General features: G+C 39.4%; 1 protein-coding gene across 11 annotated transcripts; it reads left to right on the top strand.

The window, feature by feature from the left end:
- The first annotated feature begins 12,702 nt into the window (after positions 1-12,702).
- On the top strand, positions 12,703-106,811 carry chl1b (cell adhesion molecule L1-like b). 11 transcript variants are annotated; one of them, XM_055024160.1, is made up of 30 exons: positions 12,703-13,134; positions 41,970-42,089; positions 64,330-64,527; positions 65,597-65,614; positions 68,259-68,367; positions 68,515-68,705; positions 69,724-69,846; positions 70,697-70,867; positions 71,055-71,078; positions 71,156-71,267; positions 71,343-71,524; positions 74,155-74,286; positions 75,639-75,779; positions 77,268-77,379; positions 80,106-80,272; positions 80,356-80,521; positions 81,294-81,418; positions 81,695-81,796; positions 82,073-82,270; positions 82,826-82,896; positions 83,598-83,820; positions 85,636-85,751; positions 85,865-86,069; positions 86,201-86,323; positions 89,351-89,530; positions 90,658-90,687; positions 92,945-93,010; positions 97,846-97,977; positions 99,048-99,120; positions 102,438-104,016. In XM_055024160.1, exons 3-30 carry the CDS (start codon positions 64,422-64,424, stop codon positions 102,640-102,642), a joined length of 3,603 nt encoding a protein of 1,200 aa, XP_054880135.1. In that variant the 5' UTR covers positions 12,703-13,134; positions 41,970-42,089; positions 64,330-64,421; the 3' UTR covers positions 102,643-104,016. The 11 variants fall into 11 exon arrangements, with proteins under 11 accessions (XP_054880135.1, XP_054880185.1, XP_054880190.1 ...); XM_055024210.1 differs by lacking the exon at positions 41,970-42,089 and adding an exon at positions 99,243-99,322 and having other exon boundaries at positions 102,438-102,546; XM_055024215.1 differs by lacking the exons at positions 41,970-42,089; positions 102,438-104,016 and adding an exon at positions 106,614-106,811.
- Positions 106,812-144,179: the final 37,368 nt, after the last annotated feature.

Raw genomic sequence — 144,179 nt, forward strand, 5'->3', positions numbered from 1 at the left:
GGGAGGAGGAGGAAGAGCCTGGATCCCCGTTGACACCAACACGGCCCGTTCGGTTCCCTGTCACAGTGACATAAAACAGTCCTGAGTCACTGCAGGCCACCTCCTGAATCCCTCTGCTTGGCTGACACCCTGACCCCCCACCCCGCTATCCCACAACCCCCACCCCCTCCACACATCAGATCATGTATCCTAATCAGATGGATAACAAGATCCAGCATGTCTCCTCCTGGGGAACAGACACTTCGGCAATATGCTGGAGAGGAACATGTTAATTTCACAGAAACACGTGGTGAAAGCAGTGCAATGTTTCTACAGGTTTCACCAAAGATGTTGAGACGTTTTTAAGACCGTTATGAATACAATTTCAGATTATATCATGGTTATCAGTCAACTAAAACTAACGAAATAACAAAAATTGAAATTGAGAAAATATTTTTAACTTGCATTAATAAAAATGTTAATAGTTAACAGAAACTATTTGGAATTATATTGTGCGTTTATAATGCTATTTGCAACATGCTAAAATATAGATACAATATCCTTTGTTTTTGTGTATATGAATCTTTTGAAATGATGTGAAATAGATTTTTTTTCCCCAACACAAGCAGCTGTCGGCACGTTACCAAACTCCATTTTCCTCCTGGCTGCTCTTAAGCCAGTCCACAAAATGGCTACAGCAAAAGTTCAGCCAACTGAGAATACATTTGTACTCACTCAAAAAGCTAGTTGTCTAACTGGCAAAGGCAAATCAGCAGCTAGTTAGCAGTAGCTGCAACTGCCTCGAGTCACAGAACATAATGCAGGTTTGTACACTTCAAAACCCCCAAAACAACATAGAACATACAAGATCAAATACATTTAATTAAAGATTAAATAGACCTGGCATGACAACATTTAAGACATGTGACATTTAAAGCCATCTTACTTTTTAAAAATTAATTTAAGACATTTTAAGGCCCTAATTCTTACATTTAAGGATGCGTGGACACCCTGTAGGGATTTGGCCCAGGCTTCACTAAGCTGGACAGTTTACAACCTGCACATTATTTCCTCTGCTGAGGAAGAATGTTGTAAACTTCAGTGTTTATGGTTCTCTAAGATTTCAAACCGCCAGTTTTGGGTTTCTGCATGTATCCATCTCCCAGGGTATGGATACATACATAAAATAGCCTGTTTTAGAGTGTTTAATATTTTAATGCAGGACAACGCAATGTGCCCATCCATTGTTTAGATACTTTAGATTAATTACAGCAGAAACTGGATTACCGGCATCATATTTTAGTGGCCTTAAGTGCTTGATGTGAGACAGACTCCATTGTCATACTGGATTTTGCTCCCATGTTGTGAAATGAATACTGGTGTAACAAATATTCACACACTTTGATCCAAAGTGTCTTAGATGTCAGGAACAAATTAGTGCCAGTGTGGTTTACAATATTTGACCACAGGACAGTTTGACATGACATGGATGATAGGAATAATACCAAACAGACTTCAAATTGTCTAATGATTAAAGTCAAACAAGTCAGGAAAACCATTAAAGCTTAAGGAACTTTGACTATAATTGTCTTACTGGATTTTCAGATTTACTAGATCTACAGTAGAAGCCAAAACCTGCAGTTTTTCTCATCTCTGTGGTATAGCCAATCAGTGCCAAGGGAAATGAATGCCATTCCTGGATTGGCTTTGCAAATGCCAGCCAATAGCAGATCGAGCCTGTAGCTGCTTCAGGTTCCAACGCTGCACTTCCTACTTACTATTTTCGATTCATTCAATGAAAAATTTTATGCGAGTAATTTACTGTTCACTGAAAAATATACAAATATGCCAGTGAATATGCCAGGGTACATAGATATTAAGTTGTTAATATTTTATTGCAGTGTAAACTATAACTTTAATATTTCTGTGAAATAATTATTCTTACCAAAATAATTCATTGCAAAACAAGAAAATGTTTTACTCTATAAAAAATTCAAATCAAGCGTTAGTTTGTGAAACAGCAAAAAAATGTCAATAGTATGAATTCCTTTCAAACTTTAGAATAAGAACTTTATTCTAGAATCTGTCATGAGATTCTTCAAGAGTTTTCAAGTTTCAGTCCAGAAAGGCTTTTCCATCAGTTATCGAGAAGGTTATGAATAATGTTGGGTATATTTATCCAAACAAACATTTGCATAAATATCAATTTTAAAAAGCTAATGTTTTAAACAGTGATGCTTATCTTTTGAGACGTGCCTGTGTCGTTTTCAAAACAACTTTCAGTAGAATCAAAGTCAATTTAAGTGTAAATTTACCAGTCATAAGTGTAAATTTACCAGAAATGACACAAGATTTCTATATTATTTCCATGGTTGTTGTGCAATGTCATATAGCTGAGGTGATACATTGAGCATAAAGTATTTGTCAAACACTATTTGTCAAAAATAGAAAATAATTGTTTCTATTTCTGCTGAACATTCAGTGGGTGTCACAAATCAAAAGAGGGGAAGAAATTCCATCTGGCTTCCAGAAGCTAAATTAATAACATTAGCTAAATGCCTTTTGTCAATCTTTAGAAGGTCATGATAAATAGAGCTCAGCTTGTCATGTTCCGCATGTGATTTAATTTGAGGATTTCGAGTGTTGGTTGCTAAATAGCTGAAGAAGAAAATGTGACCGAGATTGATATGCATTCATACCAAATTCTTTGTTTTTTTTTTCTTTTTAATTATCTAACCAAACAATAAAGGATGCAACTGTATAAACTTTTGATATACCACTCCACCTAATGCTTCAGATGTTAATGAGAACGTGAGAAGATAATGAAGCAAATGAAAGGGATTATTTCCAGTGATGGCAGGTGTGTTTCTTTTTAATTCGCCTTAGGGCTAAAGATTTGGTTAGATGGGGTTCTGGGTCTAAGCTTATTGATTTTTTGTTGGTCCCTGCTTTAAAGCCACTTTGCTGGTCATTACCTGTTCTCTCATTCCCCTGTGGGCAGCGTTTGCCCCTGCTACCAAGCATGCCGTGCTCCTCCCCACCGCACACTTCAGCCCCACACTCCCATCTCAGATGGCTCCGTGGGACATTTAATTGAAAGAGACAAAATAACACCGCTGTTATCCCGTGGGTCTGAATCTATTAGCATCTTACGTGTCTCCCCTCAGGGAAGTGCAGTTGCAAGCGAAGGGGGTAACATGGACAGAACCATCCATGTCTTTGGAACTCCTCTGGGGGATGATCGCATTGCCTGCAGGTCTGAGACATAATGTTTTCCCCATTCCACCAGAGCTGGTGAAAGACATCCTGCTTATCAGGGTCCCGATGATGTTTGTCCTAAACGTCTTTTCTCACAGAAATGAATTCACATCCAAACACGGATGGCTGTAGATGGATTTGAGCTTCCACTCGTCTTCGAAGAGACATCGACCTTTTTGCCCTGGTACAAGCGGGCAGGCAATTATTTGCATGATCACACAGTCATTGTGTTGCATCCAACCACTGAGAAATTTAATTATCTCATGGTAAATTCTTTTATAGAAGACAAGTAGCGAGCCAGGCCCGTCCTCATTTTCTGCAGTGGTTCATGTCCATCACTGTGTCTATGTGATTAGATTTTTACTCCGAAGGGTTCATGTGTGAAAATCTACGGCTGTTTGCTTGCTTTGACTAATGCAGCAAGTATTAATTATAAGTGGCCACCTTCTGCTGCGCTGATTGGTTGTCTGATTCTCAGAAATAATGGTTGATAGAATTGGAGTATGGATTCTGCTGAGCAGTGGAATCAATTGTCTCACCTGAGTAGTCACATAAACAATAGGCTTCAACAGACAGTAATGCTGCTGCACGCCTGTAAGACCCACATACGCCTCATTCAGTGACAGCACTCCACTTTATCAAATGGGCCGCACTCATATTACTGAAGGACCAAGATAGTAGAACCTTATTCCCCATTTCCTCCTTTGTTAAATGACTGATGGCCGCCTGGTACCGTTCTAACTCAAATCTCATTGCAGCAACATTTGGATTGCTATGGAAACAGCTTTTCACCCAGACATGATGGTGTCTCCCAGCTTTTATTGGGTAACAGGATGCTCCTATACAGTCGCTCTCATAAAGAGGAAATGATTCCATGAAGACATACGATGAAGCTCCACCAACAGAGCAAAGCCTGGTCCCTGGGGAACGAATACCTACGCAAAGAACAACCTGCCACGGTAAAAAAATAAAAAAATAAAAAAATGCCTTTTTCCAGCATGCTGCTGATATTAATTACCAATTGAAAGATGTGCCGCCAGCATTTCCTAAGTATGTCTGGGAGGGGAAGCTACCGATGTCCACACACACATGCAAACACGCACACACACAAACATGTCGTCTGGTAGAAAAATGGGAAATTCTCTTGCTTTATTCTCAGCTCCATGCAGCTCGTGTCTTGGTAAGAAGTGGGAGAAAGCCTTCTTGTAATAAATCACAGCTCCCTCCAGATAACACGCCATGCGCTCGCTCACTCTGTCTCTGTGTCAACTCCCATAATGCTTCTGTGCAGTGCAACCTACAGCATGCTGAAAATCACAAATAACTGAATAATTTCCTTCCTGACTTGTTTTTTTTTATGAAAACCTTTATGCAATAACAGTATTGCTTTTGACATAAATTTGAGATAAATGTAACCAAACTCATTCCTAGCCTATTGCTGGTCACAATAGGAATACTAAGGCGATGATTCAATAAGTTAGGTTTCATTTGTAGGATAGTGACAAGAAGAAAATGTCACTTTCTTCTTCAGCTATCACCAATTCACAACATGACATCTGAAAGTCCTTTACAATACAAGATACATTGGTGGACACTCTTCTGCTTATCTGCTAATAGCAAAGCTAATTTTTTGTTTAGCGCTTTAGTATTTTGGCTAACTTTAAAAATGGTTACTTCACTTAGCTTCCCCTAAACACATTTTTCTAGATACATTTTAAAGCTCAAATTTACTTGGCTGTTTTGTAAGCTTTTAAGTGAAAAATGTTTGACAACTCTGTTGAAGTTATTGACTATTGAATATTGACTATAAGCATGCTCTTATTTGAAAGTGGGTGAAGACTCTTCAGTTTCCTCTCCTATTTTTCTTTTTTCTCCCCTATAACTTTATTTTAATCAAGACATGCAGGAGCAAAATGAATACTAAAAAACAATGTAAAAACAATATCTGATAGTAGAACATGTAAAATAAAATGTCAGCATCAATTTAGTTCTCCAGGATTGTAGTCTTTCAAGAGTAGATATAATTTGAATTGAAGTTAGCACTTCAGCATTAGCTTTTAGAAAATATTTGTTTGTGAATGCAGCAGATGTGTACACAACTTGACTGCATCAAGAGCCGGTCGGCCATTGAACTCTCTCTGGTTGTCATGGTTACCCACACTTCTCTAGCTGTTTTAGCAATGTTGTCAGCAATATAACTGTTTGTCACAGCATGATTAAATAAGTTATTCTACCAAATTAACATTAGTGGATGAGATGCAAATTAATCACCCATAAACAGCTTTAATGTTAATGCAACTAACGTTTTGGCTATTGGTGCACACCACTGGAAAAGTATAAAATTAAATCAATTAAATTGTATTATGCAAATACATACATTTTGTTTCATTCAGGCTATTAGTGACATACAGCCAAAAAAGGAGTGCAGCATAACATTGTTTTTGCAATATACCATAATGCACAATATTATTTGTCCTCAATCTTAGATGGTTAAAGCCTCATTTGTTTTGGTTCTGTATTTCCTTTAATTAGATACAGAATATTTTCAGTTTTGGACTTAATCAGACTTTCAGTTTGACATATGACACTATTTAGGACACAGAGAATATACATTTTCAAAATGTTTTACACAATGGATTTTAGCAGTCTCGCCATGCTGTACGTATTTGGCAGCCCTAAGGTCTGCACTAGTTAAATTGGATGAAAAGAAACCTAGTTTCTGGCATTCATTTAGTGTCTGGATTGTACCGAATAACATCCTTGGAAAACCCAACAAAATCAGTTTTACCAGAATTTATTGTGATTTGTCAGTAATCCTATCAACAAATCTACAATCAGAAATGAGCAGACTAAAGTATTTTCATTGCAAATTGCAATAAATCTATTAAACATTAGCAATATTTAAAGTGCCTTCACCTCTGTGTGTGTTTCCATGGCTAAAAGTGCAGCATGCTCACTTACCACTGACTAAATGTAGTCTTTGATAATGTGTGCAATTAAAAATAAAATTTTTCCTCCATTTGGTTGGTCTGGGTTGAGCTGTGTGCCTCTTTTCATTTCAGCTTAACCAATTCATATTGACCTTGCAAGCAGAGCCATTTACTGAATGCTCTCCAGTTTATTTAATTTTTTTATTCTAAATTTTAATAAATCCTAAGTAATTTAATTATGCATCTTCTTTTGCAGTGGCTTCTGGGGACCCTTGCTGACTTAAGTGGCCTGTATTACAAATAATGAAACCACCAACTGAGCTACAAGAGGATGGGGGGAGGAGCAGCTGGAGGAGTTTCGAGGCCCACTGCTGCGATACAAGGTACAAAAACCGTGTTCATACCACAACTGTGAGGAAAGAAAAACACATGTTGGCTGTTCTCTTTGTGTAGGTGTGAAATGACAGTACAAATGAAACCTAACTTATTGAATCATCGCCTTAGTATTCCCTTAAAGCAAACATCCACAACAAGAGAAAACAAATGATCCAAACTGGAATGAATGAACAGGTTAAATCTTTTGTGAAGGCGTTGAGTTCCACTTTAAATAAATAAAACACTGGCCAGCATTGTTATGAGCTCCTGACAACATAATTCATCTTCATTTTTGATGAAAGCCTATGGCTGTCTCATATAGAGCAGGCGAGGCAGCACACAGGCTGCATATTTACTTCCAGCTCATTTATTCTCATTATGCAGCTCTGAGGACGTCGATGAGGGGATTTCTGCCTCACAGTGATATTCACAGTGATATTTGAAGATGCAGAAGGAGAGCGAGGGAGAGCAAGGAGAGAGATAGAAGGGGTGGGGGTGATGCGTCAGACGGAAGAAGAGCAGCGGGGGGTGCATGCCGTCATGCTCTGCCCATGAACTTTGACACCTTTGACAGAGGTACCCTCTGTTTTCAGTCCCCTTGTTGACGGCACCAGCTCATTCTTTCCCCCCTTGTTCAGTCTCCGTTGGAAATTTCACCACCCCCCTCACATAATGAGACCCTGCCCTGTCTGGTTGAGACGGATTCACAAATTTGAAACTTTGTCTTACCTCTGTGCAGTAATTAGGGTTTCCAGACTCTCAATACTGGAGAAATGCTCCTGAGTCAGCATAAGGTATTACCGTAGAAATTCTAAAAACAAAACTGTCCTCGTCTGTTTAATGGTACAAGACCTTTTCAAACTCTGACGTTTTTGCTGATTGATTTAGTAGCTGTGTTTCCACAAACCATTGAAGAGTGCAAATTAAGATTGAAAAAATTAATTTCCTTAAGGGAAACAGAATAATTAAAAGAAAAATAGTTTTTTAATAAAATGTTTATATGCTAGGATAAAGTGGTTTCTTAGCCATATTGAAATTGGTTTATTTTACAAAACTGCAATGGAAACTTTTTGACAGAATTACTGGATTACGGGGGGGTGCAGTTCGTCAGCCCTTTGGTGGCAGTACAGGAAGTGTGGCCTAAAATCTCTGTTGTTCCAAGCCAAGAATCTGCTGACGGTAATGACCAGAGCGTTGTGGAGAGCCTGTGTCTTGTCAGTGTGTGGCGTACCGTTGGCACTCTCCAACTCTGTTGACATTTTTCAGGGTCACTGAGTGACAGAGAGCACTTGGATTGGCTGTGCACAATAACAAATTAGTGCAATAGAAGTGATGTGACTGATACGTACACAAATTTCCTCTTGTACATTGCCATTTTCTTCTCCCTCAAACAGGAACACTGCAATGGTAATGAGGAATTTAAATTGCAGCTAATAACTGATTCATTGTCAAAATATTTTATTTTATCAACATTAGAAAGGGGAAGAAAAGGTTTTTTTCCCTTAAGCTTTTAATGATTTAGGGAAGAAAATGATCCAAAACAACTAAGACCTTTGTGAAGAATAATTCATGATCTTGTTCAATCATAAATTAACTGTGATTTCACAGTCTCTAAATACTCCCAGGTCCGGCATGTAGGATTAATACATCACTTAAATGAACCTTAAGTAAACCTGTCTGACAACATGGAGCTGACTAATTGATCTTCAGAAAGAACACACCTAATTTAAAGACATTCAAGAACAGGTGACAGAGGAAGTCACTGACACCTGTCAATCTGGAAAGGGTTACGAACCCATTTCTAGAACTTTGGAATTCCTGTGAAACACATTAAAACCATTATCCACAACTGTAGAACACATAGATTGGTGGAAAACGTTTTTAGAAATGACTGACCAACTCAAAGGGTCCATATTTCCTCTAATTGTTGTTGAATGCCTAAATAATAGGATTGGGTTGTTGGTTATTTTATCCTGACTGATTCTGTTTCTTGATTTGTGATCTTGTCATTAATTGCTTGCTTATGATAAGATGACTCCTTAAACTAATTCATTAGTTGCTTTTGCAATTGTAAGAGACTGATCAATTTGAACGAGAATGATTACTTTCTGATAAATTAAATTAGCTGAGCCTAAAACTGATGGTTATTCTCCACAGATTGAAAATTATTTGAAAATTATTTCCACAAACAAATCTATGAAAGCATCCATCTTTTTTAGATGATGCCACACTGTTGTGAGAAATTAACTGAGAACCAAGTCATTCAGACTAAGGGCTTTAATAATGAAACAGGAGCAATGGAAAGGGTACACTTGTAAATACACAAGTAATTACAGAACTTAAACAAACTCAATAGAAATTGTCAGAAATACTCCATAAACAGTCTGAATTGCTTGCCTTGAGGTATTGTTAGGTTTGCCTTTCAACTGCTACATTTTCATTTAAATTTTGTTCAATGTTTTCAAATCATACCCTGTGACATGTACTTTTAAATGCCGCTTTAAGCATTTATGTGCAAACAAAGACAGAATATCATAGTGGCAGCAGGAAAATAGGAACCAGCCTAATCAGTTTACATATAAGCACACCTCTTTTAACCGGCCCTCCAACAGGTTAGCTGAAAACAAGACCTTAAGCCACTGTATCTCATTTAACACTTATAGCCGAGCCAGATTCACAGGGGGTCGAAAAGAAGCAGATGTTCTACCAAATCTAATTAGATTTGATAAGAGCACTCGTTGCAACAAGGTGCACCTCACAGAGGTATCGTATTCCATTCATTGCTCTGTCTAACCATTATGTAATCCACTCAGCACAATTATGACGACCTAAATCAAGTTATTCGGATTCAGTTCAATCTGTTCATTTCCTTTCTTTGGGAACAGAGAGCTCTCAAGGCTCTTTTTGGTAACATCCAGATGAAGACGATTCCAGGGGAGGAAAAAAGAACGAGACATTTCCAGTTAGCGTTTAACCTTAGCCCTGTTGCAGATTTACACCTTCTGAGTACATATTAAATATGGTTTCCTGCCAAGGAAGCATGACCCGTTCATTTCAGACATTGGATCCATTACCACTGATCACATAATTGAGCAATTTAACATTTGAAAAACAAATTCACTTAAAGGAAATATGCTGATTTTGAAAAACTCATTTTTCATTAAAGTTTTGGCGCTAGGATGAAATGATTTTTTTGACTGTATCAAAATTGGTTTATTTCGCAAAGCTGCAAAGGTAACACTTTTATCACATCACACAAGTCACATAATCAACAACTAAATTTTACCACTGGCACAAAATATGAAGAAGAAGAAAAAAGGAAGTTGTTGGAATTTGATGGCGCAGCATGTTTTTAATGACTTAATGTATGAACAAATCTATTCACTTGCGATTTCAGTTGTATTTCTTATTTAATGAAATTGCAAAATTTTGTGTTGTAACATTAGTAAAAGAAAGACAAAGTTTTGCACACATTTGAAATGGAAACATAGCTAATGTTAGCATGTGTCATGCATTACCACTTTTGATGTGTGTTTGGGGTCTTTGACCTGTTTGCAATGCACATTGTTTGCCCGTTTTTTTTAAGTGACACTGACTTTGGACACAGTCTGTGTTCATCATTACTAGGTTTGCCACAGTTACCCTGACAAAACAATCTGACTGCTTAGTTCTGTGTTTCTCAATTCCAATCCTGCATGTTTCTGCCATACACCTGGGTTGAATCTGTGGGTGATTCGCAGTACTTCTGCAGTACTTGATGACTGCAGAAGAGGTCATGCAAACATGCAGACCAGGGGGTAGTTAGATTACAAGTTCAATATACAGTGTCTTTATTGGAAGTGTAATCTTAATAGTTTTGTCAATAATGTGTCTGCTGACATTTCAAGTTTCACTTAAAACTGTTTTAATAAAAAATTAAACAAAGCTGTCTTTCTTAACTTAAAATAACAAATACTTGGTTTGAAAAAATCAAATGGACTTACTAGTTTTGCATTGAAGTCAAGCTTTTGTTGTTTGGGTCATAGGGAACTCCTGCATTTGTTCTTTCTACATTAGTCTGGCTGTGCTAATACCTCCATCACTGGTCATTACATCATACACTTGAGGTTATGCACCAGCATTGACTTATCTTGATTTTTCCAAACACACTTCTTCTCAATATGGCCAAATATCCAAGTTCACGTCTTGTCTGACCATCACCTTTACTTTTTCTGAAGGCTTCTGGTTTGTCCAGGTTGACAGATGGATAATTATGCTAAACTGTAAGGTGCCAACTTTGGAACAGTGGCTTCTTTCTTGAACATTTCTCTAAATGTAAAACTGGGCTCCATGTGATGAGCATTGTAATCCTGGTTTCTGGACTGTTATTGAACACCTTAACCATCTTCCTTATGCATTAGATTCTTGAATCTTGTACAGCAATGAGTTTTCCAACACAACAATGAAATATCTTAAGGTAACGTTTCAATTTTATAATCTATCTCAAAGCCCTGATGGAAGCCATATTGTAAATTCTGCCATAAAAATTAATGCAATATGCATAGACCAATACAAGAAACTTGAAGAAGAGAGGTTTCATTTTCAATTTTTGATGGAGTATGCATCCACATGCCTCTTCTGACCCTATGTGAATTAGCACAAAATTAGCCTTAGCACTTAACCACAGGATGATGGATAAAGCCTCCCCCCTGAGATTGGTGAAAACTGTGCATTCATTGACAATCAATTCTTTTATCAGTTGAAAGCTTTTTCCATTTCCAAACTCAAATCAGGAGACTTCCTGTCTTATTTATATATCTCAACGACCCGATGACTCAAATATGACTGATAGCAAGCTCTTCAACATTCCTGGCACCAGCCAGGAAGCTCTTCCCACCTTGGCATTTCCCAGACTGGAGATCAGCCCCATCTCTGCATCTGAGTCTGAGGTTATTGGATAAATTGATTTCTTGCTGACCTTTCCTGCTCGCTCCGCTGATGCAAAGAGTTCCTAATGATCCCGAACTGTCAGAGGTGCTGAAATCACAGATCCCAACAGACACCATTAGCGCGCAATACTGGGACTGGTTGTGTGATCAAAGCAGTGGAGTCCCCTTGATATACACCAGGTTGACAGCACTAGAGCACCTGTTAATGTGCCGCAATCCGTCATTTGCAAAAAAGTGATACTTCAGAGGTGAGGTAGATGATACAAATTTGTGCTAAGGTATTAGCTATTTGATGAGTTTTTCTTGCCCATTACATAGTAAAACAAAAGGACATTTATGGTTAACAGAATGAAATCACTTTCAGACAGCAAGCTGACATTGTCAGGAGCACTCACTGGTTTTCTATCATTCTGTTAGAGATTTAATTTCATAACAAAGGTGCTTTTCATACAATTAAAAGAACAAAACATGCACATACTTTTCAGTTCTTATTTTAGAGTAATAGAACTGACATCTGAACAGGGATCAGTTCGAGTTCTGATTTTCAGTTTCTTCAGATTTTGAGATGTGAAACATTTTGAAAGGATGAAAAATGTCAGATTTTTTGTGTGTTTGTTTTTCTATAGCTACCAATTTCCAAACAGATTTTATCCTCACATTTTAAAAAATTAATGGAGAAAAAAAAATTATTAAAATGTTTTTTCAGGGAATATCTTAAGAGAGACTTAAGATAAAACAATGGCTTTTAACCAAAAACATAAAAATGTACTTAAACAATGTAACAAACAGTACATGTCAGTGTCACGTATTACCTGGAAGGATAGTGTATATTTATTATTTTTATCTTGTCTTGGTCAAACATATGAAAAGTTTGCAAAATACATTCAAAGACACAATGCAGAAACATTTGAGGGGTATAAATACTTTTATAAAGCACTATAATCAAAAGCCATCATGAGGACAGATTGGTGTTACAGGAGCTGCTGTTTCTCCAGGTTGAAGCTCGGAAATTCGTTCAGTTCTGTGCAGGGAAACACATTAAAGTGCTTGTGATGAAGTCAATTGAAACGCTTTGACTGTTCTCCATGTTTAAACAACATCCTCACCAGCAGAGTTTAGTCCCCCTCCCTCCTCTCCGCCTCCACCCTTTTCAACCTGCTCTCTGTGAAGCCTGGGAATAATGTCAGACAGTTTTTGGGGGGTCTGGACAGAAAGAGGTGGGGGAGCTTTAACCCGGTCACAACGCGGGGAAGTTGTGTTACTGCGTTGCCATGGGGTTTTGTGAAACCTATAGACTGCGATAGGGTCCCTGCTTTTCTTCTGAGTCTGTCTTTGATGAAGGAGGAGGAAGAGATCCCTATTACTTTTTTTTCTTCTCCCACCAAGACTCGCGGCGGCGCGTTACGAGGAGGAGAAACGAAAGGAGTCGCCGCATCCAGGAAAGGTGGAGAGGGAGGAAGAGAAGCAGGAGGAGGAGAAAAAGGAGGAGGAGGAGCGGGAGGAGGAAGAGGAGGAGGAGGAGACACGGAGCTGCTCCGGTTGAGACCAACAGCGAAACGAAGAGGCTCAACGTTTTCACCGGTTCCACCTCCAAGCTCTTTCTTCCGGCGCTGGATGCAAATCAACTTTGGAGAGAAGAGCTGCGGCATGAGTTGCACCTGAGGGTGAGTTTCTAGCACTGCCTGAAATTCTCCTTGTTGGGAGAGTTGTTGGTTTAATAGTTGCTGGTTTTGTAGTTGCTGGTTTAATAGCATGGAAATGTCGCTGGTTTGAACTGGGAGGTGTTTGGTGGAGAAGCACCTGGTTTGCTGCCAGGTGTCTTTATTAAACAGAGGAACTGAAGGAGTGAGTCGTGTTCTGGGAAACGGTTTTTCTGGAGTCCTTTTTAATATTTTCATAACCTGATGGAGAAAGTGAGTAAAAAGTAGCGGGAAGCCAGGTTAAGGTACCTTTCATCATTTTCCCCGGTAAGTAAAATAACAGGAACGACACAGCTCTAAAGCTGATTTAGAATTTTTTACATTTTAGAAAACATGTATGATTGATATTTTTCTGACGCAAATGTATTTTATTTTATTTTTATTCCAAGTGATGATAAACATGCTGTGTTCTATTCCTGTAGAGTGATGGGAAATGATGGGAATTTCGTCTCTTTTCTGAGATTCAGATCATTCGGCCAAGCAGCAGAAGAGTCTCTTCTCTTCCAGTAGAAGAGAGAACTGCTCTTGACACAGTGGTTCATATCTGCATATTTAGTTCTTGGGTGTATTTTTTCGCAGTATAAATGAACATTATGAGGTTGCAATCAAGAAACAAGTTCTTCATTTGTTATTCTGAAATCAAGCAAAATATCCGAATATATCGATGACAAAGTTGGAAAAAGGTAATAAATAAATAAATAAATAAATAAATAAAATTTCACTTTATGTTTTCATTATACCCCTGGTTAATCTACACGTGTAGTTTGGCAGATAAAGCAATACGTGCTTGCAGGACGTATTCACCCCCTTGATTGTTTTACCCTTCTTACTGTTTTTACGAATCAATAATGATAACAAAAAAATTGGTTTCTTTGACAAATTTTTACTTTTTTTTTTTACCCCCTTCATGTCAGTATTTAGAAGATATACTCTTGGTCTTTTCATTTTTCCTCCATTGATCTTTGCAAAGCTGTCCAGGTTCCGTCTGGTTGCATGGAAATGTTCTTTGAACAGTCTTGTTAAAGTTCTGCCACAAATTCTATATTGAATTGAGTTTGACTAGGCTTTGACTAGGCCACTCCAAAACATTCACCTTATTGCCGTGAAACAATTTCTGTGTAGCTTCAGCTGGATGCTGCGGGTTGTTGTCTTGCTGGATAATAAATGTTCTTATGGGTGAATGAACCTTCCAGACACAAACACTCACTACACTCAAGTGATCTCCAGCCGACCTGTGTTAATTATGGTAAGTCACTTTAAAAAGGAATGATATTTATTCAGGCACTTATTTTTGGTTAAATATTTATGTAATTGTCCTCATTTAGTAGAAATGGAAGGATTTTTTTTGTCTTTTATTTTGCAAAAAAAGCCCAAATTGTTGATTATGATTAATTTCTAAAAGCAATAAAAGGAATAAAACATCCAAGGGGGTGAATACTTTCTATTGGGTCAACATCTTTATCCCTTGATTCCATCCCTTTAGATTTATACACCGATGTCAAGTCCCACACCTCTGTTTGATGAAATTAGTCAAATCAGTGTCATGCCTGTGCTTGAAAATATGGTAGTAGTAAAATAACACAATATTTCATCATTAGAGGGTTTCAGGAAATTACCAATTCTGTTCATGTTTCTGCAGTATCTCCTCTGTTCTTTGGTGTGAGTGATGTATTATCCCAAAATTAGTCTTAATATTCTGCTCTAACATGGTGAACTCATGCCAATGTTGGCATGTTTTCCACAACTTTTGTTTTGACATAAGTTGTTGAGAGTTTGGCTCATTGGTGTTCCTAGTTAAACACGTGGGAGCAAATCTTCTAGAAAAAAAATCACTGTTACTCTACAAACTTAGTGCTTCGCTTTGAAGGCTGATTAAAGCTGGCTGGAGAAAATTAAACTGCAAAGTCTGTATGCAAAATACCCAAACTTAAGGACAGTACAGCAACAGCAGGTAGCAGAGGTCAGGATTTGTTAGAGACTTCACTACAGAGCATTAAAAAATCCAGCATTGGGAGTCTGGCATGATACTGTGGATCATTAACAGAGCATTAGTATGCACTGAATTATAGTAAGGCTGTGTGGATACAGCATACAATTTGCAGGCTCTTTGTAAACATTAATGGTATGCAAAAACCCAGCTAGGTTATTAGTACAGATTAGTCAATATGACTCAATTTATATAAATATAGAACAATGTGGAGAAAATCTGGTTACTTAATATACATTAACACGAATAAAGAATAAAAATACCAAAATAACTACAAAAATGATATACTTCTTGCACAAAAATGAATGTAACTATTTACAACCTATTTACATAAGAATCAATGGCCACACTGCCCCTTTCTGTTCTTTTATGTCCTTGTACGGAGTATACCACTGTGCTCTCCCTCTATACTGTGATTGTTTAGGTTTCTCTTGTCCTGCCACAGTGTTTTTAACCTCATGAAATGATTCTGACTTGATGCTGGAGAAGTATTGGCTTTGGTTCAGCAGTGGGTAAATATCAAGTCAGATTTACTTTACACAAATACAATATTTGAAGCATTTTATTTATTTATTTTTAATCATGCATCTTTTTTTATTTAAAAATATTTTATCTATATATTATTATTATTATTTTTGTTAATTTTTAATTACATTTTTTGTTAATGGAAGAGAGAAGTTTGCTTTTAATTTACTTAAGCAAGTCGAAACATAGAAACAGTTTGGTGTATGTTTCGACCATAACACAGGCATGTTGACTATAGGCTCACATGATGAGAACTCACCAACACTGCGGGACGGATGAGGCTAGAGCTGTTGTAATCAAGTAATCTATCAATTATTCTTAAGATTAATCGAGTACCGTAATAGGATAAAAAAAGATCAAATAAAACATTGGTAAATCTAACATAACAGCAGTATCACTATCACATATCAACGTCAGTCCAATTTTTGTCATTTCAGCTGATAATGACTTTTCTGTAGTTTAGAAAATTAACCTGTATCAATAATATCTGACTTTCTAAGTTAACCTGAAGAAAAGTTATACAAAAATCTGAAATTATATTCAATTTAATAATAAAGAGGCAGGCTCACAAATATGCTTGTAAAAAATGTCTATAGTCCATCTTTTGGTTTATGTATTCATCTTCAGTGAGTTTAACAGATTAATGCTCACGTTGTCCAAACACTCGTAGCTTTTGTGTCCACCTTAGCGGGGGGATTTGACACCTTTGTTCGTCACACTCAGAAACATCTACAAGCCACATGCCGCCATGATGAGCTCCGCCACCCATTTGTTGAGACTGGGATGATATAAAATAAATTTTCCGGTTCATCCGTAAAGCTACACTTATATTAATTATCTAATGTGCAGCCGCCTGCAGTGTTCAGTCTTTCCAATCACCTGTATAAATACGTCCGCTGCGCTCTCCCTCCGTTCGCTCTGAACCAGCAGGTCCAGGAGGAGAAAAGCTTCTCTACTCACGTCAGTCATTTTAAGACCCTGACATTATCATGAATCAGTGAAATCTTCCCAGCCGAACTTGAAAACTGGACGTTATGCTGCTAACCCTTAGCTTTCGTCAACAACTCAAATGGTAGTGAGAGCGCTGTGCAACACTAGTAATAATTTGGCTGGAACACGGTGCATTAAATAATAAAACATAACCAAGCTTTGAGGCAGATAAATTTTCCTCAAGGAATTTTAATAATCTCCATCCTCAAATCACTTGAGGAATCGTTTCAGCCCCAGATGAGACTTCTCTCTATCAGCAATAAGAGCATGCTTTTAGAACGGCCTGAGATAAGACACAATGTTGAGATTCACAGCTTTATGGCTTATCTGCACTGCATAGTGGTGTCCAGGTTTACACACATGTAGTCCAATTCCAGTAGATTTTCTGCTGTGCTGTCTATTTACCACAAATTTCATAGTGTGATACAAAATATCCTCAAAAAATCAAAATATGTTTACAGGCAAATTCCACCCTCCCATCTCCCGAGATGTTTCCAGGATTAAATTACCTGAGCTCTCCTGAATCCCACTGCACACTTGAGAAAACAGTTTGTCATTACAGGCGTTAACAACGGAGCGTAAACAAGCCTGCCAGCAGATTACGATGAGTGATGACAGTTAAATCTCCGTGATTAAAATCGCAATAGAGTGACATTTAAATCAGAGACCTGGTAGCGCTTATCAGTGGATTCTGTAATCGATGGGATGAGGATGGAAAACTTGTTAGCTGTTACTGATGGGCTTTAACAAACACACCCCCTCTTTCTCATATGGTCGATGGAGAGTTTCCCCTCATTATAAATAATAATAAGGTATGAAAATGCATGTATTTTTCTGTGTCTCTGTGTAGACATCTGCCTTTGAGGGAATCCCAGAAAACAGCAATGCTCTGTAGTTTACTCCTAATTCGGTATTTGTATTCTCTTTGATGCTTTTTTCGGTTTGCTTCAAAAGCAACTTTCAACTTGGCCTATATTGTCACAGAAGAAAGCAAACATTCTCCTAGTAAACATGTCACCAACAGAAAACTTCTCCAGCTGGTGCTTTGGGTGCCTGGTGATGTTAAACACTAAGACCATGTGAAGTGGAGGACACTGTGAGTTCTTTTAATTGTCTTCCTTTTATGAGGTGTCCGATTCAAACCAGCAGATGGGTGGTACCCAAAAGGACATAGGTTCTTCAAAGTTCATTATCGCCCATCAGGTGAGCAGAGGAAGCCTAAATTTAATTTCTAGGCCAAAGACAACAACCTCTAATAGCACTTGTTATCACACGTGGACTCCTGCCTCCCCCCTCTGAGTTCAGGCCAGTAGCGCTTTGTGTCCAGAAGTAGGTCGAATGCTTCTCACCGAAGCACATTTGAACCAGTGCCAGTAATTGGACAAGCAATGTGTCGAGCATGTCTCAGCCCGTTCCATGTCAGGAAGTGCCACTTAATATGCAGATCCAACCTGCTGCATTTCATGGACCCTTTTCATCCCTTTTAATCATCCATTTAATCATTTGGATTTCAGCACAGCAGCAAACAGAACATCCGTTGTGGCCATGTCATACAGATTCTCAATCAGGATTCAGCTGATTGGGAGTTTCAACTTTAAGGGTTTCCTCTCTCTTCACCATTTGGTGTGGTGAGAAAGGGACACCTGGACTTTCTCCTGACCCTCACGTAGATGTTTTAAGGAGGAAAATATACAAAATCAGTTGTCTTTTTGAAACTGTAAGAGTGCCATGTCGTAACACTCAAAGGGAACAAAGAATGTGGTCCTCAAAGGCTACTTACCTGTACCTTCTGGGTTCAGCCCTTGTCCAACACACCAATCAGGCCTCTGCTGCACCTGACAACATCTGCATGAGGTAATTCAGCAATTAAATTCAGCTGTAAATTCAGCTGTATTATGTGCTTTTTGTGTATTTCATTCTGATAAAATACATTCAAGTTTGTAACTACAATGTGGCCAAATGTGAGCAAATGGTTCTTGCAGACTGAAGTTGTAGTTTAAGTTGACTATCTTAAGGGTTGTTGCCCACTGGGAGTGGAGCCTCTATCCCACTGTCTCAAGTGTTTTGTAACCTGTAACAGGTTTGCTTCCAGGTTGCCCTAGAAGTAGACTCATCAGCACTGCTGCTTCTTTGTAGAAAGAACTCCCACAATGTAGAAGTGTATTTTTACAGGGCCCTATTGTATGTCTGCTTGCCCAGGTATATGCTTGCCTTGCAGTGTCAGTGTTTGGGGCGCATTCTCTTTTACTGTCCCAGTTGCAGCGTGTGGGGCTCGAGAGTTGGAAGGAGGAAAGAAACAAAGTGCTCTTTGTTGGTAGCCACATGTAGCACAGGCAGACCCATAGATGCACTCTGCCCCACTGGAATAGAGAAATAAACACGTTCTCTTGTTGAATATTTGAAAGGTTTTCTCCTTTCCTGTCTACTGCAACAGATACATCTCTTATCAGCTGCAGGAATGTAATTTCAGGTTGTAATCCAGTTTGTCGGATAAAATCTGGAGTATGAGATGGGTTTTAAAGATTAGAGAATTCTCTCTGCCAACAGTGAGCGTCAATTTACCTGCACTATTAGACTGATTGTCCATCTCAGCAGCCACTCTATCAGGAGTGCTGGTGCTGTCTGTGAGGGAAGTCAACCTCGAAGGTGAGGCATGTATGTCTTGAAGGCACAGTGCCTAGCAATTGCCCAGGCCCTAATTCATGTTCAGCTCAGGCTCCAGCGCTAGAAGCAATTACAAGGAGGACTGGTGCTCATGGTGCTGCGGGCGGAGTAAGGGGTGCCACACCTCAACCGCACCGGAGCCCTCCTCTTTCATGTCTGTCATCGAAGACAGCTGGAAGGGGCACGATTTTACACAGTGTGTTTGGTTACATGAAATATTCATTCCGTTGCCTAATCTCTGGCGATATACATATATTAATTCACCAAATTTATTTTCAGTGTACCTGTGAGTGGTTCAGAGAGGAGCCTGATTCCTTCCACTGAAGAAAAGATAAGAAGGGCTGATTACTAGAATCAAGGTTTATTTCTTATTTAACAGGTCAGTGCATCATCAAGGGAAAATGTAGCTGGCGTGATCTACGGCTCGGCGCTGTGCACGGATAATTAATCTGGAGAGTCAGGACAGAAGGACAAACCTGTGGTGTGGTCAATGTTATCTGGTACGCTCAGCGATTCTCCTAGCAGCTCAAGGGAGGAAGGAGCCAGGAGCCTGAGCTGATGCAGTGTTATGCATGCATCCCTGCATCTCTTTGGGTGTAGCTCTGGTTGACATTGTTCTCTTTCTTTGCTATCAGAGGTTGTGTTTTCTTGGAACATTTTTTGCTAGTAATTTCTGCCAACTATTGAAGACATATGGAACAATCAGCAGCTCAAATATGACAAGAGGGTTTTGTTCTACAAATTTAAAATCTACAGCAATGATCCCCTATCTTTTTTTAGTCTACATAAACATCAATCAACAGTATACTTCTGTGCTCTGTTTTTTAATTGAGTACAACTCAGATGGTTTACAAGAAATATAAAAAAAATTAAATTGGGATAATTTGGTAATTTCTTAATTTTCTCTTCTATTCTAAACCAACTGTGTTAAAGGGCCTGCAACACATTTTTCTGTTTTATTTGGAAATTTAAATTTCTATAAGTAATGGTGATTAATTGCACCATATATAGTTCAACTATATATTGGCAAATTAGACTACATTTTCAATAAAAAAACAAACACCTCAAAAACATTTTTGCTGCTAAATTATTGAATCAATAGAAATATGAGCTAAACAGTAGATGTATTTATTGCTTTTAATCTGTTATTTGACAGTTGATGGCTATAGTATACCCATTTCCTTAAGTAGAACTTGAACATAGCATTAGTCTTTTGCATCATGTTATCAGATTGTTTTGTGAAGCAAAATTTAACCCCCAGCAGGCCAAGGGAAGTGACTTTGTTGCATATTGCTGTTGCTTGTGGATGATAATAAATAATAATGATAATAAATAAAAATCCGGTGTAAGAAAAAAAAATCCGGTGAATACAAAGATTCCTGGCGTGACCTCATGTAAACAAAAAAGCAATTACGTGCATTTTTTTTATGCATTAAAAGCTGTGTGATTAGCTTTTAATGCATTCATATATTAAAATTAACAAGTAAAAGTACTGGCCCTACTTCTAATTCTTGAAAACACTCAAAGTATAAGCCAAGAAGATAAGAAACTCAGGACCACCAATGTAACAATTCAATCAGTAGATCTCTACTTCCAGTCCTCCCATGTTGTTTGCCATTTCTTTGTGCTTAAATATCTCAAAACCAAAAAGAAGACAAAAAGGCAACAAAGAGAGTGCCTTGTTCTGATTATGTCCTAGTGACTGTGTTCCACTTGTTGTGTTGTAATCCCAGCCTCCAGGCTGCTTTTTCCTTTGTGGCATTCACTGTGAAGGCTGTGATATGTGGTGCTATTTCGCTTCATCTGGCTTTGAAATTGTAGTCTTTATGTTTAATTAATCATCTGAGATTAGCCTTACATGAAAACCATAAGCAATAATGAGGAAGAATGACTGGAGCTTTTATGAGTGGGTAACCGCAATCCCATGATGGACTGCTGTCAGCTTCAAGCTCATGTTCCAAACTGGCTGTTCTGGTTTTTACTAGTCAGCACAGAATCATAATACCTCTATTGGGCCGGTGTACATATCCTCTGCCTTCCCTGTTCATATATTACAATATCGACACAAGTATGAGATTCTCAAAGGAACAACAAGCTTGACAGTTATACCTTAAAGAGGGAAGAGTTATTGCCCTTTAGTCGGTAGTTAACATGGGTGATTTCCATTTCTATTGGAAGCTTGGTTTGGAATAATTCATGCATCCAGAGGTGAAATGAACAAAGATCACAAGCGCAAAAGTGACAAATGCAGAGAATGGAACAGAGGCGCATGCTATCTCCGGCTTTGTGTTCAGTGAAGGGTATTGTGAAGGGTATTGTGCGTGGCTGCATGGATAAGGTTACTGGAGGACCCTTGGGAGATCAAAGTGAAGGGCTCCAAGAGGAGCATTTTGACAGGCAGGGGACACAGAGGACAGCACTGCAAAGAAATGAAACATACCCGGCTCTGCAGAGCTGGGACATTTGCTAAATGTGTCAAAATTGCTTCTTTCAACAACATCCACACATAACGTGATTTCCAGACAATAGAGCACACCCAATTATAAGCCTCACCAAGTACATTTTTAAAGAAAAAAACATTTTGTACATACATAAGCCGCACCTGTCCATAAGCCGCATGTGCCTACATTGAAACATGACATTTACAAAGAAAGATGGTACACAGAAAGAGTTTTCAAAGTTTTAATAATATACCTTAGCTTTTCTTTCCAAACAGTGCCTGTGACGCGGCAGTAACACAGCATCAATATGGCAGTAACACAGCGCTAACAGGGCTGGTTAAAAAAACATGTCACTGAGTCACTGAGAGCCGTCTTCATCTTCCTCCTGTGCACTGACACCATGGAAGTCTTCCTCCTCAGTGTCAGATTGAAATAGCATCAGATATTGTTCACCACACACTCTCTGTCTCTCTTTTGTTGTTCTTTATCGGCCAGCTCGACTGCTTTTAACTTGAAAGCTGCATTTCTTCTTGCATTTACCATGATGAGGGTCTGTTCATGCTAATTTTATTCATGCACAAAGCGCAAAGTTACATTAAACTTGCATCCTCCTCGACACATATATTCCACCTGTCTCACTCTTACCTTTTCTACTCGAGCGCCCCTGACAGCCGTTAGAAAAAGTGCATAAATTAGCCGCATCATTGCATAAGTTGCAGGGTTGAAAGCGTGTGACAAAAGTCGTGGCCTATAGTCCGGAAATTACGGTAGTTATTTCAATAAATGGCTCAGAAAAGTACAGCGGCAGATGACTGAAACCGACAAAAACTTCAGTCAGTTTGTCTGAAGCACGCACTTCATTCTGATGAATAGCTTTTTCTAACCATGTGCCTGCAACCGGAAGTTAATTAATCAGTCCTGAGGAGAGGAGAGTCCAAAATCAAGTTGATTTTTATTTTATTATTATTTTTTTTTTTCCAATTCTCAATCAACTCTCATTTTAAAAATGTCATACCTTCTTTATAGAAACCTGAAGGAAATTAAGACGAGACATTTTTCACATTCGCCTATGTTTTCACATTTGCCTATGTCTGCCAGAGATTTTTTTTAACCAGAAACACATCTCAAGACTGGCTGATTGATTTTATTAAGTAATAAAGTCAGCATTTTGCATTCTCTGATCATGTCTAGTTATAGCTTTAAATATCTGGACATCAAAGGTATATTATCTTTGCAATACTTAGATTTTTTTTTGTGCTTCCAGAACAAAATCACGTAAGTGTTACCATACTGATCTGTAATTGGTGTGCATGAGATCATCTCTGTCTGGACATAGGCGATGACAATGAGTTGTAGACCTGGGAATGTCATAATAGCAGCAATTCTCAGTGTTCCCCAGGGATCTCATTATGTTGTGTCGGGGGCCTGTTGGGTCCTGGAAGCGGACTGTTCACCTCTGTGTATGTTGATGTGGTGTGAACCTCTGAGGCCAGTGTCTGAAGTGCATACAAAGAGGCTGTTTACAGGCCCATCTTGCCTCAGAGTCAAGCACAGAGAGAGCAGATCAAGCATGATTAAAGCCCTGAAACAAAGAGGTAGTGTTGAGTGGTCAATTTGTTAAGTGGACAAACACATGAACAGAGTAATCTATGAGCAGAATCAATGTGTCCTCACATCCTCAAAGGCTCTTAAGTTTATGCACCTAAAATCAAGGCCATTGCTCCAGAAATGAAAGCTGGATAAGATTGATAAAGTCTTCAATTTTTGTTGTGGCAGGACTACTTAATCAATTTAATGCAGTTTTTTTTTTCTCCCAAGTAATTTTGTCAGACGTTTTTGCGTATATCACAGGGAAGTGCTAATTTGTTGCCCGTTGGCTGGACGTCTTGACACTGGCTCACGTCTAACCCACATGATGCTAACCCATACAGTGCTAACCCATATGACGCTACATTCACTGAAAGTTTGGCACCTAATGCTGGTGCCTAATGCTGTCAAATAGACACAAAACAGACCCGTCTACTACTAACCTAGTCGAAGGGTTAGTAGTAGAAGTGTTTGTGGCAAAACACTGAGTTTTGCCACAAAGTGTGAGTTTGTGGCAAAACTCACACTTAATACTTTTAAAAAAATATATACAATACATACATTTTTGCACATTTCAGTCATAATCTAGGTCTCATATTATATAATGTCATAATGTCTCAAAAAGTTTAAAATTTGACTTGGTGAGAACAGCAGAAACCCCAACAATGTTAAATTTTTATTTAAACCAGAAGATAAGAGAAAATACATAAACTTAACTTTTCATGCAAACATACATTGAATACTCCACATTTGTACTGATTCTGGGCCTGTGTGCCATTTCGCAACAAGAAAATTTTCAATATTCTTCTCCATACGTCTATTTTGAGAAATTCTCTCAGAACAAACTTCCCAGCAGCTTGGGAAGGTTATTTATCTCTGAAAGTCTTTGCAGTTGCCCTCTGGGGTCCTGCACATTGAGCCAGATCTCAGCATGAATATTTCTTAATGTTCTCACCCCCAGACATAGCAAATGTTAGTGTAAAAGAATCTTGCCAAGCTGGTGTAGATCCAAATCAATTCATCGGCTTGAGGAAAGCTGCCATCTTCATTCTGTTATTTATTTTTTTTCAACAAGCGTGACCCACAGAACACCGGCCATGAACCACAGAGCTCCTTGACCTCCTTATCATCACAGCTCCAGAAATCAAGTCTTCTTGTTTTTATGGCTCTATGTTAAATTGGAATTTTTAAATGGTTTACAGTGGAATTTTAGCAAAATTTGGAGGGTCACCTGTTAATAAAGATACAAGGCTCGGTGCCTGTTCGTGGGACTGCTGGTGTGTTTGGGGGGTTGAAAAAAATAGCCTGCTGCTAAAACACTTCACAGTTTAGTCACTAATGGACTCATTTAGAGACACAGCAGGTCAGTGGTAGGAATGTGAGTTTAATTGCTGGAGCCAATCAGTCTCATGTAGGCTTTGCTAAGTGCAGCTCCAGAACCAGAGTGAAGTGCTCACTATAAAATCCAAACCATATCAGTATTAATTGTAAAAAATATTAATCATCTCACAGTAGAGCTTAATATACATTTAGATCTTTTCAAAATATGACACAGATGTTGAATTTTTCCACATGTTGTCACAACTACAAACTGAATTGTCTGTTACTGGGATTTTTTGTACATGTAAAGTAGAAGAAAGAAGATGTATGGTTTTAAAATGTTATTTATGTATTTCTTGAATGAAGAAGAATCTGAAAAGTTTAGATTTGACATCCGTCTATTCTTGGAATTACTGCTGCATGCGTTCTTTGCAAAATAATTCAAGATTAGTCATATTAGAAAGAGCATCTGTGAACATCAGTTTAGTGAATATCCATGTATGCTTGGACTTTGATTAAGCCTCATCAACATGGATCTCATGCTGTCTGTTTAGAAACCTCTCACCTATTGACATATTTATTATGCTTTTTCCCAGGATTGCCCTGTAATTAACTGCATTCATCTTCCTATGAGTTCTGATAAGCTTCCTTATACATGGTTAGAAAAAGAAGAAACATACATTTTTTTTTTGTTTTGTTGGCTTTAGTTGCTTTTGAGAAAGCTGGGTAGTGAGAGAGGTAGCTTTAAATTTCTTCTATCAAGGCTTTTAAGATTCCTCTTTATGAAGCAGTCACGCTTTGTTCAGCTACAAAAATACAGCTGCGAGCTGTTTCCATCACCCATGAACCCATAAGAGAGATAACATTGTGTTGTGAGCTCTGAGTGGAGGGCGAACTGTGAATATTTCCAGCAGAAAGCAAAACACTGAATATCTATAATAACCTGCTGCAGTAAACTGAACAAAAGGCTCAGAATGAAAATATTGGCGACAGTTTTGTGTCATAGAAGCAGAACCTGATTAAGTGGCGCTTGCTAATTAGCTGTGAGGGAAACCTGTGAACCTCTGGAGGCCGGGTGGTTTGTTTCAAATAAATCATGTTGTTCTTGAAGGAAACGTACGCTTATAGATAGAATAACACCCTGCAGCTATGGAATTAGTGCTTTTGTTTGTCTGCATTCATCAGTGAAGATCTGTATTAGTCTGCTGTGGCTAAGACAAAAAAAAAAAAAAAAAAAAAAACAGAAAAAGAAAAGAGCAAATGGTAGAGCATTTCACTGAGTGCCCCACCCGTTTGAAGAGGCTTAAAGGCTTAAACCAGAGGCTTTGGGAAACAAAAGCAGATCAATAGTTGTGATCCGATCAAAATCCAGCTTTGATATCTTAGAATCACACTCTACAGTCTTCACATGTAGTGCATCTCTGACTCGTTTCTCCACTGCCTGCTACACTCCGAGTGTGTGTCATCTGTCACCGGTAAAACTTTGAGGCGCTGGTCTAGTTTTAGCATGCACCTTCTTCACCAGTGCTTTTCCAGACAGTGTTGTCTTAAGTGCTGGAATTTGCATTTAAATTGACTTTCACACATAGCCACTTATTTTCTCCAGACTGAGAGTTTTATCATTGACTTGGCTCCTAATTCTCTTGAATCTGCTACGAGTATGATAACCAAAGCAGGATTAATATTCGGGGAAATTGCAGTCCCAGGTTTGTTTCATGGTCTGCTGTAGATATTCTCCAACCGCCCCACTACCAGTTTGTGACAAACTCCATGAAAACTAGAGATTATGTTGACGTCATTCACACACAAGGAATTTCTTCAGGATTTATTCCAGTTTTGAAATTTTTGTGGACCTTGTAAAATTTTACATTTTTTCCCAGTTTTTCAAAAAGTCATTTTTCATTCTTAACTTATACCAAAGTTTCTCTTAAGACAGCTTAAGATTGCCCAGTCTCCACACTTTTTAAATGCTTACATTTGGATTTGGGCTGTTCTAAAATACAGATTCCGGTTCTTCCTAGTTAATTCTCTGCATCTTGGTGATTCCTTGATGCTTTGACATACTGTACCCATAAAGAACCCATGCATGCACAGAGAGAACATGCAAACTCCATGCAGAAAGGAAATAAATTTGAGCCCAGGACCTTCTTGTTGCAAAATAACTGTTCCACCATGCAACCCTAAAATAATCTTTCAGTTATAATGTTGTGAAGAGATTATTTTCAAGATTTCTTGCATTTTAAATGTCTTCACAACATTTTAGTCAACCTTGTTGATCATAATAGAGCCGTTATACCCCATCAATTATTTATGATAATTAAATATTTATGATTATTAATGAGCACATCAGCTTCTTTGCAGTAATAATGCCTTTATACTTTTACATTTCTTATAGTTTTTCAATATTTTCTCTGCATACTCTGCTGGCCAAGCAACAATTTGTTTCCAAATTCACTATTGTCTTTGTGCAATGACAATAAAGTAAGTCTAAGCACATTTAAAACTGTAGTCTAATTTTCATGGTATTTTAATGGTTGGGTTGAACCGACTGTTAAAGTGGTCGGTTCAATGGTCAGAGAGGAGACTCATCAGTACAGTGAAAAAGTCTCAACCACACTGGTACTGGGAATTCCTCAGTGTTTGTCTTTTAATGAACGCACTCTTCACCAACCTTACAAAGCTCGGTTGAACAGCTCATCAGTGAAGATCTGTATTAATCTGCTGTGGCTAAGACAAACATCAAACATGAAAAATAAGCAAAGTCCAAACTACCTGTAACGTTACTCAAGTTAGATGATTTCCTGCAGGCAGGGTTCTTTACAGAGCGGGAGTTTTGAAAGAGACTGAGGCCCAATTTCAAGGCATTAAATTACAATGTAAAAATACATTATTCTGTGTGGCGTTTCCTCCATCTTTTCCCCAGTGTTAGTATTTATTTAAATGTTTTCACATAATATATTGAGAATTTTTCACACAATATATTTATAATTTCACTTTTTTGTGCTGATTATTGCATTACGCTGATTACTATTATGGGTGCACACATTTAGTAAACACTTCATGTTCATTTGGATCATTACCTGTTTTGCTTTGCTGAGTTTGAAGGACTGGCTTTGGGACATGACTGCTGTAAGGCAAACCAGGAAGTGGAACAATCCATCAGGCTCCTGGACTTGATGATGAACAGTCTGCCTCTCACTCATAATAGCATAACCACTAAAATATTTTTGGTGTTATGTTGTTTTGTTTTTATAGTTGTGTTCTAGTCAAAATGTCTTGTTGGAATTAGTTATTTATGTTTGTGCATTGTTTGTCTTTCGCTCTTCTCCCAGCCCTCCTTGTTTGCGTAGGCTAACCTTTGTGTATAAATTTCTCAGTGTGTTCATGGTGAGAGGTCAGTTTTTGGTTTGCTTTCTTGAGTTAGGTATGCCTTAGATGATTTATTTTGGGCCCATTTTGCTATAACTTTTAGTTTTGTTGTTGAAATCCTTTTGTTAAGAATTTTTTGAAAAATAAATGGAATTTTTTTTTTACATATATATTGTCCTTTATTGTTTGGACCGCAACATTCTGCCCCGTAAAAAAGATGGCAAATTTGACCTCAACGTTTTGAAAAAATTGTCATTTCAGACTGCATTTATCACAAAAAATATAGCAACATCCTGGAGGAACTGATTTATTTCTGTCCACTGCACAGCTATGCACCGCATTGTGTTGATCTAACATGGAAATTTTCCAAGTAAAATACACTGAAGTCATGCAGTAGTAATCTACATCTGAAATAGCTCATCCACAATGCCAAAAATGTGAAAAAGTTCTGGTTGTATGAATACTTTTGTTAGATGCTGTATAATAGAACAGTCCAAGCCAAGAAACAAATCTGCAGCTCTTTTAAGTCAAGTCAGTGTGACCTCTGTGATTAATCCACCTTGCAGAAATAGAGGAGCAAGAGTCAGTTGTCTCTGTGGGGGTCATGACAATTTAGGGGGCTATGGTGCTTCTGGGCTGACAGTTTGACATGGAAATTACCCCAGATATCCTGTTTAATTGACACCATTACCCCTGAGGTGTGTCGGCTTTCTGACACGTGTGTGAGCTCACACATGTTTTTCTCTTGCCGTAAATAGTAAATCCATGCTTCATGTTTTTGAAAGCATTGTACACCTCAGTAAATCCTCTCTATAACAGCTGGTAGTCCCAGCTGAGCCACAGTAGGAGTCGTGTGTCAGCTGAGGATGGGGGGGAGGTTTGCAATGAACCTTTTTATGATTGACTAGGAGACCAATATACTTTCACTAGACAGTTCGCAGGTCGTTTCCTCCCCCCGGGTTTATTCTCCTAGTCCTAACGTTGAACCTGTGCATTAAAGTTCCCTTGCACTGTAACTCACCCGCTGTTTAACCATTTGGACCACATACCCCAAGGCCCAAGCCATCCCCTGTCGGTAGTCACGGGCATTGCCTGGCCACAAATGGCTCTCCTTCTTCCTCAGATGTGCTGGCAGAGGAGGTGTGAAGAGTTTGAAGGTTACCAGGTCTTCCTCCCTCGTTAACTCCCGGAGACCTTTTGATACTTGAGCCACTCATATCCTCATCACTTCCAGTGTGAGGAGATTTTATCTTGGGCCAAAAGTTTGCCAGGAGGACTACTGTTAACCCCCCAGTTCTGTGTCTTCCAGTGAAGGGCAGTCTGTTTGTCAATTCATCAAAGAACAGAATTGACAAGAGAGCATTTAGAGTTCACTATTTTGCTACAGAGGATGCTCTTTTCCTCCTCTTTCCACAAACTTGAGGTAAACAATCAGAGGGTAAAACAATGTGTGTAGGAGTTTGTCCAAAAGAGCAATGCTTGTAAATTGACAGAGGAGGTTTTTCTAGCGTTGATGACAATCAAGGCTTGATGTGCCAGGTCAGGAGGATGAGGATGCTGCTCTTATAGCAAAGAAAGAAAAATCTACATCTGAAATAGCTCATCTACAATGCACCATGTGTCTGCTTACAATGGTCAGTATACAAGTAAAAGTATTCCCCTGCAGTCTTTTCACATTTGCTATCCAAAACTTTTGGATTTATTGGATAAACCATCAAATATTAATGTGTGGTAGTAAAGTGGAAGAGAACTTCCATTCTGTTCAAAAACACTTCAGCAATCCCATAGAAAAATGAAAATTCATTACTAATCTCATCCAAGTCCAAAGAATTGCTATGGATGGTGAAGCTGTGGACAGCAATAGGCCTGCTGTCACAATAATACATTTTGCTGGAAAATAATTTGTCCAAGCAATTATTACAATGACAATGTTGTTTCATGATGATTGGCATACATTCACCCTCACAAAGATAAAGTAACTTTAATTTTATACAGGATACTCCACACTGGAACTGGAACACATTTTGAATTTCCAAAATAAAACAAGACAGCCAAAAACAGAAACCCGACCATGCATAAAATGGATTATGTAAACAAAATTGCCTTTTCAAAACATATCAGAATGGAAATTATTGATCTCATTTTCATTTATTATGGCATTCATTGATTAATTAACATCCACTCTATAAGAACGACACGTTTAGCCACAAATATTTATTCCATTATTTATCCCAAATAAATAATGGCAGTACCAGAACTGGTGGCCAAGGATGTCCACAAATGCTGCAAACACTTGAAAGATTTGGGAATATTTTACTTACCCGTGCTTTAGAATAGTGCAGGCGATGTACCACTGGATTAACTGCAGCCTAGTGTTAATAGAGTAGTCCTTTATTCCTATCAGAGCGCGATCCCAAAGTGTAGCAGAAATTGTAACTCCTAGATCTTTGAACCATACACCTGTGAGAACGACTTTTCAGATCACTTAGTTTCACCTTCAGAATGCCCTACCAGTCCACTTCCTGCTTTCAGAGTGGCCTCTGGTCCACTTGCATCTACATACATCTTTGAACTGAACTGAGACCTGGGTTTTCAGGTGGAGTAGACTTCAATTGCACATTCTCACCAAACAAAGCAGACTTTCTGGACAAACAAACTGGAGTTTGATTAAAAGCTCCTTGCTTGTCATTTTTCTTCCATTTCACTATTTTGTTTAGGTGTCTCATAAAATCTCAACACATTAGAATAAGGTTTGCAGTTTTAATTTGATAAAATGTAAAACAAAAGAAAAAAGTTCAGAGTAAGACTACTTTTTAAGGCACTGTTTTTTTGTAACTCAAGCTCAGTTAATTACTCATTAATGATATTTGCCTGTACACTGCACACACTGTAGCTGAGACGAAATAAGTCTCTAACTGTGGCGCTGTACTACAGATGGCAGAACAGCTGCTATTGAATTAGTAAATTAGGAGAAAAAAGGATCAAATAGTCTAGCAGGCTCATCCGCATGATTTTCTGATGACCCTTGAGAAACGCAGCAGATATTCATCTAATGTGGAGGCTGTATGAGCGCCAGAGAAACATATTGCTACTAAGACTGTGTTGGTATTGCCAGTGGAGACACGTCTGTCTTCCTCTTTTTTTTTGTTTTCTTAGGGCTGTGAAATGGGGACCAGTACTGATCAAGCCAACCATAAGCTAGCTCCATGCGGGGGACTCCATTACGGTGCTCAGAGCCCATACTGGCTCCTGAAGGAGCCAGAGGGGGGGATTTGATTTGTTTTGGTCAATAAGTGGTGAAAATGGTTCGAAATGCCCTCCTTCTCCTCCCCTCCTTTTTCTACACAGTGGCTGATTTATAATCCTGCCTGTCTCCAGTTTCCTGCCGCTGTGTTAAAGTGGGAGGTGGGGCTATTAAACGGATGGTGTAGCATTGCTTCTCTGTCACTGTCAGTGCGGAGCCCCCAGGTTGAGGGCTGACTCTAGCCACTATTTGCATAGAGCTTTCTTCTTCTCCAGTGGAAACTGTTTTAAGACGAACATTAGAGCCTTTAGATACAAGAACAAAACACAGAAGCACAGGATTGATCAAAGCAGTGAGAGCTTCAGTGGATCAAAGGAACATTGTTCCCCAGACTCCCTTACTTTACCACTATTATTTATGTAAACCATTTTACTAGGGGTGCAAAGATTCCAGTTTCCTGGCCTATCTCTGATTATGAATCTTTACAAAGCCTGACTGCCGATTCTGATTTTGGCCAATTTTTTTATCATCTGAAATTGACTGATCGATAAATTGGTGCACTCCTAGTTTTTACTGTTGCTATACGTCTCAGTCAGACTTGACTATGACCTATTTTCTGATGTGCTAAATAACCCTAACCCTAGTTCAGCCAAACTAGGTATTATATTTGCTAACTAAACAAGTAATTTCAAACTAAATATTTTGTTTGCAAGCTAAATGGTTAGTTTCAAGCTAAATATTCACCTTGCCTTGGGAACTATATATTTAGCTTTCTACATACATATTTAGTAAATATTTTATTTGATATTTGGCTTGCTAACTAAACATTTGATATAAGCTAAATATTTGGCTTTATAACAAGACTTGCTAACTAGATTTTAGCGCGGAAGCCAGGAAAATAAAAAAAATAAAGAAATTTATGAATAACATGGAGACAATATGATTTTGGCTAAATAACCCAAATTGGTATTGGTTTTTGATTGTGTAAGTTTACAAACGGCGCTCCACAGGGGAGCATCTTCAGATCCAAACTATAAAAAATCCCAAATTCAAATGACATCATATTTTGTCATTTGTCTCTGGCATAGGCTTGGTGATATTTGCTGTTATTTTTCTGGTTTAATTTTGTTCATCACGTTATGACCTCAAGGAAAAGCCCAGTTTTAAGCGGTGTGGTTGTAACTCTCCATAGGCAGATCTTCCATGTTAGGCAAACCTCTTCTGTCTGGTCTGAGCCAAAATGCAGAGCACAGCAACTTCACAGCCATCATCATTAGAGCTGTGGGGCTGTGGACCCTGATGGCCGTCCCTGCACTGCTGCTGCAGCACATTCAGGAAACCCATGCAAGACTCCAGGGTGTGAACACATGAACTGATTCAGATGGATGAATTCATAACTTCCGTTTCTTGCTTTAAAGCAGAGTATAAAACAAGAACCTCTGCAGCAAAGAGCTACAGTGCACACATTAGTTGCTGTCCTCTGTGTACCCTGCTGAAACCATTAAAGGAGGCTAATTGGAAAGTTTGCCCCCATTTGTCTTCACTCTGAAGGCAGGAAGAGACGGTGCTGTTTACAAGTTGCAATATTGAAAGTGGGGACAGTCCCAGTGGTGACTGCCAGTGGTGGCAGTTTTGGGTGGGGGTGGGCTTTGTAGAATCAATGCTGTTGGAATGAGCCGTCCCCAGACTCCTAATTTTCTTCGAAGATTTCAGAGAACCCAGAAAAGACTTTGCTCAGTGGATGCTAGCAGGTCAAGTGGCAAATCTGTATACAGATAATGAAAGAGAGATTCATTACGCACACTTATCAAGAAAGAGGCAAACCCTGTATTTGAAAATCAATACAAGGTTATAACAAGGCTCATTAATCAAGTTTATTTATTTTCTCAGTCCTGGTAAAAAGCTCTCAGTGGTCATCTTTTATGAATTACATGTTGTTTTTAGTGGGCCAGTATGGATTTCTAGCCACCCAAATGAACTCTTAGAGCCTGCAGTCATTGTTCTCTGCTTTGCCTCTGGTTCGGGCACCATTTCCCCTCCTCCTCTACATGTACTCTTTCCCAATCAATACATTTTCACAGTACTATAACTTCATGTGCCCCTGAGAGCTTGTGGTAAATTCACCAGCACACTGGTTGAAATTAAATCAGTGCATTTCCTTGTCGTCCTGTCTTTTGTTAGCCTTGTTGATTGATGTCAGGGCTGTACACTGTACACTTTGTTGCAGTTACACGCATTTGTTTTTGCAACATTTACCCCGTGTTTCTCTACAGATGTACAATTTATGTTTTCAGCTCAGCGGCTGATTGGGGGGATGGTGGAGTTGCAAAGTTTAACATTACTTATTCTCATTAACTCAGTGACTGTGTTCAGCTCTTACCTGATGACAATCAATACTCATACTACATCAAATCAATTCCGCTTATGGAGTGGAGGCTGGGGACCACAGTACTAATTTGTGTGTTGGAATCAACCCAGAATCTTAATTTCTGATCATGCGTTTCAGTCCAAAAAAATGACAATCGCTTTTCCAAGTCATTAGATGATATTGTTGTGAATTATTCTTAGTGTTCATGTTGCAGTCTTTTAAATGTGCAAAGATGTGATATGCTGCTTTTCTGTCTTACGTGTACGCCGACACCAATCTGTCTGCTCAGACAAATGGCTTCACCAATAATGGGAATCTAATTTAGTTTCCTTCTGATCTATAGAGGCTTGGAAATGTCAACTCAAAACAGGGGTTATATGGGAGTGTAATAGTACAAAACCTTAAAAGATCAAAATAATACAAAACTAGGAAAATATTAAATATAAATAAATCACCAGGAGCATTGTTTTTTTCAATAAATCACCAGGAGCATTGTTTTTTGGATTTGAATTTATTATTCAAATCCAACTTATAGACACAAAAAGCCCCTACTTTCAAAACCAATCATAAATACATAGGATTAGACGCTGCCTGTAATGTCTGATTAATACAGCTATATAATACAGAAAAGCATTTAATGCTTTATCTTCTGCCCTCTTGTGACCTCTACAGATGGTATTATTATATTAAATCAATAAACAGTCTTCTTCTTTTCATTTCTTTTCATGGTAATCTTCTGCAGCAGCTATTGTTTTTTTCTAAGTGTCTGAGAAAAGAAAAGCACAATTTGGCCAGGCCATGTTTTTTCATAAAAAACATATTTTTAAACACTGTGATGGACTGTCAAGGTGTCCAGGGTGATCCTGCCTCATGCCCAAATAGATAGGCACCAGCACTCCTTCACAGCATTCATCTAAGCAAAAAAATGTCAGATCAGCAAAATGAATACATTGACCAGGAATGTTGGCAACTTTAAACGACTAATTTTTACCATCATTTTGGCTCGTGAATTTCAAAAAGACAAATATTTCCTGTAGTTAGTTTGTATTGAGGGTGATCTGTATTCACACCAAAATCAAACTGCACCAAATTTGTTTGGAAGCGGACCTTGGCCAATTCCAAAAGTAGTCTGGGTGTGATTGTTCACTTGTGTGTGTTCACACTGGCACAAAAGGTCCGGACTAAATTGGAAATAAACTGGCAGGAGTAAATAGAGCCTAATAAAATAAATTCTAAAGGTGCATAGGCTAAAATAATATTTTAGCTTCCCTTCCAGCTAGAATGTGCACCGTTTGATTATTTATAAAAACAAATAAATTATTTTGTGGACTTTAACAGTAAGTTTATAGGGCTAAAGTGGCAGACGGTGTCCTCAGAACACCATGTGATGTAATTTCATTCAATATAAAACCAAGATAAAGTAATTTAATTTTTATAGCACATTTTCAGCAACAAAGCAATAGAAAGTGCTTCGCAAGTGAAACTGAGACTGAATGTGAGTAGAAAAGTAAGCCTTTCAGCTCCTTCTGTTCACTATTGCTGTTTTACAAACCCAGCTCAGCTAGCTGATTTGAAAATGATGTAATTTTTTCATAATAATTTGTTTTTGTGTCTAGTGCTCATAGTGCTACAGAGAGATATTCATTTCTAGGTTGGGTGCTGGTTTGATAGGCCTCCTATACTCCTTCCTTCTTCACCTGAAAACAATTGAAAAATAAATGTTATTAAAAACAGACTGAAGCATGCTGCCCAAGAAGACAGTCTTTATTCTTTGATATTAGCACATTCATTGACGCCATACTGATCCAGTTCTTATCCTTATCATGAGTTATTTTCAAAATGTAAAGCAAAAAACACATCACTATAACCTCCCAATATAACACCACCACTTCCAGCCTGATTTTCCACAATCACAATGTATCTCTGTCCTCTGAATTTCAATTAGTCCTCTCAATAAGCTCGTTTGGGATTAGCAGCTGCTCACTTGATGGCCATCTACAAGTGCTGATTGACTATCAGAGCTGCGCACTGAGGTGTACCCATGCTAAGGTAGAGGTCACCAGCCATTGTTCTATCATGGGCCACAGCTGAGCAACATGCATTATGGATGAAACTCGTCCTCTGCGTGCAACACATGAATCGTCGAAAAGCTCAAAGATAAAAGCGAGAGCTGTCAGATGGCAGAGACTCTGCCTCGTGCTAACCGCAGTTCCTGCTGCGACCGCAGAGTGAGGTGGAATCATAGATCAATTACAAGGCTTCGTTAATGGACCAAACAGCATTGACGGATTCTGCTCGGCCCTTTACAAGCTTCACAAAAGAACGTCATTGCTCAATGTTTCTTCTATCTCTGCAAGAGCTTCAATCTGTTTTTCGCTGAAAGAAGACGAACAGCTAAATGATGTGTAAATATGAAGGCGCTGCACCCTGTTAGAGTTGGCTTTTATCAGATGAAGGATATAGAGGGGAATGTAGGGTTAAAAGGAGTGAAAATTGGAAAGAAACTAGTCAAAATTGAAATAATTTTAGCACTTCCTGTTTTAGAGGTGACAGAGTATCTGTTTACGAAACATTTTATTGCGTAATTGTTGAAGACTATTTTGTTTTCTTGGAAAATCTACTGTTAAATGTTCTCTCCATGCTCTCCCGAGTCCAAAACAGAGCAATTCCTAAACCTCCCTTTAATAGAGTCTTTCAGGGAGGCACAGGAAGAGGAACAAATGGCTCTATTCAGCGGTGTCCAAAATGCTAATGCCTCCAGCTCTTTATAACGTTTACACGTTTATAAGGGTTCCCATGTAACGACATGGCATGGTCCACCCCTAATGGCGGCTGTGGCCGGGGACAGCACGAAAAGGGCCAGGCGCGACAGAGTATGAGAAATATGATGAGATGGGAGGTTTCCCCTGGAGACAGAGCATCTGAGTCTGTTTTTCCTCATCAAATGTTCTGACTGTAAAAGTACAAAACTTTACCAAGTACTTTTGGTCTAGTTTCCAGTGAATACATTTTTTTCTTATTATGAAATAAGAAAAAAAAAACAAAAACTTACAAGTATCTTTTGAGCAAGGGGCTTGTTTTTGGTATCAGAAGTCAAAAAAGGGGAGTGATGCATCACGTACAATGTCACGTATTACCACATTTAGCAAGTTTTCAGACTTCAAAGGTTATCAACATGTCTGACTTTTGTAAAGATTGGCCGAGAAACTGCAATCGGTGCACTGACGATTACAATTGCACACCTTACTTTATTGGGATTTTATGTGCTAGACAAACACAAAGTAGTACATAGTGGAAATAAAAATGTGTGACAGTTTTAAAAGTCTTCGACAAATTCAAATATGCCAGTTTCATTCATCTTCTCATCAGTTCTTATTTGCTTCCCTGCTGAAGAAAATCATCCCTCCAGGATGGCAATAGTGATTAGGTTGTTTTCTTTTAACATAGGACTTTGAATGGAAATAATAATAAAAAGTTTAATTTTGATCTCATCTGACCTATGATACTATCTTTTCTGGTTGCAGTGTATTCATCTGGCAAAAGAAAGTCAAGTTTTTCTTTTCATTTCTCTATAAACGTCAAACTTTGGAATCACATGATTAAACCATCCCGACTGAGATTGGGATCTTTGCCACTTCTCTAGAGTTTCCGTGGTCCTCTAGATTGCTTTGTTGAAAGATATTCATCATTCTTAGACAATGGATGGTGGATATTCAAGCTTTTAACCAAACTCTCATTTCAACATCTTCCCAATGTTCTTTTTGACCTTCTTGTTGTGTTTTTTATCTTCATAATGCTGTGTTTTCCCTAATGTTTGCAAGTGTGGTGGGCATTTGATCCTTTGGGAATTGAATGCCCACCACACTTTTAAGATTTTTCTCTGTAAAACTATTTAGAAAATGATGCATTTCCTTCTACTCCACATTTTTTCATTATTTTGTTAGTTTTGCAGCTTAAAAGCATTGAAGTCCAAAGTTGCAACATGACACAAGAATACCTTGGTAAGATATCATTTTGAAATGATTTTTTTGAATGTTTTTGGCATAGAGCTTCACACCAATACCAAATGAGTGTTAAATTATTCCTCTTTATCACAGTTTTATAAAGCTGTGATGATGAGTTTGACGGTGTGGATCAGATTTCTTCCTACCACGTTGAAAGGCTTCTATTCAGGATGAATTATTTGTGCACTCTGGAGTGAATGAAAGCTCAACAATTGTGCCAAAGAAAATCACTTTACCCATCATGCGGCTCTGCAAAGTGAGTCATCTCTTTTCTTTTTTCTGTCTCGCCCCTTTTGTTGGAGTTCTGTTCTTTTGTCCCTTCAGTTGCTGTCATGTTTTGTCTCCAAACCAAAAAGCAGAGACACTGCTTCTAATACCATCAAAATGACACATTGAGACTGAGGTTGCTGCTGTTTGCCCAGATCTTTGCTTTGGTTTCAGTCGCCTTATGTGAGAAAAAAAATAGCTTGATGAGTCACTGGTTGACTGTTGTATCCAACCAATGCCTGGAGGTTGTAGATCAGCATAGCTGCGTTGTGTTCTGGACACTGCCAAACCAACCGATATTGTGGGTCTTTCAGCAGCAGTAATCGATGGCAGAGTCCACAGCTACAGATGGCACAACAGCATTAATGATTTTTATCTTTATTTTCTCCCCTTGCTCTGTCCTGTTGGAGGTTCGATTTTATGATTAAGCAAATTGGATTTGATTCCACTCAGTGCCGAACGCAGCAACAGCAGCTAAATGATGCTGCTTCATCAGCACTTTAATAACCCTCTCTCCACCTGAGGAGGCCCAGATCTTTTTTGCTCCAGCCACTCAGGGCCTCTTGAGACCTGAATGAAGTCCCCCCCCCCCATCTTAACCTCTCTTGCTCATTTGGAAACATCCAGCTTTTGACTGTTGTTATTTCTTCGAGTTCTACAGCCTAAAATGTTGAGCAACATGCTGCAGTGAATGCTAAGCGAATGCTTTGCAAGCTTAACACTATGTAGGGTCGAAATTGTGAAAACCAGGAGCCAGAATGAACATTCAGGAAACGGAACTGGGACATTCATGTTTCCAGGATATGTGACACAAATGTTATTGATTGCCCTGCACAGATTAATGTAACAGCCTCCAACAAAATGTGACTATCAGATTATGAAGCTGCGACATGTGACTAAAGTGTAATTCCTGCATTCTGGGACAATTTTAATAGCATAATTCCTATTATACTAAACACAAGATGAAACAAAACGTGTTCACAAGAAGGAAGTCAGACATATTTAGCAATATTTCCTCGATGACTAAAAATTCCTTGTTTGTTGTTGCCACAAATAAAGTAAAAGTTTATCAAAGGTCAAATTTTATCAAAGGTGTTTTTAAAATCTGTGATTAATGTAAGGTATTTAAGTCATATTAGTTTCTCAATCTAAGACAGTATTGTCAAAAAACTAAGCCTAAATCTCAAGCTTTGTTTCAAAAAATAGTGCAAACTGAAGAAAAAAATAACATCAATAGCCCTTTACTTCAGTGCTGATAAGAAGTAGACACATTCTTTAGCATCATTAGCACCTAACTGTTAGCCAATTGTAACCAATTGTTGTCAGTCAAAACAACAAACAGATGTTAGTCTACTGGGTGCACCCAGTGGGACAGTGCAAGTTCAACTTCCTGTTTTTTGCTTCACAATAAAAGCCTCAAGCAGAAATATTTATCCACACGACAGGATGCAGCACCACTGAAAACCCAGGAGCAGATATTCCAAACCAATCGGCAGTGCTGTCATACCAGCACTACACCCTACGACACCATGTTTGTTATTGGCCAGAGTGAGGCACATGGCAGGTGGAGAGGAAAATGAAGCTGCCATATTATTGTTTCAAAAATGTTTTGGCTCCCATGATCACACATAAAGATGTACCCACTCTGGGACCCGGTTTCAAGCATAATCATCTTTATGTTTTCCAAAATACAGAATCTGCGGACATACAGTCTAAATGACAAAAAAAGAATGTTATCTGACATAATTTCAGTGTGGATAGGGACTTATGGTTTAGACTTTGTTTGGTTTGGAGACCAAATTGAAACATTTGTTACATTTTCTGCTCCTTCAGTTTGCTTTTACTGTGTCCAATGATCCAGATCCTCCCCTCCTCACCTGTGGGGTCACTGCATCAAGATATACTGAAGGAAATGACATAAATACTGCTGAAGAAGATGAAAGTGAATTGTAGCGATTGTAGCATTTTTCTTTTGTCATTGTCAAAAAAATACGATCCATTTCACCTCTGGTAATTTTTTGGTTGTATTTACCCATAATGCCTTGCGCTATAGTCGGCTTCCTGGTTCTGTAGCGGTCTCCAGTCCACTTGGCATTCACAAGTGAATTCAAACCATACCAGAGTTGACTTCAAAGCTTTGGCTTTTAGGTGGCCAGAGTTCATTTTTCTCATCCGCATCAGAGTTCCATTCCACATTCACATCTCTAGAAACAGACGTTCTAAACAAATGAATTGATATTTTATTAAAGCGACTTAGCATCTGTTAGCATATGGTCAGAGCATCACAAAGCAGATTGTCTCATCTCCCAGACTTTTCTTCACAATTTCTGTGAAGAAAATTGTGAAGAAATTAAGCCCCATCAGGTGTGGGGCTTAAGGACAACCACATAGATTCATTTTTGCTTTGCAGAGCATGACTGAATGACTCTTGATGGCTCCAAGTCTTATATCAAAACAGTGTTTAGTAATTTTACAGACTGACATGTCAATGATAATTGTGATGTGATTAATCGTGCTGCTTTTCATTACACTCCTTCTAATTAGTGGGTAGAGGACTTTCATCACTGTGGCTATCTAGTGAATTATTGTGATGGTAAATGCCAATAAGTGGAAGATTAATTTGCTTCAGTGTGACTTGAGTTCAGCAAACAAACTCAGCAAACTCAGAGAAAAGTCAAGTGGTCATCTGTCTGCAGGTGAAGCATTTGATGTTACCCTGTCAAAGGCACACACTCCATAAGTCCTTTCACTGGATTTTATACCCCCCTGTTGGGGGATGTACTTCCTATTCCCTTTTTAAGTGATGAAAAAATAACTGTCAGGGTGTGCCTTATTTTGCAGTTTGAAACAGACATTTGTTTCATTTGTTCAAGCTCCCTTTCATATGGCAGCAACTCTTGAGAGCCTTGAGTTCTTGATCTGGCATCCAGCTTTATTTTACTGGAGGCACCCATGATGAAATCAGAGGATCTCTGATTTCATCTCCTGTGTGTTGGTCGGATTCATTCTCCTGTACATTTACAGTCAGAAACTTAACAATCACTAGAATATTCTGGGTAATTTGTTGCTTTCTTATATTGATAAGTTATCATCGGTGTTATGTGTCATCTTGTCTTGTTAGTCGACTGTGTTGAATCAAAATAAAACGTTCCCACTTTTTTCAGTCTGAAAACACATTGCTCCAGGATTTTGAGATTGTCTTTGTAATATTTTTAAAATCAAAATGATAGATTTTTTAAACTACTTTAGAAATATTTGCAATATTTTTCCTCCAGTAAACCCCTTTCAAAATCTACATAGTCCACAAACAAAAAAAAAATGTAAGGAATTTCAGAGAAATTTGACAATTACGGAATCACGACAAAGGAAATTACTTTGTTAGTAATAGTCATTTGATGCATTGATTTTTTGCTGTTATTTTAAATTCACTTCAAGGAACAAGCACTTTTTTTTATTCAGAAAGTCTAGAACGTGAACTTGAATGACATCAAATTAAAGGGAAATTCCAAATTGGTATTGGCCTCATCAGTGCAAATCTGCCACTGTAACAAGGAGACAGTTTTTCCCTCCAAGTCACCAGATGCTGCTTTATGCATGGCTCTAAATTTTCCAGGCGTCAATGTTATTTATAAAGCTGCCTGTGACATTCACTGGCCTGTAGGAAAATATCACTTCCTCAACAAGCCCTCCAAGGCGCAGTGAATAATTTAAAATGATTTTAACTTTAATAAGTCATTACTGCCACAGGATCTCAAACATATTTCATTTTCTAGAACACATGGAGTATAAATGATCCAATCAAACCCTGAGAACTAATAACTCTGCTGTTGCTGTAGTCCTTGGCCCACACACGCAGTGAAGAGCTCTTTTTATGCACTCGTTGAATGTGCATGACGATGAGGTCTGAAAAGTTATGCAGCCAGCCTTTTGACGAGTTTGTCTGGACGAAAACACACACACCGATGCACATACATATTCATCCATCTTTTAATTTGTCTCAAATATTGTGCCTGCCTCTCCGTTTCTATTCCAGGTTGTCCAAGTGAGACGAAGCCCTCCATTGTTTTTCCACAGCAGGATTAGTGGTGTGCTGCAGGAGGCTGAAACGCCTCAGTGGGCCTGAAGTGCTGACCCCTGAAGGGCTGACCCTGAGGTGAGGCGCCCAGCAGGACGCTCCTTAAATGGTTGTTAGATCTATGTGGCTTATTATGACGTCTCCCGCTCAGCCTTTTCAGTTAACTATAGACTGGAAAAAAGATAGTTTTCTGGAAGTAATTAATCCCAATTGTTGCCGTTGTGTTGTTCAGGTGAAAACATGTCTGGTGCTTTGGATTCCTTTATGAACCTTTAAATAACGGTCATGGAGCAGTATTATGTGTTTTCCAGACACATAATGGAGTTTTATAGGACAGTCAAGTAACTATAATACCTCCAGTTGTTATATAAATCAAATATGATTTAAATGAGAAGTAAATCAACTTATTTGAGTTTCACATCATGGTCCTTCATCAAAACATACCTGGAACATGCCTTGATTCTTTCATGCACATTTCAGAACAATCAGCTCCCCCACTCAGCTCCTTTAGACTAGCCAGCAGCCATTAGCAAACATCTGGTGGAACTGCTGAGTTCATTATAGGAGCTACTTCTCAGAGCACTGCTGGTAAAAATGTTGTCAAAGGGTTAATAGAGGAGCCATGTTGGGATGACTTTCTGAAGGCAGAGTTTCAGAAAGAACAGGAGGAAGACACATTGCAGAGCTGAATGTATATGCAAAAACATACCTCCAGGTATATTAAATAACATCAGAACAAGAAGTAAAACTAAAATAAATTGCAGCTAAAGTTACTCCATTTTTGGAAAAATCAAGCTTCACTTGTGTGTTCATCAGCGGACATTTAAGCACACTGTGTGTGCGTTTTTATCCCTCCAGCCATTTGGAAGGTGTGTATCCACGGTGTATCTTAGAGCAGAGCCAAGCACCAAGCCCAGTTACCATTCTGACACGTCTCACCGAGACTGAAACGTCTCACGTTTATCTTCATGAATACATTTTCAAGCTCATTTTTGCCTCTGTGTTGTCTGTCAACTGTGTACACACACTTAATGGTGGTGGACTGTTGTTAGTGACCTGGGGGAAATACCTTATTGATTCAAGGTGGGTGGAGTACGGGGCAGATTATTGCGTTTTCTTCTTAGCTGACGCTTCTTATAAACTTATCCACAGAGGAGGGAGAAAAGATGAATTGCTAATCAACTTGAATACTTGATAATACTTGTACACACAACATAGAAACCCATGGAGATGGAGCAGACGGTGTTGTGCTCCTTGTGTTCAGTTGGTCTGCTAATCGGGACCAGGGATCCCCCGATCGCTGCCACAATAGCTGAGTTCACCATCTGTGGTTCTCTGACGTGCAGCAGCCTCGCTGAGGGAGCAGCAGAACCGTCTGGCCCAACTTTACCTCAGTCCTCACATGTCCTTACAACCCTAGATGCTTGTTAGGAAGCATCTGCAGATGCTTCCTAACAATACTCATTCTGATTTTGTCACTCTGCAAACACAAATGTTATTGTATTTTATTAGGGTCTTGTGTAATAGACTAACAGAAAGAATCCTACATTTTTAAATAGAAGGAAAATGATACAATAATACTCATAACAGAACAAATATGTTAGAAGCTTTTGTAGCTTAGGGTTTTCTTCCATAATTGCTTTGTTGGTCCATCCATCTTCCTGTCATCTCTGCTGAGGAAAGCAACCTCACAGCACCATGTTGAGGATGGTATGTCCATGCCAGATTGATTTTCAGTGTAGATATGTGCCAGATATATAATTTGTGTGTAGTTTAATTTGGTTTCCTCTGACCGGGATGCCTTCATCTACATATATATAAGCATGTGTCTAAATATTATGTCTTTGTTTTAAAAATGGCTTATATCAGTGCATCAGAGATGCACTGATATAAAATTTGGGCTAATATCCAATATATTTATTGGATATCCTATATATTTATTTTTTGATAACTGATATTGCTTATGTTGTGTTTCTATTATTCTACCCTTTCAACAGCATTAAAAAAACACTCTGCTGACATTGCATGATCACTATCACATGACCAAACAAATACGACATGACCAACCTCTTCCGACTCCAAACAAAAAACAAACGCGAACGACAACGGGATGAAAATAAACAACAGCTATTAGTATCGGGCCGATAACAATAAATAAAAAAAATGAGCAGCAAGAGGACATTGGTTGATTTTTAGGCTTTTGCTGAAATAGATAAACACAGGGGATAAGATCATCTTCACGTTAGCATCGGCTGATCACAGATCTGACAAAATAAAGGAAATCAAAGCTGATAAATGGACTGGATGATGAATCTGTGTGATGCTGTGAGCCAGCTGCACAATGTCTAAGGAGGCCCACAAATAAGGATGACGCAAACTGGTGTGACTTGTGCGTCACAAAAAAAAAAAAAAAAAAAAAAAAAATTGTTGCAGTTTTGCAAAATACAGTAATTTTGATATGGTTCATTTTTTTTAATCAAAAGATTTTTTCAATTTGAAGTGTTTCCATTACACCAATTTATATTCGTAATTTCTATTTTATGGTCAATAGAAATGCAGCTAATGATGTAAAAGTAGAATAATGTGACATGACAATTCAGAAAACTATCAGACATGCATTTGATGTGTAAAAGTGACATAATTCAGATTTTTGAGGAGTGTAAAGATTGGAAGCCGGACGGGATGGGTAGGTCCCGTAAAAGCAGGTTGACAAAGGTTGACCTGCCTGCCTAGCAGCGTAATTGTTGTCTGGTCTACAGATACTCCTACCTGAGCTGGAGAAGTTCTCTTTTTGCCCAGCTGATTAGTTTAGGTTTTTGTAGTAGCATAAGGATTATGGGTTGATGTGAAGCTTTGCACGTTGCTTGTAACCTAATCCTGCATGTGACATAACATAATGTTTTGGAGTGATGTGGGACTTCCTGTTCAGATTAAACAGCTTCAGATAGTCACTGCTGCAGAATGCTGCAACCTTGTGAAACTTTTAAAACCTCCGTGATAAGAATAAAGATAGGGGCACTTGTTGCCATGGTAACTACAAGTAAATCCACATAGAAAACCACAGTGGTTTTCATATTGATTCAGAATACAGAATGAAGACCTTGGTATCAGTCAAAAGCAGGTTGCCCAGCTTCTATCTTCCCAGTGCCAGGTTAGAGGCTTATTGGCCGTTTTTTTTTGACAGACTGACTAACAGACGAGTTTTTCAGTGAAATGGGCTGCGAGCCTGAAGTTCAATTAAAAGCCCCGCTCTGCATGAGAGCAGCATATTTGCCAAACGGGGAGAAAAGTGTAAATCAGTCTTCATGCTTCCTCAGCAACCTGCTTGTCCTTGGGGAGTATTGATGGCTCTGCCTTGACTCATTTTTTTTTTTAAATCACCCATCAAAGCTGCTACATTTATCTTATCCTGACTGGTTGAGGGGGATTTTTATGCGGCATATGAGTGTTTTGGAAACACATGGCTTCATTTTAACATGCTAGCAAGGCTGAAAGCTGCACATGAAAACCACCTGCCTTTTTTCTTCTTTGTGTTCCAAACACCAGGAAAGCAACGTGGCTTTAGCATAGAGTATGCTTTTGTTTTCTCATTCAGCTTTTTCTTGCTTAACAGACTCAGCAGGTCAACAGAGCATTAGTCTAATTCCATTCTCACAATACCACTGCAGACTTTCATTTTGTAGTGGTCAGATAAGGTTGTGTGAATCCTGCTGAAGGAATATAAGAGACATGTTATGAATTAAGACTCTTGTGGGGAACCGTGAACTTCCTGATATTATATTGTTACCAAAAGGGATTTTGTCCAAAAAAGAAAAAAAAAAAACTCTCTTTTTTAACAAGAGGATTTAGACAAAAACAAACACTATTGGCAAAAAATAACCATTACTTAAGGAATGTGACAATATTGATTAGTGAAATAGATCTGAAAGTTGCTGAGTGTCAAAAAGAATCTTTGTTGCCATTCTGCTAATGTTGAAAAGTGTGCCAGTTTAACGATATGAAGCTCACTTGAAATTTGGCTGCGCTGTAAACAACTGTCCTCCACTGAGAAGAGAGAAGTGCCAAATGTGATAGCTGTTGATGTTATCCATACATTTGGAAGTGTATAGATAACATCCGATATGGATGGAGCAGCTTTCTTGATTTCCTTTCTTACTTTGCTAAAACTACAGGTATACTCCAATTCTAAAAAGAGCATAAAATTGGTGTCATTGTTCACGACTTCTTCTGTTCACTGATTGACCCAGTAGAAATTGACTATAATAAGGGGAGTGTTGCTGGAAGTAGGAACTTTTTTCAAGCATAATTGCACAGGAAGGCAATGGAAAGGCGAGTGTTTCCAACAAGCAAATTTATTTTTGGATTTCAAATTTGCACAATTTTAAGGTCAATGGAAATACTTTTAGTACGAGGTATGATAAATATTCCCAAATGCAGTGAAAACAGAAACTCGTCCTTCACAGGATGTTGCTGGTTGGTTCTTGGTGTTAATAAATGTTTGCCTTCTCACCTGTGTTTGTCATGTCCGGATGGTTTAATCAGCTGGGCTTAGAGTGTGAATGAGCCACGGCGGCCGACAGAAAGGGGAAGAGGCTTTTCCCGGGGCAGTACCCGGGACAATGTCAGGTTTGTCTGGCCCGAGTGCACCAACACTAAGCGTCTCGGAACTGGCAGCCTGCCTCGGGACCTACCCATCCCGTCCGGCTTCCAGGGCCGTTCAACCCCCTAAGCAAAGTTCATAAGGCTTCCTTCTGTTTGTGCAGCTATAAAGGAGTCTCCATCCTGTTGTAGCTCAAAGACGAGCTTATGGGCTCGCAGATTCTGGCTCTGGCTGTGCAGAGGAGTGAGAGTGTTCTCAGTTACTGACTCTGGCTGACTGCTTTCATTATAAGAAGATATCCCCCCTCCTCAACACCCTAGCCATTTTCATACCACCTCATTAGATCCAGCTCTGGGCCTTCACTAACAACACTTGATGTCTTCTCAATTTATTCACCTCAATCTCCAGGTTAATCAGCATCCATCCATCCATCGTTCATCCATCATTCATCCAACATCCATCCAATATATTTGTTCGCCAATCCATCCAGCCGTCTATCCATCATGCTTCCAACATTCATACGGAGATCCAACCATCTCTATATCCAATATGTCTGTCCATCTATTCATCTCCAATCCTATCTCTCTCCTTTTCTAAGAGTAACCTCAATATTTAAAGTCTAACCACTGGAGAAATATCTTCATTCATTCATAAATGTGTTAGAAAAGTACAAAGAACATGTAAATCTTGATGTCTGGAAATATATTGACTCTTGGCATAGGAAATGTGTAAAGACTCTGAGTAGTGGTGTTCTGTCTCATTAGGACTGTCAGCTTTTTCCGATTCTCCCCCTCTGCCCTCCGTAACCCCCTACCGAGGTAACAACCTTGTCATCTCAGGCTGTAAGTCTACTCCAAGCAGCCATGCTTTGGTTGCTGTTTTTCCACCGTGGTTACGACCCACATCAGCATAATGAAGCATGACCTTCCTCCCTTCCTTTCATTTTCTGCCTTTTCTCTCTCATTTAAACCCAACCCTCTGTCCTGAGTCCACATCGTACATCATCCAGCACTGAGGTTTGCCCTCTCTCTCCACCTCACCCTGCGTGTCGTGGGAGAAATTTCTCCCCCCGGTCCTTTTTTTTTACGTTTGAAAACTGGTATCGACAGCACAAGCCCTCACTCCATAGTGTCAGATGTTCGACGTAACAGACGTAGTTCCCTTTCTGACGTAGACCAAACTTCTTAAGACTTTTGAACATTTTCTTGCATTGAGGAAGGGGAGACTAAAACAAAAGGTCATCCAACAAAGTGCAGCTCTAATGCTGGCTGACAGTCTTAAGCAATTTGATGTGAGTCTCCAGCAGCATTAGCAGAGAATTAAGCAGATTGTCAGTGGCTGACAGAACGAGCTTGCAGCAGGAGCAAAACTCAACAGATTCCCAGTCAGCAGGGAATCTGGCTTCCCATCCCGGATTCTGCTTTCTATCAGTTCTCTCAGCCGATAATTGCAAATAAACACTTTGCTGAGCCTACAGGTGCATCAAACATCTTTCATTATGCTAATATCGGAAGTAGGAGATGGGGCTGGGTGTGCAAGATGAAACTCACATTCCTCAACGCTGGTTTGTGCACACCCACTGAATAGCCCTTAGATCGGCCTTTGTGGGAGTGATTGTCAGCAGCTTAATGAGCTTCTTTGCCAAGGCCACAAAGCCTTTGCTTTGGCAACATATGTGACTACAGTGCCTCTTCGCCTCCGTCTCCAACCTGCATGATACAACATAGAGCAAGCTCAGCGTTCTTCCTCCCTGTAGACATCAGAATTCCCATAACTCATCATTTTTCTGTTTACTCCGGATTTGCGCGACCCGGAAAAAAGGAATTGCTACTCCTCTCATGGGGACCAGGACTGAGAATGCGAAAGTCCGATTTTGTAAGTAACCATTTGCTACATCTGACGATACCTTCTAGGGAATGTTCTGGTTCCTCCAGGTTCACTTCAGCTAACTCTAACAATACTACGTTGTCTCAATAGGATTTTATTTAATATGGAATACAAGGATACATTAGTTATACTTCCAGCAATATTTTCATTATATCATTGATTGTAGTTCTTTCCTCTTAGTGGTTGTCTTTTAAGCCTTTGATTAATTTTAGTTGACTTTAATACAGCTGAAAAAAAAACTGTCATAGAGATGTAAATGTTACTTGATGTTTTGGAAAAAGACATCGATAGCAGATATTTTTTGGTAAAATCATTTTTGAAATAATTTTTATTTTATTTCAATTTATTTTTATTTTATTTCACTTTCTTGCTTTCAAAATAAGAAAACCATGAAACTATTTCAAAAGCAAAATGTATATGTTTTCTATTATTGTAAAAAATGATGTTTAAAAAAAGGCAGTTTCCAACCTGTTGGAAAAAAAAAAGGAAAAACCTTTTGAAATTTGCTGCAATTACTCCATTAAAAATGGCAAAATCTGATTAAAATCTTGCTTTTGTTATTATGTCTATTTATAAAAATAGTTGATCGTTATTCTTTTTGGCCTGTTATTAAGAGTCATTGAGGAAGGTTCAAACATTTGTTTTAGATGAAGCAGCAACACAAATCATCCCCACCTCATCCAGCTTCTCTTGCACCTTCTTATGTTTGGATTTACAGCACAGCTACTTTATATTAATGGCAAATTTCATGCAGATTAAAACTGTCAGCACTAGAAATGCACTGATCACGGTTCTGGTTTTTTTATTAAGTCTTTGTTCTGCCATCTCTAATTTTACCTGGTTTGACAGCGACAGTCAACAGTGATCAAATAATTATTCCCAGCCTGGCCCCATTTAATGAGTGGTCATTAAACAATTATATGAGGAGCAGAGGTGATGTCACACTTCGTGTTATGAGAGCAGAGTTTTGCTAGTTAAAATACACAGATGACTGTTAAGTTGCCATTTTAAGCTGTCTGTGAAGTTCCCCTCAGGCTGCAGGGTTTGTTACACACATACAACAAAAACAATGGTGAATAGCATTGTGCTGTGTGTGCTGCTTAACCGGCTCAATTTAACACAACTTACGATATGATCATGTGGCTTATGGCAGATTATTGTTCTCTAAATAAAGTGAAAGCCAATGAAGTGGTAGCTGAGTATCAAAGTCACAACCTCATCCAGGGCCCTGGCATCACACTAGAGCTGATTCAAGGTGTTTTGGTGGTGTCATGTAAATGTGATGTTTTAGCTCAGTCAATATCAGAAGATACTAAGGTCCATTTAGCCTTAGTGATTAGCAGAGTTAGCATAGTAGCTGTAAATATGTATTTTCATATTAGTATGCTTCCACAGACTGATTAGTTGTTATTGAATAGGTTCAGATTGCGTGCCTCTGAAAATTAATGTTTTGTCTAGAGTTGGTACCCATGTCCATCCTTTCTAGGAACTAATTATGTATTATCCACAGGGGGCAAGATGGTGAATGCTCTGTGTCACTGCCATGCTTTTTGTTCATTTGTCTTCGGTCTGACCAAGGGTGACGTCACAATTTGTACTGAAAAACAACATTCCACAGTGTCTCGCTGAAACCAGATTTGGCATCCTGGAGCTTTGCTTGGTCTCCCTGTGGAAATGTGACACTGATTCAAAATCATTGAATGAACTATGAATCATGTTGGTAGCAAAGCCTTATGTCGGTTGCCTTGGTTCCCACTATATTTCAAGGTTCATTTGCAGAATTCTGAAATATAAAATTTCTTTGTTGAAATACTTTTGATTTTCTTTAAACACAGATTTGCTTTGAGTCTTCGTTGATTAAAAATGAAAGTGTTTTAAAGGATCATTCAACAGAGTCATAAAAGTGAAATGAAAGACTGTTCGGAGCATGTTAGGATGATGAATCGTCTCCTCCAGAGGGATCAGGGTCACCTTTAAGTCACATTTTCAGCTTTCACAGTCTGCCGCTTTGACCTCAGAAAACCTGAATGTTCACTTGTTTAAACCTACAGCAGTCTAGAGACACAATAGAGAGAGCGGATGAGTTCCAGAGCACTCACTGAACAAATACAGACTGTATCCACACGCAGCTAAAGGTCTGTCTGTGCTGAGCTTCCTGCCAAGGCACATTTACATCAGGGAGGAAAGGGAACTGTGTCATTAATGACTTTAAATAGACTTCCATGACCATTGCTTTGGTTTTCTTAATTAGGATTATTTACCAGGATGGTCATCCTTAAGTGACTATAACATGGATACATTTTATTTGGACCTACATCCTGATGTCTTTGCCTTACATCAAACTGAAATATTCATTTGAATGTAAAATTCTCCAATGCTTTACTTAAAAACTAAACCGTTTAGCCTTAAATCTTTCTATTTGATGTGTTTAATGCAGGCTGTTAGACAGCAGAGAGCCACAGGAACTGGGCCACATATCCGGCAGCTGTGTCAAACAGCTTACCCCGAGTAACACTGTCCAGATGTTCTGCTGCTGCACAGAACAGGATTTTCAAATCATAAATTTGGGGGCGAGGGAACATTTCATTTTATTTCACAGGCTGAAATCCCCGCTTTAATTGCGTGTTTGAGACACCAGGAGGTCAATGGGAACCGAGCAACAAACATTTCCGTCGTTTCTTTGCCACTACAGGGATGCTTGGTATAAATAAATTGCTTGGAGGGCCGACAGAGGTAAGGATTGGGGATATAAGAGCCATCAATCATGTCTTTCTGCGACATGGTTTCATCAGGGTTGGTTTCATCAAACTCAATGAGTTTGATGAAACTCATTGAGTGAGTTTTTCTGTGGACTCTGACTGACTGCCAGCATCAGTCAGTCAGACGAAGAGCGAGAGGAAATATGCTCACTCAAAATATTATTCCTGTCCTCAAAGTCCAGCTCATGAATTAATCTCTATGCCTGCTCCTCTGAGGGGATCACACGCTAATGTGATTATTGTCCAGAGCAAGAGGCACTCCTGGGAGACTTCAAAGAGAGCAGATGAGAGGGAGAGGCAATGGAAACCTGGGATAGGTGCAGTCCACTTTCTGAAACACCTTTCACCTCTGACTTCAGGACGATCAGAACATCTGTGTGTTGCTTATCAGACACGGTTTGTAGAACCTGTCTTGCTCTGTTCAGCTCTTCAGGTTTGTTAATTGAGCACGACTTTGATTGGAAATAATTCAGAAAGTTTTGTCAAATTATTATTGTTTTTTATTCTGCATATTACAGCAGGGCAGTGAAGCAAACTCTTCCATACAAGACATTAGTCATGCTCTTTGCCTCTAGAAAAATGACTGATTCGCTTATGGTTTAAATTCGTTAAAGCTGTTTGTTTTTGTCAAATCAGTTCATACCAGTTTTACTGGAACCAGTTGGTGACATGATCGTCCAGTTGCTGCGTTGCTCCTAGTTAGACCAGGGGCTGCAGGATGGATGCCCCCTTTCACAGGGGACACAGTTCACTCAGGGTCAGAAAGGCTCTGGATCATTAGTTCATGCAGATCATAGGGGACAGAAATGGAGCAGTCCATCAGTGGATCCCTGTGTGTGTGTGTGTCCAACTAGCACTTGCTACCTTGTACCTGAGACACTTTCTCTCTTCTGATTATTTTAGTTTGGATTTGCAACCTCTATACTGGTCCTGTTTGTCTTTATGTGCAGCTCTGCTGTCAGTCCCCTGACACTTCCCAAAATATGAATAGCATTATAAAAGAATTACATTGACTGACTTTTTCTGTAGAATTTGAAGTGGTTGATTTCTAGGTATGCACAATTAAGATAAAGTATTGAAAAACAGTTTTATTTCCAGACTTTATGCTCTGTCTAAATGTCCGTTCTCTTCCTCCATCCATCCATTTTTCCATACTTTCATCTAATAGAGATGCAATTTGAAAGAAAACAAAAGCTGAAAGAAGAGAATCAGGCTGACTCTTTGGTTTCACACTCTACAGCCATTGTTTTTCTCTTTACAGACTGCTTTCAAAATATTTAAGTCAACTGAGAAAACGGCCTTTTGAAAACTTTTGTGGTCTTTCTAAATGCACAAGAAGCAACCCGAGTCCTCTCAGAGTTAATCAGCTCAGCTGTTGTTCTAATTGTGCTCCAATGATCACACGGGAATGAATGCGGTGGCATTCTGGACCATGAGAGGGAAGCGTGGAGTTGCTGTCTACCCATTGCAGGTCTTTAGTAAAGTGAATATATTAATCCAGCCTGACAAGACGAGGATCTGCTTAATCCTATTAAGGGTCTGCACATTTTACAGTAGGCCCGCACTTCTCCTCCTGTTGTCTTTGTGTGAGAAAGGAGCAGATGGGGCCAAATTAGCAACCCAGCCGACTGTAGTGAACTTTGAATGGCTGAGCTTGGACTGCCACCCTGTTACTAAACAACACGATCACAAGTGGAGGGAATTCTTCCAACTTCTTCTCTTGGTGGGAGTACATTGTCTTTCACTTTATATCAGTTTATGTTAGGTGGGCAGTCTTTTCAATTTTGAATAGTATATTTGGATGTTTTCAGAAAAATTAAACACTCATTAATTTACTTTAACATTAGTTTTGAAGTATATTCTTTTTCATTAGTAAATCCAACAAAGACATTTTGTTTTACTAGCAAGGTGTTCTAAATACATAATATTGTCCTTTTATTCTGCATCAGCTGTAAATATTGCTAAAGGTGACACAGTTTATCAGGCATAACAAATCTTTAAAAAGGTGATTTCTATAAAGCCTCTGGGCAACATCCTTAAGCCTGTGTGTGTTTGTTGTGTGTCTGAAAAACTGGACTAAAGTAGTCAAGTTGAGGTGAAAAGAATTGTGTCAAAACCTATTGCACATATAAAAGATATTAAATAGATGTTGTGTTTATTAAATATGGATAAAGCATACTGCCTGTCTCGTTCTCAACCAATGGCTCCTTAAGAACCATTTTGCTGAAGCTAAAACTGCCACTTCCGAAGTTTTGAGTAGAATAGATTTACAGACAAAGGGTGTTTTAATCCTAAATCCAAATTGTGTATTTACTTAATATACAATTTAAAGCTTAATTATGGTGCTGAGTATGCTGATCTTTTAGCAAATTACATTTTCTTTGGTCTAACGATTAATTGAATTCTAAAGTAGCTGACTATTATTTCATCAGGATTAATCCGATTAATCGTGCAGTCCTACAAAAAACTTCCATTTCTCACTGAAGGTAAGGGAATGTAAGGTTGCATACACCAACAATTTAACTGTTGCTTTTGAACCATTGCTTGTCAATGTAAGAAGTAATGGAAACATTGTTTTGATAAACCTGAAAATGGTTGTACCTTTAGTCAGGTAGGTAATAATCAACGGTGCTCTTCAATTGTCAGGGAGAACAAAGACAGTCTTTTCTTGGCCCAGATTGCTTTATTACAGCTCTAGCACTGAGCTGGTTGGGCATTCATGCTGGCCTTCCCACAGCGAGCAGCATTTAACCCCCCACCACCTCTCTCCATCTCAGGGTGATGTGATGGCTCCAGAGAGAGGCAGGGATTAGGAACAGCCTCTGGTCAGTAAATCAGACATTAGTTGAGGGCTGGGCCTCAATGATATAGGCACTATACCCTCAGAGTTCAACGTACACATTATTGCTCACAGCAGTTTGGTTTTGACCGGGCCTCTCTCTCTCAGCCAGATGGCCGGGTTGAGCCTCGACAAATCATTGGGCAGGAGGAGAACAAATTAAATCACCAGGCCCAGTTTGAACTAACTGTAATCCATCTAAGCTGGTGTTAGGAAGGTAGAAGATTTTTGCCAGGACCATAAGTTAATGAGAAACACTCTCTTGTGAGGATTGAATGGCACCACTTTGCTTAACCCGACCAATCTCACCGATAAAGCACAAACTAATTAGAGTGAAGGGCTCACAGTTTCCATTTTAATTTGTTTTCAGCTGCATAAATCACACACTGTCTGAGAAAGATTAAACAAAGGAATGAATGCCCTGGGCTGCTCTTTGAGATCACTTAAATCTTAAACATGAAACTGAAATCAATGGGTAAGAACTGTGATTAGATCGGGTTCATTTGGATTGCGTGCAGTACCTATCCAGAGCATTCATTCCTCTTGAGATTTTTCACACAAATTTTTATCTAGTTTTCACTGATTTTATGTGATTGACCAACACTATGTTGTGCATAATTTTGAGATTAAAACAAAAATGTTCTTGAATTTTATTTTGGAATGCATTCAACTGTATTCAGCTCCCTTCACACAGATACACGAAATTATACTTTGGGCCACAATATCTATGTAATTTGGTGGAAAATCCACAGTTTTTAGCATGACTTGAAAATTGATGTTCACAGAAGCTTTGAATTCAAACTGTCTAAGTTTGATCTGTGTTAATGGTGAATTAATTACAATTTCAGGCTCCAGGGCGTTTTTTTTTTTTTTTTTTTTTTTTTTTGGGTTTAGGCTCTGCATCCATACAGGTCTGACATTTTGGGAGACCTGATACAGTATTTGTTAGAAAACGGGTCTCAGTATGGAATAATTTCAAATGCTAGTTTCATGTTTCAGCATATAATTGCAGGCTATGTTTTTCTAATAACAAACATGTTGCCGTTTGGTGTTTTTTGTGTCATTCTGCAGCATTCTCACAGTGTCACCAATTGCATACCTGCTACCATATTTTCTATGGTGGATGAACATTTTGTCTTAATTGTTTGCAAAGATTGTCTTCTCCATGTGGACAGACTCCAGGTCTGCAAACTTTTTAAACTTCACACGTTACAACTTTGCATTACTTTTTTCAGTATAACACTTACAATCTCTATTAAATAAATAGAAAAAAGGTCAAAGGGCAAGGAATCAGCAATGAGTATTTATTATATTATTTATTGATACCATAAATCATTAGAAATTGGGGACATTTTTTTGTAAAACGATAAATTCCATTGATGTTTGAAAACTCCAAGGGCTGCATTGACATAATTGTTACTTTTATTATTTTTTTCCTCGGGTTTTTGCATTTACTGTTGGGGTTAGTGATAAAAATCACTTTTTCATGTAACTGTTGTTGTCATATGTTACATGAAAAACACACTCAGGAGGGAGACGTAAATGCAGTGAGATTTATTGCAACAACAAAATGTGACAATGAAGGTAGCAGGGAGGAACAGGTGGCGGCGTCGCAGGAAGGCGGATTGGAGAAGCGGTTTTCAGGAGCCACAGGGAGGATCAGAGCACACAATCTCGATGAATCTCCTGGCCAACGAGAATCCAGGTGGAACAGACTGCCAGGAGAACACGGGAAACAGGACCTGAAGGCGGATGACAGGAAAGCATTAGGAACCAGATCTGGTTGGTCTGAGGTTAACTTAGCACAGGTTCTACCATAGGCGAGCAACACTCTGACACTGGAGTGTTGGCGTGATCCTCCAGAAGTACTCCTCCTGATGAAGTAGGTGGCCACAGGTGTGCAGGAGAAACCACCAGTCATGCCTCCTTGCAGTGTCACGACGCCCCCTGGAGGAGAAGCTGAAGGCGTACCTCCAGATTCACAACAGTACCTCCCCCTCAACAACCGCGACTAGGCGGTCCACCAGAAACTGAAGGAAGAGAGGCACGGTAGTCAGCAATGAGGGAAGGGTCCAGAATAAAGGAGCCGGGAACCCACTGGCGAGCCTCCGGACCGTAGCCCTCCCAATCCACCAGGTACTGCCATCCCCGGCCCCTCCGACGGGAGTCCACAATCCAGCGGACCGTGTAGACAGGGCCCCCCTCAAACTCACGAGCAGGAGGAGGGGTTTCAGGAGGCGGGCACAGCGGACTGGTCACCACAGGCTTAATCCGGGATACGTGAAACGTGGGATGAACAGCCAGCGTCGGAGGCAGACGGAGACGGACTGCAGATGGGCTGATCACGGACTCAACTTCAAAGGGCCCGATGAACCGAGGAGCCAGTTTACGAGAGACTGACTTCAACGGAATGTCCTTGGTCGATAGCCACACCTGTTGCCCCGGAACATAGACAGGCGCTGGTCTCCATTTACGATCCGCGAACCGACGGTTCTGTCCTTTAGTGCGGTTGAGTGCCGCCACGGTCTCCCTCCAGATGGACCTGCATCGCTGAATGTGACGCCGCACCGATGGCACCGCAATGTCCCTCTCCTCTGACAGGAACAAAGGTGGCCTATAACCGAAGGAGACTTCAAACGGAGACAGTCCAGTAGCAGATGAAATATGAAAAGTATGAGCATACTCAGCCCAGGGAATGAACTGACTCCAGTCAGTGGGGTTGGTGGCAGTGAGACACCTCAGGGTGGACTCCAATTCCTGGTTCATCCGCTCCGTCTGACCGTACAACTGTGGATGGTAGCCAGAGGACAAACACACCTGGGCTCCGAGAGCCGCACAAAACTGTCTCCAAACCTGAGCCATAAACTGAGGTCCCCGGTCCGACACAATCTCAGCGGGGATGCCATGGAGCCGGAACACATGCTTAACCAAAAGCTGTGCAGTCTGGAGAGCAGAAGGCAGTTTCTTCAATGGAATTAAATAGCAGGACTTCGAAAATCGGTCGACCACAGTAAGGATGGTCGTCATGCCCCTCGAAACAGGAAGTCCCGTCACAAAATCCAGAGCTATGTGTGACCATGGTTGGCTGGGTACAGAGAGGTGGTTGAAGTTGGCCAGAAGGGAGTTTATGAGAGGGCTTGTTCTGTGCACACACCGGGCAAGCTAGCACAAACTCCTTGATGTCCTTGTAACAGGACGGCCACCAGAATCGTCGAGTAATGAGTGCAATTGTTCTGCTCACTCCTGGATGGGCGGAAAACTTGGCGGTGTGTAGCCACTTGATCAACCGGGGGCGCACAGGTGTGGGTACATATACCTTGTTCGGGGGTCCACTACGCGGATCGGGTTCAGTCAATTGAGCCTGCTTGACCAGGTCCTCGACCTCCCAAGTGACTGACGCCACCGAACAACTGGCCGGGAGAATGGAGGCTGGACACTCCTCGGCATCATCGGTAGCATACACCCGGGACAGGGCGTCAGGCTTGCCGTTTCTGGAATCAGGGCGGAAAGAAATGATGAGGTTAAAATGGAGAAGAATAAAGACCAACGTTTCTGCTGGGGATTGAGTCTCTTAGCAGATCTTAGGTGTGAAAGGTTCCTATGATCTGTCCAAACTAAATCCGAATGAGCTGCCCCCTCCAGCCAGTGCCTCCACTCCTCGAGGATCAGCTTGACGGTGAGGAGTTCCCGATCCCCCACATCGTAGTTCCTCTCGGCCGGAGTCAGTCTGCGAGAGAAGAATGCGCAGGGATGGGTCTTGTGATCAGTCTCAGCAAACTGAGACAGGACGGCTCCCACCCCCGAGTCAGAAGCGTCCACTTCAACCACAAACTGCTTAGTGGGATCTGGCTGGATTAGGATGGGTGCATCAGAAAACAGAGATTTTAATTTGATAAAGGCGGCATTAGCCTCCGGGGTCCAGGAAAAGTTCGTCCTTACAGAAGTAAGAGCGGTTAAGGGCAGAGCAATAATACTGTAATTACGTATGAAACGTCGATAGAAGTTTGCAAAGCCCAAAAACCTCTGCAGTTGTTTCCTAGATTCAGGGACCGGCCAGTCTAAAACTGCCTTAACCTTGTCCGTCGATGACCTCACCTGTCCCCCTTTCAGAACAAACCCCAGAAAGAACACCGACGCCTGGTGAAATTCACATTTCTCCGCCTTCACGAACAGTTGGTTCTCCAGGAGTCGTTGCAGAACGAGTCTGACATGCTGACGATGCTCAGGGAGCGTCTTGGAATAAATCAGAATATCATCCAGGTAAACAAAAACGAAAACATTCAAAAAGTCTCTAAGGACATCGTTAATAAGGGCTTGGAAACAGGCGGGTGCATTGGTCAACCCAAACGGCATGACCAGATATTCAAAATGCCCCAGAGGCATCTTAAACGCAGTTTTCCACTCGTCTCCCTCCCGAATACGGAGCAGATGGTACGCATTGCATAGGTCGAGTTTAAAGAAAACAGTTGCTCCCTGGACCGGCTCGAAGGCGGAAGAGAGAAGGGGCAGAGGATACTTGTTCTTGACTGTTATTTGGTTTAGGCCGCGATAATCAATACATGGCCTGAGGGTGCCATCCTTCTTAGCCACAAAGAAAAACCCCGCACCTACCAGAGAGGAGGATAAGCGGATGATTCCGGCGGCGAGGGACTCCTTAATATACGTCTCCATGGTTTCCCTCTCCACTTTGGAGATGTTGTACAGTCGACTTTGGGGCAGATGGGCTCCAGGGAGTAAATTGATGGCACAGTCATATGGTCGATGCGGAGGAAGAGAAAGTGCTTTTGATTTACTAAAGATAGCAGCGAGGTCCTGATATTCCACCGGAACTGAAGCGATATCCGAAGGCTCCGCTTCATGACAAACTGCCGGTGGCGAACCTGCGGATGCGGAACGGAGACAAAGTGAGTGACAACTTACAGACCATGAAATAATTTGGCGTTCAACCCAGTCGACATGGGGATTGTGTTGAGACAACCACTCAAACCCCAAAATTACCGGAGAACTGGTGGTGGGAAAAACAAAAAAGGTCGTCATCTTATGATGATTTCCAGAAACATGCAGACTTACTGGGACTGTTTGGTGAGTTATCTGGTGCAAAGCTTGTCCATCCAAGGCAGAGACTCTTGATGGTGTTTGCAAAGGTAGAGTCTCTATGTTCATCTGCTGGATGAGACTAGAATCTAACAGATTTCTCTCACAGCCCGAATCAATTAGGGCAGACAGAGGAACTGACCGGTCCTGAAATGAAATGGTGACAGGGAGAATAAGTCGAGGAGTTTTTTCGCTATTTTGATAGTCCGCCAGCCTCCTCGGATCTACTGGCGGACTCTGACTTTTGCTTTAAGCGGGCATGTAGCAATAAAGTGGCCGGCCGCGCCGCAATACAGACAGAGCTTAGATCTGATCTGCCTCTGTCTTTCCTCAGGGGATAGACGAGCCTCCCCTAGCTGAGGGCGCTGGGTGAGGCGCGGAAGGCTCATGGTTAACAAAGCCCTCCGCGGGCGAAACTAGCGGCCCCCTCCGCTTGTCTCTAGTCCGGGTGCGGGCTCGGTTATCCCGACGGATGGCCGGGCTTATCAACTCCTCCAACGTCTTAGGTTCGTCGATTGTGGCCAACAAATCCTTCATTTTTCTCTATAAAACGCGCTCTTAAGCGCAGCTGGGTTCCACCCTGAAGCTGCCGCTTTAACGCGGAAATCAATGGCAAACTCCGACACAGATTGAGGTCCCTGTTTCAATGTCAACAGATCTCGAGAGTCGGATGCCGGATCTGACGACTGATTAAAGACCTGTTTAAATTCCTTCAGGAACTCCTCGAACGAACACCCATAATTGGAGGAGGAGAAAAACCTGGCTTCAGCCCAGTCTAAAGCCTTGCCAGACAGGTGGGAAAGGATGAATGAAATTTTTGCGCCGTCATGGGAAAAACTGGAAGGTGAGTGGTTGAACAGAATCTGACACTGGAACAGGAAACCCCTGCACTTATCCATCTCACCTGAGAATTGCTCAGGAGCTGGAGGCCGACATTCATAAGACCCGGACCGACCTGTGACGTCAGTGCTTGGAGCGGGTGTGGGCGCTGGATCGGACTGCTGCGAAGACTGGAGGAAACGAGCGATTTCCTCGAGGCGGGAGTTTGTCTCGAGCTGTCGCTTGTTCATCTCACGTAACGCAGTGTCGTGACTTTGAATCAGTGAATAAAGTGAGTAAAGTCCGGCGGAGTGCGTCTGCTGTGGTTTGAGATTGGTCAGAGTGTTCTGTCATGTTTTGTCTAGCTCGGCGAACCCACATGCGCAGAACACACTCAGGAGGGAGACGTAAATGCAGTGAGATTTATTGCAACAACAAAATGTGACAGTGAAGGTAGCAGGGAGGAACAGAGCACACGATCTCGATGAATCTCCTGGCCAACGAGAATCCAGGTGGAACAGACTGTCAGGAGAACACGGGAAACAGGACCTGAAGGCGGATGACAGGAAAGCGTTAGGAACCAGATCCACTGGAGTGTTGGTGTGATCCTCCAGAAGTACTCCTCCCGATGAAGTAAGTGGCCACAGGTGTGCAGGAGAAACCACCAGTCATGCCCCCCTGCAGTGTCACGACGCCCCCTGGAGGAGAAGCTGAAGGCGCACCTCCAGACTCACAACAGTTGTACTGAAGATGCCAAATGGAAAAGTTTTTCAAGCGCGTCATTTGTTTTGCGCCATGCAGTCACAGCCATAGTATTATCTAAAAAAGATGACAAAGAAGCAATAAAGATGTCCATACCTTAACTTTTGTCATAATTTTATAATAATGTGAAAAATCTTATGTTCTTACCCACCACCCCTACTAACAACACATTTACAAGACTACCCTAGTGTGTACAATGAACACTTTGGTCAAAGGCCTATTCAGAATTGTTGTAGTACAGTCAGACATCAGCACCTTCAACAACTCTTTGGAAATTATGGAATATGAGTTACAACAGTTAGCATTACCCTGGGCGGAAAGACGTATTGAATTGAAACCTGAGGACTGTTGTAGGCTGATAGCTAGAGGTCCTTGTTAGTTTAGGAAGGCTCTTGTTGGGTCACGGTTAATATTATTAAGCATGAATGAGAAGTTCAGAGTTCATGTTCATATAAAAAGAGGCTCAATGGAGCCAAATCAGCGGTCGGTTATTCAATTCCAGCTCCTGACCAGGAGGTTGACCTCAACGCTGCCTATTGATTCTACTGAGGCAGAGGAAAGATTAGACCAGAGCACCAAGAACATTCCAGCCTCCCAATGTCTCTTAGTTGAATATCGTCATATAAAGAAGGTGTGCACCCTTTCACATCTTCTTTGATATTATATAGACATAGATTTTAATTTGGGCCTAAAAAGTTCAACCCAAACCGAACTTAGCCTGATCCGACCCGACTAATTAACTTTAATCATAGTCCTGAGGCCGAAGAAAAACCTAATATTATTTTAATTATGATTTTACTGCTTTGGTTTTTAGACCATAGTTTAAGTAAACATTAAGTAAAATATTTTTATCTTTTGGTTAACCTCTTCCAGCTCCTTTTTGTCACTTGTTCTAACCCCCAGGGTGAGTCATGTACAAATTTTATGGGATGTGTCATACAATGCACTTGTTACAGTCTGATTAACTTCTACTTTGTTACTTTATTCCCTCAACAAGTTTTTTTTTATTATTATTATTATTTTTTAATAATTATATTTCTTGGTTCTCAATATTTTTGACAAATAAACAAATACAATACAAAAACAAAAGAAAAATCCAGTTCTTATAGTTACATACAAAAACAATAGTTATAATAATAATAATAATGGAAGAGAAATGGTCTACACCAGAGCATTTCAGATGTTTGCAATTCAGTCCCCCTCAAATTACAAATCCTCTCCCAAAAAGTGCATAGATTTCAAATCCTACATAAGACATAAAAGATTCCCAAACTTTATGAAAGTTATCTTCTTTATCGTACAATTTACTTGTTTAATAGTCCAGAAATATATAGTCCAGTACTGTATTTAGCCATTGTGATTTACTTGGTGCTTTGTCAGAAATCCAATTCAGTATCACACATTTTCTTGCACAACAAGTAAAAATTCTGTAAAGTTGACGCTGATATTTACCAATAATATCAGTTAAACCAAGTAGAAAATACAATGGATTGAATTGTGTGCCAACACAATTCAATCCATTGAATTCACATTTTATTATACACCAAAAATGTTGAATTTTCCTACAGGACAAGTAACAATGTGTAAGACTACCAGTATCTGTCTTACATTTTAGATATAATGGCGAGAGCCTAGCACTGAACTTACTTCGTTGGAAGGAGAAATGTGCGCACAGTGTAAAATTTTTAATTGTATGGCCTTAACCCGATTACAAATACTTAAAGACTTTGCATTCTTCCAAGCCTTGTCCCATCCCTCCAGATTTATTTCCCACTGCAACTCCCTTTCCCAGACTTCTTTTAAATGTGTTGTATTTGACAAGGGGTACTCTTTCAGTAAGTTATAAAAGGTTTTAATTGAAATTTTTATCCTAGGGGAAAATAGCTGTTTTTCACACACTGAAATTATTTGGTCTACATTGAGTGTGTTTGTTTTCTGTATGAAGTCTCCAATTTGTAAATAGCGAAATAAATCCTTCCTCCCAATGTCATATCTATCCATTAATTGAGAGAATGATAATAACGTGTCACCTTCCATCATGTCAGAAAGTGTCCGAATTTCCTTTATTGACCATATTTTAAAACCAGAGTCTATAGTGCCTGGTAGGAACGTAGGGTTATCACAGATAGGTGTAATCCCTCAACAAGTTAAATGATCTACTCCTCTAGTTACATAATATTAAGTAGATTAACACAACTGTATTGTACATTCTTATTTAGTTTTCTCTATGCTGTATCAATAACAGTATTGTGATATATTTAAAATTAAATAATTTAACTGAACTCTGATTCAGAACCGCACAGCGTTCTGGGGGGCGTATGCAGAGAAAAGGTTTCAATTGCTCAACCTCTCACAGCTAAGAAAAAGGAGTGGCATCAACTAGCTCTTTGGTTACCTAGCAACAACTTGTTGAGTTATTTATGGTTACCTATCAACAACCTGTTGTGTAACTTATTGTTGCCTAGCAACAACCTGTTGAGTAACGTATGGTCACCTCGCAATAACTTGAGTAACTTGCACAGCAGCAGATTCAATCAATAATTATCAACATCGAGTGATAGAAAATGTCTAGCTGTACCATCCAGCTTAAACTGTATGTACTTCAGGCTTATTAAACATGTCACAGAAGGTCGACCTGACCCTGTCTTCAAAGAACTCTCACCTGAATTTCAGGTCAGGCTCAGGCCATAAATCTAAACTCTAATTGGACTCCCTATCTCAGCTGCAACAAGTGTAATTTCCTCTTTGCCATTTTATTTGCAGCCTGAAGCCCTTCTAATGGAATCCCAACATCTTCATGACATCATGTTTCTCTGTTCCCCTATAATCATTAGGGTGAGCTAGCTATTGTGCTAATTACTCCACCGTGACCTGCTAAGCCAGGTCAGAGCTAATATAAGGAAAAGTAATGAAGGGACACTCTAGAGAGAGAATCATTCCTGGCATTGGCGTTCCCATAGCTTCCTTCCTGTCTTCCTCTGGTTAGCAGCCTAGACCTCTCACACTTCTGCTCTGTAGCTGCTGAATGAAGTGCTGCTGTGTTCTCCCTCTGACTCCAAACTTCGCTTTGCTTTTTATGTCTCCCCTAAGGCGAGCCTACAGTATCTGCAGTAATAGATAAAATTGCAGCCACATTCTTGAAGTCATTCAGTCATTGTTGTCCAAAAACTGCATCTCAAGATGAAAACAACATGATTAAATCAGCCGAGCTTTGATGTTAATGTGGCTTCAGTTTTTCCTCTCTTCGCTGCAAAGCTGAACATCTGCCATGCATTATTGAACCCACAAGCTCCTGTTTTTTTTATTTATTTATATATTTTTATTATTGCATTAGAAAGCTGTGAAGCTCACCTCAGCAGACAACAACATATCCAAAGAGGGGGAAAAGGCATATTGATAGAAAAGCAATATCTGTCTGGGTGGAAAACGAGAACGTGTGCCACTCAGCAAAGAGCAGTTGTGTTCCCGGTCAAAGAGGCGGGGGATTTATTATGTGTGGGATTTCCCAGAGTGTGGGTCTGATTCATGGGGGCTTCTTCATCTGTGCTGCCTTCACAGGTACGGCATCTTCAGCCCGTCCCGGAAATGAACTAAGCTCACAGAGGAGAGCGCTGGTTGGTCGGTGAAGTCCTGAATCCTGCAGTGAAACCATGAGGTCACAACGAAGCTCCGGATTGGCTGGTAGGCTGAGGCTGCTGGTGGTCTGCTGCCTCTTTGCCTTTCACACAACCACAGCTATCGATATTCCTCTTGAGGGTGAGTTCAGATCAGACAGGAAATTATGGTTTTGTTTGTGAAGGATAACATCATAAAAGGTATCCCTGTCATTTTAGGTTATATATTAATATTTAGAGCGTCTGGTTCAAAAGCGCGTTGCAAACCTTTGGTAGAAATGGTGCGTTTAATTCTAGTCTCCAGTTCATACAGAACAGAGAAAACCAAATAGAATGCAATGTTGTGTTAATTCATTTTTAGTCTAAACAGAGGAGCCGGCAGTTTATCTTGATAATAAATAAATCAATCAATAAATCAATCAATAAAGGTGCAGAAGTTAATTAGCATGCTCAGTGCACTACACAACTAATGCAGACTAAACTTAACTCACCTTTTATAATGGTGGTTTATTAAAAATATAATTTCTGCTATATACTAAATAAGTTTATAGCAGAGTTGTTATAACATAATTAAGTTTATCCAAGTAAATACATTAAGTGTATTATCATGTTAAACAAAGTTTTAAAAAAATAAGTTCAACAAACGTAATTGGATTATATGTGACAAATTAATACAATTGTGTTTATAATAATGATAGTAGGAAATGAAGAAAAAAGTATTTTTTAACTTGTCAGAATCACAGATGAAGAAGATAAAAAAATACTTTGTCATTGAATTTGCTTTGCATATAGAATTTAACCTTGGATGTGTTAAAGAAGTATCCAGTAATAAATCACCCCACAGAGCTCTGTTATGACTGCCATGCATCATGTAGACCAAGCACATTCACAGACATTATCAGGCTTGTGCTTCATTCTGTCAGATCTGCATGCCTCTCCCTGTTCCCTTGGAAACGCATCTCAAACACATCCTTGTAAATTATTCAAATATTTCCTAAGCCTTGAGGAAAAGGAACAGTTCTAACAGGTTATCTAAAAAGGCTAATGCATTTTGGGATCACTGTCAGACAATCTCTCCTGATTGTTGTTCTTGTGTGTGTGCTTCAAGCCATTCGTGTCGAGAGATCACTTATGACAGGTGGGGATTATTCCCAAACCGCTGACTGTTTTTGTTTTGTTTATTTCCCCCCATGCTACCATGGATTATATAGTTTTGGGTCACGTAAACAGTAAGTTCACTCTGCATTACTGTTGTTGGTATTAAAGGGTCCTCGTTTTCCCTCTGCGATATCTTTACTGACAGTCATGTTCTGAAAGTCATTAATCCATACAACATTTTTTTGTCTCTTTGACAAAATAATCTCAGTTTATGGGTAAATGTTTCATCAGTTTGAGTTGAGCATGTTTCACTTCAGCGAACGTCATCATCATATTTGTGACAATTCTTTCAGTAAAAGGTGGATTTTATTTTTATTTATGTTTTTGATACAGACATAAATCTGATGCACAAGCAACATCCTCAAGCAGCAGCAACAGATGTTTTAAATGTGTTACAGGGAATTCACACAGGCCATTGAAGTGAACACTAGTGCATCACTAGTCCAGTACTGGCCATCGGCTACAAGTACAAGAAATGTTTTTCTTAAATCCGAAACAGGCAAAAAAGCAAGCAGACGTACTCAGGAATATCCAGTCGCTCCATCGACAGTACAGGATTCTTGCAGATTAAAAAATATGTATATATAAAAATATTGTGAACTCAAGTAAGTAGATGTATTTTCCAAATGACATTTTATGTAGAGAAAATTACAACTGATCACCTAGAAAAAAATCCTGTACATCTTTTTTTTTTTTTACCAAAATGTTTTAAAAAATTTTTATGACTTAAAAAAATAAAAACGCTTTTGAAAATAATCCTGACACAAAAGATCATAGTTCATGCATCAAGAGTAAATAAGTTTTAAGTACAAACAACACCTTCCACATTTACGTTTTGTCCTTGTAAATATGTAAAAATAGCCTGTAAATGAATATATTTTTTATAATATGTATATAGACCATAATCCATCTTTGAAAAAGTAGAAAAATCCAATCGATAATTTATTCACTGCAGATCTCATAAAATAATTTAAAAAAAAAACTCATGTTAAAGGAATGAATTATTTTTCAACGTCCTTGGTGATGAATCAGTGACTTCATCGAACAATTCCTGTGAGATAAAAAGGAACTGTTGATAAAAGTTTACTTTTTCCATCTTAGCAAAGTCTTGGGGAACTTTAATATGGTTACCCATGTTTCCATGTTCCCCTGGGGCAACAATATGATGAGACACAGTGGTTCATTTCTCTTGTCACAACAAACAAAATTAAGTAACTTTCCAATTAAGTTAATAATTAATTTCAACATCAAAAGAAGTTAATCTCAACAAGTTACAGAACCGCAATACTGACTGACACCTCAGGTTCAACAAATCTTCATAGTAACAGCATTTTAAGGCTTTTGTTCATCTTTGACACGACTGAAAATACTTGTGGAGGATGCCATATCTTTATAGGTGCATAACCATTATGCTAGATAAAAATGTGCAGCTTTCAGATGCACATCACTCAATAACCTCCCATTGTGACCATCATCTGTAGCGTTAAATATTAGATCCACTATGCATTATGCTTAATTAGCTTTTTTTTTTCTTTTTTAATGTGGAAACCCCAAGCAGACAACCATTAAGCAAAATAAATAAATAAAAACATTTCCAATATGCTGGAGAAGACGAGGATCTTCCCTGACCCCTGCACCGTGTAACTGCAGTGAAAAGAATCCATTAAGGGATTAAAGTGAACACTAGCACAGAACAGAACTCGTGTAATTAACTCACACAGTGAGTGTAAACAGGAACCATCAGCATTCTCAGAAATAAGACAAACTTTTAACAATCAAAGCTTTCAGGATGTCTATTCGGCTTCTGCTTCAGTCACAAGACACTGACAGGATGACAATAAAATAGAATTATTCTTCCGCAGCATCAGGTATAAATTTTAGGTTTTTACAAAACAAGTTTTTATAGGGACAATATTATGCAAAATCAACTTTTTTGAGCTTTACATCTTGTTATAATGTTATTTTTTCATCAAAACATACCCGGAGTGTTGCTGTAGTTTCTTTAATGCATGTTTTCGAAATCCTTTAATCTTGCTTACAACCATTTAGTTGTGATAAACATACTGCCTTCAACCTGGAGTTTCCAAGCTTCAACACTCGGTTCCTTCAGACTAGCCAGCAGCAATCAGCAAACACCTGGTGGAACTGACCATCTGTTCCACCATTCAGTAATATATAAAAAACAACATTAACAATAGTAATGATAATAGCTATTATAACAATATGCTAATGGAAAATACTGTGCGGCTTTTGCAAATAAAAATATAGGATTTGCCAGTTAGGTCATGTTTCCAAAAATGTACATAATGTGCATCTGTACTGAACATCAAAAATGTTTACAACATGCTGTGGCATCACCAAACCAGCCACCTGTCAGTCTGTGTCATATGTGTGCATTCATCATCTGCATTTAATCCTTTTGTATTATACTAATACAAAGACAGACATGGTAGTGCACTGCTTCCCAACCTGTGTGTTCAAATGCCTCAGATTAAACAAGTTAAGGGACCTGGCCTTTTTACTTCTTTGGTAAGCAAATGAAACACAAAGCCCCTGTTGCAGAGAATTTCCTCTGAACAGCAGAATAGGTGATGAGTTTTATTTGATGAACCAGGTTTGGAAGCAGCACTGTAGCAGATAAAACGTTCTTTGACGGGATGAAGGGCCTGCGCCGGGTCTTTGATTCCCATGTGTGCTCTACTGTTCACTTCCCAGTTGAGCAGCTGCCCACCATCACAGATCAGGCTCCCAGCTCCCTCATTGCCTTTCCTTTTGACGAGAGCTTCCCGATGACGTGCGAGGCCAAAGGGAATCCTGAACCAAAGTGAGTTAGTGACTCTTCCAAAGCTTTTCACACAAGAGCAGGGAAGAACACACTATCACATTCCAAACAACAACAGCTCACCATCTGCCTGTTGCTTACCAGGGTTCCCGGTTTGGGCTTTGACACTTTCACGCTTCCTTTGTTCAGATTCCAGTGGAAAAAAAACGGAGAAGATTTTGACCCTTATCTAGATCCTCGGCTGATGAAAGAGGAAAATTCTGGGACTTTTGTGATCCCTAACAACGGGAACCTCACAGAGTACCAGGGAACCTACCGCTGTTACGCTTCAAACAAACTGGGGACGGCCATATCCAAGGAGATTGAGTTCATCGTACCCAGTGAGCAACATTTGTGTTTGTGCTGTGTATGTGTGTGAGTGTGAGCTGCATGAATGTGTGTGTTTATATGTTGTGCCATGTTACAATGTTCTGGAAATTATTCCAAACCTCCTTATTATGAGGAGTGACTGAATATTAATGTAGAACAATGTTACATAGAGTTCAGAAAATGTATGAGAAAGCAGCGGTGCACTGATATCTGTTTTCTTGCCAATCACTGATCTTTAAAAAAGCTGATCTGCTGATATCAATTTATTCTGTTTTGGTTTTAGGATCTCCTACCAGCCCAGCAGTGTATTGGGATATGTCTCTACTAGCTTTGGGCATAAGGATAATGATATTTTTGACCATCTTTGTTTTCCAAGCTCTAAGCCATGAATGAAAGTACCTTTTTAGTATATCTGCAGTTATTTTTGTGCACGTTCTCATAATGAGAGATGAACCTCCATCCCGGTTTTACATCTTCTGCTCCCTCTAGCAGGTTTTAATTCCTGTTCTTAGGAAGTATCCTGGTGAAACAGGATACTTCCTGTTCTTAGGATGAAAACATCCTCACCACCATTGTGGCTATGTTGTCCCTGACCTGTCTCCTGTGTTTCTTTGTTTTCATGCTGATGTTGGTTCACTGAAGAACCTCGGAGGCCAGAAATAGCTGCTGGATTTTTACTGAGGTTCAGTTACATACTGGTGGACTGTGTTTACTCATTAGACCTGTTACCAAGGCAAATGGGTGAAATAGATTTTAGTTAGGGTATATCAGAGGAAAGTGGTGATTGATTACAAATGGACACCACAATGTTACATCTGTGGTTATAAAAAAATAACACAGTGCATAATTGTTTCAACTTCACAGTTCTTTTTTTTGGCTAGTCACATAAAATGTTAATAAAATACATCAAAAGTTTGATTTTTAGAATTATCTTGCTGCCCTCTTCTGGAACAGAAACATAACTGCAGTGTGATTTCAATTAATTTCCTCCACCAACTCATCAGTTTGCTCTGCTGTTTTTTCTGCCAGATGTTCCAAAATTCCCTAACGAGAAGCTGGACCCCGTGGAGGTGGAAGAGGGCCAGCCTTTCATTCTGAAATGTGACCCCCCCACAGGCATCCCGCCCCTGCAGATCTACTGGATGACTATCAGTAAATGATGCCTCATTTCTTTCTCCATCTTCTTTATTAATAGATGCAGTGAATATCTTACCTTCTGAATCACGTTATGAGAGGTATATATAGGCTTTAAAACAGCCCTAAGCTGCAGTAATCCATTTAAACATCCCTGATCTGAATATGTGTCAGTACTCACAATCTCAAACATTTAACTTTAAACCCAATTTTGGAGCTTCACATTGCCAAAGGCAGTCAGTGTGTCAGGAGAAATTCTGCCAAAAAAGGAGAAAAAAACAATATGTTTTAATGCACCACATGTGACTATAGCATAAAGTCATTTTTCCCTTCCTTCTTTAAATACATGTTAACGCGGCAGGATTATGTTAAATAACATTATGATGTTATTCCCTCATCAAAACATACCTGAAGTGTTGCCTTGATTCTTTCTTGTTTGAGAAATCCTTTAATCTCCATGGCAACCATTGAGCCATGCAAAACGCCTGGGTGGACCTAGCACAATCTTCAAGGTAGAAGCTCCTCCTCCTGCGGTTTCCAAAGTCCCACCTCACAGAGCAGTCTTCACCCACTCAGTTCCTTCAGAGTAGCCACAGGCAATTAGCAGACACCTATTGCTTGCAGAGCAATGTTGGTTAATTTCTTGAAGAGACAGAGACAGAGGCCCAGTTTCAAGATGTCAATTGAAATAATTTTTTTTTAAAGTTGTATGTGGTATGTGTAGCGTTTTCATAAAAACTGAAGGTATCAGTAACTTGATTGTGCTATAAAATGGCACTATGTGCCTAAAATAATTTAGTGCTGCCCCTTTAAATGTATAAGAAATTACTTTCTATCAGTTTTATTTCTGCTGCCTTGTTACTCTCAGACCTCCAGCACATTGAGCAGGACGAGCGGGTGTCCACCGGCCTCAACGGAGACCTCTACTTCTCACACGCGGTGGAGAAGGACAGCCGGAGGGACTACTGCTGCTTCGCCGCTTTCCATAGGATACGCACCATCGTTCAGAAGACCGCCATGTCTGTCAACGTCAAGACAAGTAGGTTGCTGAGCCACATGCCATGACAAAAACTTTGACTTTCCATCTCCAACAATCACAAAAATCCATTTTGATGTCATGTTGTCTCATTTATTTGAATGTTTTCAGTCGTTTGGGTTATTTTTTTATCTTTTTATGATTCACCCACATTGTCCTCGATGTGTGTGTCATCCAACTTCCATGTCAGGAGGAGGTGACAGGTCTGAGAGCGGTAAGTTAGAAGAGGGAATTTCAGACTTTTTATCTTTACAGTTCTATGATATTGTCATATTCTTTCTTGTTCACCAGCTAATGCAATCCTGGAGAGGAAACCCTCACTTCTGACGCCCCCTGGTGGCAGTTCAGAGAAACAGCTGGTCAAAGGAGAGGACTTGGAATTGGAGTGTATTCCAGAAGGAATGTGAGTACCACCACATAAAGTGATGACGTTTGGAAAGCGGTTTCATGCTTTAACTTGACTTCTGTCTTTCTGCAGTCCAACTCCACAGGTGGAGTGGATAAAAATTGGTGATCAGCTTCCCGTTAAAGCAAAGCTGGAGAATCACAGGAAGCTGCTGATCGTTCCGAGAGCCCAACAGGAGGACAGTGGGAGGTACATGTGCAGAGCAAAGAACCCACTGGGAGAAGTTGTCCATTACTTCACAGTGACAGTTGAAGGTAAAAGAAAAGTCAATAATTAGGTTAAAACACTTTAACTTTCCTCATCAAATCCACAATATGTAGGTCTCCTTTGACCCTCTGTTGCTGCAGGTTAGGATTACAAACCTATCCTGTCTCTATTGAATTAACATTTGGGCATGCTGTGTGCGTGCTGTGGTGGTGCAGGGAGTTAGCACGCCTCACGCTTGGAGGCCTCAGTCCTCAATGTGGACGTCGTGGGTCCGGCGACCTTTGCCGTGTGTCTTCCCCTCTGTCCTCTCCCTCTTTCCTGTCAGTCTACTGTCAAAAACTGTGAGCCACTGGTGCTGCTAAAAACTCTTTGAAGAAGAAAAAAAAAGAATTAACATTCAGCAATTACCTTTCAAACTTTAATGGTTACTAACAGTTATTTTTTAATCATTTAAACCTTCAGTTTGCAACCAAAAATGTACTAAACAATGCTTTATTGAAATATGAATAAGCATTTATTCTTAAAAAATAACAGAAAAAGATGAATCAAAGTATTTGTTGGAGTAGTAATGACTGAAAACTATTGTCTTCTCATTTTTCAAATTTTGCACAAAATATGTCTTGGAGGTGTGGTTTTTATTTTCTTGTTTAGCTGCCAGTGATCCAATTAGTAGTGGGGTTGATCTTATTTACTGATCTTATCTACTTCAGCAAAGGTCTAAAAGTCACCCTCTGTCCTCTTCTCTCTGCAGTAAGAGAGGTTTGATTGTTAGCCCTGCCTTCCAGGTCACTTCTGCATGTCTGCAGTTAATATTCACCCCACTGTTACCAACTCTGCAACTTTCTTGCTATATTTAGCAACAATTCAGACAAAAGAAATCGGTGTCGGCCAAAATTAGAATCTGCAGCTCAGGCTTTTGAAAGATCAATAATCAGCCAGAAATGTGCAATCAGTGCACCCCTAGTTGTGTCTTTACATTTCAGTCTGTATGTATAATACTGACCCTACATTAAGTAGAAAAATCTTCCCTAAGATGTCAAATTGACTTGAACTGCTGTTGACATGCTTTCATGGTCACCTCATTTGTTTATGTTCAAAGTTCTCTGCCCTTTGATTACATTTTATTTTATTCTTTTATTCATTTATTATATATATATATATATATATATATATATATATATATATATATATATATATATATATATATATATATATATATTATTATTATTTTTTTTTAATGCATTTTTTCACAGATTATATGCTTCATAATATACGGTGACAGCATTGTAATATAATTTAATATAGTTTAAATTATTTTTAAAAGTTATATATCGCAGCTTTAACTAAGTTTACACTCTCTTAGCACACTTAAATGTCACAATTTGCACAGGAACACAAAGTTAGCACCATTGTACTGCAGAGACATAAAATCTTACAAAGAATCTTCAGTTTAGTTTCTAGTGCAAATATCTTAATAGGCTTGAAATAAGACAAAAAACTAAGTTACTAATAACTTTTCAGCAAGATACAGGAGCTTGACTTAAGTCAATAATTCCTTAATATTGATTTAAAAAGTAGTAGTTCCTCTGGCAGATTGTTCAACTTACAACAAAACAATTTTCCCATAAGTGAAAAAATATTCAAGGATTTTTTTTTATTGCCATGTCACCTTTGCTTGTTTATGTTTTTGTTTATGCCAATGTAATAAGTATTTTCTCATCAATATTAAGGAATAATTTTCTTAAAACAAGCTTTCTAATACCCTCAAGTCAAGTCAAGTTCATTTCTATAGCACATTTACAACAGCGTCAGGTGACCAAAGTGCTTCACAACAAACATCACAGGGAGATAAAGATATTTGCTCTACTTTCTCTTCTGACAACTTCTAATTTAGATTTGTCTTATTCTAAGACATTTGCACTAAAAATTCGACCAAAAATACATGTTAGGATTTTATGCTCTTTGAGTGTGAAGACCAATTTATACAGTTTATCTGCAAAAAAAGTTGATTTGATGTTAAGTTACTCTTTAATTCATCCACTCAATCTACAAAGGCTACATAACATTGCTGTGCCTTTAACTGCAGGTTATGGAAAACAATTAGTATAAAAATGATGGTAATTAATTAAAATGCTTGATCACTTTGCACCACTTATGACACAAAAGACAGAAAATCCACAATTACCATTGCTTCACAATAGCTGCTCTGCTGTTCAGAGTTTGTTTAAAAGAGGACATCTACAGCGACGTCCTTGTGAGTGAACCTGAGCAGGTGTTATTGTTTAAGTGTTGGGTGAGAATTACACTTGATTCTAGCATGAGCAGAAGAAATGTTCCTTTGTTGGTCCATGTCTGCAGGCCTTGGATAAAAAAATCCCACAGCATTACTTTATACTGCATAGCACGCAGTGGAGAGGTGACTTTCTCTATGCCAGTGTTTCCCAACCCGGGTCCTCGAGGCTCACTGCCCTGCATATTTTAAATATTTCCTTGCTTCAGTCCAGCTGATCTCAATTGATGTCTGATTAACAGGTGTTTGTTGAACTGCAATCAGTTGAATCAGGCACATTAAAGCAGGTAAACCGCTAAAACATGTAGGTCAGTGAGCCTCGAGGACCGGGGTTGGGAAACACTGCTCTATGACAGTGATAACATGGAGATGACTGTGTGTTCCCAGGTCCTCCTGAGTGGGAGTCAGAGCCACAGAGCCAGCTCAGTATGATCGGCTCCCACGTCCACATCAAGTGCTCGGCCCGTGGCATCCCGGAGCCCACCATCACATGGAGGGTGAACGGCCAGCTGCTGCAGGGTCAGTCCCACCACACTGATCATGCAACACTGCAAAAACACTGGAACTTACCAAGTATCTTTGCTCTGGTTCCAATCAATTAGGAGTTTGGAGTGTCAGTTTGTAATCATTTTGTTTTAGGTAATATTGTTTATTTGTAGGTTCCTTAGCACAGTAAATTGCATGTTTTTAATTATGCATTTCTGGTCATTATTGAGTTGGTAAGTGATGATTTTATTAACTTCTGGTAGATTATCTCACCTTTAAGATAGGGAAATATTATGATGGTGGAAGTAGTACTTTTTCATCAATATAAAGAAATTATTAACTTAAAATAAGCTCTTATGTTTTGCTGAAAAGTTACTTTTAAGTTAGTTTGTCTTATTTCAAGTGCACTGAGATATTTCTACTAGAACTAGACCAAAATTACTTGGTAAGATGTTGTGGTTTTGGAGTGTAAAAGAAAACTTTTCTGGTTTTGGCTTTAAAACAATAGAAAAAAAAATGTCGGAAAGTTGAGAAAATTAAAATGGAATCAACTGTGTTTTCTGGTTTACCTTAATGGAGAAGGATTGTGGTATCTGAGACCTGGCTGACCGGTTTCATTTATTTCACTTCTCATTTCCTTAGTAGGCTCAAATGTCTCGGTTTTTAATTTTCTTGTCCTTCAGAGCTGTGCTGCTGCTTCAAATGGAGCAGCATTTTGGAAGGTTTATTTGCCAGACCTGACTTGTTTAACAGTTTAGCTGCAGCTAAACTGTTAAACAAAGCTTATATTCAGATCATTGTGGCAAATGAGCACTAAGAGTGCTCATCTCTAATCTTGCATTTAAATGCAGTTGGAAGAGGATTGCTAGTATAAAATTAATAAATATTTTTCAATTTGTTTTATAGTTTTATTCAGCCAACATCTGTAAGCATCCTTACAAATTCCAACAATGTGAAATAAACACGTGAAAGCAACTGATAGCCTCAAAAATCATCGTCCATGAATTAATTTGACTTTAGATGAGACAAATGATTCAGTATGAGATTCTCACATTGAAATATCACTGTATTCATTTTATACAGAATTAGAAATGCATGAAAAAACACAAATAAACAAACCAATTCTATTTTTCAGTGACAAAATAATGTAATGCTAGCAGCATTCCTTTAGTGAATGCTTGATCAGTTGTGGCAAAGGATGCATCTGCTGATAAAGAACATGTGAAAAGTTCAGCACTTTCTGCTCAACTTCAATTCAATTTATCAATTGTTAATTTAGTTGATGATTATTTCAATAATCAACTCACTACAGTTAATCTGATTAATTGTTTCAGCCCTGTTCCAAATATTAATAATGTAAAACATTTGCATGTGGCCTGTTGCAGACTCCCCAGCAGCCAACAGGAAGATGCTTGGCGATACCATCTTTTTACAGAACGTCAAAGCCTCTGACAGCGCCGTCTATCAGTGTGAGGCCTCCAACAGACATGGGACCCTTCTGTCCAACGCCAACATCATGATCATGAGTGAGTAAAACAACCTCTACTGAAGAGAATGAGAAAAACAAAAAAATCTCTGCAAAGCTTTTGTGAGGATGTGTCAGACTTCATCTCCGGAGAGCCGACATGCACTCATAGAGCGATGAGGAACCAGAACGATGTCTGCTGGCTGCTTCACTCAGCCTGGCTGCTCTTCCAACAAGAAGCAACATCATTCTGTTCTCCGCCATTTGTATGTTAACAAGTTCAGCCTACATTCTGTGCACATTTCAGCACTATAAGACCAGCACAGGAGTGCAGATAAAACACAGTCCAGTGCTTTCTGTCTCCGTGTGGTGTTTCCGCTCAGTGACACAGGAGTTAATAAAGCCAGACAGCTTCTGAATGCTAGGTCCTGCTTGCTTCTGCTTCACCAAACAAAATGGAGAGACGGAGCATTTTAATGGGGACGCTGTTGCTCAAACTGATGAGGTGCATGTGCTCCACAAACTCATTATTGCATTGTTTTCTGCTTTCGTTTTATGTTCCCATTCGTGACAACCAGACTGCCGAGTCATTTATTTCACTTACACAAAGGAATTTGTAGTTAATACACACGTAGAAGTTCAAATGCTGACACCTGATTTAACCTGCAGTTGCCTTTGCTGTTTTTTTCTAGTGTCTGTGCTTCCTTAAAAAGTCTCAAATTTATGTGTCTAAAATTAAGACCAGGAATGTCTTAAATTCATAAAAATGTCAGTTGGCCTTTAAAACATGAATCACAGATTTTAAAATGTATCATGGCAGAACAATTTAATGTAGTTTTGTTTTCTATATGGGACTTTTCTGTCAGGGAAATATTTCAGTTGCACACAGTTGTTGCATTCCTCGCTAAAAATGATGACAAAAATCTACATTCCTTATTTGCCAGCTAATCAGCCAGCTACATATTTTACCTCTATCATGGGCACAAAGCCCAACCATTGTCCAACTATTCCCAGTATATGTTTTTTTTCTGTCTTAAATGTCATTCAAAAGGTCTTTAAAACCTTACATCCATGTGTCCAAAATGTAGGCCTTAAATTGTCTGAAATTCATTTGAAAAAAAAAAATCTTTCACCTTAAATATGTTAATTACAGTTTGTAAATTTTGGAATGGCAGTATTGTTTGAGTCACACACAAACAACAACTCCAGGCTGACAGTTTTTGTTATGCAACTAGCTCCAATCATCCTGTATATTTAGAGATTTTTTCAGTCTTAAATTTCTTTCAAATTAAAAAAGGTCTTTAAAAGTCTTAAATTTGAGTTACTGAACCCTGCAGACACCCTGGGTTAAAAAGATATCACAACCTTTCAGGTTGTGATATCTGCAACATCTTGATTTGTACACACACAAAAAAGCAACATCTTGATTTGTACACACACAAAAAAAAGCAACATTTTGATTTGTACACACAAAAAAAGCAACATCTTGATTTGTACACACTTTTTGCTCTTTTAAAGATGTTATATTTTGTGGTTTTGTCCTTTTCAGACTTGCAGCCAATGATTCTCACCAGTAACAGGGAGTTTTACTCTGCAGTGGAGGGACAGAGAGTGATGATGCACTGTAAGGTCTTCAGTTCCCCTCCTTCAGCAATCACTTGGTAAGCCCAACACACCAGCAGGGAGCAGCAGAGTCTCAGTAGGTTCATTTGTGTTGAGCCCTACTAGTCATATTCCAGACATTGTTTTAAAACATGCCACTTGCTGTGCAATGGAAAAGTATTGGCACCCCTTAAACATGTCGGTGTTCTGTCACATGACAGCTGCAAACTTGAATGTATTTATTTAACAGACCAGAGTTGTTAGGGTTAAAACCTGTTGAACATACTTAACAAAGACAGAAAAGACAAAAGAGTCAGTATTCTTGCTACTCGCGAGGAGACCGGACATGGATGTGCTTCAGTCACAATCTCCTACCGCTCTGAAGCACATTTGTCCGCTCCTCTCCTTTTATTGTTTTCAGGATCCCTAATCACAAGGGCACTGTAGCTCTAAAAGGAAGGGTAAACAATTCATCACACAGCTACAGTGCCAGTTCTCATTTCTTAACTAAGTGTTAGGGATCTGTGTTTCTTTATCTTTGAAGCAATGAGTCTGTCACCTTGGATGGCCAGGGCAACATCCAGCCTGATAGGAAGAATGGGTCGTTTACATACAACCCAAAGTCTCAGGAACTGAACTTTATGACCCCAGAGACAACAAACAACTGTAACCTCAGGAGATGCAAAGACAGTACCTTGAGAATGTGTATTGTGTTTGTCACTCCTTCTATGCAACACAATTATCTTGTAAGTGATAATCTCCTTCCAGACACATCAAACAGAATAGGTAGTCAATCTTCACACTAACAGTTTTACAGCATTCCAGCAACTCAACAAAACAGAAACATTCTTAATCCTATAATGAGATTAACTTAAAGGAAATAAAATAAATATAAAATAAAGATACATTATAAAGATCAATGAGAATAACAAATATTTGATTAATTATATCACAATTTCTCCAACAAGAGTCTGCAACCTGAAACTTTCACAGCAGCTCTTAGTAACACTGACTTAAAAGGATTGAGTCAACTAATATTTTGAAATAAATTTAATAAAAAGTGCTGGTTTAAACACTTTTTTTCTTATAATAAATTTATATTCTGTGATTGAATCAAATTAAAGAAGACAATGGTATTGTTTTAGATCTATTGTTGTCATTAAATTGAAAACCATATGCTTTTTTTAAATTTTCCTTATATGTTTATTTCAAATGTAACAAGATATGCCAATAATGTGGAGCAGTAAAACTTCTGCAAATATTTTATGTTTTTGTTTATTTTAAAATCTAAAATGGGGTTCTTTAAAAATCACAGTAGATTTTCTGAAGCAGATATTTATCAAAACATTTGTTTTTATTAATTTTTAAAAAATGTCTTTTACCTTTTGCGGCTCTAAATACGTTTTTATGTAGTTTTCCTTTCATTTTGTGAAATGGAAGGAAAAAAACTTTTTTCTTGTTTTTTGTTTTTTTCATTTTTAGCTTTGGAGGAAGACATTTTTTTACAACTAATCATGAAATTAAAAACTTTGGTCCTAAAGGAAACGATGCAATAATAATGATATGATTATATTATTTTTTTAAATATTTTTTTCTTGTTTTTACTTTTTGTCTGTTTGAAATAAGTAAAGAAATATGCATATAATAAAAAAACGACACAGTAATATTGGTCGTAAGACAACAATACAGAAAGGTGGTGATATCAGATCATATCAAAACTTATATAGATTATTTTATAAACTTTAAAATATTATTTCTCCTGGGAAATATGGTGGTGGTAGTATCATGGCATTTGGGTTAGAAGGTCAGAGATGAAAAGGGGAGATGGGGCGGAGCTAAAAATAGGGAAAGAAAGCTGAAAAAGTAATGGTTGTAATGGTTGCAGATAACAACTCCAACCATTACAACAAGAGCGCCAATGTAAAGATTTCCTTGTTTGTGTGTTATTTTATACTTCTATCATGTTCGAAATATATGAATATAGTAAATAAAGCAGATGTCTGTGCTAGAGCGGCACAAAATTTGTGCCAAGTCACAAATTCTCAGACTTAAATCTGAGAATTTGTGACAAGTGAATCTCATAGATCCCCTGTCTAATCTAACTAAACTATTTTGCAAAGATGAATGGACAAAAGGTTGGTAGAGAAAGACCAAGGGGTGGACGATATGGACGTAAAGTTTTACTATGATATTTTGAGGTAGTATTATGATAACAATAAAAGTGAAAGCTGCTTTGGTTAACTGTATGATTTGTAAAATCGACTCAAGCATTGGTTATGGCACAGCAATAATAACTCCACAAATATAAATTCTGCTCTTAATAAAAAAGGGTTTTAAGAAATTTTGAAAATTATTAGAATTTATTGTGACAGAGATAAAATTATCATAATAAATTTATCACAGTAAATGGTAAACCGTAAGATACATGCCCACTACTAAAAACACCTGAAATATCCACTGCATCAAATGCAGTATTGAGTCAGATTTACCAAATGCAAATACATTCTACACTATTCATGTTTGTATTGATAAAAATATTAAACGCCATCATTCCACTTCATACACTGCTTTGTGTGGATCTATGACAGCAAATCCCATAAAAATACAAAATATAGAATTTTGTCTTGGTAACAGGACAAAAAGTCTCAGTTTACAACCACACATGTAAAAGTGTTTCACCTGTATGTGTTTCATCTGTATATTTTCTTACAGATGCCTTTCTTCATATGTATTTGTACTGAAGTTACCTCAGACTGAAACTTTTTCTTTTTCTTCCTGTCCTCAGGAGCAGGGATGTCTCCTCTGAGTCGTTGGTGGGGCCCCGGTTTGCGCTTCATGACGACGGTTCGCTGGAGATCCACTCGACTGAGAAAGATGATGCGGGACAGTACACCTGTTTGGCTAAAAACATGGAGGGTTCATCTGCCATCGACGCTGTGCTCTACATAAAAGGTAAACACTCGTTCCTTTGCAAACGTGGTAGCCGCGGCCCACGGTGTGTGTGCTCTGTAGCTAACTCGTCCTTCCTGTGGAAGATCCCACCAGAATAGTGGTGGCCCCAAAGGACCTGCAGATCTTAAAAGGCAGCGCAGCCCAGCTCTCCTGCCTGGCAGAGTACGACAAGTCCTTCAGCAACGACTTTGAGCTCCTGTGGGAGAAAGATAACACACAGATAGCTCTCAACTATACAGAGAATCCCAGGTAAGACACAGAATTTTGTTTATTTTTAAAACATGGCCGACTTGGTCTCAGCTCAAGTTGTAGTTTTCCTTCTCACAGTGCTTGGAAAAAAATATTCCAACCTTTTGAATATTTTTCACATTTCACAAGCAAACTTTAAGGTATTTCTTGGAGAGTTTTTCTTGGGGACTAACACAAAGTTCAAGAAAAGGAAAGAAAACAATACATATACAAATCTGAAAAGTGTGGTATGAATGATTACTTACATAATTTACTTACTTTTTAATCTTTCTGGACTCTTTTTCTGTCACTTGTCTGGATTTAATGGATTCTGTGTTTTTTGTTACTACTTCTTACACTGAAGCTATGAAGAGTTGAAATTATTTATTTGTAATGAACACATAAGCTTCAGTTTTCACTTCTTCAATTTATGTAACATGAATTCTTTTTATTTTACTTCGTTTTGAATTTCTTTGATTTGCATTAAGAATGTTTATTATTATGTGTGCAATTGAGTGTTTTGGACCAAATAAACTATTTGATCCAAATACACATGCATTTTCCCCCCCTTAATGTTTCTAAAGTGTGTATATAACCACATTTTATTTAAGGTTTCAGAGTTCAGAGGGTGAATGAATAAACATGGCTCACTTTTCAGATTTTTAGTGCTAAAATAATTAAACATCCATCATATTTTGTTCCTTTTTACAATAAAATTATGTGAAGGTGGAAAAGTTGAAAGGGTTTGAATACTGGTTCATTATTGATTTTGTGTCTGGATTTCTGTGAACAGATACATCATGGAGGACGGCTATCTTAACATCAGCGACGTTAACCATGGAGATCAGGGTGTGTACAATTGCGTGGCGAAGACTCCGCTGGACAGAGACACAGCTTCAGCCTTCCTCATGGTGTTAGGTAAGGACATGCTACAGCATTAGCAAACCCCAGAGCTCTGGATTATTGTTTGCGAAGAGATCAGAATATCAGAAAACACAGAGCAGCTGCATGTCTGACAAGACACAGCTGACGCCTCTCGACCAAAAACACATCGTGCCGCTGATTCAGCTCGTTTCACATCCTCTGACTCTCAGGACAACTTGATTGAACATTTGCTGCTTTGGCCTTTCCTTGCTAGCAGAGATTGATGGCCCTATGTGTGATTTTGTTTTGTTCTGTTTGGTCGATTTACAGATGTCCCCGTCGCTCCAGAGAGTTTGGTTTTATCTGAGCACAAGAGTAAAAGCGTAAAGCTGGAGTGGATTCCCGGGGACGACCACAACAGCTCCCCTACAGGTACATGGTGTAAATGCACGTCAAAGCAGCAACGCCTCTTTGACGCCATTCAGTCCAAACGTGAATGGCGTTTGGACTGTTTTTTGCTCATCATCATGCTGCATACATAATAAAATTGTTGGATAAAATCTCAAATCCATTATTGATTCATGCAAACATGAATTGTGGTTTGTGCCCAGAGGAAGAGAGAAGCCAGGTGCACTCCCCTCAACGAAGGATCAGATAAGTGATCCTTTGGAAACGGGACATTTTGATTATGTTTGTGTTTCTCACCAGAATTCGTCATCGAGTTTGAGGAAAACAAGTGGGAGCCAGGAAACTGGAAGGAGCTGCTCCGAGTCCCTGGGAACCACAACTCTGCCATCCTCAGGCTCCATGGTCACATTGAGTATCGCTTCCGTGTTTACGCCATCAGCGCCATCGGAGCGGGGCCACCCAGCGAACCCACGGAGAGATACAAGACCCCCCCGTCAGGTGGGACACGCCCTTCTCTATTATTCCACACTGTGATACGTTCATACATTCCCTGACAACTTTCAGCATCCTTAAGAAGTCTTAAATTAATTTGGCTAGAATGGAGGTCTTAAAATGTCTTTGGTTAATAAAAATCAGGGTCCATACACTTTCCCACAGTAAAAATCAAGCATGTTAAAGGAAAGTTTTCCAACTTTTGCTGCACTAACTTTGATAAAAACAATTCATATGAACTACAGAAGACCGTTTCAAATGAGATGGTTGAAGCTACTGCTAACTAGTAGCTAATAAAACTTTGCTAGCCTGGGTTCACAGTGTTTGTTGTGCTTTCTCTTTATGCAGTGAAGTTCTCCCAACCATTCTGTATATTTCTATTTTTTTTCTGTCTATCCAAGGTGGCATTAAAAAGGTCTTAAAACATCTGAAATGTGACTTGTTGAAACCTGCAGATGTCCTGTTAAAGGGAGCCACTCTTGTTGAAAATCTGCTCTCTTTCATGGCCGACGTCTCCCACTAACAATGCTGACAAAAATCCATATCCTTTCTTTTTTACAGCCCCTGACAAAAACCCAGAAAATATCAAAATCGAAGGTCATTTGCCACATGAAATGAATATCAACTGGGAGGTAAGAAGCAGAGCCTGGCCTTTTATTACCCTGTTACTTCCATATTCTGCAATTCGTCCTACCTCTGCATAGCAAACTTCCCCCACCCCCACGCCTCCTTCTGCTTCAGATCATAGAATTCCTCTCAGCGATCACAGATGAAGTTTTATCAATGTTTCATTTGCAAGCAGCAATAATTTAAGAAGCAGAAACGGTCCATTTCTAATATTTCCACGTTCTGTGGAGATCTGAAGAAAAACCTTCTTATCTGGGATCACTGTGAATATGTTTCTATTGAACGCGGCTCCTTCTCTTTGATTAGAAACCAAAAGAGAAGGCTGTGAAGAGAAAACCTTTTAACACTGGCAGTCATCCATTTGGCTTTTATAGTAGAAAGATGAATCTCTCCTTCACTTATTATCTGCTTGCCATGTCTTGGTAATGTAGCCCCTGATTTGTGGATTTCAGCTCTCCCTCTATTAATGATTTGCTTTTGTGGATAATAGCATCTTATTCTATTTCTCACACTTTTGAGTCCTATGAGGAGATGAGTCTTTTCATCTGCGGCATTAAACAAAACTGACCACGTCTGCGGCTCCATTGTTTTATTACACATTGTGATGAAATTCTCCCACAGAGCCATCGCACACTCCGGGGTTTGACACCAACCGGTAACAAAACAGCAATGAAACTTTTCTATTCTTTCTGTCTCCACCATCCAGCCGCTGCTGCCCATCGAGCACAACGGCCCCGGCCTGGAGTACAAGGTGAGCTACAGGCAGCAGGACGGGCAGGAGGAGTGGACAGAGCACACCGTGAAGAGGCACTCATTTGTGGTGCGAAAAACACCCACCTTCATTCCCTACGAGGTTAAGATCCAGGCCAGGAACAACCAGGGGTGGGGGCCCGAGCCCAGGATTGTGAGCGGATACTCAGGAGAGGACTGTGAGTTTTGATGGAAGCCCCTGTTGTTCATGTTTCAATCTTTGGTGACTTTATGGCACAGGAAGGAGCTGGTTAACAAGGATGCAGTTCAGAGATTTTTTTCTCTTTCCTTTTTAAAGGGACATAATTATGTAAAATCCACTTTTTTAGCTTTATATCAGATTATGTCATTCTCTCATCAAAAAGAAGCACTGTTATGATGATGAGAATAGGAGCTTCTTAAAAAACAGATCAATTTCAAGGCATTAAAGTCAAACTTTTTTTAAAGTGACTTGTGGTTACTTGGTTGTGCTGTAAAGTGGCTTTAAAAAAGATGCAAAAAACATACAAAAAGCATGTAATTTATCCTTTATTCAACAGGAAAATAAAATTGATGATAAAAAATAGTTAGAGATTAGAATTTAGCATTAAATAATCTAGAATAAATTGAAGAAAATCATCCTCAGGACCACTGCCATGTTTCACTGGGAGCCAGAACAGACTCCTCTAACACTAAACTCTGCTCAAAGATTAAACACATCATGAAGAAGATGTTGCTTAGACTATCTGCTCATGTATCACTCTTTGTTTCAAATCTCATTTCACACAATTTTTACATTAACAAGACACAAAATTAAAGAAAATAGAACATCCTGACACTTAGCTGAGAAATGGTTGTTTCATAAAATAAAATAAAATGATGTGAGAATTGAGTTTGTACAGTTTGGACTAGAGAAGAAAATGGAGGAAAAAACTGTAATTAAGTCTTAAGCTCGTTACATTAAGCTGAATGTTTTTAATCATAAAATCAGATATTTTAGATGAACAGACTTCACAGATCCAGACAAGAAACGTAAAAAATCCAGCCCATCTTATTTATTACTTCCATTTTTGCAGTGTATGCATAGTATGTTGGAGTTTGAAGGGAGCATCTTCACATTTCTGAGCATTTTCTGCTGCACTGTTGTAGTCCAAAAAAAATCAACTCAGGCATTGGTTGAAAGTAAACTAGTTATGTACCATAAAAAATGACTTCCACTCCTTAGAGCAGAGGTTCATATCCTGTTTTCATCCTGCTCTGTTTTTTTTTTTGTGTAAATGTTGTTTTTTGCTTATTTTAATAGAATTATGTGAACTGTGCTCTGCCCTGTCAATTCTTTGGTGACACTTTTGGCTTTTTTTTGTTACTTATCTTAGGACAGAGGGTGAAGTTTAGCTATTCTGCTATTTCCTGCATACTGACATTGCCGTAAATTGTGGTAATGTAGATTAATCTGCACTATTCTAACAAAGTAAAATAAAATTGAGTTAAATAAGTGCACATTATTAACTTGAACACATCACCCCCACTGTGAAACATAGTGCTGGAGATACTTCTCTTCTTCATGTGGAGAAGAGAAGTATCTCTTGTGGATAGAGAAGAGGCAGATTGTTTCAGTTTCGGACCTAATCTTGATTTAATGTTCAGGTACAGCTTGGCTCTAGGGTATTAAGTGGGGGTAAGTTGTGGATGGAGTTGGGGGGGGTGTAGTGAATGACTTCCTCTGAGGCTTAAAACTAGGAGTCACACAAACCTGTGCTTCCTGTGTTCAGCCTTCTTCTGGACTTGTCCTCTGGAGGTCATCTCAGGTCATGACTCCTCCTTAGTGTCGTGTGTTGTCATTCATGTAGCACTAGCTCATTAGCCTAACCTTGTAGGTCCGTTTTTTTTTATAGATATCCATGAGAGAAGATTTGTGAATCATAAGTGTGTTTTGTTTTTGGAGATAATTAGGTTTTCTTAGAAAAGCTGCTGTTCCTCAAACTGTTACTGATTTTGTGTATTTGCCTCTGCAGTTCCCTCTGCTGCACCTGACAACGTAGCTGTGGAGGTGATGAACAGCTCAGCGGTCAGAGTGACCTGGACACGTGTCCACAAGGACAAGCTCCATGGACATCTGGGAGGCTACAGGGTAATGCCTCAGAAAACATGGCTTTGCTTTCAGACGCAGCTTAAGAGGAGCGGCCACAACCTCGCTGCTCCCAACATGTGTATAACGTAGAAACTGCCTGTCCTCTGCTTCAGATAAACTGGTGGCGCCTGCGCAGCCTGGTGGACTCGAAGAAAAGCCACGGAGACAAACACTCTCTGGCGTTCCCCGGGGATCGGACCCATGGTACTGTGCCGGGCCTGACACCCTTCTCTGAGTACAGCCTCATTGTCATGACCTTCAACGGGCGAGGCAACGGTCCGGGCAGCCAGCCGGTCAACTTCAAAACCCCAGAGGGAGGTAGGCTTGTGGAAAAGCAGCATGAGGCGCATTGATTCACTGCCTCTGAAGGAAACATCCAATAATAACCAAGAAAGTAGGTTACTGCTGCCGACAGTGCTTATTGTGTGTGTTTGTTCTCCGTCCCACAGTCCCAGAGAAAAACCCAGTTTTGAGGGTCACAGATGTAAAGAGGAACTCTGTGTCTCTGGCCTGGGCCCCTCCTTTGGAGCCCAATGGGATTCTAACAGGATATCTACTGGAGTACCAGCTCAGTATGTATTGCTCAGGAAAATGACATGCTTTCTTTTTGTGCTTCCACCACAAGGATTATAAATATAAGTGCATAAATATTTAAGTATTTACGGTTTGGGGACAGTAACAATATCATGAGCCTAGTATAAAACAAGTGAGATTTTTATGCTTAGTTTATGCTTCTTTTGTTACATGAGACTAAGTTTAGGCCAGTATGGGATTCTCACTGGCTGCGTTTCCATTGACTACCTTGACATTTTGAATTTAAACTTGCTGAATGAACACATGCCGGTTTCAAAAAAACTTGTTTTCAATACGAAGACTGATAACAAAGAAGAAAGATCAGATGCACAGGGGTACTTTCTATGTTAATGAAGAGCAAAAAGTCAACAGCAGAAGAGGCAGAACAGTTAGTTATTGGCAGCATTATCTCAGCCAGGAAGGCACCACAACTCAACAGAATGCTAGACCAAGTGGAGCTTCAATGTGAAAAAAAAATAACAGGGACAACATAAACCAAACAGCAAATAATGTAAATTGGAGAGTAGTCAAAGAAGAAAGTGATGAAAAATGGTCAGTGTGTCCTCCAGCCAAAGCCTGTGGCAGCATCAGTGCAGAAATGGGTCAGGATAACTTAAGCTAGTCTAACTAAAAGCTTTATAAAAAATCTAACTTTTAGACCTACTTTCAAAAGTTGACATCAATTTGACATAATTTTTGCTTGATTTTCAGGATCACAAATTGGCTTTTTTCCACATTTATCAAACTTTGTTAGATACAAATGTTTTCAAAGAAAACACTTTATTGTGATGACAATATACTATTGTCATCACTAATAACATATAAAAAAAAATCTGCCCACACACTTACAAATTAGAAACCTTTCTTTTGTTCAAGATAACAAACCATTTTATGGTTTAGAAGCTGGTTCTTTTTAGGAAATACAAAATAAATAAATAGAAGTTTTGAAACCAGAACCTTTAAAATGTTGTTATACCATCAGACCAAAACTCGATCCAGCCTAAATTAGAATATAGATGTATAGTTTTGGACATTGGCTTTAAGAGGGATGTCTGAAAAGACAGTAGGTGAGTTTCTAGCCTGATGTTGATGATTGTGCATGCAGCCCTTGATCTTGAACAGAAAAACATATTCACATGTTGAGCAGGACAGGTGTTTTGCATCACAGTCATGAGCATTTCTGGCTCAGTCTATTAGAATCTGTTTAGCTTGCAGTTCTTGAGGACGTTATCCAGACACATCACATGTCCAAATGATTTGCTGATCTTAAACCGAAGTCATAACAAAGGTAATGTCCAACTTCTAATAACATCGTGGTGCAACATTTCCCCGGCTAATTGGATCTGATTTGGTCACTGCGCAGGAGCGCCGGGCATCAGGCGGCATTTCACGAAAGGACTTTTCTGGTGCTGTGCTACAGCAATTACGCTGATAGGCTCTCTGAAGTGTGACTTTTTGTTGAAGTCCCCTTGACAGACGTCATGTGCGAAACATTGAGGATAATGCAGCCAGCTGTTGGGAGTATCATCAGTGACACAAGTGGAGTCTCAAGCTCCAGCGCATCTGTTCAGCAATAATATCAGCTCCTACAGGTTTCCGAGGAACGTCTGCTGTGACACTTTTCAGAGTCTGCAACAGGATTTGAATCCCTGACAAATTTTCTTGAAGTAGTTTAATTCTTAAAGTTGTCTTGAGAGCATCATTCCAGACATTGAACTGGTGACAGAATTGCTCATTAAACTACAATGAAATTAATTTATTGTTATATAAGTAAATACACCCCTCATTTTTCTACAGATCTTGTGCTGCATCATTATAATATGTCCACACCACATTTTTACCCATCTACTGTTTCTTGTTTTTTGTTTTTCACTGTACAAGCCACATGTCATAGAAAATACAGTTATCTTTTATCTAACAAGGTCCTTTCACTGGCAAAGTCAATTTTAAGGAGTCCTTTTTTCAGATTTCCACTGAAAACACATTTTTTGCTTAATTCTTTATTTCAAAGTATCATTTGGGTTTAAAATGCAGCACTGCTGAATGTATCATTCATTTTTATTTGCAGCTTTTGTGTTTGTTCAGATGGGGTTGAGGCAAAATATGAACACTTCAAACCAGTGTAGTGTAGCTTTCACTGTTCTGTACTGAAATATTGTTCTAAGTGGGAATCGAAAACAACGTTTGCTTTGGCTCATTCTGTGTAGCAAAATCCTGGCTTGTTTCACACTTCATAAAGCCAACCGTGTTTGGCGCCGACTGAAGAATATTTGGACTTGCTGTTGTTTGTCACGAGTGTGCGAGCCAGAGTCTGCAGCCTTTCGCCAGTTCACTGTACAAGATAGAGAACACAAGCTGGCAGGCCACAGGGTTTCTGAGAAAGTTACAACATAAAGCATTAGCAAGATGGAAACGTCTGGCTGGTGGCCTTTTTTTCTCTCTGCTCCAGTGTGGCTTGCATAATTTGCCAAAAAGACAATTTCATCCCTTGAAAGAAAACCCAACAAGAATCACAATTTTTACTGAGGTGGAAGAAATTCACACTGAAGCATTCATGTCAGCATTTCTGTTGCTCTTAATGTGAGGAAAAACATTGCACCTATTCCACAGCAAAGGTCACCTTAAAACCTGATGAGTCTGTTTTTGTTACTGAGAACACGAATGTCATCTTCTTGCGTAGCAGGCTGCCTTAGAGTCTGAAAAATGAGACGCAATCGGAAAGTAAACATCAAAAACACAAAGACGATTGAGTTTTAAATGAACACTAGGGAACATACTGAGCTCACTTTTTATAAAGAAAGAAGAGGTGCATTATCTACCTGTTTCTTTGTGAGCTTTTATCAACTGAAGAACATTAAGTCTCAAAACTCCCTGAAAATCTTGGTTTAAAGTTTTTCATACCAGCACATTTTCTACTTGATGTTCCTGCAGGTGAAACCTTCCAATTTTTTGTTAGTCAGTAAATTGGATAGTTATAACTGGATGTTCTACCATAATTAAAGCTGTATTTTCTTTAATTTCTTTAGTTAACGACACAGAGGAAGTTGGGCCTTTGCAGGCTGTGAACATCAGCAACCCTGACACCACCAAGTGGATCCTGCATGAATTAGAGCCTCTGAGCAAATACAAGTTGTATCTTCGCTCCTGCACTGTGGTTGGCTGTGGGCCCGTTGTCAGCGAGGAGAGCACCACCGCCCTGGAAACAAGTGAGTGACAGTTTGGACTGTAGCTGCATTTCCATTACAAATGTGGGCAAAACTTTGATATTCTGCAAATGTTGAAAAGACATAATTTTGCACTTGTGGTGTTTCTATTCAATAGGAAACACAATTAAAATCACACATGAATAAGTTTGTGATAAGTCAAAACAAGTTTCCATTTCAGTTTTGTGAAATACACCACCTCGTTCTAGAGCAAAAGCTTCTTCTTGAAAGATGAGCAATTTTTAATATTTCTGTGTTCCCACTAAGCAAATTTATTTTCATAACTCCAAGTTGCGCAATTTTCAATTTAATGGTCAAAAGCACTGCAGGTAATGTCCACTAAGAGGGTGGCAGAGATTAGTGTATTCTCCTCTGTGAGGCATTCATAGACCAGACCACCTGTTCATGAAAATATCTTTCCCTTTGTCACCATGACAACGCAGGATAAGAAATAAAACAATAAAACGATCATCTGAAAGAGGGCTTTACATTTAGAACCGTAAAATGAACTGTCACAAGGAGATGATGTGTTGGAATTAATTACCAGCTAGTTTGTAGCTTCTAATCTTTTCAAATGCATACTTGACTTCAGAAAGCCAGTTTTATTTACCTACATACCTGTTAACACTGCTAATTGCTGGATGGCTTTTTTTTTTCTTTATCCAACTGCAAAACCAAGAAATTGGCAGAAACTGGCTCATTATGCAACAAAAATACTCGGTGTCTACAGACAAAGTCTTCATAATCACAGAAATACACTTAATTGGCTTTTGTTTATTTGTAAGCTGAAAAGCCAGTGGAAATGATTAAGGGAGGATGACTCACTTTTGTCATGACGTTACTTGTAATTTTGCTGGGTGGCTTTGTGCGTGTTGGAGGGAGACTGAAAGCCTTTTGTGGCAAACATGCTTTCAGTCTGCGCTCCGAACATGTCTGTGTTGTTTCTGCTAATGGTGCTCTGTCTACACTCTCATACGCCACTAAATAGTGCATTACTTTCTGATTTTGCTTTGATCATGACAGCGTGTGTTGTGAATTTGTATGTGAAGGTGTGTCTCTCCTTGGCCATGCAATGTCATGTCTGTCTCCTCTTCCTTTCATTTTTGTTCTTTGGTTCTGTTTTCTTGCAGCTTCTTCTTTGGCTCCTACTATTGGCATCAGTATGAGGATCTATGTTTATGTAGAAAGCAGGGCGTCTTACCAACACGCACTCTGTTTGTAACTTTATGCAATTTACAATGGTATTCATGTGTTTTCATTTTACAACCGCAGACTTCAACATATTTTACTGGATTTTAATTCGAAGGCTAAGACATAGTAGAACAAAATTAGACCTGTGATTTTTAAACATTTTTGTTGATAAAATTTTGAAAAGTGTGCATTTCTCAGGCCCTCCAGTTTTTCACAATTCTGCAAACAAAGAAATTCACGTGAAGGCAACAGAATCCTTCATTTTTCACACTAATGCATAATTATTAGTTTTTTGCTAACTTTCCACAAAACACTGGGTTTAAGTGACTGCTAACACCTGCAGGTGAGAATATTTTTTTATTTCTTCTTATGGATTGTGTTAATTGAATATTTTTCAACTTTGACTGAATTTTTAAACAATGACAGAAAACTCTGAAGGCATCTGTCATTTTGACGGATTATAATTGGCACTTCTGACCAATTGGTGCACAAACACAAACATTTGCAACTTCTGGAAGTTATGGACAGGAGCTCCGGTGCAGCTGAGCCAGTGATGAGGGCAGAGTTCACGCCACAGGATTTCCTCCAGCTGCTCCTCGTTCAGAGTCTTGCTGACTTCTGATCACTTTATTTAGAGAAAAGTTCCCTGTGTTCAAAATGCTGGTTGAGTTGTGGCTTGTAATTCCAGTCCAGTATTGCATTAGACTGCGGTTTTAACCTCCCGATCAACATCAAAACTCTGAAACATTTAATTATCACAAGGGAAGGAGAATTAACATCAATTTACTCTGTTTCCTTCTTGCAGACTTCGGAGAGGGTTTAATGAGAAAAAATTGTCGCAAGATTTCTTCCAAATATCTGTAAAATAGCAGAGCAAAATCAGTGGTTTTGATTGAAATAAAACAGAAAAATATCTGAGTGACTAATTTCTATTCAATCTCACTAATCGCAACTTTGTAAATCAGTCATTTGCTGCGATTCCAACTGTAAGTCGTTTGGGGTCTGTTTGGTCTAAAGACAGATTTGTTTTAGATGTTCTTTTATTTATGTTTTTTAATTGCTGTGGATCTATTAGACTGGGTGGAGTGGTCATTCCAACACATTAACAGGTTTTGATCTAATCATTTACATGGTCACTGCATCTATGGAGTTGTTCTCCTGCAGCGAGCTTCAACTCATTGTCATGTCTTTACAGTCATTAAAAAGGCTTTCTTCAAGAACTGCCTTGAAGTTAGCTGCAGCCATTTTATTATCACCTTTGTCTGACTTTCTTGTTCCTACTGAAAAATCGCATTCCCCACAGCATGATACAGCCGCCACAATTTTTCACACATAGGATTTTGTACCATGCACCTGTCTGCTGTGCTCCTGTGATGCTTTTTGTTCTCTAACGTTCTCTAACAAATCTCTGCTATTTATACTTTTTATATAATTGCTCAGGTGATTTCTGAAGGCAGTTTGGACAATAATTGATTAAGTGACTGTAAGCTGAACAGGGCCAAATATAAAGCCGAGCAGACGTTTTTGGAATTGTATGTGTTAAAATTTATTATTTCCATCTTCTTCTTTATGGTCATGTTCCACATAAATGTTCACATAAATTCCCACTAAAATGGTCTGAAGTTTGAGGTTGTAATGTGGTGCAACACTCCCACTTCCCCAGGTTCTGTCTGAATTTCAGAATGGTGTTTGTTGGGAGTCGTCCTGTGATGTACATAGCAGTTGCATGTTTTAGCCATAGCAGGGCAGACATCAGTGCATGCTGTAGGCCTCAGTTCCAACCAACAGCAGGTGTTTTATTTGTCTGATGTTCCAGCTCGCCTGCAGATGATTGACCCTCTGTTGTTTGCAGAGAACCCTCGGTGCCTCCTTTCATTAGAAAAATGTCAACTTCCTCCCACTAAAAGTTTGTGGCTTCCTCTCTAATAACAGTGCTAATGAGTAAGATGATTATAAACTCCTATTAATCGTCTCCTATTAGCACCTGTAAATGAATGTTGACTTTTTATCCTAGCATCAGCAGCCTCAGTGCTTCATGTCAAAACTCTAGCTAGGGTAATAAATTATGCTTTGTGTAATTTGTACTGCCTTGTGTTTGGAAACTAGTGGAGCTCTTTTGTAGATGTGTCGTCACTAATTTTAGCCCAGGATAGCGTAATGCTAACAATAGAAAGTAGCTGTTGTTAGCTTTGTTTCTGGTAACCACAAAATGTGTTTTTCTTTTAGGAAAGTCTCTCTCAACGACGACCACTCCAAAGTCACATGTGACCAAACCCACACGTCCCAACATAGGTATAGCAGCAGCTCTGATACGAACAGCAAGAAAACACGTAAAAATGCTGACAAAGCTTTTTGTAAAATCAACCCAACTCACTAAAGAATATGACAAATTGTTTCTCTTTCTTTCTTTGGGTTTATTTCAAATATAATGGACAAAGATGACAATAAAGAGAGAAAGGTGAGGAAAAAGTATAAAAAGAAAGAAAGCAGAAGATAGAAAGAAGCTTAGAGAAAGCACAAGTCAACACACTAGAAGTCTGCGTCTAAACCTACAGAAAGAGAAAAAACAAAATAGAGGAACCACAACAACAAACATATGCATATATAATAATAACAATTATAGCATCACTGAAAAGTACACGGCTTAAGTTCATACAAGATGCAATTAGTGGCAACTGCAGCCCAATACATAGTGCAAATGACAAACACCTGAGTCTAAACATAGATATTGTGACATACACACTTTAACACACAAATATCATCATTGCAATAAAATGTGTGTGTTATTCATATCGCAAAGGATTGTTTGGATTGCAGTGATTGTTGGCTCTTGTTTTTTTAAGAATTCTGAAGTTGTATTTTTTATGCTGATGCTATATTTGGTCAGAAGGAAAGTGCAAAAGCTCACATCAGACACAAATGATATCACCAAAAATGCTAATGGTCACACAATGTCAAATAGTCAAAAAGAAAACAGGCGTGTGTCACAGCTGATATTGCATAGTTTCATGAATCAATTAAATATTGTGTTTTGTTATGTTTTCAAATCCCTATAATGTTTACAGAAAATGAACTGAATTAACCAATGCAGTGGTTAATTCAGTTCCTGGTTTCCATTGAAATTAGAAGAAATTTGCATCTTGATTTCATAATTGAACCATAATGTTTACAGTTAATAGAGACAATATTATTTTTTACTCTTTAATTATAAAAATATATGTTTTGACTTCATAACATTATTTCTTATTTCACTGATCTTTATTTTAAATTCTGAAGACATTTATAGTTCATTCAACATTTACAGTTTTATATCTAGAAATAACCAGCATATAAGCATTTTCTTTTACACTTAATCATTAAAATAATGTGATATAATTTTTTTGACAATACTGATTAGAAAGATCCTGTTTGCCTTATATTTTTAAATCAGCTGATCAGACTATTTGGTCGACCTCTTGTGATGTCATTAACAAATCACGCAAAAAGTATTAGCTTTTTTATTTATTCTTCTTTTATAGATTTTGTGAACTGCTAGAAAACTTCTCGAAAGCCTTACTTTTTTATTCAGCTATTGTATTATAGTTAGTAGAAAAAGTTAACCACTTGAAAGAATCTTTAAAGTAAAACAAACATGTAAAACTAAATACAATTTGAGTTGCACATTTTCCAGTAGCACTTTATAATAACTACACTTTATTTAACCTTATTTAACCATTAATAGATAGTTAATTAACCTTGAAAACATCAAGGATAATTCATACTTATTAAGCAATAAATTAAGCTGTGACTAATTGCTCCCAAAACAAACATACTTAATATATATTCATGTTTAATAAGTCATGAAATAACTATTCTATGTACTGTGTGCGTATTTTTAGGCAAAAAATATTGGACAGCAGTAAAGTATATTTACATGGTCACAAAGTATTCACAGACTCATTTAACTAACTACTAATAACTGCCTTTATTATGGAGGTACTGCAGGATTAATATGTAGCCAGTTCAAACATTTCTTAATTGTTGATACATGTTAACACATGTGAAAGTACATTTATTTGAGCATTTGCAAACATTTACACACAGTAAGTAGAATAGCTAATTAGTGTTATTGTGCATGTATAGACATTGAGTATGTTGTCTTTGGTAGTAATTAGTCATTATGGGGAAAGCATTTATACATGTTTTCATTTATAGCTTGTTAAATCTGAATCATCCTTAATTAATTAATGTTTTGATTAACTATTATTGGTTAAATAAGGCTACTTTAAGTACATCAAGGTTTACTTGTGCTACCCATTTTCCTAGAACGGCCACGGGACCCGTTTGGTCTGCAGAGCAACATGAAGCTGAAGCCACCAGCTGTTTCTCTTACTGTTGCCGTAAATTAATATCTTGGCAACACCGTAGGGAAATCTAGGGCATCAGATCCATATTGTGAGCCGGCAGTGTGACTGCAGAGAGGAGTCACTTGAATGGGACTAATACGTCTAATTGTAAGTGATTGATTTGTTGTGCCCCGGCGCCGCCTGTACATGGCAATAGATTGACCCGAGAGCCACCGGAGATTTCCATGAAATCTTCAAGTGAGTAAACAGCCACACAGCTCGAATGAGTAGAAGAAGAAAGAAGAAAGAGAGGAAAACTCATACTGATGTTTGAACAACCATAAGTGGAAGCTGATGAAAGCACCTATATCAGAATATTTCACAGCTTTGCCTTTGTGACTTTGAAGGGCCATCTTCTCTCCTGGCTTCCCTGCTGGCTGAGCAGCTGCTCTGTGCTCCGTTTAATAGCAGGCTGAGGAAAGAGGTGACAAAAACACGACTGTATTTTTAGTCATCTGCCCGTTTCAGCGGTTTGAATTACCGTGGTTGCACGCTAATCTATCTGCATTAGCCAGAGAGACAGAGTGTCACGCCGTGGTTAGGGAACGGACAGGCCCGGCTCAGGTGTGTTTGTGAACTAAATTATTACCTGGAAAAAAACCCCGAAAGAAACCGAAGCGAGGCACCTGAGCTGGAGATAGGGAGGAAGATTTGCATGTTTGCTTTGTTGGGGGGAGAGAGGCGGATGGTGCTTTGTTCACCCGAAGGCTTAGAAAGATCCTGTTTGTCAAACTGATGATGGAAATCACAACACAACTTGAGAAAACTGCAGAGAAAAGTTCAAATATTAATACATCAGCTTGGACAACACTTTTTGAAATGTGACCATTTAGACAAGAACATAAACTGTATACAGTCTGATAGAAAAACACATGCATGATACTAACTCTCTCCTCTCCTCTCCTCTCCTCTCCTCTCCTCTCCTCTCCTCTCCTCTCCTCTCCTCTCCTCTCCTCTCCTCTCCTCTCCTCTCCTCTCCTCTCCTCTCCTCTCCTCTCCTCTCCTCCTCTCCTCTCCTCTCCTCCTCTCCTCTCCTCTCCTCTCCTCCCCTCCCCTCCCCTGTTTTGTCTTGTCACTCCATCATTCCTGGTCCTGTGTAATGTCAGCTCAGCTGTTAGCAGCAGCTCTGTTAATATCAGCTGGATTCCTGCAGGTTTTCTGTTGCATGTCTGAAAGCTTTAGGTTCTTCTCTCCTCAGTTCTGGTTCCAGCAGTAACATCTGCAGTGCCTTGAAAAATTATGAATGTCCACATGCCTGTTCGAATGAACAGGCATGTGGACTTTACAACCACAGACTTAATGTATTTCATTGGAAGTTTGTGTTTGATTTTTTTTTTCTGACAGATAAAATCTGATAAGTGTGGCATGCACTTGCTTTTCTAATTTAGTGCAGCCAAATGCCTTCAAAAATGAAAATGTATTTATTTTTAATTAAATCCAGTGAGTTATTCAGACAAAATTGTTATTTAATAAACAAAATAAATCTGTGAATTATTTTTATCTGAGTACAAAGCAGTCCCTCAAAGACTTTCTGATTGTTTGATTTGTTTTATTCAAAATCAATTTAGATTGTGATGCTACTTTAGAAACATTTGTGAGCAGTTCAGTGATGTTTTTCTCTCATTAAGTCCTTTTCTAAATTCTGCACTTACATGACTAAAGATGAGAAAAAATAATCAGACAGATGGGACTCAAACATTTTAATTCTTAAAAGCACAGCTCCATTTTTGCTAATTGTCACATCAATCACAGACTAAATGAAGACATAAGAATTCCTGCCACCTGCAGTTGGGAGTTATTTAAATTAGTAAATTAAATTTAATGTTTTAATCATTTTTAGGCAAAAAATATTGGACAGCAGTAAAATATATTTACATGGTCAAAGTAGAGGGTAGAAGCATAAACTTATTTTTACACCCACCTCTCTTACAACAATAGTATCACCCAATAAATTACTATTCAGGTTAACTTGGTTATAACATTCTTTTTTAGTTAGTATTTTCTACATCCATATCCTGCTGCAATGCATTCATATTTTCATGCCTTTATGAGCAAGCATCAGTCATTTTGAAAATTGAAAGTAAAATTATTTCTGTAGAAGACTGGAAACTGGAGTTTCTCCTTCCAGCTGGACACATGCATAACCTGAGCTCCAGTAGAATGAGTTGGATGAAAAAGGTCTAATCAAAGTCCAAATCTAAATATAATGAATTTGTTCCAAAACTGAAAACTAGATCTTTCATCAATTTAATTCATGCTCCTGTTTTTCAGTTTTTATTTCGAAGTATAGGTGAAGGTCACTGGAGGACAACCTGAGCCTTAAAACTCTTCTCTCACTGTTCATTGGGACTCAAACCCGAGACTGAATACAGCCGGCTTGATAATGCTGGTATGTTTGAAGAGGTTATCACAAGCAGGGCTAAAGGTGAGGAGGGGAAAAAAAAGTTATTGACCTGCTGATGAGGAGAGCACAGCCACGTCCTTGAAGCGACATGGCGACGTGGCAGTCCTTCACACCGTCACTAGAATTCCATTTAGCTCACGAAGAGGAATTACATTTGTTCAGCGTTCCCCGCTTGATTAATTAGACAAGCAGGATTAGCTGTTTAATATTAATACTGGAGCGTTTCCATCATTGCCTCGGTCCGAGCATCAGATTAGCTTGGTCGATGTAAACATTCAATCAAGTGTCCGATGCAAAGGCCAAGGCCAGTCAAAGTCGCGGCATCTTGTCCTCCACAGGCCTGGCCAGCGTCCATGGAGGAATCTCCACCCAGGGCTGGTTTATCGGCCTCATGTCTGCCATCGCTCTGCTCACACTCATCGTGTTGATTGCCTGCTTTGTCAACAGAAATAAAGGAGGAAAGTATTCCGGTAGGCACACACGCACACACACACACGCACACACCCACACACGCACACACACACACACACACACACACACACACGCACGCACGCACACACACACACACACACACACACACCCCTATTCCCTTGTTTGAATACTAATTGTTGCCTAAAGCATCATTTTAATTCCATATTGTTGTTTGTTCAAGCAAGAGAGGTGATCAATCATCAGACGATGTACTTCCACACCACACAGTCATTTACTGCAGCAGTAGACAGAACAGGCTGCTGCTGTGTTTGCTCCACAACACGGCGTGGCACGTTTATCTAATTCTGTGCATGAGGTCACTTCATAAAGAGTGACGGCCTGAGTTGGGCCTGCCTGACAGTTTGTTGTTCTCCTCATCAGAGGAAGCAGAAATATCATCAGCGTCATTATTCACAGCTAATGGCCATGAGGGGCAGGGAGAACAACCACACACAGATCTGTGTTTCCTCATTTAACTTTCATTATCACTGACAGATAGTGGCTGCTTTTCATAGGGTTCATGTGGGCTCACCACCCCGGGAGTCATGGCCTGGGGGACGACACAGGTTCACACGTGTCCCTCCCTGTTCTACTCAGTGTAAAAGTTTGGGGTTGAGAACTAATATTGACATGTGATGTCACAGGTTAGGTTGCTCCTTTGTGCTAAATTAAAGGAGTACTACACAGTTTTCACAGAATTAAATATGTACTGATGAGAAGCTCAAATTGGTGCTGAACTTTGTGTTGTACAAAAACATCCACCCTTTTATTCAATGGATGGATGGACGGATAGTTAGAAACTTCTCCAGTAACTGTTGCACTGGAGTTCATACAATAATTAGCATTTTTACTGTTGACATTTACAGAGAGCATACAAACTATTTACAGTCCAGAGTTTTCTTTTCATTAAGCTCTGAATTGTGATTGAAATCTTTTCCTAAATGCTGTCATTGATGTTTTAAGTGGGAAAATGACTGCAGATAATTGGGAGCAGTCAGGCGACTCTTCTGGGTGCAGCAGCGGCCGTCTGTCTGTCTCCTCTCAGTTCTTTTCATCACTTTGTGTGCAGTGAAAGAAAAAGAAGACCTTCATCCAGACGTGGAGTCCCAGGGCATGAATGATGACACATTCTGTGAATACAGGTAAGCGCTCCCTCCACCCTCCCCATGAGGACAGCGTCTCACCGCGTCACTGCATCCCTCTTCCTTTTCTCCATCTTCTCCTCGCTAAATTCTCTCTGCCTTTTTTTGCTCTCGCCGAAAAGACGGCCCAGATTCCATGAGGCTCCCGCAGAGCCTCGCTCCTCTCCTGCTGGAGACGTTAGACGGGCCGAGTAACCGTGAAGTACGTGATAACCGGTTCACATGTGGATGTGGTCAGAGTAGCTGCTTTTAGACCCAGTGTTGTGTTGGTGTGTGGTGAACAGTTCTGCTCTGATGTCACAATTTTCTGCTCACTGCTGAAGCCTCAAACCAATCAGAGTCATTGAATGTCCCTCATCTCCTGGGCAGTAAAATCAGGGCATGTGTCATTGGTCCTTTAGTGGTTCTATTCATAACCGTCTGCCACAGCATGAGTCCCAGTCTAATTCTCCAATTAATGGGATCCTCACTGCTAAACAAATGCTGATGTGATGAGGTTAAAGTGGCTCAGTGTGGCAGCAGTTAGATTTCATCATGTTCACTTCAGGAGCCTGTTGCCCTCAATGTTTAAAAAGGTTTCTACAAAATGCTATCAAGTTCAAATTATTGACTAATAATCATTTAGAGTTGTTAAATTCAGTCAAAAATGCTTAATTTCACCAAAAAAGAGCTTAAGTTTTGTAAAATGTCTTGCAGTGAGGCTTTTTGGAGGTATTACAAGTAATAGTTTTCTACTGAAGCTTAAAGCTGCAGTATGAAGCTTTAACAGAAGTATGATTTTTAACATTTGTTAAAAATGTCACCATGTTGTGGAAGAATGAGACAGATAATCTATGAAAATATATGAATGAATCTATGAAAAGATGCATCTCCTTCACCTCCTGCCTGAGCTGCTATTGCCATCTGAAGAAATGCACACATTCAAAAACAACCAGAGCCAGTAGGAGGAGCTTAATGCTTCTTTATATATACACTTCCAAATATGTTAATGGCAAAGAAACAACTTACAATTGCAGAAAAATTGTTCATCCACCGTCACTAGAAAGACAATTGATAAGCTAGTTAGCATTGACTAACAAAAGCTAAAGCTAACTAGTCTTACATTCATGGCAGGCTAGCTGTCAGGAAGGAGCAGTAGCAGAGCAGAGAGCATAGGGAGGGTGGGGGTGTGAGTGGTGCTACTGATAATAACACCAAAAAAATGAACATACCAAAAGGGAAAAACACTAGCATGCATAGTAGGAAGTCTTGTTCCATAATACCTCTTTATATTCTGGATGATCCTATCAAGAATAAGATTATTCAAAAAATGAAAATTAAAAAAAATGAAAATGTTAAATTACTAGAAGATACAGGAATATCAAGGTACTGCATTTAATAATGTACAGGGTCGTCTTTAATCTGCAGTAATACTGTGAAGCCTCCTGCTGGCTCTGAGTGGTTGTTTCTGATGTAGCAGTGTATTTGTTCAGATGACAGAGTTTCTTTTCACAGATGATGTGTGTTATATTATACTGTCACAACATAATGATAATTTTAACAAAAATGCAAAAAAAACAACATTTTCCATAAAAGTAAGATATTGCAGCTTTATGTCATATGGCAGAGAGTATGAAGTAAAGTGAAAGAATCCTCCTCATGAGTAAAAAGCTGACAGCCAATAAGATAAACTGCAGTTTTAACCATTTGAAGCAACACTGATCATCATCTGTACATGGAATACTACAGATGATGTATATAATATAATATATTATACTATACTAAACTTCTATAATTACACAACAGATTCCATTTATTGCATTAGCCGTTAGTCTTAGCCTTCTGGATTAATTTACAAACTCACTGTGATATACAGTAACATACTTCTACAGGTAAGAGAACTGCTACTGATAATACCACCAAATACTCTGAAATGAAAGCAGACAAGGTTCAAAATATTTGGCCCCATTTTTGCTGAAAGCCAAATAAGATTGATACTACTCTGTAAGGACATAGCAGCAGTCAGCTTGTTTATCTTAGCATAGCCTTTTTGAGTCATGACTGTAAATCATAGTTGTGAATGTAGTTCTGTGTTTAGATTCACTAGTGCTGTTTGCCTTGTTGGTTTAGAGTTTGTTGCTGTATTTGCTGTGAATCCTGAGGTAAAAACCACTTTATCTACCTGGGCCACAAGTATTTTCTTATTTTTACTATTTTGTGCTGTAGTCCATGTTAACAATCACATATTATCTCATGATGTGATATAATGTTCCTTTAAGGATGGGTCAGAATGAGATTCTGTGGCATTATGCCAAGAACCAAAGTCTCTGTATTACATACATACAGATTACTCTGGCTAGTGACAGATCTGCCAGTTTGCAGATATTTTTGTAGAACATTTTTTTTATGTTCCAGAGAACTTAGAAACCATTTCAAATTTTTCATGAAAAATTCACCTATTTGTGAATTTGTTTATAGCTTGAGAAGCTGAAGTAGCTGGGCACAATGCTACTGGGCAAACCAATGACTGGTGTTAGCCAAACAGCAAGCAGCATTTATTTTCAATACCACTGATTGTCTGCCTGGCTGATTGATTGGCTGATGGGCTGTACTCCCAAGAGCTAGAATAAGGTACTCTGCAGATGTGTTCTGCTTTTAACCAGTTTTCACTGTGCATATCGATGGACTTTAAAGTATATTTGATGTCTGAACTAATGAAATAGGCAGTTCTAAATGTATTTAGAGGGCGTCTCAAGAATTCCCAGATTTTAGCTATTTATGGGCCTAACACCCTTGATTACCAGGCGCTGTAATCATAAAGAGCAACAAATAGAACTCCTACTCCTGATGTGAGATCAGTACTGGCTCCAGATATTTTCAAGATCAAAGTTAATTGTGCAGTTTCCAACATTCAGTAAACTCACCATATCTGCCTATTTTGTTAAAGCTTCAGCAATCGGCTCCTGAATAAGCTGCTCTTACATAATCCTACATAGAGTATTCTATGTAACACTTGGTATTACAGGATGGCAGCATGAGCAATCCCATCACCAGCCTCATCCCAAAGCACCCCACCCCTCTTTATGGCTCATATGTCTTCCTTTGTAAAAATACATCGTTGCTCGTTGAGTCCAGCCTGTTACTTTGACAATCTACGAAAGCCTGTCTGATTACGATCCATCTGTCAGCCTGAGGTAGAAGCCGGTGTCCCTCACTACAACCTGGGTGGAGGCAGCAATAGCACCGGCCTGTACCTCCATCTCTCCCCTGTGTCGAACACAGAGCGAATCTCCGTGTGGATTGCTGGGAAATCTAAACCCACTGTGCCTCTCCCACAGCGACAATGATGAGAAACCGCTGAAGGGCAGCCAACGCTCCCTCAGCAAGGACATCAAGGCGGCGGACAGCGGGGACAGCCTGGTGGACTATGGCGATGAGGACGTTCAGTTCAACGAAGACGGCTCGTTCATCGGCGAGTACGGGAGCCGCAAGGAGAAGAGGGCGCCGGCCGAGGTCAAAGCGTCCACTCAGACCCCAGTGTGAGGAACAGAACGCCTAGCCAGTTTCATCCTACCCACATGGAACCAACAAACCCAGGAGGACAGAGACATTATCGAAGACTGCCGAACATTTGTGTCAAAACGTAATGAGTCTGCACACTGTCATACTCATCCTCTAAAGCTCTGTTCCTTCACACTGCAACATGAGCGTTACTAAATACTATGTATATATAGTGTATATTGTATGTGTTGAGTGTTCCTTTTTTTATAATTATTATCACAAAAACTTTAGAAGTGGTGATTTGTTTTGTATTATTTTCTCTTCATATTGGTGTTTTCAGCTGCACTCTGGTTTGTATAAATGCACTCTCACATCACGCTATGGCATTACATGAACCACTGATGTCACTGTGTTGCAGACAAGTGGGGAGAAGTTGATATTTTTCCAGTCGAGCAATTATTACTGACCTTTTTATATCTGAAACAATTCATTAAATTTGATGTAATTTGTGTATGAAAGTGTGCCTATTAACTTGTTGTTCTCAGTGGTTTATACCTGACAAAATAATGAGGAAATCTACATACCACTGCATCACCATAGCTATCCTGAGACATGAGTGTCCCTGTTATCAGCAGCTTCAGTCTTTGGTTAATGTGAAGCCCCTTCTCCATAGGCGTCCTCTGGCCACATTCCTCTCCATTTGCAGATCCTTCCTGATTCCTCACAGTTTTTTGGAACCACTGCAGGGTCGGTAAGCGTGGGTGTTTTTACTTCTGATGGTCCAGTAGACTTGGTTTGATTAGGAACCAAAACTTCGACATGAGGTAAAAAAAACCTCATGTCGCAGCAGCATTTTCAGCTGCTGCGACATGAATTCACTTTCACACTGAACTGAGTGAAACAAACCAAACCCTCTGAGCAACCCAAGAACCACAGGAGAAAACAACACGAAAACTTCTGAAGGATACTCCTAGTGCAGTTTCCGTCTTTATAAATTATGAACAAAATTTTACTGGTTGTAGTTTTTTCTTTTGGCTTTGGTAAAAGACTGTAACCATTGTTCCCCCAAGTGCTAGACTAGGCACATGAACTAGAGTTCAGTGAAAACGGACTATAGAGGGATGCTGTGAATGCATCGTCAATCAACTTTGCTAGAAGAGAACACTCAGCATCAACTGAACAGGGAAATTTGCAACAAATATAGCGAGAAGTTTCAGAAATCCGTCTGCCCACAAAATGACATTATTGGAGCACCAACGGCCCTCCCATGGTTTTGCCCATGTTCATACCCCATGGTGAGGATCACACTCCCAGATTGGATAAAATTCACCAAAACATTGACCGTCTAAAGTGAGACTTGACAATGGAGAAAGGGTTTTATTTTTCCACATATTCTCATCTTCCTGAAATAATAGCCTAGATGAGATATATATATATATATATATATATATATATATATATATATATATATTATATAATTTTATTTTTTTGCCAAAATATTGTTTTTATAGCCTAAGTTTCTTTTGGAAATAAAAATATGTTGTTTTTCTCTGCAAAAAATACTTGGGCCATTATTTTAGTATAGTGCCAGGTTTGGAACATGTGGTCCATTCCAGATGACCAATGATTATTTCATTTTTCATAAAACATTCCAGACACTGATGTTTAAATGAGAAACCTTTGGCTAAGACTTGTTAGCTCAGGAGTTTTTAGCAGCTGTTTCCCACTCCAGCAAATCTGAAGATCAAATCGACAGTCAGCAGTTATTTAACTTAGAAATAACCTTTATTTTTCCTCAGTGGGGAAATTCAGGCAAACCTGCAGCAAAGTGACAAGTTGAAATGTAGACTCACACCAAGATTTAAACAATGTACAAAGTAAATCCTGTTAAAAAGCCTTGATACTCTGATGATGCATCCTAGTCACATTCAATTGAAACGGTTTGATCTGATTCAGTAGGTCACGATATTACAGCTGAATGTCACATCTCAGGTGTGTGGGGGTGTGTGGGTGCATGTGTGTGCGTGTTTGAGAGTGTGTTTGCCATATTCCTCATTGATCTGAAAGGACCCTCTGGTGGTATTTAATCTGAATACTCCTAGCTTAACATGAATATTTTAATTTCCATCTAAAGTGCCTTGCAAAAGTATTCCTAGCTCTTGAAATTTGTACATGTTGTGACATAACAACCACAAGCTTTAGTGTAATTTAATGTGATTTTTATGTGACAGATCAAGGTTCCATCTGATTATCAAAAATAAAAATGTAGCATGTAGATACATTATCGCCTTTATTGAAACAGGAAGAGAAAACACTCATTGAGATTTAAAGTCTCATTTATTAAAGCATCCCTAGCTTTAATAAATGACATTTATTAAATGTCATTCAGCAGCAAAACTTGATAAAACAAGACAATTGCAATTTTCTTAAAATGATAAACAGCCTGAAGCATTACTCTCGTAAGTAAGAGTTGTCAATTATTGTAATTTCCATTTGATTTAAAATAATTTAAGGAGCCTTCTACTTTTCAACGTCCATCCATCCATTTTCTGAGCACCCTTCTCCCTTACGGGGTCAGGAGTTGCTGGTGCCTATCTCTAGCTGCGTTCCGGGCGAGAGGCGGGGTACACCCTGGACAGGTCGCCAGTCTGTCGCAGACTTTTCAACATCTACAAGACAATTAAACTACATCTAAGAAACCTGAAAGATATCTGCATAGCGGTGAAAACAGACTTTATGCTGTTAAACAAATTAACCTCAGAGCTGCAAGAACAATGCAAACAAAGCTGGGTTCAAAATTTAACCCTGGAGGACTCCACAAATTAAGAGGGGTTTGTTTTGATTTTCTGAGGGGTTTGTTTTGATTTTCTGTCTCCAGCAATCATCGGGCCAGAAGCAGAGGTACACTCTAGACATTTCATCAGTTCATCACAGTGGAACATACACACACAGGACAAACGGCAAGACACACACTGTCATACCAACGGACAGAGGAAAACATGCAAAAATAAGTCTTATTTAAAATAAATTTTAATGGGAGGACATCTGGCAGTGGATATTAAAGTGCTATTAGAGCAAAAGAAAGTTGAATACAAACACACAGCTTACTTTTAAGACTTCCAAAAAATGTAAATGCATTATATAATTTTCCTTCTACTTGATAATTATACAACAATGTGTTGTTTGTCACATTAAGTCCCATAAAATACTTTTAACATTTATGGTTAGAAGGTAAACAGAGCGATTAGAGAAGTTAGGATACTTTTACAAGATATTGTAACTACAAAGATTCAAGATTAGTACAGTCTGTAGGTGGCACAAAAAACTTCAAACTGCCAGTAAGAATTGTGTTAATGTGAGACCAGCAATTATTATTCCCATCTGATGCCTGAAATGAAAACATGAAACTATCCCTTTAAATGTTTTTTCTTTTTCAAAGCAAAATAGAACGTGCCTCAGACTGATCACCAACACGATCACTAAAATGATCACCAACATGATCACTAAAATGATCACCAAAATGTTCGGACCATTAAGAAAATGAAAACAAAAATGTTCTGGCTTCTTACTTCACTGAGTCAGGTGATTAAAACCACAGAAGTTTCTTTGATTAACATTTCCTTGTTAAGTTCAACCCAACCTGGACCAAAAGGCCTTCCTGTAATCAGATTACTTTATCTGGCTGCAGATGCTTGTCATTCACCTGTTTCAGTCATTCAGTTGTTTTTCAGTGAAATGTCTTTAAATGCCTTGTTATCTCCACACTGTCAAGCAAAACACACTTCTGTATTCATATTGCAAATAACCAACATGGATGTGTTCTGTAAAGATTCAGCCATTGCATGCTATGAATGTTAATCTGTATTCTTTTTTATGCCATTAAATTGCTTTACTTTCCTATATTTGTGGTCTCTGTCTGTCTGACCGGAGGTCATGAATGCTTCTTCATCACTATTTGCACGTTCCAGATATTAAACCCTCCTTGAATAAATCTTTTGACCTTTTACCTGCAGGACAGAATGGAGAGGAAGAGGTCAGTAAAAGCCACTTCGCTCCCTCTGAATAAACTGCAGGGTGTTTGATGAGCTCTTCCAGTTTGGAGGATCATTTTCACCACCGTCACTCCGGGGGCGAAGCCTTGGTTTGAGCCGAGCGTCACGTTTGATCACTTTGGCTGCAGGAGAGAAAATCAAAGCAGCAGGCAAGAGGCAAAGGCTGGATGAAGGAGCAAGAGCTGTAATCATGTCTGAAGGTTGATATCAGGGAGCAGGGAGGGTCAATGTGACGGTTCTGACCACATGGGTCACACCTGCTTCAAATCCTGACAGCCTTTCCTCATTCAACCCTGAGGTGTCAGCAGGGCAACTGAGTTCTTTCTTATGTGTGTTCACTCACATTAGCCTCTGTTACCGATCAAATAAACATACAAACGCCAACAAGAAATACGTTTTACGCCATTTTTGGGGGGGGGATTCCACTTTATCTCAGTGCCTCATACTGGATAATAACTTTATACAAAAAAATAAAAATTAAACATACATTTTTTTGTCTTTGTTTTGGCACCCCCTCTATGGTGGCGCCCATATGCGGCACACTTGATTTCTGTATTTAAAAACGGTTTATAAAAACAGTTGTTAAATGCAGAAACTGTCCACGAGAATCCATTTTTCTGCCTCCGCCCCTCCAGCACTCCAGGAGGCATCATGCTGGATTTCTGTTAGTCATTTTTCTGTCTTTGATTTGGCGTGCCGCCCACAGATTTCTGTATTTAGTGGCTACATTTCAATGATAATTAAGTACAGAAAATGTTAGTGCGGCACCCCAATGCGCTGGAGTTCTGTAATAAAATAATACAAAAGGTGCCGGCTGGAAATCATTTTTTCACAATAATTTAGGCACCCCTTCTAGAGTGGCACCCATTTGCATCACATACGGTTCATTAACAGTTTTTGTGCCACTAGGTGTCACTAATGGACCCTGTGGAAGACATTATGAATGTCCTCGCCTCTACGCCAGCAGCACTGGTGGTGTTTTTACACACAGTCAGAGCTGGCGTTGCCACTTCCTGCGCCTAATTGTTCAACACAACAGTTTGCAGCTTTCTAAAATAAAATTGAATCACCTCACACAGGGGGAAATGTGAGGAAACTGCAAAATGCCGACAGTTTTACTCATTTTCTGTGCAGCGCGAAAGAGATTCTGCTGATTTGGAAAGCATCATCAATCAGATATCACTTAGCCAGATTCAAATAGGTCTGCTAAATCTCTGGTCATATTTAACAAGCAATACTCCATCTGGAAGACCAACAGGAAAAAAGAGTGTTCTTTGTATTCAGCATTGGGCCTCCATGGGCCAGATGTTAGGAAGTAGCAATAGGTTCTCTCAGCGTCTGCAGGAGAGAACGCTGAGGCTGCTTTGGATTCATATCAGTTACTGGCTGGCAGATTCCTGCAGTGATAGTTAGGGAGGAAGGGTCAAAATTACCTCAGAAAGTTCTGAAACTATGTTTTTTTTTTTTTTTTTAATTACCTTAGTCACTGTTTACAGTTTACATACACCAAGTAGGCTTATACTCTTCAGTTTAGTAAAAGTAGCAAAAAAAAAGGCAGTAAAGTAAAAATGTTTTGGTTAAGTCATGTATGCATCACATACCAGACTCACAAATAGGAAGTTGAACTTTTTTTTTTTTTACCAACCTGACGTAAAAATTAAATATGGCTGCCTTGCATGATGAAAATCCTCTCCAAGCACTTTTACCTCAATAAATCCTTCACACACATTATGACAGAACAGCTTATTTACATGGAATTTTGGTTTCATTTCTCATTTAATCAAAACATCACAATTGCAAAATTATGTTTTTTCAGCATTAGCAGAATATCTATAAAGACTCATAGTTGGAACGCAGCTTGTGATGCTTGTCTTGTCCACTTGTCAAAAGAAACAGGCAAATATTGGGACAGCTGCCACTCAAACCTTGACTAACATGCTGTTGAATCAAGGGGGTCCCCTCCACCACATCTCTGGACTTGTATTTAGAGCAGAGAAAACCCTCAGCATGACAGGGGTCAGCCACCAGATCACTATTTTAGTATTTGCAGTAAATCACAGGGTCACTCAGTTAAATAAAAGATGTTATTTGGACGACATCTCTGGTTGCGTTAGAGGTGAAAGGCATAAAAGTACAGCAGCATAGACTTAAGCAGTCCTATGTGCTTCAAAGCTTCCATATCATGTCAATTTCAGCGACTCTGGAAAAGAAAAAAAAAAGCTCCATTGTGTGTGTCCGTACTGCTAATGGAATTCTCAGCAGGGAATAGAAGGCTAGACTCTCTCTTTGGGTATCGCCATTTGTTGAGTGATGAATAGAGCAGAGAGAGGGTCAATGACTTCAAGCACAAGGTGGAGTTCCAAGAGGCTCTCTGACGCGAGAGAGCCTTTTCTCCCAGACAAAGCACTCCAGCAGCGTTTCATCAAAATCAGAGGTATAAATAATACAACACTCAAATGAACGGAAGAATTGCCTTGAAGGTCTTGTGCTAGACCAGGATTAAAAAAAAAAAAACAACCCTGCATTAAGTAAAAAAACAAGGAGTCTTTTCTGTTGGTACGTACATAAATTTCTTCTAATGTTCCATACAACAGCGCTGTGAGGGAAGCAAAGAAAACAGATCAAATGTTCGCTCAGCATAGGGATGATGCATCCACTGTGCCGCTGAGTTTACCCAGGTTAGAACGATGGGCTTTTCCTATGTTCAGGCAGGACCAGGAATAAATCATTTCTAAATGTTTTCCACATTTCAGTTTGTATAGTTCAGCCGGAAAATACATTAATCTGTTGGAAAGAAATAAAAGAGTTGGATGTAAGAGTCCATAGGCTGCCCTCTCTGGAGCCAATGGCACGTCTTGGACTAACTGGCTCATTTCAAAACATTCATGTTCCTCGTGTGAAGACATTTTGGTGGATATGAATTTACACCTAAAACTGCAATTTACAACCGTTAACAATTTCCTCCACATCTACAACAAATTCAGTTCTCCAACAAATTAATGTTCACTGAATATCTAAACATGACTCCTGAACAAGCAGTGATCTTTGGGAGTTTTTCTTTTGTGTGTCATCAGGTTGGAAGTCATGTAACTTTTGAAAATCAGCTTCATAGCTGAAGATATTTTGGCTCAAAAAAGAACTTTGACTTTGATCTGAAGCGCTCACAGCGTACTGATATTAGATATAAACTAGAGAAAATTTTCCACAAATATCAGCATCCCATTCAAAATATTATCTCCAGTCACTTTACTGCAAAAAATATTGCATCTTTTTGCTGTTGTTGTTTTAAAACCTAAACATAGAAATAAAATGATTGTTCAAACACAAACTAATTTTCTTTAGTAGAAAATTTTTGACATTTTTAGAATCCAGAGTTTGTAGGTTTAAATCAATCAATCAAATTTTATTTGTATAGCACATTTCAGCAGCAAGGCATTTCAAAGTGCTTTACATCATAAACACAAAGTCATGCAACATAGAATAAACAATACATTGTTACATATTTCATTTCAAATACAATTCTAAACAGGTGTGTTTTTAGTTGCGATTTAAAGGAAGTCAGGGTTTCTGCTGTTTTACAGTTTTCTGGAAGTTTGTTCCAAATTTTTGGTGCATAGATGCTGAAAGATGCTTCTCCTTTCTTGGTTCTGGTTCTGAGGATGCAAAGCAGAACCAGAACAAGAAGACCTGAGAGGTCTGGAAGGTTGATACAACAACAGCAGATCTTTGATGTATTGTGGTGCTAAACCATTCAATGATTTGTAAACTAACAAGAGTATTTTAAAATCTATTCTTTGAGCTACAGGGAGCCAGTGTGGGGATCCTAAAAGTGGTGTTATGTCTCTATCTTCTTGGTTTTAGTGAAAACGCGAGCAGCAGCTTCTGGATCAGCTGCAGCTGTTTGATTGATTTGTTGGACAGGCCTGTGAAGACGCTGTTGCAGTAATCAATTCAACTAAAGATAAACTCATGGATGAGTTTCTCTAGATCTGGCTGAGACATTAGTCCTCTAATCCTGGAGATGTTCTTCAGGTGATAGAAAGTCGACTTTGTAACTGTCTTTATGTGGCTCTCAAGGTTCAAGTCTGAGTCCATCACTACTCCCAGGTTTTGGGCTGATCGCTAGTTTTTAGTTGTGATAACTGATGCTGTGCATTGACTTTAGATCGTTCCTCTTTAGGTCCAAAATTAATGACTTCAGTTTTGTTTCTGTTCAGCTGGAGAAAGTTTTGTCTCATCCACACATTTATCTGTTCTAAGCATTTATTCAGTGATTTAAATGTCCCCAGATTCAACATTTCGTTTTTGATTTCAATGTGACATCATTGGAAAGCATAAAATCTACACTTTTACAATCTATCAGTAACTCAAACCCCAACAAGTCCTACTTTAACCAGTCACATTTATCACAAATTATAAGCATTTTTAATTTTTTCAAATGATCATGTAAAATCAGCGACCGAGTTATCTTCTATGTTTCTGGATTATTGGATCCACCAGGAATAAAAATTTATTTTTACACAATTGGCTAGGATTGTTGCAGCTTTTTGTTTTCCCCAATTCTTTCCTCAAAAATGTGTTTCTTTGGATGCATTTTTATGAAATGATTCATCTTTGTCCAATTCTGCAGTTGGAAGAACTGCATTGCTTTAGAACCTGTTTGTTATAAAGCAAAACAACAGGCTACTTATTAACCCACTCTGTTTATCAGAAAGCTTTTCATCTGAAAGCGAAGCAGCAGATGTCTGATTCATCCTGACAGGTAATGAGGAAATCCTGCAGAAGTCACTGCTGAGCGTTTTGCTCCAGGAAGCGCAGATCCACTCAGATTTGAGGTTGAGCTCCCAGTGCCAACTCAGCTCTATGGCTCTCTCTTCAAAATACACAGGAGTTAGGGACCAATCCAAACATATCGCACAAGCGCTGCAAATGAGTTGCCCCCCACCCTCATATCCCCAGGTCCCAGAGGCCGTCAGCAACTCACATTGTATGAGAGCTTCATTCATCAACATGTTTTTCCTGCAAGCAGCGACTTTCTGGGGGTAAGAAGGCAAAAGAGGGGAGAGTAAAGAAGCAAACCCAAACAAAAAATCTGTTAGGATGTGTTAAAGGGGCAGTATCATGTGTTTGCAGGCACACAGTGCCATTTTCAAATAACTATATTCAGTTGTTACAGAAAAAACTATTTCAAGAGAGAGCAAGTTAAAAGAAATGCAACTTAATAATTTAATTAAATTGGGTCTCTGTCTCTTTAAAAACTTCTGCTCTTTATGAAACTCTGCCTTCAGGTAGTCATCACAACATGGCTCCTCTAGGAACCTTTTACAACGTTTTCACCAGCGTTGCTCTGAGACGTAGCTCCTATAATGAGCTCAGCAGAAGCTCAGTTCCAGGTGTTTGCTAATTATCAGAGGCAGAAGGTCATTAGCTTGGAACCTGCAACTTAGAGGTGGAGCTTCATCCTCAAAGGCGGAGCCAGGTCCACCAGGCATTTTTCACAGCTGAATGGTTGCCATAGAGATTCAATGGCTTTTCAAACATGCATGAAGAAATCAAAGTAACACATGTTTTTGATGATGGAATAACACAACATAATCTAAAGATCTAAAGATGAGATCATTGTTTTGTGAGTGGCCAGGATTCCTTTAGCCATGTCTGAATGACATGCACTTTGTTGTGCATAAATTTCCATTAGAATGTAAATTTTATGTTTTATGAACACTGATGTTGTTGTTTAGTTAGAAAATATTGTTACATTCACATACAATATGCCTATGTTGCTTATTTTATAGCATGTGCATTGATTGATCTTGTTAGCAGAAGTGCTACAGGAGATAAATTTGGAGCTGCTAGCTTTCCTGTGGTCATTACTAAACAGATTTAGCCAGACCAAAGGTGGAGGTGTGTTTCTACATCAGCAATGGCTGGTGCAACAATGTAACTGATCTTCCAACATTGTTCTGCTCTGGAAGACCTTTTCATAAACTCTACACCTGAGTTAGCTTCATTTATTCTGGCTGTTGTTTATCCCAACAGATGCAGATGTACACAAGGCTCAGCGTGAATTTGCGGTCCAGTTTATTTGTGGAGTAAACTTTTCTGGACTCCTTAGTCATCTTGGAGCATTGGTTCCTCTAGAACAGATTTTCCCTCAGCCACTGGACTGAAGAACAGTAGTTAAATGACTCTGGTATAACACAGCCACTTCATCCACCTGCTACTCTGCACATGCATAAATATTTTTCTTTTTCATATTAATATTTTATTTTATTATTTTTTTGTTTCATTTTGCATCATTACATCAAAGCCATTTCCTAGCCTGTGAGCGTGTTTACTGACAGAAGCAATAAAGTGATTCTGATGGACGCCTTTAAACAAATGTCTGATACAAGTCAGCTTTTCAAAAAGACAATTAGGTTAGGATTTGATCAGGACAGGTCTGAGAAAACAGCTTTTCAGATCTCATCTCGCTGTTGTTGCATTTAAGCTTTTTTTTTCATAATTTCATTAACTTTGCATATTTAGAGAGTACTGGGTAACATCCACCTCCTCAGATTCCCTGCATTTACTGTGAGGCACTTGAACCCAGACTAACCTGCATCTCTGCTTCAGAAGTAGAAGTGAGGATAATGATGATTACACAGCATTGTCAACCGTCTGAACCTGCCACTCTGTGATTAGCAATCCAAACGTTACCATAGCGCTTTCTTTCCGGGGGCAGTGATGTTTTAGTGGAGGAGTGTGGGAAAGCCTGCAAGGATTCAGGGGCCAGGGGCTGGACTGACATATCTAGCACAGACACACTGAATGTGAGCCTGGCTGGCTGCTTTTTGGTAATGTAGGCTACAGCACGGTGGAGGGGAGCATGGCAGGGAGCAAAGGTGTCAGCAGACAGATGGGCCTCTGTTTTTGTCTGGACCCGTCCAAGCAGCACCGGGTCAGATGAAGCATGGGCCTCATTCTAACCAGGTGCGCTCCACCCTCCCTCCCTCTCTACTCTACCGTCTCTTCTTCTGCTCTGCTTAAATCACCCATTAGGAGGAAAACCTTTTGTTCTTTTAAAGGGTCAGTAACATGTAAAATCACATTTTTGGAGTTCTATATTGTTTTATGATGATTCTCCTCAGAGCTGAGGATGCTGTTTCTAAGCATCCACCTCACGGAGCAGCTCTGCCCAACCACTCTCCCACTCAGCTTCTTCAGACTAGCCAGCAGCAATTAGCAAACACCTGGTGACCTGCAGAGCTCATTATAGGAGCTACTACTCAATGCAATATTCTATATTTTTTCAGATTTTTAAAATAATCATAGAATCTTCTAGTCAGCAATCTACTTCTCTGTTTGCCTGTGTTGAACAGGGGAAAATGATTGTTTTCTTTTATGGTTGATTATTATTGTTTTTTTGTTTGCTTTGCATGTAGATTGTTTTGGGGTTGTTGCTTTTCTTTTTCCTTTTCCCCTTTTGACAATCCAAACACCCTGGACTGAAGGTGGTTGTCTCGGGAGGCGGGGCGCACTAATTGGCCACCCAGACAGGTGTCAGCAGAGGCTGATTAGAGCAAAAATAAAAGGAGCTTGGCTGGGAAGAAGACAGAGAACTGGTTCTGCAGCCACGGGAACTGACACGCTGTGGGGAGCAGACGGAGCCCGCTCATCCGGCACAAGCGATCGAGAGTTGGACAGACGGCCCAGTACAGAGAATCAGGGCAGAGGGTAACCTCTGCCCGCGCCTGTAAGTAAAGTTTCTTTCTGGTCGAGCTGATCCTGCAGAGAGCTGGCAAAAAGCACGTCTTCCGACGGAGTTCTGGTGCGGGGATGCTGGCGCTTTCCTGTTCTTTCCTTCTAGTTGGACCGAAACGTAAGGGGGCGTGGCACGCCGAGGAGTGGAGCGGTGGTGGAGCGCTGTGCGGCCGGCTGTAGTGCGCGCTACACATAGATCACCGCCACGAACAGGAAAATAAGCGGAGCCCAACCTGTGGCCTTCAACGGGTGACCTTTTTTTTTTTTATGAAACATTGGATTTTATAAAGAACAGTTTTTATTGTGCCACTACTTGTGACTCTTTTGATTAAAATACCTTGCACCTGACTGCTCCGCTTGGGTTTTTCGAGTTGTTTGCTCCCCCTTGTGTTGAAGACGGACTGTGGGCCAATTTGGCCTAACATCATTTTGGCGCTGTGAGCAGGGTACAAGTAGGGAGCAACGCTCATACCCAAAAATAAGGGCACAACATGATGATGCCAGTCTTTCCTGGTGCACCTTGGGTGCCCAAGTACAAAGGGATTGAAAGTGAACTTAAATATGTGGACTGGAAAGAACAAGTGCATGGACTTTTAAATGCTCAAGAATTAACAGAGGCAAGGAAAGTGGACATTTTAATAGGGGCTCTCGCTGGGGAAGCGAAGCAACAGGTTAATGTTTTAGATGAGGCTGAGCGAGACCAGGTCCGCAAGATTTTAAATCATTTGGACACATTGTATGGTGATAATACTCCAGTTGCTGTGTTAAGGTCACAATTTTATGGTTGCATTCAGAAACCTGATGAATCTGTAAAGTCTTTTACTTTAAGGTTGAGAGAACTGTGCCGCAGGTTACGGCAGCGCAGCCCTGATGATGCACCTACCGATGCAAATTTATTGGACTAGATGCTACTTGGCCTGCGTGAAGGTCCCCTGTCTCACACACTCCGAGCCTATGTGCGACACAATCCTAGAGAGGACTTTGTCGCTGTTCACCGAGAGGCATTGCAGCTCGAAGAGGAACATAATGGCTCACAAAGACTACAGAGTATGTGTTTTGCAGTAGGTGAGTCAACACAGAACCGATTGTCTGACTCCAACTGGAAAGAAGATTTCAAAAAAGAAATAATGCAGGATGTTAAAGAACAAATGAAAGATTTGGCAAAAGAAGTAATTAATGAGATCAGACCTTTTTTACAACAAAGTCAGGGCTGTTGCTGCTTCAGGGGTGTCAAGACCACCACAAAGACGGCCTGGGTATTCCCGTGGCTGGACCAGGGATGGACAACCTATCTGCAGGCAGTGTAAGCGGGCGGGGCATTTTGCCAGGGAGTGCCGAGCACCTGATGGGGAACAGCCAGCTTTAAACTAGGTAACCCTACTGCTGAGGCCCAAGCAGTGGGGACTAGTTGTATAACAAATGACCAAGGGCCCACAGCACCCTTCATTGGTAAATGTCCTACCATAGAGTTATCTATGGGTGGAGTGAGAATGACAGCTTTGCTAGATACTGGTTCTCAAGTCACACTGGTGCAACAGCAAGTAATGGATTGTCATTTCCCACAAATGAAAAGTGACAGATCCTTGGTGTTCACATTAAAAGCTGCAAATGGCCTCACCATCCCATACTCGGGGTATGCTATCATGGACTTTGAGGTTGAAGGGTTTAAAATACCCGAAAAAGGTGTTGTGATTGTAAAAGATGACTGTTCCACTCACCCACTTATTGTGGGGATGAATGTGATTGGTGCTTGTTGGGACACTGTTTTTAAAGGTGGAACGTCAGCTTTCTCCCCTCAGAAGTGGAAGTCCCACCAGGTCTGGGAAGAAGCATTTACTATCTGCCAGAGGATTTCTGCTACTAAGATGGAAGGGGGTTCCCTAGGGTACGTTCGACCTGCATGCCGCCAAGGAATACAGGTACCCCCTAATAGTGAAATAATGATTTGGGGCCGTGCTCCTCAGAAGATGAGGTCCAGAAAGGGGTTGGTGTTGGTGGAGGCAATACCTGGATTGGAACAATGGGGGGTGGCAAGAACTTTGTCAGTGGTTGATCAGGGTCGGCTTCCTGTCAGAGTCTGTAACCCCCACTCGTACCCAATAAAAATAGGACGCTACGAGAAGTTAGGCCGACTGTATCAAGTGGAGGAGACTGAAATCCAGGGCACCGGCGACCTTAGTTTAACTATGGGATCTGATGGAGTGGTTGAAGTTGGTGTAACAGAAGTTGTAGGGATGCAAGAACCCAACAGCTGTGAAGAGGTGAACAAACTCCTAACTTCTGTAGATTTACCCCCACAACAGAAGGGAGAGCTCCAGGCCTTCCTGCAGAGATGGAAAAAGGTGTTTTCTGTGGATGAAGAAGATGTTGGCCGTACAGACTTGGTCCAGCATAGCATACACACAGGTAATGCAGCACCTATCAAAGAGAGGCATCGACCCTTGCCTCCTTTAATGTACAAAGAAATGAAGACACTTCTGGCAGATATGCTGAATAAAGGAATTATCTGTGAGAGCAAGAGTCCATGGGCTGCACCTATCGTTCTAGTGAGGAAGAAAGATGGGAGCCTGCGGTTTTGTGTAGACTACAGGAAGCTTAATGCTGTCACTCATAAGGATGCTTTTCCCCTTCCTAGGATCGAGGAGACCTTGACATCTTTAACAAGGGCAGAATGGTTTTCAACGCTTGGCTAGCGGCTACTGGCAGGTGGAGATGGACCCTAAAGACCAAGAGAAGACTGCATTTACCACACCACTTGGCCTTTTTGAGTTTGAACGCATGCCATTTGGGCTCTGTAATGCTCCTGCCACATTTCAGCGTTTAATGCAAAAATGTTTAAGCGGCCAACTTACAGATTCTGCCTTGGTCTATTTGGATGACATCATTATACTCACCAGACTTTTCCTCCCACTTGCAACACCTTGAAACTGTTTTCCGGAGACTTTGGCAGCATGGTCTGAAACTCAGATTGGACAAATGCAAGTTGTTTCAGTCTCAGGTAAAGTTTCTTGGCCACCTTGTGGACAAGAATGGGGTGAGACCTGACCCTGAAAAAATTAGTGCTGTTAAAAATTATCCTGTGCCAAGTACCATTCGCCAGGTAAGAGCTTTCCTGGGCCTGGCTGGGTATTATAGGAGGTTTGTCCCTGGTTTTGCCAAAATGGCCCGCCCTTTGAACTCTCTGTTGATTGGGATACCTGCTAATAAGAGGTCAGAGGTAAAGATTACTTGGACAGATGAGTGTCAAGAAGCATTCGAACGATTAAAGACTGCACTTACACAAGCCCCTGTTCTTGCTTATGCTGACTTCTCCCTACCATTTGTCCTTTACACTGATGCCAGTAAACAGGGCTTGGGTGCTGTCCTAGCCCAGGTGCAAGGTGGGAGAGAACATGTGATCGCCTATGCTAGTCGAAGTCTGCATCCTGCTGAAAGGAATGATGCAAATTACAGTTCATTCAAGCTGGAACTTTTGGCCTTAAAGTGGGCCATCACTGAAAAGTTTAAAGACTACCTGACGGGAGCCAAATTTACAGTTTTTACAGATAACAATCCAGTGGCACATCTTCAAACTGCCCACCTGGGGGCAACAGAACAACGCTGGGTAGCGCAGTTAGCCTCCTTCGATTTTATTGTGAAATATCGGGCTGGGAAGGAAAATGTGAATGCTGACGCCTTGTCCAGATTTCCTGCAGACCTGCCACCAGAGGACCAAGCCGTCTATGTCACCAATGTAGCAGCTTCTTCAAATCCTCAGGAGGGTGGACTACAGACACAGGATTGGAAGATGGCTCAAGAGTTGGATGTGGACCTGAAAGTTGTGCAAAGGTATGTGAGACAGGGGACTCTACCCGAAGCACAAACCAGGAAGAACTTGTCAGTCATCACATGCAAGATTTTGAAACAGTGGGGGAAACTCGTACTCCAGGATGGTGTTGTTTGTCGAAAAGTAACAGACTGTAAAACTAATGAGACTTTTTTTTCAAGTTGTATGCCCCACAAGTAAACGCAGAGAGGTGTGGGAGAAGTATCATCAAGCAACGGCCCATGCAGGAGTGGAGAGGACATTGTCCAGAATTCGTCAGTTCTTCTATTGGCCCAATATGGAGAAGGAGGTGCATCAGTTTCAGTTGGGCTGTGCTGCCTGTAGCTTGCAAAGCAGGGCGGAGCCTAAGGCCCCACTGCATCCTATACCAGTGTCTTACCCCCTTGAGGTTATAGGCCTAGATTTTCTTTCTCTAGGCAGGCCTACAGATAGGTACCAGAATATTTTGGTCATGACAGATTGGTTCACACGCTATTCGTGGGCTGTCCCAACAAAAGATCAAACTGCCCAGACAACAGTTCAGGTGCTGTGGTCACATGTGATGCAGACATTTGGTTGTCCAGCTAGATTCCATACAGACAGAGGGCCAAATTTTGAGTCTGCTTTAATGCAAGAGCTTTGCAAGTGCTATGGTATCACTAAAAGCAGGACCACTCCTTATCATCCGTCAGGGAACGGAAGTGTGGAGAGAATGAATCAAACTCTCCTGAATATGTTGCGGTCTCTCGGAGCAGAGAGACAACACAGGTGGCCAGAGTATTTACCTGAACTGTTGCAGGCTTACAACAATACTGTTCATGGCTCTACAGGTTACGCCCCTTCATTTTTGATGTTTGGCAGGCACCTGAGGCAGCCGGTGGATGTGAGTTTAGGAGTGGGACAACTCCAGCCTCAACATGACATGGGAGGATGGGTTAAAGACCATCATGCAAAGCTGTCCTTTGCTTATGAAACTTGCTAAAAAACATATGGAAAAAGCTGCTTTTTATAGCAAGAAGCAATATGACAGGAAAGCGCAAGCCCTGCCTTTGGCACCGGGTGAGAGAGTGTGGGTGAGAGACAGAAATAGGAAAGGACAAGGTAAATTGCATCCAGGATGGCATGACGAGCCTCATGTTATCCTTGAGCAAGTAGGTGAAACAGGGGTGGTATATAAAGTGCAGCCAGAGAAGGGAGGCCGTGAAAAGATGCTGCACCGCAATGCACTGAAACTTTGTATCACGCCTTTAAAGGACGAACCCCAGCTGGTAGCTAGCAAGGAGAGTGTGGCAGAGACTTGTATTAGTCCCCCGTTTTATGGTGTCATGTTTACCCCTCAGCTCCTTTTCAGGAAGAGGTTTTAGGACCTCGGCACTCTGCCAGAGCAAACCTAGGACGACCACCTGCTCGCTACAGAGCAGAAGATTAGTGACAGGGACTGTCATTGTAAAAGTGTGGGGGGATGTTGAACAGGGGAAAATGATTGTTTTCTTTTATGGTTGATTATTATTGTTTTTTTGTTTGCTTTGCATGTAGATTGTTTTGGGGTTGTTGCTTTTCTTTTTCCTTTTCCCCTTTGACAATCCAAACACCCTGGACTGAAGGTGGTTGTCTCGGGAGGCGGGGCGCACTAATTGGCCACCCAGACAGGTGTCAGCAGAGGCTGATTAGAGCCAAAATAAAAGGAGCTTGGCTGGGAAGAAGACAGAGAACTGGTTCTGCAGCCACGGGAACTGACACGCTGTGGGGAGCAGACGGAGCCCGCTCATCCGGCACAAGCGATCGAGAGTTGGACAGACGGCCCAGTACAGAGAATCAGGGCAGAGGGTAACCTCTGCCCGCGCCTGTAAGTAAAGTTTCTTTCTGGTCGAGCTGATCCTGCAGAGAGCTGGCAAAAAGCACGTCTTCCGACGGAGTTCTGGTGCGGGGATGCTGGCGCTTTCCTGTTCTTTCCTTCTAGTTGGACCGAAACGTAAGGGGGCGTGGCACGCCGAGGAGTGGAGCGGTGGTGGAGCGCTGTGCGGCCGGCTGTAGTGCGCGCTACACATAGATCACCGCCACGAACAGGAAAATAAGCGGAGCCCAACCTGTGGCCTTCAACGGGTGACCTTTTTTTTTTTTTATGAAACATTGGATTTTATAAAGAACAGTTTTTATTGTGCCACTACTTGTGACTCTTTTGATTAAAATACCTTGCACCTGACTGCTCCGCTGTTTGGGTTTTTCGAGTTGTTTGCTCCCCTTGTGTTGAAGACGGACTGTGGGCCAATTTGGCCTAACACCTGTATTATAAATATTATTACATAGTATTTTGATCTTATAAAAAATCAGTTTTTTTGGCCACTCGGCTCGATGAGGGCCAGAATTGCTCCTTGCATAGTGAGCAGGATGCTAGTAGGTATTAGAAACATCTCCAAAGCTCACGCTACTTCAATAAGTCTTCAATAATTCTAGTTATATTATAATTAAATTATTAGAAGTGCCAGAGGTGATTTTTAGCCAAACAATTACTAAGAAAACAAGAGTGGTATTTTTAATGACTAAAGATGAATGTATTTATTTTGTATATATCTTTATTTATAGATGCCATGGGGAAAGGCTTAGATTAATTAATATTGACAAACACATTAAATCTCAGTCAGGATATTCCTGTGTTTAATGTCTCACAGCAGGAAGAGGTAAACGTGTGTGTTCATGCAGTTTCTGTGTTTCTTGTATCACTGAAAGGCTTTGAAAGCGATTAGTTTTTGATTTTCAGGCTTGGAAGTTGGGTCGGGACGCACATTGTAATACACAGACTCAGTGGTGGGAATCTTTTAGAGGCATAAGCTGTTTAACCTACAGGCCATCTGGGGAAGTGTAATACACACAGTCACATCAGCCTTTATGTGGTTTTGATGGATACTCAGGCAGCTCTCCCTCCACAAATGAAGTTTTTATTGCGGCACTGCGACGGATATGGGGGGGAGATGCACGGCCTAATGATCATCACCTGCTTCGATTTTCAGAGTGGGGGCAAAAGCAGGAGGATGGAAACGCGCACGATGCATCAAACCAGAAGGAAAAGCAGGATGGAAAGTGATGTTCGGCTGAATGGAGCTAATTGTGTGCAACACTCCGGTGCTGAAACAAGTTATTAATCCAGCTTCCTCAGCCGTGTGTGTGGTAGGGGGACCAACTGTGCAGCTGATTCTGTCCACACTAGAGGTGCATAGCATGTTCACCCAATCAGATTAGTCTGCTAAACATTCAGTTCTTCTGCAAGAAATGATTATTTATAGGAGTAAGTACCAAGGATTAACAAAAGATAACTATCATAACTGAGAAAAAAGTAAGGACACCCCTCTATCTCTGGAGTTCTTTCTTGCCTGTTTCAAGTCTCACAGCATCTGAGTACCTGAGCTTAACCCACGGTAAAATCATGAATTTACTTTGGTAAAAGTTAGTCTCACTTAAAAATGATTACTTCAGTAAAAGTCTTAAAGTGTCCGACAATTATTGTACTTAATGGGCAAAAATGAATCCCCCATATAAAATGTACCTGAGTAAAATTATTAAGTACAAAAAAAGAGAATTTCTAAGATGACATTTATTTTGTGCAATATCAATGACAACAACTTCAGTTGCATGAATTGAGTCGAGCTCTTATTGGACTGATGACAAATGTTCTTTTGCTCTCTATCTGCTGAGGCTGGTAGAGGAGAGTTCAGCTTCACATCACTAGGAATGATTTCACTAAGTTCATGTTATCAGCTGAACAGGCCAAGTATCCATCTCATCCTTGAGACGACTGCAGAGCAGAGAAGAAGTGTCATCATCATCATCATCATCATCATCATCAGATGAACTGGATTGGATGGATCACTGTAGAGCAGACTCTTCCATGTGTGTCTGATGAAGTCAATTCCTGAAATATTGAGGAAAATACGTGTTAAATAAACTACTGATAATTTTTAGTACAGTTTATCAGAATGGAGTTTAATCCAGTGTCGCATCTGGTGTCTACACACCAGTGTAATGCAAAAACAGTGCTTCCATTTCAGTTTTGGAAAACAAATTTTTTTTTATAGGTTTGAAAAACCACCACATGCTAACTCAAAAATCTTTTATTAAAAAGCCGAGCTTTTTTGTGTTTCCATCAAGCAAATTTATTTTGGTTGCTCCAATTTTTATGGGCAATGGAGACGCCGCTACAGACATCCCATTGCAGTAGAATGACCTCTCTGATTTAATGTTTACTGCGTGCCGTTCTCTGGGCCCACAGCTGCTTCCCGACTCCTAAACCAGCCAGGATTTATATCAGCTGCAGGTTTTCCTGCGCAGACTGCAGGAGAACCTGCAGATGTCACATGTGTGTGTGTCAGGGATTTGACTCACACCTTAGCAGCAATTAGAGCAGGATGAGCTTTGAATGCACTTTGTCTTTGAGGAAATCAGAGTCTAAGGTATAGTAGTCACAGCAGACAAGAGTGAAGAGCATTAATAGATGTAATGAGTAAGGGTTCATATTTCAGTTATGTTTACTTCAATGCTATGAATGGGAGATGTCTGACCATAGGCTCCTGATTGGTTATATCCGGTTGCCTGAACTTTCTTTGTCTGTGCTGTGGCACCGTTCCACCTGATACAACATGTTCCACTGGCAGACACTTCAAAACCCAAATGCTCTCTAGGTGAGTAAAGGATCCACTGCTTCCAAGTCTTTCTCTGGTTCTGCCAGGCAAGCAGGCATATGGTTCAGGACCACAAATATTCATTAGTAATAGGTAATATTTTATTACAATTATATTATATGCTGAGATATTCTAAAAATATTAAAGCAGAACATTATATATATTTATTCTTTTATAAGTTTATCATATGTTGCTTTGTTATTAAACCCGTGGTTCTCAGACTGAGTTAAAAGAACCACAAAATATGTGCAGTAACTATGTACAAGGTAAACATGAAGTCAATAGACTGTCATAAAGTGAAGTTAATTGTTGGTTTTGTGCGACAATTAGCTTCCCCGAGTTTAAATTTCTAATTTAGTGCATCAAATTGGAAATTGGATAATGGTTATCCATTTTTTAAGTTTTGGTTTAATAAACAACTGAAAGAGCTAGTGTGTTTGTTCTTTGAATGAACACAGACTCTACATGTCGGAACAATCAAACCAGGTTATCTGAGCCATATTTGGACTTTACACTGCACATGTATTTTTCCATAATTCATTCCATGTTTTTGGACTTTGGAGTCTTCTACTATGATATTTTTGCAGAGAATGAACCAGAATCAGTTTGAAATTGAAGATCAACATCTAAAAACATTACACTGTTTTAAGATGAGTCACACTGTTCCAGGGAGAGATTTCCAGGAATGACGGCCTCATTGAGATTGATCTCCTCTACATGAGAGGAGATGAAAGAAGCTAACAGGTGATGCTTATCTGATGTTGCAGCGGATTATCTGATTTCATTGTCTAACTGACCGGAATCCGGCTGCATCTGTTTTGCTTCTGCAGAGCTCACATATCTTCACTTGATCTCTGTCTCTAAATCAATTTGAAGCTATGTGTTTATTCCAGTGTCTTGAGGAACAGTAAACTCCAGCCTGAACTTAGACAGAGTAGCTGTCAGCTGAAAGCGCTATTGGTGAAATATTGTAAATTATTTGGTAAAATCAATTTTGTTTTTCGTGTAACAATTGGTTATTTGTTTTAGTGAAATAAAGACAAAGTTTCATCTCATTGGTAAAATAATGATGTGTGCATAGGTCAGGCCAGAGATAATGATGGTAGTCATTTACCATATTTACTGGTTTATCATCTGCAATTTTATGGCTGATTTAAAGCCACTTTATCCACTCTGTTGTAACAGCGCTTTCACAATCAAATGTTCATCAGCCATTCTTTGATCATCCCATTATTGCTGAAGCAGCAAGGAGCAGTTTGGTTCAGTTCAGAAAAAGTATTTAATCACATCATGATCCAGATGATTCATATTTACATTCAGCATCTTCCTGTTCTCAGCTCAGATTCTAAGTGAGTTACTGACCTGAGAGATAATGGATTAAAAGTTGAGCACATCCTTGCATCCTAACTGAATTACACAGGAATTGCCATAGGTGTGTCAGTGGACTTCTGCTGTTCCTGTATGCCCTGCAAAATATTTTTGATCAGTTTTTAATTTAATAAATGTAATTTCAATATATTTGGTTATCGATAATTATTAAATATAGTATCATTCCATTTCAACATACTGACCTGATATGTTCATTTAGACAAAAGAATTAAATTCAATGAAATTATTTCAATTGGTGCACAACTCCCTGTTTTTTTAAAATTGTTGCTTTTATATTAAGGGCTATTTAGTGTGTCTAACCCCCTGAGTCACACTGTGACTCCTATTAGATAGCTGTCCAGCTGTCTAGTAGCTGGATAGATGAACACATAGCTCTATAACTACAACGTAACTTATACTAAGCTGGCGAGCTTATGTATAAACTGCAACATATTCATGCAATCAATGAACAATATGACAATATGACACTTCCACATATTATTACATATTAAATTCATTACACACAGTGTGACACATTTCAAGCGTTTCTTTTTCATTTTCATCTGATTATGACCGACAGCGAATGAAAGCCGATCATTAAATCCGGCCAATCAGAAGGCTTTTTACTGGAATGTTCTGGTTTGGACCAGCAGGCAGTTACTGACGCCGTCCACCAGGAGGCTCTCATTCCGTATAAATGGAAAGTTGAGTGGAGGGAAATATTTTACTCTTTGCCAGGCGATATATAATTCAAGATTTAATCTGCTGGTGTTGGATAACTCCTTTGTATCCAAGCTGATCTGATCAACAGTGTTAGCCACGGTGGCTAACTTTCAGTCATTGGTCTAAGTCTCAACCTCTTATTCTCATCCTCTCTCTGCCCAAAAAATTTTGTCCTATTAAAGAAAGCTGGTTAAAGATACAGAAACATTGTTTTCCAAAGGACGATCTATGATCAGTTTTCCAAACAGTGGAAGTTTGACTATCTGTTAGTCTTTTGTTGTGGAAGACGGGCTGTGCTAACTTTGATGCTAGCTTTGTAAAATACTAAGAGAAACAAGTATTTCTATAGTATAACTGCATCCCATGTCCAGGCCAAATCTCCTTCCAAGCTCCTTTTGGAGTCAGTGGTAGCCAAACATTAGCATTGTTAGCAGCATTGTTAGCCAGACACAGTTTTTGATGTTTAGCATTCTGGTCAGCCAAAAATAAAATGAGCTGTTTGGTTTCTTCAGCACACCATTGACCAGTCTTTGCTGTCATGTTTGTTGTTTCTTTGTTTAGCTTTCTGAGTTTATTTCTCTATTGACTGGCGGTGATGACTGTGACATCACGGCTTGAGCAGAAAAAAACAGTCATTCTGCAGTGGCAGAGATGAACAGCAGTTCATGAAGTGGAACCTCTTTTTTTATGCATAATCAGGCACCTATGGTTAAACAACAAATCCAAATCGTTTTGGTGAAAAAGGCTTCTGTGGGGACTGTTTTTGAGAGGCTCTGCTGGAGGGAGGCACAGAGCGTCCCGATCTGTGATCGTCAGCCCCTCACCAGCTTCTTATCGCTGGGCTGTAGGACTGAACGCTTCAGGAGGTCCGTTTTCCTCACAGCCATCAGAATATACAACTCCTACTGTCAGTAACTAATGACCTCTTTGATTAGACTATACTGTCTCTGGTACGTTGCACAGTTTGGCTAACTGCTTTCCTGTTTTATTCTATATTTTTTTACTGCATTTTATGTGATTTTGAATTACAGAATCACATTTAAAAAAATGTATAGTTTATTTCACACTTAGCCTCTTTAACATATAAAGGTGTTTGAAACGTGTGAACCTGTAGATGGCATAACCTCAAATCTATTCCTACTGCACATTTGATTGAGCTGTATATGGACACGGCAGATGGAGGTCTTCTTGAGTTGTTTCCATGTTTAAAAGTTGCTTTATCCTGTCAGGAGGAGGGAGGAATTTCATTTCTCAGAGCAGATTTTTTTTTTTTTTTTTTACTTTAAAGTGTTTGACACATAAAGTATTCTGCTATGATTTGTTTGTAACCTTCACTTTTCTGTGTGTTCTATTGGAGTTTCTTTACCCCTGAAGAGCTTAGTTAGCCCACTTCGACCCGCACCTCCTTCTGTTGACTTGTGAAATGTGTCTCACTCCCTTCTGAGGAAATGGCTCCCGATATGTCCAGTGCACAAACAGGCTGCAGTTTATATGAACCATCTGTCAAGCTGCAACAAATTTCTGATTTCTCAGAGGATGAGGAGCTCAGAAGGAAAAATGCAAACTGAGAATCCCTCAGACAGAACCACTTGAACTGCAGGAGGCAGTGTGTGTGTGGAACTGAGAATTTATTGTGATGGCTGTAAACTAGATATTTATGTATGATTATTTCATTTTCGGTCTGTATCTCTCCATTTTTAGTCACCGTTGAAAACATGAACTCTTTATATGATTCTTTGGTAGAACAATCTTGTCCATTTTCTACATTTCAGATTCACTATTCGTTAGAAGTGAAAACTAGTTTGAAGAAAAAGAATGAAGACTTTTCTTCAGCTTGCTACCTAACATTAACGTCCTTTCTCTTGCTGCCATGGTAACCTGCTGTAAGCAATCCCGCAACAAGGCTGGAATGTTGCCAGTTCCCGGTAACACCACGACATGTGGCCAACTTTACACCTTCCTCTTGTCAAACTTTGAGCAGTGTGTACTGCAGCTGCCTTTTTAAAAATTAAAACATTAATAAGAGGAAACAGATGGTTGTAAAAACTGATTACCCGGGAGGCATTAAAAAAAAAAAGGAAAAGTCAGAGTAAGCTGCGACTGTTTACTACAAGATGAAGAATTTCTTCTAAAAGATAGAATTATATTTTCCATCCTCAGAGGTACGAGAGCTTAGTGGGACAATTCCAAACTCTAACAGTAATGTAAGGTCAAGTTAAACGTCATGAAAACCTTTTAAGAGCATTTAAAATTTTCAGTTTTTCCCAAATTAATCAAATAAAGAACTGCTTTCAGTTGGAGTCCTGGTAGGTGGAGGACATAACCTACCAAAACTCCGATTGAAAACTCTGAAAGCACACAAGTGCTAATTTGTGTTAAAATCCTAATTTTGCTAATTGACTAATGATAGAATGTAGATTGTGCATTTAAATCAGAAAGTAGTTCAAATGCAAAATTAAGTTTTTGTCTACATGAGTGGAATTTAGAGAAAGTTTTGCATACATTTGTCATGGAAACGCAGCAACTCAGATGCAGTGAGGTGAGTTGAAACAGGAAAGAAAGAACTCCAGTAGTGATCATGTCGTCGATCAAGATGTTACTACTGCCAGAAAAGACAAAGACGAAAACAGGAGGTGGTAGGACCACAATGAGGATGGGATGTTTTTTAATGACTCATCACGTGAGTCATTAAAAAACAAAGAGCATGATCATTCATGCGAGTGAACGATCTAGCTTTCTTATTGTTCGTGTGTGATTTTATTTGCGCTTTATTTCATGGAAACACCACAATTGTAAAATTGCTTTTTATTGACATTAGTGGAATTGCGACAAAGTTTTGTGCATAGTTGTAATTTATTTTGCAGGAGGGTTTTTTCTCTTTCTCCAGCTTTAACTTTTTAAAAGAACATTTTATTTGAGTCCAGGAGATGAAAAAGAAACACACAAGGAGATAATTAACTGTTTCTCAGCTCACCGAATGCTGAATCCAAATAAGTAATACCAAGTTTTTACCCACAGTGCATAAACATAACTTTCCCAGAATGTATATAGGCAACATTTGAACTCCAAACAGCACATATTCATCTCATCTTTAATATATATTTTGTTCCCCTGTATTACTTGCCTACATATGGAAAGCTGGCTCACCTATATGGGGCATTTCACGTTCCTTATTTAAAAGATAAAAGACACTCAGAATGGGATGACACAACGGCTTTATTCAGTTCTGCCAATTTGAGTCAAAAGTCTTTCATCAGCTCTCTGCTTGATGAATGAGAGCGCCGCCTGGGCTGTGAGCCGTACTGTACACCGATGCGCCAATACTGTGACAAATGACTGTGGGTCTGGTGACTACAAACACAGTAAACAGAGCCACAGCCTCCACTGCTTTACACGGCCCATCTTTCTACGCTTGAACTCGTTCATCTCCTTCACAGCTTGATAGTGCTGTGTAGAATGGGGATAGCATCATAGTTAATGTTGCTCACATGAAGGCACAACTCTTTTCTGCTTTCCCCCCTGTTTCTCAGGAATATGGCAATGAATTGTGTGGATAAAACCATCTCTGGAAAAAAATACACCTGAATCTGAACGTTAGATTCAAATCTCTCCTCACAGTTCAGTGTGGGCTTCCTCCTATTGGCTTGAATTTGTCCAGTAAAATTTCAACTGGGCCAATAAGCTGACAGAAGTTGTGAATGCTGATGGTGATTTTCTGTGCTGTTTTAAAATCAATATATTTAAATATATATGAATTAATTAATACTGAAATACTACTTTTAGTATTTATTACTTTTATTTTCTGTGGAATAAAATTAATAAATTATTAGCAAAGAGTTTGCCTATTTGTGGACTTTTTTCCCCAGAGTATATCTAAACCCTTCTAAAGAAATTACGGCCTCGTAAGTAAAAATAACTAGGTTCCATCTAGCTTAAAATGTCAATAGCTGCTATTTGTTAATGCACATGTAGGTATATCTGGTGTTTGAACCATTAAAATGGGAAGTTCCCAAGTTCTTACAATGGGAAGTTCTAATAAGTTTGAACTGACCTAACCCTTCCGCAAATACTTGCCACTTTACTGGAAAGCAACCAGTTCAAATGAAGACTACCGATTCCTTAATTGAATTAGGAACGAATTATTCTTTTTTGTGTGTAAATATTAGAGGTCAATCGTTCAGCTACCAATCATTATTGGCCGATTTCCTTGTAAAAGTATATGATTGGTGATGGTTGATCACTGTCTCTTGTTGCCTATCTTCCAAATCTATCTCATTTCGCAGCCTGCCTGTGTAGCCGATCTCATCTTTCATTCACACTGCTAAGCAATGTGATGAGGAACTTAATGCTCAGAGTGTAAATGGGAAAATTTGTGTGTTGCAATGGAAAAATGTCTTGGGAGTGAAGCATGTAAAAATGCATCAACACAACAAATCTAATATGGCATTTAATAAAAAAAAAACACTTGACAGAGTTTGGCTACCTCGAGGCTCTATGTAAGCAAAAAAGACATCTGGAGGGTCAGACAGCAGGTAAAGCAACTCACAACCACCAACACTGATCCTGAAGAGCATGATGGTCAGAAAAATAAACGAATAACCCAAAAAATTATTTAAGTCAACAAGCTGGCTGTGTAAGACGCTGGTTCTGCTCTCACGTTGGATCGCCGCTACTGGTAGAAATAATTCACAGACTTAGTGGCACTCAACTTCCACCAGACAGTCTGCTCTCACACCGGACGTCTGCTTAAAGCTGCAACTTGTAACTTCAAGAAGAAAAAAAAGATTTCACTAATGTATTAAAACTTTCTCTGTCCTAACATAAGACAGATGATCTCTGAAAAATAATCCATCTCTTCTGCCTGCCCCCTATGTTCTGCAGAATTATTCAGCTCAGTCAGAAACAACCAATCAGCTAGCCTTGCTCTGAGGAAGTTTTGATTCAGAAACTTAAGATTGTTTACTTTAATGTAACATGCATTGGACTTTGAAAGAATGTTTCCTTTTTTTACTTTAAGTTATTTGACATGGGCCATGTTTGAGATTTTTTTTGACTCACATATAATTTATGGTACAAACAACCTACTGCTAAATATTGTTTTACTGACTGCAGGTTCTTCAGTTGTCCTTTTGACTGAATAGATGTTGCATTGTGCCTGCAAATATTTGATATGCTTATGTCTAAATTAGGTGAATTTATTACCATATTATGAAAAATTTTGCCAGTAGCATTTATACCTAAAATGAAAAATTAACAGCTAATCCAGGTGATCAGCAGTGATCGGTAACTGGAATAGGCAGCAAAAGCCTGATCGGAGCATTCCTAGCAAATGCTCCAATCAGGTGATGATGGTAATCACACCATCATCACTTACATTCACTTACACACTGTTGATGTGTTTAGGAGTAAAACGACTTCCAGAGGCGATTAGGAAAATTAAAAACAGTAAGAAAGTCAATTTCAAAATGACTCAAAATAAACTTTATAGTCTTTTGGTTCTTTGGTTCTCTGCTATGATTTTTTTCTTGTACTTGTCTTAAGAACAAAAAGAAGAACTTTACAAATAAATTAACTGCAGTCATCGTCGCTAAGCAACAGGTTTCCGTTGTCTGTTTTAGTCTGAAGCAAAGCATGTAATTCAAAGCAAACAGAGAAATGTTTTGTTTCCACCAGCACAGTCGCTCCAAATCAAACTCCTGCCAGGAGCCTTAAGTTAACTCAGCTGGAAGCCCAGATGCTGTGTGTTCCCTCTAACAGTCCCCAACGCAGAGAGCACCAAACCCATTTCACAAGCTCGCACCAAGATGGCGAGTCGTGATTCCAGTTCAGGCTCCCGCTTGATGGGTGAGGCAGGACGACTTTCCGTTCGTCTCTGAGTGAGCTGAACCTGTGTGTTAGGAACAAAGGTGTTATATTCATCATTCTGCTTTTCTTTCACTCCCAGCAGGCTTTAAAGCAGGACACAGCCTCCATTGTGAGCGCCATTCAAAACACATTTCATGAAACCTAATGACATTAAAAGTACCTACAGGAATAATATAATAATGAGCATAATTTCATCATCGCCTCATGATAAAGTGTGAAAAGGTAATACCCTACTACTATAAAATGCTTTTAAAGGGATACACTTATCCACTAATCACTGCTGGCTGGTTGGGCAGAATAAGGTTAATTATATGGTCACTTGGGGCTCTGGATACAGAAGAATAAGCCAATTTAAAGAGCTTGATGGACAAGTTTGGGGTACTGGAAACTTATGTGACTTTGAAAAAGCTTGGATTTTGAAAATTTTGATTCTTGTTTTGGGGAACTACTTCACAAGTGCCGATGTGTGGTTTTTGTTTTTATAAATTCCAGAAATACAAATCTTATTTGGAAATATGAAACATTAAAGTTGCAATGACTTTTCTGTCATGTCCCAAATTATCATAATACAAATTGAGAATTAAAAGGTTTGTCAGATTTCAAAATTAAGACCATTACCTTATTGTAGGAGTTTTTATCCATTGCAAAGTGTTAAGAATTAAAAAGATGAATAACTTGATCTTAGCTCGTTAATTAATTCTTAGTCCCGAATTCCTGTGTCTGTGTAAGTGTGCAGAGAGAAAAGAGCAATCATACGACGTCAGACTTCAGATATTCAGAGTTTTATCCAGAGAAATTCAATCCAAGAAGAACTTTACAATAAGCATCTCACCTAGAGCAAAAGTCCAAGACATTACAAAACAGAGACAAAGAACTGAGTAAAAAAAAGACAGAAGATGCATCCTCCGGGAAACTCTCACTCAGCACAAAGAGATTCAACTTCTGTTGTGAAAACAACCATTTTTTATAGACTGCATATTCTCCTCATTTAAATATGCATTAGGAGGTGTGTTTTTCCTTTGTGTGGGCTGTCTCAATGTTAATTTTATTACCTCTGCTAAAGAGCCCAAAAGCAGATATACGGCAAACCCTTCTCGTATCAGCCGCTGTCCAGTTTGATATATGATTTCAGCTGCAGCGCTATCTGTGCCTCAAAATGTTTCCACAAGAAAGTAGTTTGTATTTTTAACCAAGCTTGCACAATGTAATGCTAAATAATGACTATAAGTTTGGATCTAATAAGTAACTAATTAAAAACATTCTTAAAGAAATATAGTTAATTCTAATATAGATAAATTATTTATAAAAAGTTTTAAGATCCTAGTGAACTTTGAACCATGCTAAGGAATTTGTTAATTGCCTGGCAGACAGACTCTGTCTAAAGAGATTCTAGGCCTGTCTTTTCTGTAGAATCCTCCTAAGAATTTATATAAGTTCAGAGATTCAGCAGTTGTTTTAGTTTGGATCTTTATCTAAATTTATGTGAATGTAGAGTGTACTTTAACTTTCTATGGTATATTTCATATGTATCAAAACTATCCTGTGCAGTATTGTGCTAATTTAAAATATTATTTCAACAAAAGTCAGCTAGCATTAGCATTGGAGAGGCTAATGGCTAGCATGCCTACAGGCTGATTACCCATTGGATTACCTTCTTCCTTTGCTGTCCATTTGGTAGTCTGGTGTGAACACTGGATCGAATAAAAACAGTTGATAGACTAACTCATTACCTAGAGAATGGTTAATTGTTAGCCTTTCCAAGAAGAAAGAAAAAACAAAAGCATTAGCTAGGCTAGTGTTATCCTTGAATAGGCTACCAACTGGCATTTCTAGGTTAGTCAACTTTGACTCATACTTTTTTCTTTAAAGATAACTTTATGAAGAAAAATGGCTGGCATACGATATCCATAAGTAACATAAATTAGACACATTGTTGTATCCTTTTGACAAAGTTTACTGTAATCTGTGGCATCAACCGTAAACATAGTGAATAATATGGAGCTGAAGTTTGCTTCAGATTGCAGTTTTTGACTTGGCAAATGACTGCAGGGCAATTCCACCCATCTTTCATTTGCTCTTATTCAGAAACTTTAATTCTTGCAGTTCAAATATGGACTAGATTATTCTACACTTTAAGCAGATTTTTTTTAAAACATAGTTTGAGAAACTTTTATTTGATTTGTAAAAGTTCAATACAAGGCCATGGATTCACAACTCATATGTTTTACAAATGTATGAATAAAGTTAGTGGCAAAGCCCTGGTAGAAAGAATTATATTTGAAAATATCAATTTAACACATCAAGTTTTCTCCAGTTATCCTCTTCAGAGATATTTCTGAGGGAAAGATTCACCTTTGTAGCCATTACATATTAATTCTTTCCATTTCGATGCGTCCGGCTGAGCACAAACAATTTTCAGTCTCTCTCTCTCTCTGGAGGCAGTGGATGAGCTGAACTTTGTCTTCTTTCCTTGTCACAACTGTTTCTGCAGTTACTTAACAGCAAAGTTCATTTGTGATTCATTTTTGATGCATGATTTAATTTTTTACATGTAATAAATTTTCTTTTATCAACATAAATATATATATTTTTTTGCAAAACTGAAACATTCCTGATGAATCTTGTATGTCAGATTAGAAGCACCTTTAGAAATTAACTTTTGAGAAGATAGTAAATGTGATTCTCATTAAACTCACATTCCTACATTAAAAATGTTTTTTATAAGTCTGATGTAATATTCTAATTTAAAATCTAATGTTTTAATTTCCATGTAAGTGGATTACAGGCTTTCAAACATCAATCTCTGTGTAGTTAATCTGTATGTGTTTCACTGTTAGGTCCCTGTATGACCGGTGTCAGAGTCTGGTCCACATTGCCAGCAGTAAGTCAAGTTTGTTTCCGGTGAGCGGTTCGCAGCAGAGTGTGAAGCGGCCTGGATGAGGATGAATGCCTCCAAATCTGAGGCCATGGTGTTGAGCCAGAAAAGGGCAGAGAGCCTTCTCCAGGTTGGGGTGGACATCTCTTCCCAAGTGGAGGAGTTGAAGTATCTCAGGATTTTGTTCACGAATGAAGGGAGAAATGGAACTGGAGATCGACAGATGGATTGGCACAGCACCTGCAGTGAAGTAGGTCTGTCATGGTGAAGAGAGGGCTGAGTCAAAAAGCGAAGCTCACAATTTAGCGGTCAATCTACTTTCCTGCCCTCATCTACAATCATGACAGATAGAACGGATACAAACAGCTGAAATGACTTTTCTCTGTAGAGATGGGATGAGAAGCTCAGTCATCCTGAAGGGACTCAGAGTAGAGCCGCTGCTCCTTCACATCGAGAGGAGCCAGCTGAGGTGGACGCCTCCTTGATGATGTATTCAGGGCACTGGGGAAGACCCAGGAGGTTTCTGTTTCTCAGCTGACCTGGGAACACCTGGGGTTCTCCTGGAGGAGCTGGCCGAGATGGGGGATCTTGCGTCTGTGATATAACGCTGCAAGAAGTCCAGAAGGTATAATAATTATATCCCTGACTCTTGAATGGTTTTCCATTAAAAGTGGTTATAAACTTCTCATTCACAGAAATTTTAGTGGCAGCTTGAGGCCCAAGATTTGACCTCACCAAAGACGTTTAGCTAAGCTGGTTGTTACTTTTATCCAACACAATTCAAGGCCTTTTTATGATGAAATATACATCCACCATGTCTTCATGCCTTTCAAAGCACAAAGGACTCCATTGTGCCAGCAGAAATTCTAGACAATCAATGCTTTACAGTGAGCATGTTGACTTTTTCTGCAGCAAGATGGCTCAGCTTACCCAGTGTCATTTTTCATTTTTCTTATCTTCTGCACCTTGAAGGTTGCCTCAGAGAAAAGGTCTCTGGTGTTGCACTCCAAGAATGCTTCAGTGGTCTCCAGAGGGGGGAAAATGCCTTCGTTTAGTATTGAACAGTCCAATAACCATGTCTTTGAGCTGTGTCTGAGACCATTGCCTTCTCTCTGAAATTTCCAATTGTGGGTTTCAGCAGTGTGGAAATGTTCCCCGTATCTCTGTGGATATCAATGCTATTCCAAGTCACTGTCTAGGCTTTGAATTGCTTGCCCACAATTGTCAAAAAAGTAGAATTTCCCCAGCTTATGTTGACAGTTGCTTTGAGGCAATAGGGGGAAAAAATTAGGAAGAATGAGATTTGCCACGGCTGTTCTGTATTTTTTTTTTGCAGCTCACTCTGGAGGAATGGGAGATGCCTTATTTGCTGTGGGGGGGATTTAGCTTTTGCAGACAATTTTCACACTTTTGAGTTTTGTGCATCTAAGTAAGCCTTAACCACTTGATAAAAGCAAAGGAAGCAATTGCTACTGTCATCTTTAAAATAGGATTTGAGATATCAGTGCAGCTATTTTTCATCCACTGTTTCCTAACGTACAAAATGTCTAACAACACACCATGTTTTACAGCAGCATGTTTTCATAAACCCATGAGGCTTCAGTCATATAAAAGCTGTTAGTTTTGTGATACCACAAAACTAACAGTTTCAGTAAGAGTGGATGTATATTTCATCTCTGCTAGCAAGTCCCATAGACGTTCAGCATGTGGATGTATGGTCTCTGACCCACTTCAAGATGCAGAGAGAGGATGGCGAACAAGATCAAAAACATTTCCCCTGCACTGTCACAGATAACTGGAAATCCTAAAAAATCCACTGACTCTAAACTTTGCTGGATAACTTCACTTATAATTTCCATGGCGAAGCACTGATGAACATAATTTCACCAGGTATTTTCACATTCCTGCACGTATCATTACGTGTGTGCTCATATTTCTTTCACCAGCTGCATTTCCAGTGTGAATGTGTGCAAAACTTTGATGTTCTGCTAATATAATTTTGCAACTGCGATGTGTTGATTCAATAAGAAATGCAATTTCAATTCACATGTGGATACGTTTAACTTGATGTCATTAAATAACATGCTGTGCTGTTATCTTCCTACCAGTCACTGTCTTCCCCTTTACTGATGGACGTAACATCTGGTTGATCATGTGACTCATGTGATGCAGAAGAAAATGTTTCCATTGCAGTTTTGCGAAATACTACAGAGCCCTTCTGGTGACGTGGGAAAAAAAAAAAAAAAAAAAAAAACTTGTGGCCTTCACTTAATCATGGGAATGACTTTCTTAATTTGTAGCCATAACTTGTTATAATTAAGTCATTCCCACAAAATAATAGGTTGTGTGCATGATTTATTTATTTTTCTCCCATATAACCTGAAAGGCTCCATAAAATACACTAATCTTGATGCACCTGAAAGATCAGCTCATCTCAGTGCAAAAACATTTAAACACACACACTCACCCACTATATATATATATATATATATATATATATATATATATATATATATATATATATATATATATATATATATATATATATATATATATATATATATATATATATTTGGGACAAGATTTGTAGAAGATCTGTAGAAAACTTTGCATAACACTAGGTGTTGGGGGGTTTAAAAATTGTTAGCCTTTATCTTTGGAGCAGTGTGGAAACATTTTATTTGGGTGCAGTTATTTATCTGCAACCAAAATGGTGTTGAAGAAGACAACTTAAAATCCAGATTACTGAACAAATAATGTTTGAGTTCATTTTCAATATTTAGAAAATTGTGTATTATTTGGTGGTGCACTGTTCAAGATTTTGCCTGTCTATGTTGACTACATGGCCAAATCTTGGTCAAAAAGTGAATGCTGAATGTCGTCAGCATTGGCTTGCATAAGGTACTTGGCAGGTAAAATGCTAACGTCTTGAGGAAGTGTGATTTAAAGTCAGTAACTCACCCATTAAATTTAATAATATTAGAAAGCAGAATCTTAAATCATTTTACCTTAAAATTGAGATAGAAAAATAAATCAAAACCACTATGGTCTCCTGGCAACTGTGAAAAACAGACATTGACATCTTGAGGCAGAGTATGGTGAAACAAAACCACACTTGACGTGAGGTGAAGATATAAAAACAACCCCTGACAAGGGGGCCATCGTAGGAGAAAATGGACTGAACTCTGATAACAAGAAGCCATGAAGCAGAAACAGAAGCTTCACTTCTTTCACCAAGTGCTGCCATTAAGATGAACAGGCTCTTATCTGAACACCTCCATCCTCTAAACAAACTGTAAGAAAATGCTCTATTTAAACATTTTTTATTGGTTCATATGCCAGTAATATCCTGATTTGAGTTGAAATACTTTATTTCTTTGTTCAGTTCAAGGGTGTTTTCATACCTGGTAGTCTGGTAGACTCAGTTTGATTGGGAGTTGCAACATCTGTTGCATTTTCAATTGTTGTGGTTCTCGTTCACACTGATCTGTGTCAATCGAATCAAACCTTTTGAAAAACCTGTTTACGTTCTTCCCTGTGTTAGCACTGCACCAAGAACCACTGAAGGAAACAAGATGAAAACCGCAGAAGACATAACAGCAACTTACTCCTTCACAAAATGCAAACAAAAATGGAGAAGTCAGAAGGATTTCTCTTTCCTCGTTGGAAGTTTTGCAGGATATTATACCCATTCCCTCTTCTAAACGGCACTTTCAAATTACATCTGATGTTAAAGCCTTCAAACATTATCAATGTAGTTTAGAAGAATAAAGCATCTTGGTCTTCATGCCTTGTGAGCCACACCAGGCAGACACAATGGTAGCCACGATGATTAACACTTTCAGTTAGTCATGCTGCCGTGGGGAAAAAAGTGTAAACTAAGCCAGAACTAGCAAGCACTGCTGTAAACACTTACAGGATCATTAGCTCCTTCATTACACATCTCATAATATAGTCAAAGCATAGTTGCTTCTAGCTTAATTAGTATGATTGACCCAATAAACTTTGCAGTCATTTCAACCAATAACTTCTCATTTTAAAAGTGTGAGCCTGCGGCTCTTTAGAATAACCCTGATTATGGACAAATGAGGCCACAATCACCATCCCGCTGTCGTTCATCCATCAAACAGCAAGGGAGTTTACATTTAGAGTGCAACAAGAAACCTAGCCAAGATAAGTTGTCTCCGTTGGAGACGGCATGATCACTTCTGTGATTTGTGGCCACCATCTTCTCCCCTCCGCTTCGTCCAGGGCCCTGGAGTTGGCTGCAGGTAGTTAAAGGTGCTGATAGCAAGATGAGGGAGCCAATTGGCCACGGTGGGAATTAATGAGAAATGTATTAGTGATAGTATCACAAAGAGGAGGGCCCTTTGGAGGGGGAGGGCTCAAAGTTAAAAAAAAAGGGCACATCGAACAAGATCTTAAAACACCGTACAGTAACATAGCAACAACCCATATTAATCAAGAATTTAATTGGATCATACTCTATCATTGCCATCATGTGGGGACAATGCAAAGCAAATGTAAGATATTTTCCCCAACAGGTATAAAGTTGCTGTTTCTGCTGCTGACAGTCCTGGAGGGCTGAGTTGATCAGAGACTGTAGCTGTAAACAGTCCAGATGAGAGAAGGTCAAAGGTTATAAAGTTATGAAATAAGCAAATTTGCTGCCATTTTACTAATTAAGCCCTAATAATTTCTATTTAATCTCTAGAACAACTTTGCTTCAGGAAGATTTATAGATCAAAAAAGCTCAAAGGGGTTAACTCTATATAATTGTCCCCATGTTAAATCCACCCATATTTTCCATATTGAGTGCTCCATTGTGTCCCCATGTTAAATATAGTGAGTACTTCTAAATCTGTCAGACCAAGCTGACTTTGTGTTTTTTGTTCCAACCTACTGAGCGTTTTGTGGCAAAAAAAAGGTCATAATTCTGACTTTAAAAAATAAATCTGAATTCTGACGAATCTTCGAATTCCTATTCTGTGTCAATTTATTCAAAACAAATAGCTAAACATTCTTAGGTTCATGTCAGCCATGTTGCTGTGGTTTATTCAAATCACACAATGGCTGCTTCCTTGTAGGGTTTGTTAACCTGTCCACAGTTGTTCCTGCTCTGTTTCTTGGATTTTATTGCAAGAAAATCAAATAAATGTTGCAATCATTTCAACCCACATCTTCTCATTTCAAAAGTGTGATCCAAACTGATAGCTTGCCTCAAATTTACTTTGTAGAGGTGAGTTTTAAATCTAGGTTTGCCTGATGCCTCATACACACTCTGTGATTCTCTGTTCACTTGAGGTGGTCAGATCAATTTAAAATATTGATAATATTAATACCAAATGACCAACAGATTGATATCAACATGATGAGCTTTCTTTAAATTTTATTTTAAAGTTGTATTGTGGTTTCTAAATTCTATCTCTAAGATCTTGTCTTAAATTGCACTTATATGGTCATTTATTTTAGGAAAACCACATTTCTGCTGTTTCTGTTTATCATTTTAGAGAAGTATTTTGTAGATGCTTTTAAAATTTGTCCAAATACTGTCCAAGATTTTAACTAAATATTTCATAGGGAAAAAAACACACAAAAGATGTTTGATGATATATCAAACTTAAATATTGGCAATGTCAGCCCTGAATTTACTTGGTATTGGATTGATAAAGTACATATTTCAACACCTCTACTCACAACAATGCAGCTAACTGACTCACCTTGAAAGTTGAAGACCAAAAAATATTACAAGAAATCCTCCAGCAGTTAATATCAATGTGAAAACAGCTCCTCTCCACCCAGATTATGTATCATCATACATGAGGACACATCATGTGATGAATGAATGTGTGTAGAGACGGTGGCCATGACCTTTACATATTGCATCATCAATGCATTAATAATGCACCATGCAGCTCTCTGCTCAGCACCACTACCATGTTTCATACTGCGAGTCGCACAACAGCAGCCGTTCATTCTCCCACATTGGCTCACCAGCTTTGTCTGTCAACCAGCCCTTAAGGGCCTGTTTAAAAATTAATGAGCGCTGCTTAGACTGTAAATAACTGCTGGTAATGCACCGTGGGTTATTTGAAATGTAAAACCTACATTCATGCGTTGATTATCTATGTATCTGCCCTGAGCGAGAAGACGGTGTTCTTGCAGCCTCATCAGCTGGTGACTCCCTCACCAGCCTGCTGAACGCTTCCCAACGAAGTCGGGCAAAGTGTGGGGGACGTGGAGAGAGCGGCAGTGCACCAGCATTTTAGGGTGCTTTAAATAATATGCAACAATGCTGAGGAAGGTAATTACATTTTGAGACCCTGAGGAAAATGTCATGTTGTAATTTCTTCAAATGAATTAATGTTTTTTATTCTTATCATTTTAATTTCACAGCAATACTTTTTTATTTCTTCATTTTTTGTTTTATGTTAAAGAAACCTTATCCTGCTTTCTCAGTGAGCAACTTACAGCTGCTGGCAGACAAACAGCCCTGGGACTCGACCATCAGTCAACATGTCAGCCCTCATTAGTTTCCCCTGGATGTACCCTTAAACAAGCCCAACCTTGTGTCTTTATAATTGTGTGTCCATAGTTACAGATAACAGGCTTCAGCACAGTGAATAATTAATTGGGGTAAATTGCACAACTGTAATTTGGGTTCTTCCCTTAGCAGTCACAGAGTCATCTGTATTCTACGTAAGACTGGAAGTCTATTTTCTGCCCCATATCAATTTTTCATTCGAAGTCATTTGTCCTCGGGGGACGAAAAGCGTCTCAGCTCTGGGTACTGAGTTCTCACCCGTCCCCGCGGCATTCCGCTGACATTTCCTGGACTCCTGAACGGCGTTGTATTTATTCTCATTTAAAATTTCTGTCCTAATTTTATAGTACACATATCCCTGCTACTCTGAACATCAGGGATATCTATGCTGCAAGTTCACAAAACTATTACCCAAAGTTTTCTTGGAATAGCATGACAATTTTTTTTTTCTTCCACCCAAGTCGATTACATCCAGGCACTACGTTTAGCCGGCGGCTATAATGACCCCATCCCAGACTACAAGAGAAAGAATTTCAGTAGCACCTGATTATCAGCTTGCTTAATGAGTCCGGCCTCTGCCTCCCACCCCTACACGGTTCAGGAAGAGAAAAAAAAAAGAAAACTGAGAGCCTCACTCCAGATGGTCGTGCCCTTTAGAAGTCTCTCTCTTCTCTGTAATGGAGCAGGTTGGCTCCAGCTCCCTGGGCTGAGAGCTGGGATGAGTCCAGGCTGCTGCTCTTAATGAGCCTCGGCGTTCCCTCCTCTGTCATGCTGGGGTTTTACGCTCGTCACACGCGGTGCTTCTGTTTTATCTGCTCCTGTGTGCCCGCGTGTAATCAGATGGGGGAGCTAAGAAGCAGGTCAGGCACCTGACGCCCACCTTGCCTGCGTGTTATATGGTTGACATGATAACCTAGTTGTGATCATGGCAGTTATTAAAGGGGCAGTGTTATGTGATCTCCAGGCACATAGCGCCATTTTACAGCATAGTCAAGTAACTGTTACCTTCAGTTATAAAAATCAAACAATCTGGTTTATTAGTATAGAACATCTCAGCAACAATGTGGATGTATGTTGTCTCCTGACACTCATTTAGGATGTATGTTGTATGTTCATGCAAAGATTGTTTTTCTACTTGATGTTCAGCTGTGAGAGGACTCAGAGACTTTTTCTACAAAAGCTTTATGTTCAATAGTTTGGAGCACAGCTGCTGTCAACAGTGTCACTGTATTTCACACTGACCACTTAAAATGAAGACAAGGAGAGCACTTAAGCCGTCAACACTGATAGCAGTTTTGGTGGAGAAGCTGATGTAAAAATTGTTTTAAGCACAATCTTTCTTCCATTTTTCTCAAATATCCATCCGTCCATTTGCTATGCTTGCTTCGTTCTTAGCTTAGCTCTCTCTCAGGGTCATGGAGGGGCTGGAGTTTATTGTAAACGGTCGAAGGGCAATTGCTGCATTTACACCCTCAGCAGGCTGCCAGGCAATCACAGGTCCCACACTGAGACAAACAACCATGCTCCATGCACTTACAACAAATGAAGGCTGGTTTGTTACCCTAACAGGACCATTATTACACAGGGTGAAAAAACAGAGTAGCGTGAACTGGCAAACGTTCCAAAACTACCAGCATTAAAGGAGCAATGTTGCCTAAGATTGACTGTTGTTCAGCTTTACATTATGTTATTTTGTCAGTCCCCCATCAAAAACATGTCTGGAGTGTGCTTTGATTCTTTCATGCATGTTTGAGAAATCCTTTTATTCTAGTTGCAAAAAGCGAGTGGGGTAACTGAGTGCTTACACGGTTGTGCTATGGAATAGCACTAAATCCCTGGAACATGCATAGTGCTGCTCCTTTAACATTGATTTGGGCTGGTTACTGGAATCATTGTATTTCAACATTTATCCTGTTTATGGATCTCACTTGTTTCAAAGTCAGAAGCATAAGATCACCTGCAGCTCCATACCTCACCTGCCTGCCCCCTCACTCCACCTCTTAGTTCAGTCTCCAGACCAGAGACTTGACTCAAACTCACTAGTTGTTTTGCCCTGGAGCCTATTTGCCCCATCCTCAGTCTGAGAAGCCTCCCAGGAACCATAAGCCCATTTAACCTGCCTCATCAAACTAACAGTCATCCGCACCTCGCTCTGTCACTAATCCATCTCTGTGTCCCCAGAAGAACTCTGGACTTGATCCATGGCGAGATGTCCCGCAGTATTCCTGTCTTTGTACATATTGTAAACAAATTCTTAACTTTGTTTTCCATGTGTGAGTCTACATGTGGGTCAAAAGTCTTCCTCTGAAAATGACAAAGGAGTTCATCAACACTCTGGATTTGTTTTATCACGGATGAATACGGATCCAAAGCAAGACCTCTGCTTGGATTATAAACAAACCCCTTTTGTCACATGATGATCACAGGAAGCTGTCATGGCAATGCAGGGTTGCATTGAGGTTACAGATTGGGTTGCACTGTGCCAGCCATGCAGAGAACATCAGTTTTGATGAATGAAGGACAAACTTTTACAAATTACCACTATTGCAGAGAGTTTGGACTGTATTTTGGTTGGGAGCATTTCCTGGACACCTCATCCACACAGTCACTCCAGATAGAGAGTGAGGCCAGACACAGGGGGACAGCTACCTTGACTTTAATAAACTTCAAAGTGTTTAGTTTGTCTCAGTCTGCATATTACTATGGACAGCATGATTTTATTTCTCTGTTTTCTGTTTGATTTTGTCTGTTTCTTCATAACAAACTTCTGTATCAATGTAACAGAAGGATAACTAAAGACCTCTTCAACTGCCTAACGAGCAGTTGATGTAAAAACCAAGAGCAGTGTTGAACAAAACAAAAAAGAAAATGTATCACAATCATCACAGAGATGAAGGACCTCATGCCAATTGGCATAAAGTTTTTCCTTCTAATCTTAAGGCTTTTGCTGGTCTATTGTTTAATGTTGGATGCAGAGAATCTGCTTCAGCTCTTCAGAGGTAACGGCAAAAACATAATGTTTCTCCTTCTGACCAGAGACGCCCGACGTATCCTCCAGGGCTCATCGAGTCGGACAAATTGACAGAAATACGGGCACAAGGCTCACATTTCATGAAAGAGAGAACAAAGCAATATTCATCACCTGTGAGTCTGAAGCAGCAGTCTGTACACTTCCTAAGAGACTCTAGGTTTATATTGTGCCCCACATAACCAGGGCTTGGTCTAACACACAAATCAAATTCCACAGAATGTTCAGAATATAAAATAGGGGAATTGAAAGAAAATACTTTGTCCATATTTTAGTGCTCATGGCAGATAGCGCAATAAGAAACCATACATACAGGAGCAAGAAACACCTCTTTTTGTGATAAAGAATAAAAAAACATCAAGAGTGTTTAAAGAGAAACAACATAAAACAGCGCCTAATATCAGTCTCAACACTGACCCTCAAATTGCTTCAGAACTTTTTACACATTGTTTTGGTGCCACATGCAATATCCTGCAAAAGTCTTCAAACTCTTTAACCTTTTTCCATTATTTCACACAATAACCACCAACTTGCTTGTGGTTTATTGAGTTTTAGACACAATGTGCATAATTGTGAATTGGAAGGCAAAAAAACTTTACATTTATTTTGTTTACAGATAAAATTTGAAAAGTGTAGAGTGGTTATCAGTATTCTGTGTATAACTACTTTTCACTCTGCAAGTCTGTTTTGGTGTTTACCCTCCATGTTTGTAAATTTAAAAACTGAAAATATCTTATAACATGTTCACAAAGCAGGCCTATATACTAACTTCTGAAATTTGTAATTTTTTAAATTCATTTTTCTGAAGGATGTGACTGCAGTCAGACTTCTGTGAACAGTTTAAAACCTGCATGTGCAGAAGAAGGTTGCAAATGTCACACAGCAGCGTTCTGTTATGGTAGGAGT

Source organism: Poeciliopsis prolifica, unplaced genomic scaffold (assembly GCF_027474105.1).
Source record: "Poeciliopsis prolifica strain line A6 unplaced genomic scaffold, Auburn_PproV2 SCAFFOLD003, whole genome shotgun sequence".
Taxonomy (NCBI): domain Eukaryota; kingdom Metazoa; phylum Chordata; class Actinopteri; order Cyprinodontiformes; family Poeciliidae; genus Poeciliopsis; species Poeciliopsis prolifica.

Bases quoted from the DNA above. Each gene is read 5' to 3' on its own strand.
- chl1b (XM_055024160.1), top strand. From the start codon at position 64,422: ATGAGGTCACAACGAAGCTCCGGATTGGCTGGTAGGCTGAGGCTGCTG. The intron at 68,706-69,723 runs GTGAGCAACATT...TTTTTCTGCCAG, and splicing joins GATTGAGTTCATCGTACCCA to ATGTTCCAAAATTCCCTAAC. The intron at 75,780-77,267 runs GTGAGTAAAACA...TGTCCTTTTCAG, and splicing joins CGCCAACATCATGATCATGA to ACTTGCAGCCAATGATTCTC.